This window comes from Pongo pygmaeus, chromosome 10 (genome assembly GCF_028885625.2).
Source record: "Pongo pygmaeus isolate AG05252 chromosome 10, NHGRI_mPonPyg2-v2.0_pri, whole genome shotgun sequence".
NCBI classification, from domain to species: domain Eukaryota; kingdom Metazoa; phylum Chordata; class Mammalia; order Primates; family Hominidae; genus Pongo; species Pongo pygmaeus.
This window is the reverse complement of record NC_072383.2, coordinates 89,257,199-89,401,377: the sequence shown is the minus strand read 5'-3', so window position 1 is coordinate 89,401,377 and position 144,179 is coordinate 89,257,199. Positions and strand designations below refer to the sequence as shown.

Here is a 144,179-nt window from a genome sequence, read left to right as displayed (position 1 = left end):
CCAATGTGCATTAAACTTCTGAATGACCTTATAACTTCAAATGTTAGTGTTCGATAAAGATATGCCAATATTTAAATCAAATAAGCTAATATTTATTGGACTCATAAACATCTTGAGCTTAATGCTGAGTATTGTTGCACAGGAGAAGAATAATGCATAGAAAAATAAAGGGTAAAACACAAAATATTTAATTAGTTGGTTTTAATACAAAATAGGGTACCAACTGGGTAAAATTATCCTTCTTATCTTTAAGTATTTTCAGCAAAGCAATTGGGGCATCACAATTTGAATGCCAAGTCATAGAAAAAGTATTACATTCAAAAAACAAAACACAAAACAGAACAAATGTTTCCTTCTTTTCTGTCTTTAAATCTAGAAAAGGTCTAACTTGGAAATCTAAGTTATAAATTAAATATTCAATAATTCTGAAGTTCTCAGTAAAATTAAAAGGAAATTATTTTTCCTCAACTAAATATTCTTCATGCATTCCTTACAATAAAAGACATGGTTGGACTGATTTACCTACTAATCATAAACACTTGTCTAAACACAGATTTTTCAGAAAGTTCATAAAAAGTTCACCCTACTTCCCAATCCTAGTCCACATGTTTGAAATGTTCCACAGCCCTTACCTTCAGTGGGAAACAGCAACAGAAGACTCCAACTGTCACTATCAACTTTCCCCAATTCTTAAAAATTTGCCACTTTCAATACAAATCTTTTAAAACAGCAGCAGTGCCACATCATCGTTTCATTTCTTAGGCATAATATTTACAAAATACTCATGTAGGGAACACATATTCCCTTCTACAAATGAGAAATAAAAAGTGATTCCCCGATAGACCACATGGTTTCAAGTCAACAAGCAGGCCAGAGGCCACTGCTGTATTAATATTCTCAAAGGTAACATTTGTGGTAAATTGTTTTTTGTATAAGTCATGATCTCTATTTCATTTCGTGAATACTTTCCCTAATTTTGCAATTTAAGAAATAGAAAATTTTGCAACTGAAGTCAGAAATGTCTATGTATATATACATTTGTGTTCATATTAATGTTCATATTTGAGAATATATAAACATATTTTGAGATTTTGGAACAAATTTTAATTCAAAACATTATAAACTTAAAACGAATAAAAGTGAAACATTGTATGTCTATGTAATTGTGTAGTGCTTAAAGCTCATCCAGTATTTCAGATTTTCTTTAGTTACTCTTTCCTTTAGAGTAAAATTTCATGAAAATTTTGTCCTCGCATGCTTTTTACACTTCTTCACTTCTCTTTACCCTTCCTTTAACCCCAGTAACTCTAATTTGGCTCCTAATCCTACCATATTACTGGAACTGTTTATCACCAGGGACATCCATGTTGCTAACTTCTATCTTTAACTTGAAGTGTGGCTGTTAATACTTTTTCCAATATCTATTCTCTCCTTCTGTACAAAGAGAATTGCAATTTTCTTTGGTGTGGCAATGTTCTATCCAATACCTGCCACCTGCTACATTTCCTGGTTTTCAATGCAGTAGTGATTCCTCGCATGATGTCCGCCCAGTGAGATGGAAATTGAAGACAACATTCAGAGTATGTTAAAATTTACAGATATAGGCACCATATCCATTGTTTTGTTGCTTCCATCTTTTTTCTGCTTATAAAATGAACAAAGTTAGAGATGGTGAAGCATTTTGTTACTACAGCTTCACATAAAAACCGTATTTTACATATAGTATATTAGAATCCTTAACTAATGCAACCTCTTTGCTTAATTCACAATGTCTTTTTTATGGAATCACGATCTTCCCTTTGTTTGTGACAGATTAATACATCTGTTTTCCTCATTCCTTTCTGTCCCTTATTGTTATTTGTCATACTTATTTTGCTTTGCTTTGTGTTGCTTTCACTTTGTCTTCATTTAGGTACTGATTTTATTTTACGTTTTCACTTTCCTTAGCTCTGCTCTTCTGTGGTCTTGCTGTTTTTTCTTTGATTGCTTATATTCTGCTTAGTTCTGTGACTTAGGTCAAATTAGTCTCAAATTACTTAAACTCTCTATGCCTCAGGTTTCTTATTTTTAATGTAGAAATAACAAAATTACCTACCTCATAGGGGTTTAGTGAGAATTAAACGAGATATGTGTCAATCAAAACATTAGAAATATTTTTGACACAAAATCAGCATTCAGTAAATGTCACTAATTATTACTCTATCAAGGTTGTTATTTTATCTATTTTTAAACATTTTCATAGAAGTATAACCATACATAGAAAATTATTTAGCTAAATGATGAAAGATGTGAACAAAATTTATTGACATAAATGTGCTTAAAAATCCTCATTTAGTTTTTGAACATCTATGGGAACTGTAATTTTTTTTTCCATTTCATCCTTCATATTGTGTCTCCTTTCTCACATATTTTTCTTGATCAAATTCATAAGAAATTTATCAATTTGATCAGTTTTTCAAACACCAAATTAAGTGTTCTTGATTTTTTTCTATTTTTGTTTTCTACTTTATTATTTAATTTTATATTCTCATTGTTTTCTTCCTTCTTTCGTTTGATGAACTTTTCTGCCTTGTATCTAAACACTTTACATAAATATTTACATCCTTGATATTTTATCTTTTCTTCAGGTTAAATATATGCACTTTAGGCTACTAATTTCTTCCTACTAATGACTAGCTACATTCCATGGGCTTTGATATATAGTATTTTGTTATAATTGAGTTCAAAATATTTTCATTTGAGCCATGAGTCATTTAGAAATGTATTTTCTAATTTCTCATTGCCTTAGTTATTGTTTTGTTGTTGATTTGTAGCTTACTTCATCTAGTCAGAGACTATATTTCACATGATTTTGGTGCTTTAAAATGTCTTCAGACATGCCTTATAGCTCAACAAATAATCAATTTTTGTAAATATGATGTATGAAACTAAAAATAATCTGTATTCTGCTATTTGGGGTGCAATGTGCTATGTTTGTTATGTTATTGTATTTGTAGTAGACTCCACAATTAGCCCCAATCCTCTTTCCCTCTGTTTGTCCTCATCTTTTTCATGGCCTCATCATGAAAAGAGTATATGTCTTTGTCAGGTGATTTTGGCCTTGGTCATATAATTTGCTTTGGTGAATTTCATGTGGGCAGAAGTAACAGTCTGCCAGTTTGGAGCTAGGCCTTAAGAAATCTCACAAATTTCCAATTGTTTTGTTGTACTTTTTCCATTTTCGTGAAATAAGCATACTCCATCTAACTTATCCGTCCAAGGTAGGGCAAAGCCATTACACCGAAAGCAACCTGAAGGAGTCCTAGGCAACCTCAGATCCACGACTATAAATAACTGATATTTTAAGCTATGAAATTTTCAGTGGGTTGTTATGTAACATTATTGTGATAATAGCTAGCTGTTACAATTTTGTTCTTCAAATTTTCTAAATCCTAATATTTATTTCTGTTTTCCAAATCAATTTAATTCACCAAAAATGCATTTGGACATTGAGTTTATCAATATTGTTTCAAAATGTTATCCTCCTATAGATTTCATGTTGGCCTGTGTTATGACATTTTATTTCAAAGGTTTCCAGGTATACTAGAAATGTGAAAGAATTTTACATTGAATATTCATATATTCACCACGATTTCAGAATTAACATTCTAACCTACTTGTTTTTATATTTATCATATGTAAATTCTTTTAGCCATCCATCAACCACTTCATTTTTTTGTCACTTCTCAAAATAAATCTCAGATATGGGTACACTGATATTATTATATCAGCGTATGTAATAACTATATATTGATATATGTTATATATTATAGTATTATCTATAGTTTAGGGTATTTTTTCCTTTTGTTATAAAGTCTGCATACAATGAAATATGTAAACCTTTAGTGTGCATTTGCTGAATTTTAACACACATATACATCTGTGTATCAAATTCTTACTAGGATATAGAATATTAACAACAGCCCAGAAATTTCCTTCATTGGCCTTCCCAGTCTCTTGCCCTCGATTTCCTACAAACACCCACTCTTCTAATTTTTTCTATTATAGATTTATTTGTGATATAGTCTGAAAGTATCCTCCAAAATTTGTATGCTAAAACTCAATTGTCAGTGTGACACAGGCTGAGCATCCTTAATGTGAAAACTTGAAATTTGAAATTCTCCAAAATCTGTAACTTTTTGAGTGCTGACACATTGCCACAAGTAAAAAATTTGATGCCTAACCTCAAGTGATAGATCACAGTCAACACTGTTTCATACACAAAATTATTAAAAGTGTTATATAAAATTACTGTCTTAGTCCATTTGCATTTCTATAAATGAATAGTTGAGACTGAATAATTTATGAAGAAAAAGGGTTTATTTGGCTCCCAGTTCTGCAGGTTGTACAAGAGGCATGACACCAGCATCTGTTTCTGGTGGAGGCCTCAGGACGCTTCCACTTACGACGGAAGGGAAAGGGAAGCAGGCATTGCATGGTGAGAGGAGGAAGACAGAGGAGAGGATGTACCAGGCTCTTTTTAACAGTCAGATCTGGCGGGAACTGCTAGAATGAGAATTCACTCACTACCATGAGGACAGCACCATGATGTTCATGAAGGATCAGCCCCCATGACCCAAACACCAGCCACCAGGCCCCATCTCCACAATGGGGATCACATTTCAACATGAGATTTGGAAGGGACAAATATCCAAACTATATCAATTGCCTTCAGTTTATATGTATAAGGTATATATGAAACATAAATTTTGTGTTTAGGTTCGGTACCATCCTCAATTATGTATATACAAATATTCTGAAATTGAAAAAAAATCCCAAATCCAAAACACTCCTGGTCCTAACAGTTTTTGCTAAGGGATACTCAAACTGTAATATTAAGAGGTGGGGCTTTAGGAAGTGATTAAATCATGAGAGTGGAGTCCTCATGGTTGAGATGAGACCCTTACAAAAGGGCTTGAGGGGATGAGTTCACCTCCTTCCATTTCTTCTGCCATGTTGAGAACACAGCAATTGTCTCCTCTAGAGGATGAAGCACCATCTTGGAAACAGAGACAAGGCCTTCACTACACACCTTAATCTTGGACTTTCAGCCTCCAGATCTATAAGAAATAAGTTTCTGTTGTTTATAAATTACCCAATCTCAAGTGTTTTCTATAGTAACTCAAACAGACTAAGACAATTTGCCTGTTCTAGAATTTGATATGAATATAATCATAGAATATATGTCCTTTGTATAAGTGACACGACTTAAATGTGTGTCCCCTCCAAATCTCATGTCAATATGTGACCTCCAATGTTGGAAGTGGGGCCCAGTGGGAGATGTTGGGTCATGGGGTTGTATCCCTCATAGAATGGCTTGGTGCCCTCCCTGCAGTAACAAGTGGTAATGAGTTCATGTGAGATGTAATTGTTTAAAAGAGTGTGACAACTCTCCCCTGTCTCTCTCTCTCTCGCTCCCTCTTTTGCCAGGTGACACACCATTTCCCCTTCTCTTTTGCCATGACTGAAATCTTCCTGAGGCCTCACCAGAAGCTAAGCAGTTGCTGGTGCCATGCTTGTACAGCCTGCAGAACCATGAGCCAAAGAAATCTCTTTTCTATGTAAACTACCTAGTCTTACGTATTTATTTAGAGCAACGTAAAACAGACTAATAAAAATAAGGCTTCTTTAAATCAGTATAATGCTTTTTTAAAAAATTCAACTTCAATGTGAGTTTGCCAATAGTGCATTCTTTTTTGTTATTATGTAGTATTTTCTCCTTTTTTGAAAAAATCTATGTTGATAACCTCTGCCTTTGCTTTTTATTTGTTTAGTCAATTCACATTTAAAGGAATTGATGTGCTTAATTTTAGGTCTATGACTTTTTTGATCTTCATGATCTGCTTGTATTCTGTTTTTGTTTTTTTGTTATCCTCTATTCCTTATTCATTTTTTTCTTTTTGATTATTTGAGTGTGTTTTAAAATTCTATTTTAATGTATCTATTTACTTTTTAGTCATCCAACCTTTTCTGTTGTATTATTAGGGGTTGCTCTAGGGATTAGAAAAGGCAGCCTGGAAGTTTTAGAGTTTATATTGTTGCCGGTTCCATTATGATAACTCAAGTGTGAATAACATATTTTTCTGCTAGCCTGATTATTAGAAGGAGGTTTTTCCAAAGGATGTACCAGTGTTATATTCCAGGCTGGCTGGAAATGTTTTTTATTCCCTAGGCTAGTGTTTGTGAAACATTTATTAGCTTTTACTTATCAAAAAATATTGAGGTTAACAAGGGGCAGGCAGCTTACAATGATGTGAGGAATCTCTCATTCCCTCTTGGACTAACCTGCCTGTGTGTTGTCTGTATGATTTCCCACTCACCATTCTGCATCTTTTCATTCTTAAAACTAAGCCAGCCCTGGAGAAGCATCCCTACTCCCATCAGTCCAGGCACCCTATCGCCAATTTTGCAAACAAGAAACTGTTGCTTTTGAATCTTAGGATTGTGCCACTTACTTAACAGTAAGAACAGTAAGCCATGCTTATGGCTTTTTAATTAAGTTCTGCAACCACAAGGATACTTTCTCTATACCCCATTGGTATGCACTATTTGGACAATCCTTTCTTTTCTTTAATATGTTAGAGTTCTTGCTAATACATCTTTGCTTTTGTTCACTTATTTTTATAGAAGAGACTTAATGTTTCTATTTTTTATCCCTCATGTTGCCTCTGAATGATTTTCAAGAAGGGAATATTGATTTTACCCAGCCACATTAAATACAAAAATTCACCCTCTCAGTAACTTACTTTTCTTTTAACCTGTTTTATTTTTTATAGACTATATCATTATTTAAAATATTCTTTTGCATGTGTTACCCCAACTTGAAAAGCAAACTCAATTAAAACAGGAATTTTGACTGCCTCAGTTATTCTGCAATCACGGTGCATAGGAAAACTAATAACATAATTGACATATTTATTGAGACAGTTAGAGTTCAGGAAATATCTGTTTAAAACCTAAATTTTCACTTTCATAAAACTAATGTGTTATTAAAAGTATGGTATACTCCCAATTTGTTGTATGAACTACAGATTTAGGTAGTTTGCATTTATAAGTTTAAAATTTATTTTTTAATGTCATACATACACTCACAACATCACCCATGATTTCACATAAATTGTTAGACAATATGAGGCTACATTTTTAAAGGAATCAAATTGCATTTGATTTTATAAAAGATTAAGTGATAGAATTGATTTATATGGCTATGATGAAAATCACTAAAGTGGTCTGGAAATAGCGAATTTTGGAAAATGTTGCATTGATTCATATATTTAAACAAGGCATTACTAAGCCACACTAGCCTGTAACTATAAAATGAGATTACCTTTCTTTATTATTCAGATTGCAACTACCGCAATCTCTTACCTTCCCAGACAGCCTTTTCCCATGGCTTGTCTCTCCAAATATTCTGTAACATCCCTATCCCTGCCACCGTTTACCTACTATCTTCAACCAAGAAAATGGGAACTCAGGCCCTCAGCAAGGCAGCCCCACACTGCTGACTTAAAAGAGGGTCTGCAGGAGGAAAAAGATAAGGATTCTATATCTTAGCTCGTTTTAATTGGATTTAGGTTCTTTCAAAAGGAGTGGCTGGTTTGAGAAAGGCAATGATTAGTTGGACTTCGAATACATTGTAATTTTACTTATATTCTGCAACGCTTTCAGGCACAGGTTGTCTTCTCATAAGGCTGCTCACAGACATCTCTGCTAAAGGCATGCATCTGAAGCTTCTCCCACACGTTCTTTCACATCTTCTTCCAGCCCTTCCACCCCCAAAGGGTAAATTATTCTTCTGAATGGTCACATTTTAGGATGATGGCTGAGATTACCCAAAAAGCTTACCAAAGATATCAGGAAGTATACAGGCTAATAATAATGCCGTATTTAGCTTCCTTCTTCTTGATATTCCTCGTATGTGGAACTCCGTGGGAAAATCTACCAGGAAGAGGAATAGTGGTCAAGGCAGAATGTCAGCATCTAGCTTGGTGTAATGGTTAATTTTATGTGTTAAATTAACTAGGTTATAAATGTCCAGTCGTTTGGGCAAACACTAGCCTCGATGTTGCTAAGGTATTTTGTAAATGTAATTAACATCTACAGTAGTTGACTTGACATAAGGGAGATTAGTCTCCATAATGTAGGTGAGGTTTATCCAATCAGTTGAAGGCCTTGAATGGGAAAACCGAGGTTTGGCAGAGAAGAAGGAACTCTGCCTTAACACTATAATATAGAAATTCTGCCTGAGCTTCCAGCATGACATCCTGCTCTACAAACTTCAGACTCAAAGCTACATCAACTCCTGCCTGTTTCCAGTTTATTGGCCTGCCCTAGAAATTTGGAACTTGCCAGCCCCCATAATTCTGTGAGCCAATTTCTTAAAATAATTCTCTATGGGATATATACATATATTCTGATGGTTCTGTTTCTTAGGAGAACCCTGACATAAGGGACATCGACACTTACCCTGAGTTATTTCACATACCTAGCTAACTCTTACAGGAGGATGTTGGTCACAAATCTGCTTAAAATAGACTTTGCTATAACAGAACCCACAAATACCTTCTTATGTTACATACTGACTCATGCTAGCCACTATAAACCACAGAAAATTCTTTATGCACACTTTACAGAAATCCTAGCCTCTGCTATGCCTTAAAGCACATGCCTTTAAGATTTCAGGCTACTTCAAGGATATCACCCTAGATTTCAAAGATTAAAAGGGAGACTTCAAAGGTCAAGGGAGTGGGTCCCTTGACCCACTCCCACTACCCCAAGCCTCTACACATATGCTCCCAAATTCTCCTTGATTAAGTTAGATTCAGTTACCTTCAATGAAACTTCATTTGAATTCCCCATGAGAGGTATTAAGTATTGTACATTTACTTTTGTCGATGAATTTTATATTCCATGCCATTCTAGAGATTCCAAGATTTGCAAGCTTCTATGAGCAACTTTTGTAGTGATTTATTAGGGTGTGAAAAAATTTATTTTTCCTCTTTCCTATTCAAGTCCTGAACTAATTACAGTTTAGAGCAAAATGAAGCATGCTCAGTTAATTTGAATTTTAGGTAAGAAATGTGTAATTTTTTTAGTATAAATACATTCCAAATATATCACAGAACATACTTGTAATAAAAATGGTCATTTATTAGAAATTCATATTTCACCGGGTATACTGTATTTTTATTTGCTAAGCCTGGTAATACTCAATAGTAACTGAGAAATACAATTACAGGGTAAATCAGACATGAGAGTAAAATATTATATTTGCTATTGACATAAGAATCAATAGCAGGGCACGGTGGCTCACACCTGTAATCCCAGCATTTTGGGAGGCTGACGTGGGTAGACTGATTGAGCCCAGAAGTTCAAGAAGAACCTGGGCAACATGGCAAAACCCTGTCTCTACTAAAAATACAAAAATTAGCTGGGCATGGTGGTTCAGGCTTGTTGTCCCAGCTACTTGGGAGGCTGAGGCTGGAGGATCAGCTGGGCCTGGGAAGTTGAGGCTGCAGTGAGCCATAATTGCACCACTGCACTCCAGCCTGGGTGGCAAAGTGAGGCCCTGTTTCCAATAATAATAATCATCATGAAAAATATTTATAAAATAATTAATACGTTCCAGAGATTTTTGACTTTAGTACTGATCTGAATACTATAATAAATTATAACTGAAAACTTTGAGAGCTTTGGATTTTCCAGTTAGCATAGTACAATAGATAATTTGCTCAGATCTAGAAAGGGCTGAAGGCGGATAACATTTTTTTTTAATTTAGGAACTAAAATCTCTGAAAAGTGGAAATTGTATAAAAAAGAACTTTTTACATTTTCATTGTAATTTTAGCACATATAGATAAACATTATTAATCTCTGGGCGTATTTCCCTCTATTCTTCTGTGTGTGTGTGTGTGTATGTGTGTGCGTGTGTGTGCGTGCATGCGTGTATGTATGTACATTTGGACCGAATTTGAGATATATATATACATATATAGAATGATGAATTGGTATTACATTCTCTCTTCTGCCTTCTTCCAACCTCTCCAGCTCTGCAGCTTTTATCTTTTCTTATTCGTTTTAGATTTCATAATACCAATCAATGACTTATATGTCAACATTCAATAAACACTTCTTAAAGGAATAAAGGAAAGGCCATTATAAAATGATGAATGGGAGAAAAGTTAGGAAAACTCAAAGTATTTCTCACTGAGTGGCTAGAATGGTACTTCATAAAAGCAAGCATTCAGTAAGTGGTACCAGAAGTGTTCACAAGAGGACAAGAGGTGTACCAAACAGTCACCAGTACCAAGTACTGTTTCTAGCCATAGAAGCTGTGGATGTTGGAGGAAACAGGTGATCTGGGTGGTCTTTACTTGGATCTGATGTACTTCTGCACTAATTCCACTCAAGGAAATTGAGTTGAAGCCAATCATTCTTCTTTCAACAAACATTGATGGGAGCCTTTCCTTGCTCCAGGGACAGAGATGGGAAAGTAAAACATGATTGTTGTCACCATAGAATTCCACTTTGGGGAAATTAAATTAGGCAATAAATACAAAATATTCAACAAGTGATATGGAAAATAAAGCAGGATACTATGGAGGGAAAAACAACAGGAAACATATTTGAGTGAGGAGCAGCTATGAAGGCCTCTCTGAGGCATAAATGATCAGTGGTGGTATTTTGCAAGGAGGAAAAGCACATAGAAAACAAAGGGAACAACATAGATAAGGAAACTATAGTGAGAAATAATTTGGCTTATTGGAGGAAGTGAAAGACTAGTGTCATTCAATACAGAAAGTGAGTCAAGTGACAGGGTAGCATGAGGTTGGAAAGGCAGGAGGCCATGTTGCAAAATATATTTTAGGCTACATAAATGATTCATTATTTAATTCTAAGCACAAGAAAGAGTTATTGCTTTGTCATAAATGACCAACAATATCAATAGAGAATTTTTAAAAAATAACAGCAGAATAAAATGATGCACTGTAGACAATTTAAAGAAGCTCAGACTAGACCTAATGCATTAAGTAAAAATAAAATTCTATAGTCTTTACTTGGAAAAATTCCCTGGTTGTCACAAACAAAACATCTAAATTTTCCTTTGTAAAAGAAAAGCATTTCTGATTTTTTTTGATGTGTTTATTTGGTATCTAAGTTACCTAAGCCATGACATAGTCACTTCTTCAAATATTTAGATAAGTATTAATAAACCCACTAAAATCCTACTTTTAATTCTTAGGTATATGTATTTATATTATCTAAGTATTCCTTTCATTAACAGCGATGACAATAATATTTTTAAAAAACTAAAGCTTGAGAGAGGAAAAACTTAGTAGCAGCTTGTAAAAACTGTACTGAATGCTATCTCAAGCTGCAAATGCCAGAGTAAAATTCACCGTTGAGGTGTAGAAAGAGTGAAAGCTGGATGATGTTTTGGAATCAGAATCAAGTTTAAAGCAAAAACCCTATTCACCTACACCAGCTGTGAAAACCAAGATGAAAAACACATCATTTTGTAAACAAGTACATGAATTAGCCTATTTAATTTAGAATGAGTGATTTAACTATGTTAGACAACACGAAGAAACTTCAGCCCAAGAAAGACTAGATACTAATCATAACAGAGCCAACAAATGTCAGAGTTGGGAAACTTGAGAGAAAAGTGTTAAGACTGCTGACATTTATATGCATGTGTAGACGTCAAAAGTTGGAAGCCAGAGAATATTCTATAGTAAGAAGACCATTAATGCACTGTGTGATACAGTTTCCTACTCTAGTAAAAGCCTCTTTTGATTTCAAATGTTTTCCTTAAAAAAAAAATTGCTAAAGGACACAAAATTTATTGAGTCTATGTAAAATGTACATAGTGTGTGGTTACCCTTGCAGACAAATGTGGCAACCCATCCATAACTAGATGTAGTAACAGTGGGACTGATAGTACACCTGAGAATAATCACTTCATGTTAAGCTGTGGTCTCTCTTTAATCCAGTATGATATTATTTTAGTCTATGTTTTCATTACATTATTTCACAAGGGCTTGTGCCCCAAGTACAGTGTCAGAGATATACCAGGTACTTAACAATTAAGGCAAATTACTGAGTAAATGAATATATTAATCTTTGTTGTTGATATTAAATACAAATAGTGAAGTGTTTCAGAACAGTTTTATATTTGTAGAAAAATAGAAATGGAAGTACAGAGATTCTCAAAATACCCTCCCCCTTCCTGCATAGACTTCCCTTATTGTTAGTATCTTGTGTTAGTCTGAGACATTGGTTACAACTAATGAACCAATATTAATACATTATTTTTAATGAAAGTCCATGGTTTATATTAAAGTTCACTACTTTTGCTGTACAGTTAAATGGGCTTTGGCAAATGCATGATGTCATCTGTCCACCACTGTAGTATCAAACACGACAGTTTCATGGCCCTAAAAAAGTACAGTGCTTCGCTATTCATCCCTACCCTGCCCTTCCCAACTACTGGCAACTGGTGATCTCTTTACTGCCTCTAGATTTTTGCCTTTTTCAGAATGTCATATGTTTGAAATCATACCACATGTTGGCTTTTCAGATTGGTTTCTTTCATTTAGCAATAGGCATTTGACTTGATAGCTCAGTTATCTTAAATTTCTGAAAAATACTCTATTGTATCAATATACTACTATGTGTTTATCCTTCATCCATTGAAGAATATCTTTATTGTTTCCAGTTTTGGACAATTATGAATAAAGCTGCTATAAACAAAGTATTCTTGATTTCTCTCCCCCATTCCTTATAGCATTGCCATTTATTTCATTTGTCTACATACAATAATCTCCCAATACATTGTGGCTATTACTACTTTGAAAAACTATTATTAGATGAATTAAGAATAAGAGAAATAAGACATTTTAATTTCTCTCAATTTATTCCTTCTCCTCTGCTCTTCCATTTTTTATGTGGATCCACATTTCTGACTTATATCATTCTCCTTCCCTCAAAAGAACTTTTAGGGTTTCTTGCAAGCAGACCTGCTGGTGACAAATTTCCTCCATTTATGTTTGACTGAATGAGTCTTTATTTCTCTTTCATTTTTGAAAGCTAATCTGAATGAATACATAATTCTAGAATTTGGGTTTCTTTTTTCAAAAACTCAATATTTCACTTTACTGTCTTCTCACTTGCATGGTTTCTGATGAGAAATTCAGTGCAATTCTTACATTTATTCCTCCAAAGATAAGGCCCCCACCCCCTGGCCTGGATTATTTCAGGCTTTTCCCTTTGTCTTTGGTTTCCTGAAGTTTGCATACAATATTCTTAGGTATAGGTTTTTGTTATTTATTCTACTTAGTGTTCTGGCTTTCCTGAATATGTAGTTTGGCGTCTGTTATTAATTTTGAAAAATACTGTGTTATTATTTCAAATATTTCTTCTCTTCCTTTCTATCTTTCTTATACTTCTGGTATTTCCACTATGCATATGTTACATCTTTTGTAATTGGCTTACACTTCTTAGATATTCTGTTCCTTTAAAAAAAGTTTTCTCTTTATATCTCACTTTTGGAAGTTTCCATTCACATATCATCAAGCTCACTGGTTCTTCCCTTGGCCATCTGTTTACTACAGAGCCCAACAAAAGCATTTTTTATTTATATTACAGTGTCTTTGATTTCTAGAATTTCCTATTGATTCTGTCTTAGAATTTCCATCTTTCTGCTTAAATTACTTATCTGTTTTTGCATTTTGTTTACATTTCATTAATTACTAGCAAATTAGTTGTAATTGTTTTAAATTCTCTATGTGATAATTCCAAAATTTGTGTCATACCTGAGTCATGTTCTGATGCTTGTTTCGTCTCTTCAAACTTTTTATCTTGCCCTTTAAAATACCATGTAATTTTTTTATTGAAAACTTGACATGATGTATTATGTAATAGGCACTAAAGTAAACAGGCATTTGGTGTAAAAGTTTTATGCTAATCTGGCAGGGCTGGGCTGTGTTGAATGTCTGCAGTAGCTACAGGTGCCACGACCTTCTGTTTCCAGTAATTTCCTTGTTGAACTTTTTCTTCCTCTTGTCTTTGGGTTTTTCTAAAAGCTCCTTATTAAACAGAGTCTGTGTCTTGAACCTCTCTCAGTTGTGAGCTATTGTTTTTATACAGAAGCCCTGTTGATATAGTGGTAAGGTGTTGGGAGGGTAACCATTCTATCATCTTATGATTAAATATATGATTTCAGTAGATTTGAGTTCCTGGGCTGTGACATTCAGAAGCAATCCTTAGCCCCCTTTTTTCTTTTCCTTATATGAGATAGGAAGTTTAGACGGGGCTAGAGTTGGCTGGTTGCCCCTAGTTCACACCAGATACGGCCCTGTTAGAGTAGGTTTCCTTGAAGGGCAGGCCTTTTTTATGCTTTCTTTGGTCATATTTCAAAATATTTGCTAAAATCAGTAGAAGAAAGGCAGGATCCATAAAATGCTAAAACAATAAAACTGACTAGAGAGAAAAATGATAGTTATGGGAAAAAAGCAAAATAATTTTTTACCATAATTATGTTGTGAATTTCAACACAATATAATTATTATCTCAGAAACAGATCACAATGAATTCAGCAGAAATAAAAATTCAAAGGTAAAGTAGAAGAGGTTGAAATTAAGCATAAGAAACTGCAAATTTTAAAAGAAAGATATTAAGCATAACAAACTGCAAATTCTCCAGAAAAGATTGGAAACATAAAGTCCCAGTCATCATTTGGTGATGTTACTAAGGTTCAAGGTCTACTAAACATCTTACTAGCCTCCAGAGAGAAACAGCAAGTGACCTAAACAGTGAAAAATAATTAGGCTGGCTTCAGACTTTTCCACTGTAACTGTGAGTGCCAGAAGAAAATGAAGCAATGTCTCAGTGTCCTAAGAAAAATGTTACCCAATAGTATTCCATTAAACAATTTGTCCTCAGAATAAAAATTTCACAGATATTTTTGAACATGCAAGGACTCAAAGAACATAGTACATATAAGACTTTTTGGAAAAAAATTGTCTGGAAATGAATATAGCTGAAAAGGAAAATTGTATCAAAATTGTGCATTTCAAAAATGAGGCAGAGACAAAAAATATATTATTAGTATTAAATAATCAATTTAAATAAACCATTGTTTTATTTATCTAAGGTCAAACATCAGTATGTGTGTATCAAAGGTAAAACATACTGTGTTGTATAGTTGGACAGAGAGAATAGCCTGGATTTTGTATTATAATTTTGTATTATAATTTCAGCTCTAAAACATTTTAGCTGTATCATCTTGGGCAGGTTAATAATAGAACTATTTCATAGGTTTCTGTGAAGATTAAATGTGCTATAATATATAAATAAAAGTGCAGGAGACATAACTCTTCAAAATATACTAGCTGAAGCAAGCAAACAGTGTGCTTTGAGATATAGGAAAATTTTAGTCAATCTCTGTAAAGTAAAAACATAACAAACATTGTAAAATAGAGTATAATGTAAATGTAAATAGGTGCATTTAATTTGGAAATATTTTAAAAATAATTTTACAGTTAATATTAATCTTTGAATGGATAATTTTCAAAATAAAATTTCTTGTAATGAAACATCCATATGATTCGTATCTATTCCTTCAATTACAGTATTTTTCTAATATGAAATATAAGTAGAATTAAATATTTTAAATCGGATATCTTATATTTTGTAATATTATTTACATGTAGCTATATATATCACCTCTATTTTATCTGTAGATATGCAGAGACAATAATACTTAAGGTGGTAAATAATACTTAAGGTGGATTATTTTTCCTTTTTCTCAAAATAATTATAGTTCTTGAATTTTTACTTTTACTTACAACTTTTAGGATTGAGAGGAGGTACATGTGCAAGTTTGTTACATGAGTAAGTTGCATATTGCTGGGGTTTAGTATACAAATTTCATCACCCACCTAATGAGCAGAGTACCCAATAGGTAGTTTTTCAATCCTCACCCCCTTCCCAAGCTCCACCCTCAAGTAGGCCCCAGTGTCTCTTATTTCCTTCTTTATGTTCATGTGTACTCATTGTTTAGCTCCCATTTATGAGTGATAACATGTGGTATTTGTTTTTCTATTCCTTCATTAATTCATTTAGGATAATGGCCTCTAGCACTAGCCACATTCCTGTAAAGGACATGATCTCATTCTTTTTTATGGCTGCATAGTATTCCATCATTTACATGTACCACATTTTCATTATCCATTATCTGGTCCACTGTTTATGGGCTTCTAGGTGGATTCCATGTTTTTGCTATTGTGAATATTGTTGCAATGAACATATGAGAGAATATCTTTTTGGTAGAACAATTTATATTTAATTTGTTGTATACCCAGTAATGGGATTGTTAGTCAGCTGATAGTCCTAAGTTCTTTGGGAGTTTCCAAACTGCTGTTCACAGAGGCTGAAATATTTAGATTCCCACCAGCATTGTATAAGCATTCTCTTTTCTCTATAACCTTGCTAACATCTGTTATTTTCTGACTTTAATAATACCCATTCTGACTGATATAAGATGGTATCTCATTGTGGTTTTAGTTGGAATTTCTCTAATGATTAGTGTCGTGGTGCATTTTATCATAAGCTTGTTGGTCATGTGTATGTCTTCTTTTCAGAAGTGTCTGTTCATGTGCTATGCCCATTTAATGGGGTTGTTTCTTTTTGCTGTTTAATTTGTTTAAATTCCTTATAGATTCCAGATTAGCTTTTTTGTCAGATGCATAGTTTCCAAATATTTTCTCCCATTCTGTAGGTTGTCTGTTTACTCTGTTGATAGTTTATTTTGCTGTGCAGAAGTTCTTCAATTTAATTAGGTCCTACTTGTCAATTTTGGTGTTGTTGCAATTGCTTTTGGAGTTTTCATCATGAAATGTTGGCCAGGGTCTGTGTCAAGAATGGTATTTCCTAGGTTTTCTTCTAGGGTTTTTTTTGTTTCAGGTTTTACATTTAAGTCTTTAATCCATCTTGAGTTGATTTTTATATATGATGAAAAAAGGGGTTCAGTTTCAATCTTCTGCATATGGTTAGCCAGTTATCTCAGCACTACTTATTAAATACGAAGTCCTTTCCTCATTACTTGTTTTTTCAGTTTTTTGAAGATCAGATGGTTGTAGGTGTGCACCTTTATTTCTCGGTTCTCTAACCTGTTCCATTGGTCTATGTGTCTGTTTTTGTACCAGTATCATGCTGTTTTGATTACTGTAGCCTTTTATTATAGTTTGAAGTTGGGTAGTGTGCTATTTCCAGCTTTGTTATTTTTGCTTAGAATTGCTTTAGGTATTCGGGCACTTTCTTCGTTCCATATGAATTTTAGAATAGTTTCTTCTAATTTTGTGAAAAAAATGTTGTTGGTAGTTTGTGGGAAAATAATTAAACATGTAAATTCCTCTAGGCAATATAGCCATTTAACAATATTGATTCTTCCTTTCCATGAGCATGGAATGTTTTTTCCATTTGTTTATGTTATCTCTGATTTCTTTCAGCAGCATTTTGTAATTCTCATAGTAGAGATATTCTACATTACACTTCAAACAATTAGAAAGAATTCAAATGATCAACCTAACATCATACCTAGAGGAACTAGAAAATCAAGAGAAAACCAACACCAAAGCTAGCAGGAAAAAAAAAGAGCTGAACTGAATGAAATGGAGATGTGAAAACCCATACAAAACATCAACAAAACTCAAAGCTGGATATTTGAAAGAATAAATATGATGGATAGACTGCTACCTAGACTAATAAAAAAGAGAGAAGATTCAAACAGCACAATCAGAAACGGCAAAGGGTACATTATCACTGACCACATAGAAACACAAAACAAACAAACAAAAACCACTCAGAGACGACTATAATCACCACTATGCACACAAACTAGAAAATTCAGAATAAATGGATAAATTCCTGGAAAAAAATAACTTCCAAGGATGGAACCAAGAAGAAATTAAAACTGCACAGACCAATAACAAATTCCTAAATTAAATCATTAATTAAAAAAAAAACAACAGAAAAAGTCCTGGACAAGATGGATTCACTGCCAAATTCCACAAGATTTATAAAGAAGAGCTGGTATCAATCCTACTGAAACTATTCCAAAAAATCCAGGAGGAGGAACTACTTCCTAACTCATTCTATGAGGCGAGCATCATTCTGACCAAAACCTGGCAGAGACACAACAACAACAAAAGAAAACTTCAGGCCAATATTGCTGACCAATATAGATGCAAAAATCCTCAGCAAACTACTAGCAAACCGAATGTAGCAGCACACCAAAAGTCCAATCCACCACAATCAAGAAGGCCTTATCCGTGGGATGCAAGGTTGGTTCAACATATGTAAATCAATAAATGTGTTTCATCACATAAAACTGAAAAACAAAAACCACATGATCATTCCAATAGATGCAGAAAAGGCTTTTAATAAAATTCAACATCCCTCCATGTTAATAACTCTTAACAAACCAGGCATTAAAGGAACATATCTCAAAGTAATAAGACCTAGCTATGAAAAAACCCACAGCCAACATCATACTGAGCAGGCAAAAGCTGGATTCATTCCCCTTAAGGACTGGAACAACACAAGGATGCCCACTTTCCCCACTCCATTCAACATAGTTCTGGAAGTCCTAGCCAGAGGAGACAAGAGAAAGAAATGTAAGAAAAGGCATCCAAATAGAAAGAGAGGACATTAAACTCTCTCTCTTTTCAGGTGATATGATTCTATACCTAGAAAACCACATAGTCTCTGCGCTCTGCCCAAAGGCTCCTAGATCTGATAAAAAATTTCAGCAAAGTTTCAGGATACAAAATCAATACATAAAAATTGGTAGCACTTCTATATACCAACAACATCCAAGCTGAGAGCTAAATCAAAAAATGCAATCCTATTCAAAATAGCCGCAAAGAGAATAACATATCTAGTTCTTATTCTTTTTATAATGATAAAAGACGTGATGCATACCAAAACAATAAGCTTTTTTTAAAAAATGTAATATAAAAAGGGCAAGTAAAAGAGAAGAATCTGAAGCCCAGATTATAATGATAAAATGAGTATTCGTAGTGGTTGACTGTAACTATTATTTTATTATTGATATAGCATGTGTATTGTGAAAAGTGATATGATAAATATAGTGTATCACATGCTATTCATGAAGCAGAGATTTAATAATATTACTACAACGTATTGTTTATCAATTGAACTATGAGTATCTTGCATCCAATTCATTTGGAACACAGATAAGACTGAGAAATGCAGCAAAAGAGGCTTCAGCTTAGCCAAAACAGGTGTCAGAAAGGCCATGTGCTAAGGTTCAAAGACTACTACTACTCATGATCCATTTGCTATTCTTTTACTAGTCCCTGCTGAGAACCACTCCACCCTTTTTTTAGTTCTCTGATAACTAAGGAATGAAAGCATTTGTCCTAAGGTCTAAGTCAGTTCATGTATTTAATTGACAAATACTTGCTGAATGCCTGCTATGTATTATAGGCTAGGAATACAGCAGTAGACAAAAATGATAAACCGTGTTTTCATGGAGATAACATTCTGGTGGAGGATATACATAAACTAATAATTTATGTAACCATGTCATATAGTTTTAAGTGTTATAATGAAGTCAGATCTATTTCAAATGAAGTGGTCAAGGAAGAAGCAACTGAAGTAACATTTGACATTTGAGTAGAGCTTTGAATGACATGAGGATTCAGTGAATTAGGACTCTTAATTCCCCCAAATCCCACCACCCCCCCCCCGCTTTTTTTGTGATGAGTATGTAGTTTGATCAGAATCGACTACACAAAGAAAATATTTTGGAGGGCTTTCTAGAATAAATAATTCCTCAATTCTGGATTTCAACCTGAAAAAAATTGTAAGATACATAGCAGCTGTAGCCATCTCCTCCATTTGGAAACCCATCTGAGAATGATGCTTACCAAAGGAAGCTTTCTTGAAAAAGAAACTTGTACTTTTCTGTTACTTAGGCAAATCAATTATCTTTTCCTAAGCTAGTTTGATTTTTGGTTTTCTTAACTTTTAGCCAGACAGAGTCTTAAGTGGTACAGAAACTCTTTCAGATTCTCACCAAAAGTCCATGCCATGTATCTTTGTAGGTGACATAAGAAAGTCTTAGCAGCAAATAAAAGTAAAACCTCACTTCCAGAGGCCCATGAATAGCAGCTTGAAAAGTGTCACTGAACAGCTTGGTAGTTTGGCTAAAAAGAACAGAAAAAAAGTAATTTAAAAAAACAGGAAAAGGAATTAATTTAGCATGTTGGTCAAGAACCTGTTATCATTATCATAAATACAAACAACCTCCTATATATTAGAATAGCTCAAGCAAATCATAATGGTTATTCATTGATTATTTATTAATTCATGATTTCATTAATTGATTAATTCATTCAAAAATACTGAGCATAAACTTTGAGCCAAGGACTATCTTAGGCACTGAGAATACAACTGTAAATCTGACCAGTAAAGTATATTTATTCACCTTGGACAGACGTATGTAAGAATAGAAAAACATAACAGAATATGGCAAGGGCTATGAAGAAACAAATGTGGAGGGTGTGGAGACTATAATGGGAAGGAAGAGGGTCTACCTTGATGTGGAGGGGGTCAGGGAAAGCCTCTTTTGAGGGGATATTTATGCAGAAGTTTAAAAAGTGAGGCAGCCATTCTAAAGTGTGGAAACAAATATTAAGTGCAGTATTTTGAGGATACACTGATTTGGCTTGATTCCAGAACAGAAAGGTCACCCATATGACTGAAGTAGAGTGACTGAGGAAGAGGTGCTTGACCTAAGCTTGGAAAAATAGGGAGGATCTAGCTGATGGGGAGCTTTGCAGGCCATGGCTTAAGAGTTTTGATTTCACTCAAAGAGAAATGTGAAGCTATTCAATGTTTGCAAAGAAAAAAAAATGTGGGCAAAGGATATGAACAGACACTTCTCAAAATAAGACATCTATGTGGCCAGTAAACCTGTGAAAAAACAGCTCATCATCACTGGTCATTAGAGAAATGCAAATCGAAACAACAATGTGATACCATCTCACGCCAGTTAGAATGGCGATGATTGAAAAGTCAGGAAACAACAGATGCTGGAGAGGATGTGAAGAAATAAGAATGCTTTTACACTGTTGGTGGGAGTATAAATTAGTTCAACCATTGTGGAAGACAGTGTGGCAATTCCTCAAGGATCTAGAACCAGAAATACCATTTGACCCAGCAATCCCATTACTGGGTATAAACCCAAAGAATCATAAATCATACTACTATAAAGACACATGCACATGTATGTTTATTGCAGCAGTGTTTACAATAACAAAGATTTGGAATCAACCCAAATGCCCATCAATGATAGACTGGATAAAGAATATGTAGCACATATATACTATAGAATACCATGCAGCCCTAAAAAATTTCATGTCATTTGTAGGGACATGGATGAAGCTGGAAACCATCATTCTCAGCAAACTAACATAGGAACAGAAGACCAAACACCACATGTTCTCACTCATAAGTGGGAATTGAACAACAAGAACACATGGACACAGGGAGAGGAACATCATACAATGGGGCCTGTCAGTGGGTGGCGGGCTCAGGGAGGGATAGCATTAGGAGAAATACCTAATGTAGATGACGGATTGATGGGTGCAGCAAACCACCATGGCACGTGAATACCTATGTAACAAACCTGCACATTCTGCACATGTATCCCAGAACTTTATAATGAAAAGAATCCAGCCATACAATTTAAAAATAAAGTAGATAAAACACACAGACAAAAAATGTGGAGTTTTATGTATTTTTTTCTTTATCTCTCTGGCTCATGTTTGATGAATGAATGATAGAAACAGAAAAAAACGGAAGCAGGAAGACTTGGTAATATGTTTTTCTGGTAGTACCAGAGAGAGATGATTGTGAAATGACATACATCTGTAGTAGAATTAATTCCTTTTGATAGATTGGATGGAGGGGAAACATTAGGAAATGGAAGAAATCAATAGCAATTTTATGGCTTTGGGCTGGAGCCAACTAGGGTAATGTGATACCACCTAATCACTGGGAAGAGGAGACGATCAAAGCTTAGAGTGGGTCGAAAAGCCATCATATCAGGTGTATTGTGATTTTCTAATTAGACATCCAAGTGAAGATGTCAAGTTCTAAGTAGTCAACAGCATATATGAATCTTTGGCTCAGAATAAAACATGGGGGCTGAGGATGTAAAGCTGGGCAATTTACACATGAAATGTTAGCTCAGTGTTGTGGTTAAGAACTTGGGCTTTGCTGCCAGACTGCTTCAGCTTTGATTTTGGCTCTGCTTATTTGTTGAAGTCACTTAACCTCCCTGGACCTTAGTTTCCTCTTCCACAGATGAGGATAATAAGCAATGTCAGGCTCATAGTATGTATTCAAAACTAGTTATTGTTAACATATTATTGTTTTTGTTGTAATTATAGCATGGAAGCAGATGAGGTCACCCACAGAGAAAGGATAACTAGAGAAAAGATGAATCATATGATTAAAACCTGGGGCACTCTAAAAGTTAGAGGCTGGGTCAAGAAAAAGAAGGCAAACAAAGAAACTGAGAAAGCATAGCTCATGTGGTCCGAGAAAAACCACATCAAGGCCAAGGTAGGCTGCTGGGACATTAATTAAGACAAAGCCAGAAAACTATTCATACAGAACCCAGACTGCAGTGAAATGATGAGTGAATGGGAACAGAGCAAGCAGAAACAGCCAATGCATACTGTTTATTTGGGAATTTATTTTTCTGAAAAAGGGCACGTAAAAATAGGACTGTAGCAGATGAAAATGTAGACTTCAAGGGCCATTATATTGTAAAAAAAAAAAAAAAAAAGCGTAATTGCAGAAACCAAATTTGAAGGATTTATAGACTGAATTAAATCTGCAGATACATTTTTGGATTCTATAGTAATTTTAAATCATTTGATTTTGAATTCCTTTACACTTAGCATGTTCTCTCTAATTTGCTGTTGTATCTACCACTTTCGATGGACTTTAATTCAGTTCATTTGGTTTATATAGAACACCTGCCTGACCCTGTGCTCAGAGAATGTGTGCATTTACATGGATTCGATCTAGTAGAAGCATGGGATACTTTACTTAGAAGGAGGAGACAACTGAATAAACACAACCCTTGAGAAGAGAAAAGGGAATAGGAGCCTAGGAATGGGAATGTATTTTTAACTTCTTGCACTGTTGTAACAGGGAAGTCAAAGAAGATACGCAGAAGTGCAGGTGAATTTGATAGTGGAAAGTTAACTATTTCTCTGATGACTTCTATATTTTCAGTGCAGAGAAATGGAATATAGGATCTTTGAAGACAGAAGCTATGTTATAAAACATTCATCTTAATGTTGGAAAGGGAATCAATGTCAGAAACACACTAGATCTGCCAGCCAAGGTTGAAGCTTATCTGAAAGAACTTGAAGTGAAACCAATTATCATTGTATGTGATCTTCACTAGTAATATACAGTTTCTCAGATGCAGAATGGGAGACACTTGGGAGTTGTGCTAAACCAAAGTTGAGGTTTTCCCTGGTGAGTATAATAGAAGGGAAAAGAGAAAGAGCAAAAGTGTTTGAAAGGGAGTAATTATGATAATGGCCCATGGAATCCAAGGGTAAGGAGAAAGTGAAGATAGAAATTTCAATGGATGGTACAAAAGTGATGAGGTCTATGGAATGAAAGTCTCATGAGGCAAAAAGACAAATGATAACAGTACCCTATTGGTAGGTTATATAATGCCTGATGATAACAAGCTGATGGGTTCAAGAATGATGCTGAGAGGCTGAGTAGGAAAGTGGTAACTTCTACACGTGAGAAGACAAAGCAACCGACAGGCCACCATGATAGATGGATCACACATGGAGGTTCATGTAATTGTGAACGATGATGGACATGTGTGGAGGGAATGAATGAACCAGTTGCAAAAGTCATCAACCATAAAAGAGCTGGACAAGGATGTCTAGCAGCTGATGACAGGGAGGATGTTGTGGGTAACTAAGCCACATGTTATGAGTTTCAGAATGAATAATGTTTTTGAAAAAGTAAAGAGATCATTTGGGAGAGAAAATGCAGAGCACAAAAAAACTCTCCATTCTTAAATTATGTGGGGGAGGAAGAACAGCCAACCAACCACCACTTTGAAAGGACTGCAGAGGAAAACCTTTGTCGGGAGACAGCCAGATTCTTTTAAGGTAATGGAAATAAAGGAAGATTTTCTGAAAGAAGCTGAGACAAAGATTGCAGAGAAGGCTTGAAAGATACTGGGAGGAGAAGATTGGATAAAATCAGCATGGTACATGTGGGTTTATGGTGATATGAAGGCCTGGGGCTTTGGATTTCTGCTGAGTAGGAGGCCTCTGAGACAACATGAGGCTTATCTTAATAGTTCTTTTTTGGAAGATAGGTAATGATTGCAGTGAATTTTTGTTGTTGTTGTTGTTTTTGTTTTCCCTTATAATCAGTGAGGTGGAATATCTACACCCTCCCATAGCTCTTAATAATGTCACCTTTTGAAGCCAGGGGCAAGGGCAGGCAACAGGGGGCTGTCCTCACAGTGTCTGCTCACCTTTGCTGTAGAACAGAGAGAAAGTAATCACTGGGAGAAAACTGTGTTTGGTTTAAAATTAATTCTGTTTAAGCAAGCAGAGTTGTGTTTAATTAATTGTGTAAAGAGCTGCAGTCAAAAGGTTTTTCAAAGTGTTTTGGGGCTTAAAGAGATAAAGCTGCAAAGCCTCTGTTTCTAGATAATGCCAGGAGTCATAATAACTGATCACCCAAGGGTTTCTAATAACCAAGCATGGGCACTATTAAGAAAATTATCATGAGACTAGAAGATATTCACCAAGGATAAGAAAGGCTGGAGCTGGTAACTTATCCTTCCTCATTGCTCAGTCTTGATTAGGTCCTCGTGTGATTGTAACCAATTTGAGGGCTCACACTTCAAAATAGATTTTGAAATATTGGAGAGGGTCCCAAAAAGATAAAGAGAAATGATTTAAGAAATCAATTGTTATAAGGAAATGTAAAAATCGTATTTATTTGGAGGAAGAAAAGGTTCAAGAATGATCATTTCTGCTTGCAATGCTATACAAAGACAAGTAGTTTGGCCTTTAAGTTGTCATGAAAATCGGACTTCAACTGCACAGTGCTCTGAAGCCTAAGGAAGGCACAATTTAAACACCAACAGTTCAACAAAGGATAGTGTTGAAACAATATTTCTGGAAATAGTCTTGTAAGTTTAACCAGAGCCCTCCAGAAAGCAAGAAGCTAGGTAGCTCTCACCTCTCTGTCACCTGACAAGGTGCACAGAATACTAGATCAAATATTGAGGGAAAAGGAAGAAAGTTAGGTATTTTCATAGATACTCAAAGAATCTGTTGTTTCTTCTAAAACATTCAGCAGAGCCTAAAGCTAGTGAGAGATAAATAGGCTTTGAATCAGAAATCTGTGGAACTGAGAGCTAACACTGCCTTTTTGTGTATACACATATCCCTCAGAGAGACTCAATCATGTCTAGGGACCTGACACAGGGAAAAGCCAATTTGATTTCCTCTTTCTTTGTGTCACACATGGTACTGTATCATTTAACATCTGAGTCTCTGAGTCTCAGTAGTCCCATCTGTGAATAGTGGTAAGCACTCTGCTTAAGACTGTGTTGAGGCGATTAACAATCACATATGAAATCACCTGACACCCCACGTGGACCTTGCTGCTAAAGAGGACAAGCCTAGAAACTTGGATTCAGGCATCTTTCCAGCACTGCTTCTAAAAGTGGCCTTTATATGGTGGGGTGAGACTTCACAGATGCCAGAAATAAGTCCCTGTCTCCAAGATAGCCTCTCTATTTTTTGAGAGGTTTTGGTAGACTTCATACATTACCCATTATCACTGTTTCTGCTCCAAATAAAATTGTTTTTGAGAAAAATAATGCATACTAAGAACAAATCATTTGGAAACAGGGTTGGATGATGGGGATGACAAATGAGAATGCCCTGAATAGATGGGCAAAGACATTTTGAGGGCAGGGAAGATGGGAGCAGAGGCAGGAAGGGGAGTGAGAGAATCCTAAAGACAAACCTTCTTCTCTCCCATCACTTGGCCCAGGAGTAATCCCGCTTTCAAAATTCAATACATCTATTCACTTGCAGACATGAAGGAAAAGATTCCTGAAGCATAAGTGAGAACCAAATTGCTAGATTTATCTAAAGCATACCAGAATATAAGATGCAACTTTCTTCTTTCTCTAGGACTTATACAATGTAAAATTGAGGTATGGAAATTTAAAGCATATTTTTTTCTCTTCATATTTGTATTAAAGTTCAATTTTACAAACCATGGAAGTTAACAAGAGCTTAAAATAAAGCTTCTATTCTAAGGAAAAAATGTGTAATTTGATGTATTCATCTATGATAGATAAAATAACTTTTTTTAAAAAGAGCCCCTTTTCTCCCCAAAACACGCAGATCATATTTATGCATTACTTCTGGAGGTAATTTTTTTAAAGTTATGCAAAAGGTTCATTTTTTCCTGCTTTGCTATCAAAGAATTCCATGCAATCAAAATACTTGGGATATCCTTTTTTACTTACCCAATATTAAACAGGTAAGGTTTCTGCAACATTTACCAAATTTCACTTAACATTAATGAAAAGTGAAGAAAGCAATTCAAGACTTCAAGTTTTGGGAAAATTATTTCTTATTAGAACTAAAATATCCATCTATAGTATCACTGTATACATGAACTTCATTTCTTAATTGGTGAATTTGCTATAGATGAGGTATGTTAAATCCAACTTTTTCCATCTAAAATTTTAAGGTGATACTTTGGCAATTATAACTCCATTAACATAATTTCAAGAACTTTATATACTATGTGATTTGGATCCTACTGCTTAGTTTGGGTGACTATAAAATAATTTGAGGTTTTTTAAAGACTGAGAAGTATTTCTCAATGTTAGGTTTTGCAAACAGAAAGTTGAGTGTTATAAATTCCACCTCCCACAGACCAGAATTCACATCCATTGGTCAGGGGCAAATACCACTAGCTCTGCATCCTCAGTCACTTTGTGCCATTTCATCAAGTCAGAGCCAAAGGTAAGTTTTTATACTTGCTTTCTTCTTGGGTCAGACTTTTTTCCCTACTATAACAACCTTTAAAAAATAATTTAACTTGCCTTAATATCATCTGGTGAATTTTGATTCAATGGATTTGGTTTATTTTTGTTATTGACTTTGTATTTATATTATTCTTGGAAAATCCAAAATTTTGAATTAGCTTAGGAATTAATAACATACAGCAAATAGTTAATCTCAGTAGTCATGACAGATACCAATAAAATTATAGTAGTTTCCAATATATGCCTTAAGTAAAGTTTCCTGACACAGACCACATTATTTGCCAGTATAGACAGGCACTATTGATTGATATTAATTGAAATTTTACGAAAAGGGAGGAAATAGTGAAATTTCATGAGATTAAAAGTATTGTAATGATTACATGACATTATGCATTTAAAATTTTTTTGAGCTATATATTGAAAGTTTTAAATACACAAATTTTAAAATATTAAGAAATGGTATAAAGTGAACACAAAATTAAAGTTTTAATTAAGAAACTACATTAAATGCTAATATAATTACTTGAAGAAAGGAATATAAATTTTTTAACTAAACATAGATAGATGCTGTTTATGTTTTTAAGATTCACACAGACTGCGTTATAGTTGATAGCTCTAGGAGTGATGCAAAATGCAAGTAAATTCTGAGATGTAGCTATATGTAATCAAATATAGTATGACGTGAGAAAAAAGGCCAGCAAGTGTATAATTTCTTTGAACAATGGAAGTTGCCAGAAACATATAAGGAAAATGTTTTTTTTAAGTTCATAGTGGCTTCTGTTAATGTTTCCAACTTGATTATGGGAGAATGGTTCCTGGAAGATTTGCAAACCCACTGCTTTATTAAGTAGGACTTTGTTGGTAATTGCCTAGAACAGTTCCAAATCTGCAGTCCTGCAAAGACTTCTGCAAAGGCAACTGAAATAGAGGCTTACTTTATCCTGTATGAATAAGAAATTTATTTGAAGAAAGCATAGGAAAGCTAAGAAGGAGCTCCTTGTACTGCTTCTTATTCTCAGAGGAATTTCATATCCTTCTGCCTAAACCTGCTTCATAAAGACTTTCTTTCAAGTAACTGAAGGTCATTTTGTCTGCCAGTGCATTCAAGTTTAAAAGTAATATTTATCATGAATTCTCTTTTATATGTATGCATAGGTACTAACACCACAGGTACTGTTCTTAAAGTAAACCCAAGAAGTGTGTCCAAAATGTAAAAGCTTCTAAAATTAGACATGCTTGATAAAGAATTTTACAATACTTTGCCTGCTCAATAAGGGATCACTAGGTAACATTTTGGTAAGGCTAACTTAAATGTTTCAAATTAAACATGAAGTTTTTTTCTAAACCAAAATGTATTCAAATGAGTACATACAGAACTAAAAATATAATTAAAATTATAGGATCTTGATTGAATCCTCAAAAAGCATAATGTTATAATGGAAAATAAGAATTGTGCTTATTAAGGAATTAAAAAGCAAAGATGGCTATAATCCCATAGGCATACAAGGAAATCTTACCAAATAGTGCCTTTTAAACATGTATTCCTGTTGGTTCTGAGTTCAAATCTTAGATAGCTATTAAGAATTAAATAAAATACTGAGGACTAAAGGAAATTTTTTTCTATTCTATTTCATTAGGAACATTTTGAAAAATATTGCATGAAATACTAATGTACATATTAAACAATGTATGTATTTATATATCCAGAGGCTACAAAGAAGTAACAGAAAAAACAAACAAAACTTTGTCACTTTGTTCTGAAGAAGGCCTTAGGCTTAAATGTACAAGAAACAGTTATGAGTCCTATTTTTTTTAATTATTTTTAAAACCCCAATGCCTAAGCCACACTGTGGATCACTGAAATTGGAATTATTTGTGGATATCCTAGTTGTATTACCAGTCAACTCTGTCTCAGTTTCTTCACCTATAAAATGGTATGACAGTTGCAGCCATCATCACCGTCATCATCATTATCCTCATCATCTTCAACTTCATATCCCAGAGTTGATGAAGGATCTTAATGTTTATTAGATGGTAAAATTATGAGATGATGAAAAAGCTTTTGTGAATAAGCTCTGTTTTTCTCTATAAAATAAAATAAAATTTTACTGTAATTAAAATATCCACTGTAAAATTAGAGACAGGTTTGTGAATTAATTTGAACATCTGGCAGCAATGGTCCTAGGAAATCAGATGATTTTGTGTGTTATGTTTATAAATTATCCATGGAAGGAAAGCTACCAGCTTGAGTTCTTTGATATTGACACTAATTTATCATTTCTATTTAGTGCAAACTATTCATAAGTTATCAATGAAATATTTATGCATTTTAATATTTTATAATTAGGAAAGCTTGAAAAATGAAGACATTAGCAGGACTTGTTCTGGGACTTGTCATCTTTGATGCTGCTGTGACTGCCCCAACTCTAGAGTCCATCAACTATGATTCAGAAACCTATGATGCCACCTTAGAAGACCTGGATAATTTGTACAACTATGAAAACATACCTGTTGATCAAGTTGAGGTAATCGATCCTCCTACTCTTGAAACTTTAAAAAGCATGGGACAAGGAATGACTGGGGTCTGTTCTCTTCAAATAGATGTTTGGGTTTTTTTATAAGTAGAAAGATTTTATGTTAATAATTTCATATTAACCTTTTCTCCAAAACATGTTCAATCTTTTGGAGGTTAATACCGGAACAGTCTTTTTTTTTTTTTGAGACAGGGTCTTGCTCCATCTCCCAGAGTGTAATGCATTGTCACAGTCTTGGCTCACTGCAACCTCCGCCTCCTGGGTTGAAGCAATTCTCCTGCCTCAGCCTCCCGAGTAGCTAGGACTACAGGCGCATAGCTAGGACACATGCAGCTAATTTTTGTATTTTTAGTAGAGATGGGGTTTCACCATGTTGGCCAGGATGGCCTTGATCTCTTGACCTCGTGATCCACCCCCCTCAGCCTCCCCAAGTGCTGGGATTACAGGTGTAAGCCACTGCACCTGGCTAGTCTTTTGTTTTTTTAAAGTTCATGTTATTTCCTTCAAATTTTATTGCCAAATTGAACATAAAAATGTATTTCTGTGAAGCTAGAACAGAGAAAATTAGAAAAAGTCAATCAGCAAGGTAAAGAGTTAAAATGGTATGCATGCAATGATGAGGAAAATTTGGGGTAAAGGAGAAAGATGTGAGATTGAAATAAACTAGAAGAAAATAATAATAGAGAGAAAGAACAATAGTTTGGAACTCCACTGTAGCTCAACAGTGAATGTGCTTCCCTAAATAACTGATTGTCTCTCCGGCAGTAATGTAGAAATTGGCAAGGTTGTAGCCCATTCCATAAATCTGATATGACGTGTTCCTAATTAAATACAAGTCTTTTAATATAACTAAAGGATACAGGCTAATTTTTATGAATCAGAAAGCAAACAGACCTTGAAATGCAGGAGTGTAACTAATGTGCAACACTGACAAAGACTAATTAACGATAAATAAACAAAAAGAGAAATTACATCACATTTAAAGGATCATAACATATTTTGGGCAATCTTTAAAGTGTAAATCTTCTTAGAATAACTACTTTTGATAACCAAGGATAGAAAATATTTAGATGAAATCGTATATTTAACTTCTATTGAACTTAGATATATTTTTACTAAGAAGATACTAAAATTTTTCAACATTGTTTATGTTGCCTTATGAATATAAGAGTCAGATTTTCACAATGTGATAAATTTTAAAAATCTACTCCCCTCTCTCCCTTCTCTCTCTTTCTCTTTCTTACTTTCACCCTCACCCTCTTTTGACCCTCATTTCATCTTTCCCTCCCATTTTTCCTCTCTTTAGTAAAGTTTAGGCTCAATAGCAGATAATTTTTCTTCTGCACATTTGATTGTGACTCTATTTTCTAAGTCTTTATTAATATTCACTGTTTGATTTATTTCACTGTATGGATTCTGTCTGTTAACAGGATTTTCTGTTGAGAATTTATGGTTGATAACAACAATCTTGCCCTATGTGACTTCTACATCTCCAATGTGATGCATCAATGTAGAATATAAGACGAAAGTTTTTCAGTGGTTAACTCATCTGCCTTGCTTCTTTTTTCATCTTGCATAAAACCACATTTAAAAAAAATTTAGTGCATTTCTGAATTTATCTATCAAATTAAACATTTTAGTTCAAACTTATTTGTCATTTCCCCCCAAACTCTTCCAGAGGATCAAAGAGATTTGATGATCACTATAACTGAATCTTCTATTTTGAGTAGGTTTTGGGAATAGTTTCAAGGGTGCTATTTATTCCTTTCACAAGACCAAATACACAATAGAAAAAAAAATGCTGTTTGGGATCATGGCTTCTCTAGGCAAAAATGAAAAAAATGACTGTATCTGCAGAGATCTTTTAACCCATTCCTTACCATCAGGATCATTTTCACTGCCCATAAAGCTGTAGGCATTCTCATGAGGTTCGGACATTTTTCATGACATCAAGAAATTTAAGCTAACAAACATATCTACATAAACGTTATTTAACATACAATATTATCTTAGTATCTGTGTTTTCTGGAACAACAACTTCCTGTGAAATGCCAAATATAATGTGAAATGCCAAATATAAAGCATTGCGTCTTTACATACTTCAGCCTTTACCACATACAAACAATTCTAATTTTACACAGAGTCCTTTCTGAGAAATTTTACTTCAAACCAAACTTAGAATCCTCAGTGACTGAGGGATCCAGAGAGCCACTAACAATCCCCTGTGGTTGACTGAAATATATTAGTTATCCCTTACTTAACATTCCTTGGTGATGAACTCATCATCAGAAAAACCAGTTGGTAGGTAGACGGTATAGATATAGATATAAATAGGCATATACATATGCTACAATAACTCTAATGCACTTAAAATAAAACCTGTAGTTTTTAAAAATATTTATAGGGTAGATCTAGTAACAAGAAGTCAACCAACTCACTCATCCATTACCTAAGAAAAAAAAGAAATACAAAAACAAAAATATATGATAAAGTAAATAAGATGACATGAGGAACAAAATTTAGAAGAACTTTAGCTCAGACATTAACAAATTAAAATGAATTGCTTTGCAAACAAGCAAAAAAAACAGTGCACAATTTCTTATGGGGTGATGTGAAGTAAAGGTGATAGATCCAGTCATGTGAATAGATTAATTAGAGTTACTCATGACATGAATTTCTTCATGCAGTCCTGGAAGTCCAGATTTCAGTGACTCGTGGTAAGCATATTTATCTCATTTTCATATATTAAGGTGAGTTGTTTCAAATGTTCTTGATTTCATATGAAACATTCTGACTAAATACTACTAACATAACCAATATAGGATACAGTTAAAGAAAAAAATCCATGGTAAGTAAAGCACATGGAAAATGGTAGGATGAGATTCTTCATATTTTTTTTTGATCTCCAATGGCAAGGGTATGTGTTTCTGCCTGTTTCAGCCTAGAATTTACCTCATCTGTAGAACAGAAAACCTTTATTCTAAAATTATAAATTTATAGGATAACTGAACAATGCCTTTAACATATATGCCAGTTTCTTATAAGTTGTAAGACTTGGCATTTTGGACTAGTGTAATAGACCCTTGGTTTAGGCTTTGGCAGATTAATTCTTAAGGCCTTTGATGTATGTTGTAGGCAGAATTCTAAGATGTTCCCTAAAAGGCCCATTCCTAGTATACCCATGCCCTCTATAATCCTTAATATCATGGGTATTTGCGGATATCACTTCTATAATTGGGCTATGCTATATGGCACAGTTGAATTTAAGAAAGGGAGACTATGTAAAAGGGCCTGACCTAAACTCATGAGCTCTTTAAGTCAGCATCTTGATGTCAGAGTCAAAATTTGAAGCATGACAGAGATTCAAAGCAAAGTGAACTGTCTGCTGATGACTTAAAAGATAGAAGGACCAATTTGGTAAGGAATGTAGAAGGCCTGTAAATGGTGAGAGAAACTGATGGCCATAAGCATATGTGGTCCTCAGGCCTATAGACACAGGAACTCTGAGCTCTGCATGAGACCACAGCCCTGGTCATCACCTTGACTCTGACCTTGTGAGACTCTTGGAAGAGAAGCCAGTCAGATCAGGCCTGAACTTCTGACCTACAGAAACTGTGGGCTAAAAAAATGGGTATAGGTTTACTAAGTTGATGGCAATTCGTTATGCAGCAATGAAAAAATTAAAACAAGATAGAACTTAAAAGTTTTTTATCTGAAAATCAAATTTGAATTATTCCACTGTAAGTGTTGCATTTGTGAGTCTAGGGATTAGGTGGTCAATAAGTCAAACCATCCCCAAAACCCAGGGGAAGAATCTCAATTTGAACTTTGTTGATTTCCACTGATGGTGGTAGATTTATTGCCTCCTGAGTTGTTGAGAAAGGGTCATTAAATTATTTCTGTTTGAAAATTATATTCAGTAATATAATTTCAAATTGATGATTTGTGTGATTTCTCATGATCTAGAATATCTATGATCCATTGTTTTCTATATTAGAAGCAAGTTTTAGACCCAACAATGCCATCAGAGTGCTATATATTACCCAGTAAGTACATTTATTGGTGTGACATAAAATGGTTGCAGCTTTTACTGCACTTTCATTTTACTCTAGTGCTGTGAATAGGAATTGGTTGTAGGCTATATGATCAAAATGTAGACTTTTTGCTTTCTGATAAACTACAGCTAACCTTAAGTGAGCATTTATTATGTGCTAGGTACTGTTCTAGTCATATTACATATATTACCTCATTTATTTCTCACAACAAAATTATAAATTGCTATTGTTATTCCTATTGAATAGATGAGGATTTTCGGACAAAGAGCAGCTAGGTAAGTAACTTGACTAAGATTAAACAGTTAGTAATTATATATCATAATAGTGATGCTGTCTTCTCATATCACAATATAATTTCCAAAAGGGTAATAAAAGACTATTATTCTGCCCCCATTTTCTGTCAAGCTCTAAATTGTTCTTTTAACTTGATATTTGTTTTAGTTGAACTGAATGCCAAGTACTCTACGACTCCTAAAAGGAAAAGAAAAGCCTTTTTCTATGGGTAGATAATGTGAACTAGAGGTAACATTTATAGATAACCAACTCTGTTATCTAATTATTGTAAGAAAGAATGGCATAAGACAACTTCTAATTGTAAATATGCATTCTTCAATATATATCTAAGTTCTGGACTATAATTTTATATTTACCACATATTTACTAGTCTAGGAAAACATTTTTCCATTTGCCTTAAAGGGTTCATGAGAAAACTGCATTGTTCAAAAGTTGATATTCTTTGAGTGGTTTAAATTGAGATAGTCTTTTTGATGAAGGTGGCTATTTGATGTCTCCATTTTCATGTTATAGTTTTAAGTTATTTATATTTCATTTTGCTTAGGTTGGAGGGGACTTCAACTTGTTTTTTAAGAACAACATTAGCCCTACCTATGAGTAATGCATTTTTCCAGCAAAGTGCTTGGTAGCAATATTAAGAAGTATAGAGGCTCTATGGAAGGATGTCAACATCCATTCATCCAGTAAAATTTTCTTGGCTTCATCTAGATTAATAAACTCCTCCTCACCTCTACTACATTAATTAACGTAGCCTTACATAATTACTTTTACTTTTCTTGTACTACCCCTGTGTATTCAATAAACACCAAGAAATGTTATACTACAAAGTGCTATAGAGCTGTTAATTGTATTTGCTGTACGATGACATGGAGGGCATTTACAATGACACTAAGCAATGGTCTTTGTGGGGATGTGTAAGAAAAATTTCTCTCATGTCTCAGTGTCAGAATGGGTTACAACTTCTAAAAACAGTTGCTTATTTTCTGGGTTCTATATTGGTAACTGAGTGTGCTTGTCATTATGGCTTGCCTGCTCAGCAACCTGGAGCCCAATTTTTGTCTCAGTCTTCCCTGGTTTCGTATAACCTTGCCTACCTTTATTTTCTTGTCACCTCAACTACGTACATAGATTTTTAAAAAGTATTACCATATGTTGTTTTAAAACTGTCCGTATCCTTTCTGGAATGATATGGTATATGCATTCATCAGTAAATAACAGTAGCAATGAATAAAGGAATATCAGTAAAAACTGGTCATAGAAAATTTCTTGCATGAGAGATGCTTTCCTTGATATTACCCTCCAATGATCTTAAAATTGAGGCAAATTCTCTTCCATGGACAGATAAAGTGGCTAGATTGTTTTAAAATCATCCTTGTAAAGAAAAGCGCCATAAAATACAGCAGTTACAGATGATGATTTTTTAAAATTCTAGAAGATTTTTGAAAGGAATGAAAATTATATTTAGCAAAGTTGTAGGAATGGTAGAGAACTCAATAAAGGCAGTTGTATCAATTAAATTTTGAGGAATGGTTTCTTTTTATTTGTCTTTATTATAATATGGTGCAATGCAAACTAACCAAGCCTCAGCACCAAGCAATATACTCCTATAATAAACCTGTGCATGTATCCCCTGAACTTAAGATAAAAATAAAATTTAAAAAAAAAAATAGATAATAACTTTAGAATATATGTTGATGCTCTGTAACACCAGAAATTGCTTAAAGAGAATCAAGCTAATTCCGGACAACTTCCAGAAATCAAAGTACATTTTAGATAATGATATATTAAAAGTATCTTAACATTAGTTTTTCTAAATATAATAAATCGGTATAGGACTGCATTGATGTTAAAAGGTAATTAGTCTAGGAAATTGTCTCTGTATTTTGTGAACACAAAGTACTTATATTAGTAATATTTATACTATTCTGGTGGCAAAATATATGCAATACTTATCTTTATATTTAAAAATATATCCTACTTTGACCAATTTATACAGTATATTTTAAAGTTTCTTACATATGGTTTGCATACTCAACACTTTATGATGGAAGAAGAAACTTTAACACAATCAGCCTGAATTAAATATCTTTTTCCAGAGTATGTGAAAAATAAAAGCTAATCTCTCTCTTTACTAAGGATGATCTACAGGAAGGGAGGAAAGAATTTTGCTGATGAGATTTTAATATGGTTGTCTCATTGACTTTCCATAAGATTCTTTTAAAAACAGTGTTAAACTAATTCTCATCCTAAGCTATAGTATTTAAGAACCTTAAAAATTTAAGCAACAAAAAATATACAATCATGTAGGTTCATTGGGAAAACAAATACTGATAATCTTTGCCAGTGACTTCTTTATATTTGTATTATATGTTATTTATGAGACCACAAACATAAGATAACTCAAATAACTAACCCTGGAAATAAGGTAATATTGTAACCATCTGATAAGGGTAACTGCAGAACAGAATTTTGCCCAGAGTTTTCATCTAGTAAGTTTCTGAATAAAATTTAATCCAGTCTTTTAATGCTAAAGGAGAGAGACTTTGGCCCTAAAAGCCCCCATTCTTTTTCTGCTTCTTCTGTTTAATCTTTACTTCTTTGAGCTGTGTCCAATATTGAGGCTTCTTTTCTCTAAAATGAAGTGATTTGATTATTAAGAATCAGAAAAACAACAATTTCCAAATGAATACAATTAACACAATATTCAGGCATCTCTGTTAGCCGTCAAAGTGTTTAAAAAGGCAAGAGGTAATATGATCCTTCTGAACTGAAAGCTGCTTTGTCGGGAATATGAGGATTGAGCAAGCTTTGCCAAATACATTTCTTCCTCAACTATTTTCAAGATAAAATAGAAAGTAAGATACAGCTTCATTGCCAAGTATTCATGGTTACGGTCTTTTATTATCTAATTAATGTAGATCACGGAAACAAATGTGAGCACCTGGCTCATGTTTAAAGCAGAATTTCACTGTGCTTAACATATCTATATGTCAGTATGTTAAACCCATAAAAATACATCTTTAGTAACTCAGGCCAAACAGTACAGAGCCTTTTAACGCCTTTAGAAGTCAAATGTTGCCGTAGTGGTAATACAGAGGAGTAGCTTCAAGATTAATTTATTCATCCGTGTAGAACAAATTGAGAGACAGATAAATTCAAAATTACATTTTGTTTAATGAAAACCTTAATTCTGTGCTTGAGTAAAAGTCCAAATATTCTGGATTTCAAACGCGTTTTTTTTTTTAAACAAAACAAGGAAGACCAGTAATTTAAATATTATCAGCTGAATATTATCTGCTCTAGGTCTGGGCTTTCTCATTAGGAATTGACTGGTGCAATGGGTATCCTAAATTAAGTGAATAAATAGGTACAGATATTTCCTTTCCAATTTGGCTCTGCTTGAGCACATAACCATTAACACACACACTAAAGAATAATGGGAGAAACCATTGGCTTTGGGTGTTGCTCATTTCTACACCCATTTCCTCCTCATTGGGAGACAGTCTTGTCATAATGCTGAATAACGCAGGGCCTAAAGTCAGACTTCTAGATGTAAGTGCCAGGTCTGTCCAACAAACTGTATAACCTTGGGCAAGTCATACAACCTCTCTGGGCCTCAGTTTTCTATTTAGAAGATACCTTTTGAGGATTAAGTAAGATAAACATGTTAGCTGTTTAATATAGAGCCTGGTACATAGCAAATGTTTAATAAATGCAAGTAACTTTACCATTGAATCACTCACTCAGTTAAAAACCACTGAAGCTTATGTGCTGATGATCACAGATGCCTTAAAGGAAGGGATGGGATTTGGGCTATGATGAAGGCTAACCCCATTGTGCTTGGGTTCACATGAGATCTACTTACCAATCTTTTGCTGAGAGCCAAGAATTTGGGAAGGCAAATTAGACCAAATCTCTTCCTATGCCTTGGCATTCTCAGTCTAGTAGTCTTATAAGTATTTTCAGCACAATAGAGGAAGTTTAAAAAGACACATATAAGATATATGTATACAAGATCTGTAGCTATCTATTGGAATGTAAGTTTCTATGAGTTCACTCACAAAATGCATATGCTGAGAAATGATGTTCTTGAATCTGTCATTAGTTTTAAACCTGGCAGCCAATCTGAGATATAAAGTATTTACTCATTTATCCATCACCTTTTCTTAACAGTATTTAAGGTTACTTACATGAATAAATGCTATAATGTGCACACAAATTTACATAAAAAAGATGAAAATATAAATCTTAGTACAATAATTTTATCTCAAAATATATATAATAAACATATTATATATATTATTTTCTATTATATTATCTGCTATATCATATCTTATATATATTACTGATCATGTGTTATGAGGTGACAAATACAAACTAAGAAAGGGAGACAAAGAAAAAATAACAGTTGGGAACATAATACAAAGCCAGGAGTCAGATAGATACATCAAAATTGAAACCATTTTGTATTATAACTCATAGAGATGCATAAAAATAGTAAAGTTTTTCTGGGCAGTAATGCTAAGTTTTAGGAGACCCCTATACTTGCTCCCACTATGTCCTATCTAAATTCAGGATCAGGTGAGAAGGAGAAATGGGATTCACACAGAAAGAGAGCTCAAATTGTTCTATTTTGTGTTGATAAAGGCGAGGTGTACCCCCTAAATTTAATGCATGACTTCAGTGTGAAGCAAGTAAGAGCTTCCTAATACAAAACTCCAGAAATAAACTATGCCATCAGTCACAGGCAATTATGGCCAGCCACAAGCATCAGGACAAAGTCTACCCCCGTAAATCTTTATTCATGCAGGGGCAAAGTGAAATGTACGCAATTGATAGTCAATTCTCCCCAAAAGGGAAGGGGAACCACCTGGGGCCAGTTCCTTCTCTCAATGATCAATTAGCTTAGGAGTGAGAAAAGGGATCAACAGAGGCTCTAAGAAGAGATTTGATTGTTCCAGAAGAAAGTCATAAGATGGAAACCAACTTGGTTTAGCCTCATCCAGATGTTGGTCAGTTTATGTCCCTTGACTCCGGTCTGTAACCTGTGTACTCAAACACAATTTGGAGAAATGCCCCACCAAGAGTTAAATTATGATGCCACATTTGACTAATATTAGAGCTGTTCTTCTCTAAGTGTGGTCCCTGAACTGGCAGCATCAGCATCACCTGGGAGCTAGTCACGAATGCAAATACTCAGATCCCACTCCAGACCTAGGGAATCAGAAACTCTATGGAAGGAGCTCAGTGAATAAGCCAGATCATTCTGATGAGCCTATGATTTAAGAAGAATTGAACTAGGAAAATTCTCCCTAATATAATGTTCCTTCTCTCAGAGTAACATTTGAGATCTTTCTGTTTTCTGGCACAGTTTGTAAATATGCAATGGTGGCAGAATCAGTCATCCAGTCTTACCTGAAGTTTCTCTTTCTTTCTGAATACTTGAAGGCTTTGAATTCCCCTTTTTGTGCTAAGACCTGTCTTTCTGGCACTTGATGCTGCATTGCATATGTGTTCTATCATATGACAGACTCTCTAGTGAGCATCTATTTTCAGCCAGAGGGTTCTGAAGCCTGGATGTTATATGCTCAGTGGCTTCTCCCTTTCCTCCTGCTATGGATTTCAACAAGTCTACCTCTCAGAGAGTTTTCTCCATTCCCCATGCTTTTGTCACCTGAAGTAGGAATTTCTAATCCCCTGCCTGTGCAGTTCTTAACAAGCTGTGAGGCCTGTCAGGAACCAGGCCACACAGCAGGAGGTGAGCGGCAGGCCAGCCAGCATTACTGCCTGAGCTCCACCTCCTGTCAGATCAGCAGCAGCATTAGATTCTCATAGGAATGCAAACTCTATTGTGAACCGCGCATTCAGGGGGTCTGAGTTGCCTGCTTCTTATGAGAATCTAATGCCTGATGATCTGAGGCAGAACAGTTTCATCCTGAAACCATCCCCAGTGGATAAACTGTCTTCCACAAAACCAGTTCCTGGTGCCAGAAAGGTTGGGGGATACTGATCTGAAGAATCAACCTCAGCATATTTTCGAACTGAAGTTGCTGTTGGTATTTTTGAAGTCTGTGCCCCCAGGAGCCTAGTAAAAAACTTACCACATTTTCCTCAAGACTTTGTTGAATAGTTCAGTGTTCCAGACTTAATTAGTGTTTCTGTCTCCTACATCCTAGTCTGCATCATAAATCACTTCTCTGGTGAAGTGATTCTCAACCTTGGTCACGTATTTGTATCAGCTCTAGAGCTTTTTAAAATCCCAGTACCTAAGCCATACCCTGGACTACTGAAATTGGAATGATTTGTGGATGAGACCCAGGTTTGGTGTTTGACTTTCTTCATCTATACTTTCAGTGTCACATGTGGTTGTTTTAAAAAAAATTAATATGCTTCTAAATTTTATCTCTTTACTTCTCTAGTACTGTGTCCTCTAGAAAAAGAACTTTCTTTTTAAGTTATTTTTTATGTTCTTTCTGTTCCACACCTTCATTTTCAGGCATAGTTCTCTACATTTCATAAATCAGTAACTTATGAATCTGCTAAAAGTAACACTGTCCAAAACATTTTGGAAATCTTCACACTTCTGAGTTGGATATTTTTAATTGGATATGTTGTCCCATCGGACTAATTTCTAAGCCAGAATAGGGACTTCACTTGTTATTGTCCTGCCTAGCCCTCCATTAATATGCCTAATTTTCATTGGATCTTTCCTAATTCCACATTTCTCATTCTCACTCCTAGGGCAAATTCTAGTAAACCCTGTCTTGAGTTTTCCAGGGACAGAGAAACTTACCCTTTGTTGGTTAACGTGTACACATATAGGCATGAATATCTCCTTGCTAATATTCAATGTGGGCTTTAAAGAGTTAAATAGCATGTATGCAAATATATATTATATGCTCCATTCCTTGACACGTTTGAGAAGAACAAAGAAATATATCTAAAAACTATTGAGACTGGATAAAATCTTTTTTTCAGTGTGTTCTCTCTAGAGTTATAATATCAAAACTCTGATTAAAGTCATAAAATTGAAAGCAATTAAATCTAGGCCATTTAAGATAAAATAGTTTATTCTATGATAACTACACTGAATCTGTAATGTATAAAAGGATAGAATGGACATTGAAGAGGATTAGTAAATTTTGGAAGTAGAGAGAAAAAAAGAAGATCCCAGAGGCTAATGTTGTCAAGTCCAATAAATCACTATTCAGCAGTCGTCTTTTGGCAGAGTGTTTTTTTATCATGCTAATGACTGCAAATCTTATGAAAGTTAACATATTTAAAGAGTTCGATCCCTTGGAAAAGAGTCCTTCTTTTGCCTTATGCTATTATGGAGCTGATTTATCCTTTGTACTTGTTCTATGGTCATCGACAATCTTTTGACTATAATTAGCTTCCCAAGTGGGACTACCTACAGAGAATGTGGTGGCACTAAGAGGATGAAGGTTAACCTTTAGGTTTAATGTGGTCTTTGAACTTGTTTAAGATAATTTTGCCCCAAGAGATGAAGTCAGATTTCTAAGTTAGTAAAATTTGCAAGAATTTGCCAGTGATACTGGACAGTAATAAAAAATTAACAGGTAATGATTATCCTTTTCAAAGGCAATTGGCAGTTAGCTGGTCCTCTCTGGGATATCCTCTGTAAACACACATTTTTTTCTTATCAAAATGTGTATAGTTACCCTGTGATAACATATGCATCATCATTATCATTGTCATTATGTATAAATGGTAGTTTTATCCAAAAAAGTTCTACAAATTAAAGGGCATGGATTTATGCCTCAATAAAGGCTGTGTTAGAAGAAACAATTTGCTTTGTGTTACACTGAGAAAGATTGAAACTGAATAAAAAATACTAAATTACTCCATCAGAAATAAAGAGCTAGAGTTTTGAAGGTTCCAAATATCTTAGTTTTCAGTCCAACTTCTTTGTTTTCAATTACTGTGACTGACTCGCTCCCCTCCTCCCATCCTCATGAGATTACTGATTTCAGCCCACATTAAATTGCCTAAATTGTCTTTCTGGCATCCTTACATGGGGAACAAGGGCAATAAGGGGGAAGGGAATATGAACTGACTTTGCTATTAGATAATGTGTCTAAAGCATTTGCCAAAGTTCCCTACCAATATTGTTTGGAGACATTTAATTACAACTAGATGACACATTTTAAGAAATTTATTAAGTTTCTGGAGCCTAAGGAGATGATGGTGAATGGAGTCTTGAATAAACTGGGATAAAGCTGAAGTAGAAACTCTTTCTGGTGACTGAAAATGGAATATTGTCATTTTCTGACAATAAGGAAGGAAGTAAGAAGAGAAATATGTGATCAAAGAAAAAATACTAAAGTCCCCAAAGAGACAAAGACTAGAGGGTATGATTAAATGAAACTTTAAAATCAGCTCTTGTTTCTTTGGCATGGAATTTTTCACTTAAACATTGCATTGTATATGAATAAGCATTATCTTTTAGAGTTATGAATCTATGACAAATAACTATACATTGGGATAGATTAAAAAAATAAAGCATGTACATATTCTAAGCTTGATATCCTAGCAAGTCAATACAAAATATGATTTTATGATATTTGGTGTAATCAAAAGGCCATTAACTATTTTGATATTTGACTTGCAAACATTCATTCATTACATAACTTTATTAATTTTGACTTCAGTTAGTAAAAATGGAGATTTAACAATAAATAAATGGAAATAATGGTGAATTTACACAAATTTGGTGACATTATATTTCAGTAAGTACTACAACAAATAAGGTCTAAGAACAGTTGTTTATAAAAAAGAAATCAGAGGATAAAGCGACAAAAATACGCTTTTATTTTTTCTAATGTCAATGATATGTACTAGATAAATCAACCTAAAATTAATCATCCCTTAAAATTGACAAGTATGAAAACTTTTATTTACCACTGATATAGGAGGTTTGCAAACTACAATCAGTGTTGATTATAATTTTTCTTACTTTTATGAGAAATAAGTATTGTGTCAGAATGAAACTTTAACCTATATCTACATGATGGGTGAGACAATTCCATGCATTCACCTGTTTCATTTTCCTTCTGGGCATTTAGCTAAAACACATTGTTTACTTTTTCTAAGTTGGCTCATGTGGCTAGTTCTCTTCCCTTAATCTGTCAATGGACAGACAGTACCAGTGGACCTTGAAGTCTCAAGCTGAAAACGGTGAAGTCCTAGCAAGAAAGAAACTTGGATCTCTGAGTAACTACGTAGAGGAAAGACATAAACTTGTTTACCTGCATTAGATAGTCATGTCAGCAAGATAGAATCTCTTATTGTGTTAAACCACTGGGATTTTGGACTTGTTTGTTACAGCTACTAATGTGACTTGCCATAATATAGACGTTTTCAACTTTTGCTTTAATATCCATTTCCCAGTTTTATAAAGTGAGCAATTTTTAACATTTTTGTAGATGATTTAAACAGAAATATACTTGGCTGAGTACGGAATTCATGCTAGTTATTTTCATAATTGGAGAATATTTCATCTAGCCCATGATGAGATCCAATGAAACCTTTCATCTCCATGTCAGATATAATCTCTTTACTGGACTGAATTGTTCATTTTCCTCCTTCAAACAGTGCTGAGCATAATGACAAGCCATTATAACGAACACTGATTGTAGTTTGCAAACCTCCTATATCAGTGGTAAGTAAAAGTTTTCATACTTGTCAATTTTAAGGGATGACTAATTTTGACTTAAAACCCCAATTTAGTCAGGGAAGGATAATTTTTTATTAATCTTTCCTTTGCCTGTATGTGCAAATGGGAAATAAGGATAGTCCAGGAAATCCCTGAAGAAAGAGAAAGTAAAAACATGTATACACTGAGATCCTTATTGATTCATTGATATTTATGAGGATACCATTGTTCCTACTATAACAGGAAAAACAAGGCATATTTTAGTGTAGATACACCTAAGGCCAGAGATAGTCATATTAAGGTCCCCATGCCAAGCAATTGAAGTTACTTTCACATTAGCTATGGCTCAGACATCTCCATGTCTGCCTATGGACCTTCATTGTATGTGCTAACATATTATGAAAGGAAACTAAATAAGATGTGCTTCAACTTCTTTAGATGAAACTAGCTTTGAATCTATTGCTGAGCCAAGAATTTTAGCTAGATATGCTCTATATTTGAGGGAAAGATGGAAAAATTATACACCTAGTGGAAGAACCACTCCATTGCCCAACTCTGAGAAGCACTATCTATGTGGTATTCTATGTGAATGGTGCTTCCTAGATGTGTACAATGTGATAGCCTTACCTGAGTACATATTAACTCTAAGTGATCAGTCAACCAGTCTTTACACCTAGGTTTCTCTTTTCTTTCTCTATAGCCTCTTTATCTCAGTCACATTCCTTACTTTCACTTGTTCTCATCATAGAAACCCAGTTTTTCTAGGCTATCTCCTTAGCTTACTTTATTTTCTTTAGCTATATCATCTTCACTAATCAGCTAGAGTCAAGAATAAAGAAGCTGCTCCTAATGGCTTCAGAAGAATCATTTCCTCTCATTGGGCATTTTAAATATCACTTTTCTATGATGAGAACAAGTGAAAGTAACTTCAATTGCTTGGCATGGGGACCTTAATATGACTATCTCTGGCCTTAGGTGTATCTACACTAAAATATGCCTTGTCTTTCCTGTTATAATAGGAACAATGGTATCCTCATAAATATCAATGAATCAATAAGGATCTCAGTGTATACATGTTTTTACTTTCTCTTTCTTCAGGGATTTCCTGGACTATCCTTATTTCCCATTTGCACATACAGGCAAAGGAAAGATTAATAAAAAATTATCCTTCCCTGACTAAATTGGGGTTTTAAGTCAAAATTGTAAGGAGTATGACTGAGATAAAGAGGCTATAGAGAAAGAAAAGAGAAACCTAGGTGTAAAGACTGGTTGACTGATCACTTAGAGTTAATATGTACTCAGGTAAGGCTATTACATTGTACACATCTAGGAAGCACCATTCACATGGAATACCACATAGATAGTGCTTCTCAGAGTTGGGCAATGGAGTGGTTCTACCACTAGGTGTGTAATTTTTCCATCTTTCCCTCAAATATAGAGCATATCTAGCTAAAATTCTTGGCTCAGCAATAGATTCAAAGCTAGTTTCATCTAAAGAAGTTGAAGCACATCTTATTTCGTTTCCTTTCATAATATGTTAGCATATACAATGAAGATCCATAGGCAGACATGGAGATGTCTGAGCCATAGCTAATGTATTTTCATACCTGCTTTCCCTATGAGATAAATAAGAAAGACACATGAAATGTGGTTTAACAATCAAAGACAGGTTTATTTTAGAGAAAAAAAACCTGAGAGGGGCTTCTGGCCAATTTTGGTCAGGAGTATTCTCCCTTACAGACTAAGAGTATATATTTGTTTTAGGGTGACAGGGCCCATCACAAGCTTGGAATGTTTCTGTGTGGGGGAAATTTTATGGTGTGGTTGGAATGTCTCTGGGTGGAGGGGAAGTTATCTCAGGGCTAGCATGTCTGTGGTCAGGGAGGGGTTTGGAATGTTTCTGGTCAGAGATGTTATTTGTGGTTTATGGTTATGCTGACCTTAGCCATTAGGTTGATGCCCTTTGAATTTAGGCATTTTTGATCAAGGTAAATTTTAAAATGACAGTGCTTGTCCAAGATGGTGATACTCCTGCTCTGTCCCTCTCATGCAACTTTAACTATGTTATAATATTTTCTTACTCTTATACACAAAACAATCATTTAATGTATCAAAAATTGCCATGATTTACCCATACTGATTCAACTGTATTTTTCAGGAGGCCTAATAATTGCTAGGCACACTGGAGTAGCAGCTGGGAGTATAATGGGGAAAAAAAAGAAATATGTAGTATTTATCCTCATGGGGAGAGAGAGATTAATCAAATACTCACAGATACAATATAAAAATCTGTATCAGTTAGCTTTTGCTGTGTAACAAGCAGTCCCAAATTTTGGTTACTTAAAACAACCATTTATTCAGCTCACAGTTCTGTAGTTCAAATATGTGGGTTCCGATGTGCTGCTGGTTTGCACTGGGTTGACTCAGGTATATGCTAGGTTGGTACAGTGCTGGCTGGGCTAGCTTGGCCTCAGCTGAAGTGGCTTTCCTCTCCCCTCCACCATGAGCTTTCTCATCTTCCAACAGGCTGGCCCTAGCTTGTTTACATGGTTATTAAATAGGGTTCATAGAGGACAAATGAAAGTTTGCAATGTTTCTGGACAACTATCCTGCTTCCTACCATTCTGCTTCCTCTGGTATTTGAGAGCACACAGTATAGGGGTTGGGTACAATTGGATATAGAGGAATTACTGTCTCATTGATGAGTCTAAGATTTTGCACTAGTCTCCACTGACCATTTGGTTTTTGTACTCCTAGAATTGGGGTGTTGCAGGGACTGCTGCATTTTCTTACTAAGGCTTGAGCTTTTAAATGTCTAACAGTATCCTATAATCCTTTATGAACTTCAGGCCTCAAGGGATATTGCCTTTGATAAGAAGAGTGGTGGGGTCTTTTAGCCTGTTTTGGACTGGGCAGGCATTTTTTGCCCTTCCGAATTGTCCTTCCAATACCCAGACTTCAGGGTTGATTCCTTCCTCAAGCAGGGGACAACAAATGGGTGACTTGTTCCCCATATTCATATAGATAATAGCTCCAGCTTTGGCTAATATGTCCCTCCCTAATAAGGTTGTGGGACTTTCAGGCATAACAAGAAAGGCAAGTGAAAAGAGCAAAGTCTCCCAATTACAAATGAGGAGGTGGGAGAAATACCTGATTACAGGCTGTCCCAGGATTCCTCAGATGGTAACAGACCTTGAGGACAGCTGTCTGGGACAGGAGATTAACACTGAGAAAGCCACACCAGTGTCCAGGAGGAAGTCAATTTCCTGGCCTTCAATGGTTAAACTTACCCAGGGCTCAGTGAGGGTGATGACATGAGCTGGTCCCAGACACCCTCAGTCCTGTTGTTGGATCATCTAGTTGGGGACTTCTGGCCCAGAGAACGTTTGTCCTCTACGGCAGTGCACCTTCCAGTGATTACTTTGGCATAATGGACATGGGCAAGGGGGCAGCTTGTTTCTCGTTGGACAATCTTTTATAAAGTGTCCTTGCAAATCACACAGATAACAAGCCCTATTGGGTGATTGGCCTGCTCCATTTTCTACCCTCTGAACCGTCAAGGTTTGTTTGTCTGAGAGCTATGACTAAGGCTGTGGCTTTTCTCTGATATCACTTTTCCTTTTCAGCCTGTTCCTCTTGGTCCCTATTATAGAACACCAAGGTTTCCAGGTTTAATAATGCCTCCAGATTTTGTTCAGGGCCCAGGGCTCACTTTTGGAGCTTTCTCCTGATATCTGTGGCTGATTGGGTAATAAACTTATCTTTCAGGATCAATTGACCCTTGAGGGAGTTGGATGACAGGGGAGCATATTTTCTTAAGGCCTCCCATAGTCACTTGAGGAAGGCAGAAGGATTTTCTTCCTTTCCGTAAGTTAGGGTGGACATCGTTGAATAATTTGTGGGCTTTTTCCTAATTCTCCTTAGTCCTGCTGGAACACAGGTCAGCAGATGTTTACGACTCCAGTCCCCATGATCTGGGCCAAGGTCCCAGTGGAGATCCATAATGGGGATGGCTTGCTGACCAGTAAGGAATTTGTCCCTTTCCAGGTATCTCCAAACTCTCAGGCTGCAGCTAAAGCCACATTCTTTTCATTAAAGGCCAGGGTTTGATCTAACAATAGCATGACTTCTCTCCAAGTGAGGTTGAAGGTTTGCCCTAGACCCTGTAGGACATCTATATACCTACAGGATCATCTGAACACTTCCCCAGGTCTACTCTGATCTGCTTTAAATCAGAGAGTGAGAGAGGGACATGTACCTGGGTTGGGCCAAATTCCCCTCCCCCTACAGCTTGACGGGGACATAACTGATAGCCTGGGGGTTTTTGTGGTCCCTTGGAGATTTCTTTGCTTGTTTCCTTCTGGGTGGGGGAGATTAGAGGAGGCTTATTAATATGAAGGGGAGCTGTAGGAAGGTTAGGATATGGAGGTAAGCTGAGAGGTCCTCCTGTGAGATGTAAATTTCAAGCTTTGCATAGTTGTGGATTCTCCTTCAATGAAAGAAAGCTTGAACATAAGGTATTTCACTCCATTTGCCTCCCCTCTTACAGAAAAGATCAAGCTGCAGGATAGTATTATAATTTATACTTCCCTCAGGTGGCCATTTTTCCCCATCAGAGAGAGAATATTGGGGCTAGGCCACAGTGCAGAAAAAAAATGAGCTGCATCTTTTTCAGAGTTTGTGGGTCAAATTGGTCTCAATGGCTTAGGATGCATTTTAAGGGTGAGCCTGTTGATGCCTGAGTGTTTCCCATTTGAAAGAAAAAACCGCCTGTGGTTTTGGTTTGTTTGTTCCCCCCACCGCCAACCCAAGAACCCGCAATGGTCCCTGGACCCTGCTGATCGGAATAGTTGCACTCACCAATGCAGCAGCAGAAACACCAGTTTTCCTCTTAGACCACAAAGAGGACCAAGGAAGGTCAGATTTAGTGGTCCTTACCAATGCATTCTCAAAAACCTGTTAGAGTCCTAAGCATTTTCCTGTTAGTATTGGGACCTTACCCCTGTCCTTTAAAGATATTATGCCCCAAAAATGAAGTGGAGGGCCATACCCTGAGGGAGAGATGGGATCTCCAGGGTTGGAAGAGTGATGCCTTTTGTCTTCACTTCTCATCATACGAATAGGAAGGATATCATTTCTGAGGCTCCCCATATCCTAGCTTTAGGAATAGCTTTTGTTAGGCCTGCTTGTCTGAGGAGGGATCCTAAAATTCCAGATAGTAACCCCCTCAATGGGGCTTTGGGCAAAAATTATGTTTTTCTGATTGGTGAGCCTGGGTGCCTAAAGAAAGGAACAGAGTCCTGAAATTTATACTAGAAATCATTCTTATAGGAAAAAATAGAAAAGCACCAGAGACGGAGTGGTTTTTAGAAGCAGGACTAGCCTCAGAGAAGAGATGGGGGAGGAAGTTTGTCTGACAGGTGTTAGTACCCAGGAGTCAAAGGTCAGGATAGACAGGATAGATGGGCGAGTCTCACTTGGACGATGTGACTTTGAGAGTTCCTCTCATGGCTGCAGGGTCAACCAACTTTTTGTTGGGACCCCAGAGCTGAATGGCTTTCCTCTCTGTCGACCCTCAGCTCAGCCCAGAAGTATAAGAAAAGTGGAAGCTGGTTTCAAGCAAACCAACACTCCCAACTCCGAAGAGTCAGGGGTTGTTAAAGAGCTCTTTCCCAGAAAGCCTGACACCCATGTCTTTAGTCTGGCAGCCGCACTAGTTGCTTTTAACTGGCCAACAGGTGCCCAGTGTTTAGCCTCCGAATTCTAAGGAAAAATAGGACAGAATAGCAAGCTAAAGGGGTCCAATGGTACTCACTGCTTGGTGATATTAGAACTGTTAGTAGTTAGAACTGTAGATAACTTATCTCATGGTAGCCTTTGCTTAGGGAGTACATTTTGTGTCCATGAAACAGTATCTCTATTCTGGAGATGACAAATGCATACCTCACATTGACTACGTGGCTACTAAAAGATAAAATGTAAGTGTTGGTGAGTTTATGGAGAAAAGGGAACCCTTGCATACTGTTGTTGGAAATGTAAATCAGAACAATCACTATGAAAAACAGTGTGAAGATTCCTTAAAAAATTACAAATAGAACTACCATAAGATCCAGCAAGCCCACTACTGGGTATATATTCAAAAGAAATGTATCAGTATGTTAAAGATATATCTGTACTCCCATGTTTATTGCAGCACTATTCACAAAGGCCAAGACAAGGAATCAACCTAGGTGTCCATCAATGGATGGATGGATAAATACAATGTGGTATATACACACAATGGAATACTATTCAGACACACAAAAAAATGAACTCCTGTCATTTGAGATAGCACGGATGAACTTGGAGAGTATTATGTTAGGTGAAATCAGCCAGGCATAGAAAGATAAATACCATATGAGCTCAGTGTATGTGGAATCTAAAATAGTCAACTGCATAGGACAGAGTGGAATGGTGGTTACCGGAGGCTTAGGTAGTTAGGCAGAAGAGGGAAATGGGGAAATGTTGGTCGAAAGATACATAATTACAGTTAAAGGGGAGAGAAAAGAAAAGTCCAGAAAGGCAAATACAGAAACAGATTAGGCAAAAGTACAACCACAAAAAGTTGGTAAGTGATTGCCTGGGGCCAGGAGATTGGAGGGGGGAAGGAGAGAGGATGAGAAGAGAGAAGTTGGAAATGGCTGTTAATGGTTGTAGAGTTTTTTTCTTGGGTGATGAAAATGCTATAAAATTGGGTGATAGTTGCATAACTGTCAACATACTAAAAAACATTGGACTGTATACTTTAAAAGGATGAACTGTGTAATATATGAATTATATCTCCATAAAGCTGTTTTTAAAAGAGTCCATTCTTACTACATCTACACTAGAGGACATCCTAACTTTATATAAGTAGTCTATTGCTGTATTCCAGCTAAGAGAGGATAGTAATTTAGATAATGGTGATGATGGCAGATAGGGAGCAAAAGTAATGATATTGATAGATGTTTAGAAAACAATATTGACAAATAAAATGAAGACTTGATCACAACTTAAGCATAATGTTTGACATAGACATTTTAGATAATTATAAAGACTGGCAAACCTTCCATCATTTACAAATTCACACATTAACCTGGTGATCATTTTATTCATTCACAAAGGTAGGAATCAAATCTGGTTTATTTGAATTTCTTAACAGCATTTTTTTCCATAACATATATATTACATTATCATTGATTTCCTTATTAGAAACTTAGCTGTAGATTAACTAAAATTCAAATATTAAAAAAAGAGTTTTATTAATTCAAACACAATGTTGAATGGCAGAAAATGGTTTATGATCCTCATAAACAGGTATAATTAACACGTTCAACAAGAAATCTGTACTAAAAGGACTCAGTGGATAATGAAGCAATCAGGAAGATGTGTGATTGCTGTTTCTGAACACACCAGTTTTTCATATTTTTACTCTGAAATTAAGACAAAAAAGTAGGCTTAGTGGCAGCAATATAATTATACAGATCATTTAAATGCACTTTTTGCTAAGGGGCAAATGAATTTCATCAAAATTATTGTTAACCAAATCTTATTGTCACTTAAAATGGTTCTGAGTGTTTTTATAGAGATAATCTTCTGTGGACAACAATGGCGATTATTAGAAAATAAAAGTTTTAAAACTTTTGTCATATTTTTAATAATAACACAAATATTGCTAGTAAAAGTCCCAGTTCAATCTGATACAATAAATGTAATTGGATGATTTTCTACGGAGAGTCTTTATTTCTCCAGGGAGCAGAAACTTAGTCTGAGACACTTCGGGGTCACTTCAACCGCTTTTACCCTGAGATTGGGTTGAGGTGATATGTTGCTTACGTGGAGTCCGGGCTGTGCAGGGTGCAGAGACTGGGACAGGCCTAAGTACTTCTTCTCTTGGTAGCTATCTCTTCATACTGACATCTGCTGATATCTCACTCAGCCTAGGCCACTGTGAGCTATCCATTTGTCATCTCTGGAATAGATATACTGTTTCATGGACACAGAATGTACTCCCTAAGCAAAGGCTACCATGATATAAGTTATCTACAGTTCTAAGACCAGGTACACAAGAGAATAAAAATAGATAACTTACTGCAAACCAGTCAACTCAAAAATGTACTCTGCTGGTACTATGTTAAGAAGACACACAAGTGCAGTGACTTTGACTGAAATCAAAGTCATACGTAGTAATGACCATTTGTATTATATTTTTAAACTTTAGGGAAATAAAATGAACAGATTTAAAAGTTAATTCAGGAAGAAGCAAGTCAGAGTAAAACAAGCAGCCAAATAAAAAATAATAGAGGATAAAGCTGAAAGAATTTATGAATATTTGTAGAAGAGGCTCAATTATGTTTACATTCAAGTGTTACCAATTGTAGCTTGAGAAAAAGGACAGGGATTTTTTTTCTGGTCATTTGTGTTTACGTTCAAATTTTCTGCAACATAAGCATACAAGTCTGCCACACGGAAGGCCAGGTGGTCTTGTTTCCCTGGACTATTTTTTTTGTGTGTGTGCATTGCCTCATAACTTCATATCACAGTATGAAGATTGTTGAAGAGGGCGAAAAGATGCCTAAATCACTACTATTTAATAGTGAAAATAAATGTGTCTACAAAACAGAAGTCTCTCCAGGCATAGTATTTTGAGGTTCTTCAATTTTGCTGATGTGAAAAGGCATTCCTTTTTCTTGGTTTTCAAAGTTGTATTGCATTTATGTTTTATTTGCAAGGAAGCATGAACAAAACAATTTTTGATAAACACGAAAAGCTGTTTTGCCTCATTATATTGGATGACAAGTGAGATCTTACAGCTTCACATCAAATCAGTGGAAAAACAATTATCTGTAAAAAGTATGTGCAAACATTTTTCTGACAAAGCTAAGATTCAAGGCAACGTGTCTGGAATTTGTTTCTCCCTTTAGGCTGCCTCCATTCCATGAAACATCTGTCTCAATTTCCGCTCTTCCTGGAGCCTCCTTTTGGTCTCTCTACAAATCCATTCCTTCTGAATCGGCCTCATTCTGACCTACAGATGGAAACCGTATGTCTTTCTGTTTAAGAAAATGTGCCCAAACTTCTCAACTGGAGCTTTCTGGTCAAGCTTTATTGTATCTTCATGTATTGCTCCTAAAGTATCAAAGACAGTATAATCTGTTTTTGTTTTGATTTCATGCTTTAAATAATTTAAAGTAAGTATTAGCACATTCACTGATTTGTCTCAGAAAATCTCTAAACATAGAGCTGTGAATTAGATATATTTTGGACAAGTAAAGTTAGAAAAAATTATACTTCAATAAGTACTTGCTGATTGCCTATTATGCTTACAGCCTAGAGGTACACAGATAAAAGACATGACATACTTTACCATCCAGCAGGCTTGGATATGCAGAAAACAAATGGAACCAATGTAATACAGCACAGAAAAGGCTGAAATAGGGAGACTCTATGGAAGCACAGAAGGATGCACAATTCAGAAATATAAACTGATAAAAGAAAGTTTAGTGTTCCTTAAAAAGAATAATTTTCATTTGTGATTTGCAATGCTTTTAAATCTATTATAAGTGATATTAAATCATAAGTGTATCCCTAAAATTTTTTGGTTATTCAAACACCTAGAAAATATCTGGTCTGAAAATATACCTGTGTTATAGATGAAAGGAATAGTTTGCACATCATTTGGTATTAAGTAATCCAGAAATAATTTATGTGTTTCTTTACTTTCTTAATGAAAGCAAACAAAGAAGGGTGGAAAAAAGCAAAAGGCCATATTGGTGTGGTTAAGGGAAAATCTGGGATTTCTGGGGATACCACAAGGACACTGGGCCACAAAAAGTGGGTCCTGGGTGTCGCCATCCCAATTGCCTGGAGCAAATTTTCAGCCCAAGCTTACAAGACCGTCAGAGAAGTAGACATTTACTAAGTACCACAAAGAAATAGACATTCAGACAAGGGGAGAAATCTGAAAGAGAAGATTTCTCCTAAATCCAAACAGTATTCTTAAAAGCAATGACTCTATTACTTAAAATGTACAAGTTATATAAGAGCAAAGCAGTTGTAATCTAAAATACAATATCTAAAAAATAACCTTTGAATAATTTTGTAATTTTATAGCTGCCTCCTAGTGTCAAAGTTCTCAAAGAAGTCCATTTTAACATACCTAGATATCGTTACAATATTTGTTATTTTAATAATATTGAAAATACATGAGAAATGGCATATCACAGTCAAATCACAGTTTTTATGTCACTATATATTTTATTTTAGTATAAAGGATACTTTTCAGTAAAATGCCGTTAGAGACAGTATAAGTCATTGGTAAGGAACAGAATATTTGAACCTAGGAAATCAAGGATTGAAAGGACAAGATAATACGTATCAATTTCTGCTCAGTTATTACCTTCAAGGGTAGTAGAATGAGAGCTGGATGGTGAAGAGGAGTTTTGAATTTTACTCTGTACACTTCTGAATTAATGTGAAGCTTTCACAATATTGATGCATTCTTATAATGCTACTCATTATTATAAAACAATAAACAAGCTTTTTTTAAACCTATGAAATGAACAAACATATATGATGTTAAAGAACAAGATGACCAAAAAAAAAAAAAAAAAAGGCATTGGAAACAACTTCTAAGATTTGAGAAACAAAACTAATTAAAAACAACAACAGTTACTAGAACCATGTGTGTTCCTCCAAGCAAGCAGGATGGTCAAACTATCGAACTTTAGAACATGAGTGTCCTCTTGTGGCAAATATGGGTACATTTTAAATTTGTGTCACTGCCACACAGTGACTGAGAAGTTTGCCTGAAGAAATTCTTTTTTTTTTTTTTTTTCAGATTGAAATAGCCACAGTGATGCCTTCAGGGAACAGAGAGCTCCTCACTCCACCCCCACAGCCTGAGGAGGCCCAGGAAGAGGAAGAGGAGGAGGAATCTACTCCCAGGCTGATTGATGGCTCTTCTCCCCAGGAGCCTGAATTCACAGGGGTTCTGGGGCCACACACAAATGAAGGTCAGGTACCTCAAAGCAGAATTACAGTTGAGTCCACCTTGTCATCCTCAAAACTGCAAAGCTTCAACTCTGCAGGGAAACCACATGACATGACCCAAGAAAAAGGTTTTGGAATAGGCTAGGTTTGAAGTATATTTATACCTAGATTTTATATTCAAATATAAAGCAGTTGTAATAATTTAGCTTTGGTCTCATAAAAATGATCAAATAACCAAAGATTTGGGATGAAAATATTGTGCATCATTACTCAAAACCTGGTGGTGGAATGTATTTGTAGAACAGAGAGTAATCGATGAGCAGGATAAAATCTTTGCCTCTGAGATTAGGCCACAGCAGTTCAAGGGGATAAGAGATGATGAGGACGAAGATGATGGTAATAGTAATAATATTTTGCACTAATTGAGCATATACTATCTGTGGCCCATATGCTCAGCACTTCACATTATCTCATTGGATTATTAAAACCTCCCTGTGAGAGTGTTAATATTACTCTTCTCATTATCATGGAGAAAACTATAATTCAAAGGGGACAGTAACTTGCCAGACATCACAAAGCTGTTACATAGCGGGTCTGAAGCCAGCCTGTTCAGATTCTTGGCTGTTTATTTATTTAAAAACAGGCTTCTTCTCACTCAATCCTAAGAAGCAACAGAGAGAGGAAAATATTGCACAACATCAGACACCATGTTGCATGGCCTGCAGATGAAACCAGAGCCTTTTAGTTAATGAGAAGGAATTCTTGGTGCTGCATGTGATTCTATAATATGTCTATATTTCTTGTTCAAGTGTGTCACTGTCAATCTTGGGGGTACTCAAGAGGACTCACACTGGAATACTTTTATACACACAGATAATGTCATAGTTAGGGAGTATAGAAAAAAATAAGGAGAGTTCCCACTGCAAAGATTGAGTGAATATAGAGTGTCTCTGTATTCCAAGTTCTGTAGACACAAAACTTAGTTTCAAATAACTACTGTTCTCATGAATATTTCTGCCTAGCACAGGAAGATAGACATAGAAACAAATTTAGAGGCAATACTGTATGTATTAATCCATTTTCACACTGCTGATAAAGACATACCCAAGACTGGGTAATGTATAGAGAAAAAAGAGGTTTAATGGATTCACAGTTCCACATGGCTGGGGAGGCCTCAAAATCATGGTGAAAGGCAAAAGACGTAACTTACATGGCAGCAAGAAAGAAAGAAAGAGAGCCAAGTGAAAGGGGAAACGCCTTATAAAACCATCAGATCTCATGAGACTTATTCACTACCATGAGAACAGTATGAGGGAAGCTGCCCCCATGATTCAATTATCTCCCACCAGGTCTCTCCCACAACATGTGGGAATTATGGGTGCTACAATTCAAGATGAGATTTGGGTGGGGACACAGCCAAACCATATCACTGTATTACAGGTCTTATGAGAAAAGTCTGTCCAGAACACACTGGGAGACAAAAAGAGAGGGAGCAATATTGCCTAAGGCACAACTAAGAGCAAAGTACAGGAATCAAAATGGAGAGTTTCTTGGAGAGACAGAGGAACCAAAACATATATATTCAAATCCCAGCACTGTGACTTGTGGGGTTTTTATAGTCTTGAGCAAGGCATTCAATATTACTGTGCCTTAGTTTTCTCATCTAAAAAAATGGGATAATAAATAATAGAACTTACCTTATAGAGGTGTTGTCAGGATTAAATGAATACATGTAGTTACTGGCCCATAGTAAACATAGTAAGTGTTAGTTACGAAAATTCTGTTGATAAAGGAGTTCATGCATTTTTTTCTCTCTTAAAATTTTTAGTGTACAATACAGTATTGTTAACTATGAATAGTATGATATAGCAGACCTCTAGAACTTATTCATCCTGTATAACTGAAATTTTTATACCCCTTGAACAACTCCCCATTTCCTGAGGCTCTGATAACCACCATTTTACTCTTTGCCTCTTTGAGTTTTTAACTGTTCTTCAATAAGTAGTATGAAAAGTTGCCCTTTCATCCCATGCGTTCTATATGCCAGACACTTGAATTGTTTTATCTACATTAACTTTTTGAAGAGTCAAAACACTATGTACTAGGCACTGATTACCCATTTTTAAAAATAAGAAAACTCAAACTCCGACATACTATAAAATGTGTCCAGTATCACAGAGGTGATATGTGGAATGCAACATAGACCAATAAATCCTGTCAGTGTCATTAATGAATATATTATATTCTTTTTGTGTAGTTAAATTTCTGTGTAGTAGAACATTCTACAAGTAGAAAAAGGAAGAGACACAATGAGAAGGAAATGTAAATATCCAGCATAAAGCACCCAAAATAGGAAAATTAAATATCCCTAGAACATTACTTATGTTTAAATGATTTCAGATCCTTCAAAAGTTGACCTGTACTTTGGATCTCTCAGCTTAGCCAGAAAGAACAGAAAAGCAGAATGCCCAATCTTTTCAAAAGCTTGGGTCAAGTAATGCTTCACTAATGTCAATTTAGAAACATAACAAAAACTAAGACTTTTAAAGAAAATTTTTGTTTCTAAAGTACTCTGAGGATAAAAAAGTTAAAAACTCAAACTCACATTTCAATTTCCAAAGAAGAGGCACACATTCATCAAAATTAGTTTAGAAAGATTTAGAATATTAAAAATAAAAATACCATATTTTTACTACTAAAACAAATTTCTAAAAATAACATTCTAAAACCGTATAATATAGCCTTGAGTTAGGTGTAGAAAAACTTAGAATTAAACTATAACTACTGGGAATATATGTAAATTACCCTAAGCAATCATTGCTTAATTATCAAGGTGATAAATATATAGAAGAATCAAATGCCTTAACTCTTAAAATTTTTATGAGTAGAAAATATTAATTTATAATGATTGGAGAAATTAGCACATATTAAATATTTTACAGCTCCCGCTTAAACATTTTTTCCTGGCTTTCCATTCTTAAAATGGAAATGACTTTTGTATTTAATGATAGTAATAAGACCTTAATGGGTACATTATTAGTTCTTGATTACAAACCACAAACAGACCTTTCAACTAGGTTGATCAAATATCCTGGTTTGTCTGGGTGTGATGAGTTCCCAAAACAAGTGTCTTTCAATGTTATAAACAGGAAAGTCTCAGGTAAACTAAGACGAATTGATCACTGAGAAATTTCAGGACATTTTCTCCACCACTTTTCTCTTCTAGTTTATGTCATAGATTTCACTTTCTCCATTCATTTCACAGCTTACAACCTCTATTTACCTCATCCCTAGACCCCTCAAGCCTGTCAGATAACTTAACTTCCTACTTCACAAAGAAAATGCAATTTCTCAGTCAGCAGCAACTTGGTCTTCCTGTTTCCAGACAAATAATCTACCTACATCTATATCAGTGTGTTCTTCTGTCTCCCTCTCCTTCTAGCACAACAAAGACACTCTGTCCTTCCACACGTGGGATGAAAATCCTTCCATGTTCTTTGAGTTCTATTTCCTACTGTCCTCTCATGATCCTTTTTATATTCAACTTCACCTCCTCTGGATCTTTTTCTCCAAATTCCTTCCACATTAATCACTCCCTTCATCAAACAAACCCCAAGCATATTTTATTATAGATATCACTATGTCCCATCCCTTGCTCTTCACAAACCTCTCAGCATTTTCGACATTTGTGGCAACTTTTCCCTTACTTCCAACTTCTCCCTTAATGGACTGTAATCTGGCTTTCAGCTCCCTCACTTTGCAAATCTCGTAAATGCTCTGATAACCACTGCAATAACTAATCCAAGAACATTTTTCAGTCCTTAACTTACCTGACATCTCAGGAGGCTTAGGTTGTTATTTCCTTTCCCTTAAAACTCTCTCCCCACATGGCCTCCATGACATTGCCCTATCCTGATTCTCCTCCTTTCCTCTAGTCATTAATTCTCCATCTCCTTTAGAAGTGTACTGTCTTCTCCATGATCACTAAACAGCAAATGAAGAAGGGGTGGAGAGGTAGGGGGGTGTGTGTGTGTGTGCGTGTGTGTGTGTGTGTAAGACAGAAAAGAAAAATCAGTATGTCAAGATAAAACCCAGCCTCAGAAACATTTTTGGCTCCATTGCCTCCTCTATCACCATTACCCTAACCAAGTTACCATCTTTTGTCTACAGTATGATTCACTTCCACTTTTTCCAGTTGCCCTGCTTCTGTTTTCCATTACACCTTCCAGCTGACTTAACTCTTACCATGCAAACTGCATCGTATGATACCTCTGCCCATCCTTATGGGAAGAAATAAAAGCTGTAGCACAGCCTACAAGGCCCCTGCATGTTATATCCCATACATTCCAATGCTCTCTGAGTTTTAACCATATGGACTATCTTTCAGTCCCTCCAAAGTGAAGGCACATGCAGCTTCCTCTGCCTGGCATACTATTCCCTTCTTACCTGCATAGTCAATTATTCCTCTTCTGCTGATCTCAGCTCAGCTTTCACTTCAGAGGTGCCTTCCATGACTTCCAGACTAGGTCAAATCCCCTTATGTTATTGTTCAGATGACACTTCATGACATTTATCACATTCACAATTTTATTTGTGTGATTAACATTCATTTCACATAGCAGATCATAAAACACAACTGTGTTCTTTGTGCTCACCACTGTTTCACCAGCTAGCATGGTGCCATTTACATAGAAAGGATTCAATAATATGTTTTGAGCAACTGAATATTAATAATTATTATCTTTTATTTTTCTTGAAGCAAGTGTTGTTTTAGTGAAATGTTTCATTATTAAACCAAAGACTTAATGAAAATATTATATGTGATATTTTAACTTTATGAAAAGCACAATAATAATGTTTAAATTTTGAATATAGAATTTCTAATAAATAGAAAAGTACTAATTTTAAATTATTTTTAAAATGTTACATTGAATATACTAATTGTTGAGACAATTTTAATTGGTATGTTTGACTTGAATATTCTATTTACAGAAAGCATTATGAGAAAATACAAAATCTACTTTGTTAGTGGCAGACTCTAATCTTGTTTATCAAACATTCCACATTATTTCTTAGAAATTGATTTGGTACTTACAAATAATTTTATTTTCCTTTATCTTTTAGACTTTCCAACCTGTCTTCTGTGTACTTGTATAAGTATCACCGTGTACTGTGATGACCACGAACTTGATGCTATTCCTCCGCTGCCCAAGAACACCGCTTATTTCTATGCCCGCTTTAACAGAATTAAAAAGATCAACAAAAATGACTTTGCAAGCCTAAGTATGGATGACAGTATTAACGGCCTTCACCGCTTTACAGACTTCCCTAAAATTTTTACATTGTTAAATGTTAGCACTGAGAATGAAACTTGAACGCCAAAGCCTGGTTCATAAATCAATAGTTTTTTGTTATTTAAAAATTTGAGAGTTTGCTTTAATAATTGTAAGAAAAACAACAAATAAGCAATAGTCATTTCAAAACCACATAGGTGATGTTTTCAAATGAGCAATTTAAATATGTATGATAAATAATTATATTTTACATGCTGGAATGTTTTATCATATTATGACATTATGAGTAAAATATTATGGTCATATTTATGAGGAGTTGGCTTTTTAAAAATAAACTTTCACCAAAGCATAGTTGCTTTATGATGGATGAATGCAAGCCTAAATTCTGACTTTATAGTTGTTGCCAACTTAGAAGAATTTTGGTATGTGTCTTCATAAAGTGTTTTAATCATTTGAAGACTTCTTTCTAATGCCTGTATCTTTGACTATTAGAAAACACAACACTCTTTATTTATCATTGAGGGAAACATTTTAAATGACAAAATCCAGACAAACTTTATGAAGATTATGGAGAGAAGACCAGTTATTTTAAATGTGGTGTACCAATTTCTTTGCTAAAGTTATACTCCTAACTACATAAATATGAATAGTATTTGTAGGAAATAATTTTTTATAAAAAGAAAGATAATCATCTCATTAACTGTGCATTGCTAAATTTATATTTGCAAAATAAAGGAAAATTACATTTATATTTTTATGTGAGCAAAACAAGAATATTTAATTACTTCCTTTATTTTTTTCTTCTAGGTGATTTAAAAAGGATTGATCTGACATCAAATTTAATATCTGAGATTGATGAAGATGCATTCCGAAAACTGCCTCAACTTCGAGAGCTTGTCCTGCGTGACAACAAAATAAGGCAGCTCCCAGAATTGCCAACCACTTTGACATTTATTGATATTAGTAACAATAGACTTGGAAGGAAAGGGATAAAGCAAGAAGCATTTAAAGTAAGTTTTAAGTTTGATATGAAGACTTTTATCTTCCAATTTTATTTGCTGTCATTGACTACCTTTTTTATTCGTGTAGGGAAAATAAATTTATTTATTTATTTATTTATTTATTGAGATAGGGTCTCACTCTGTCACCCAGGCTTGAGTGCAGTGGTGCGATCATGGCCCACTGCAGCTTCGACCTCCCTGGGCTCAGATGATCATCCTGCTTCAGCCTCCCAAGTAGCTGGGACTACAAGACGCGTGTCACCATGCCTGGCTAAATTTTGTATATTTTTGTAGAGACATGGTTTCGCCATATTTCCCAGGCTGGTCTCGAACTCCTGGGCTCCAGTGATCCTTCCGCTTCGGTCTCCCAAAGTACTGGGATTATAGGTATGAGCCACTATGCTCAACTTCTATAAGGGGAATTAATTTAGTGAGACTTTTAACTTTCAAAATAAACTTCCCAACTGCATCTATCATGCTTTTGAGAAACACCATATTCTGGTACATTGTGAGGGTGATCAAGTACCAAAAACAGAAAGCAGGCTAGAATAAGAAGTTGGTGGCTACCTGAAGCACCATCTACAGGAGCACCTGGAAGTGGTGCAAGCCAGAGAATCTGTATTGATCAGACCCTACACTCAGAAAGATTATCTGGCTAAAAGCATAGCTACTTGGCAGGGAATGGGCAGTGTCTTGAAGACAGAAGGCTACTAAATGACCTTATAAAGAGGATGGATTCAGTTAACCCTAGAGATTTTGTTTTCTATGTGAAGCAAGCAGGTTTGGGGCTAGAGGACTTGCTTTGAAAAACAGCATAGGGTCTGAGAACAGTAACCAACTGGCTTTCTTGCCTCCTCTTATGGCATTCAAGCAGCCCCTCTCAGTGTACACTGAACATGTAATTTTAAAATACTCTTTAGAGAGACACCACAATATTCTCAGGGATGGCACAGGGGATAGTGTGGCCTCATTACCACTGGGTGGTGGCGAATGCCCTGTCTCTCTGCTAGGCCTACAGTGATACCATCAATAGTAGCTACGGGAGTTAGGGCATCTCACTAGAGCCAGGCAAGGGTCATAGTCTAGTCTGCCCACTCTGCCTCTGTTGGCACAGGTGGCGATGAGTCACAGTTTATTCTAGGGTGTTTGGCTAGAGTAGAACAGCTATTGTCTAAATGTTTTCTGTCTTGCTAGGCTGCCCTTTTCTGGTAGTTGGGCTACCAGGCCATTGCTGGGGAGGAACTCTTTGTTTCTATGCCTATAAAATAAAGGAAATGCTTGCTATGCCTCATCAAAATCCTCAAAATCCCACTGCAGAATGCCTTTCATAGGAAGCAGCAGCCTTGCTTAAATTGAGAAAGTCAGACTGAACAAAACATGGTTCTTCCTAGAGACTGAGAAACACATTGTATTTTCATGAAGAAATATTTGCTTGTAGCCAATTTTTCCAAAACTCATCTGAATTGTCTAGTAACTCAGAAAACTAAGCTGCCTCAACTTTACAAAACAAGACCTGAACTGGAACATGCTATTTTACAAATATCCGCATGTAGAGGGAATGGGAAATACAACTGTGGCACCACTAGTTTTTATTGAGTTCCCACATTTGGAATGTTTACAGGACATGTATGATCTCCATCATCTGTACCTCACTGATAACAACTTGGACCACATCCCTCTGCCACTCCCAGAAAATCTACGAGCCCTTCACCTCCAGGTAGGAGTCTACCAGTAAGCTGTGCCCAAGAGCTTCAGAGAAAGCAAAGCCAAAAAGGACATCAGGACACAAGAATTTGTCTGTAATGGCATGTTGACACACTTTGATAACTTTTCTTCTTTTTCTCTTTTCTCATTTATTCTCTCTCTTTATCTGAGTACAAAGCTGTCTTTATACATTCATAGCTCTATCTATTCTAATTGAATTCCGATAACTTTACTCTTTTTCTTATTTTCCAAGGCAAAATGCATCCTTTTGGTACACAAATCTTCTTAGGAAAAAAAACATTGAAAGTTTCACCTGTTGAAGAAAATGAAAAGATTAGAAGTGGAAAAGAAAAGGGAGAAATAAAAATCTAACTTGACGTTTAGGTGTCAGGGGGAAAAAAAACATCAATTTCAGCCTGTGATTTTAGGTTTTATGTATTGAATTAAATTCAGTCCTAAGGCATTCCTATGTGCTGAGAGATGGCAAGCTCCATCTCTCAGGATAAACAAACTGCAGGTTTTTTGTTTTTTTTTTTAAACACCATATTTGAAAGTTTTGGTTATTTTAAATCCCATTAAGGTACATGTTATCTTTGAAGTATTCAGTTTGATTAGTTTAATGAATGAATAATATTATATTTTCACCTATGTGATTAAAAAATTGTTCAATCATAATGAATATTTTTGGTTGTTAAATATAAATTATTTCTTATTTCAGTTGTAAATTTTAGTTTGTAGCTATAATCAACATTCTCTAATAAATTGATCTGTTCTATGGAATAAATATATAGAGAAAATACCCATTTCATGCTCAAAGAAACAAGGAAACAAAGAAACAACGTTATAGTTTAACATTATCTTTGATGGCAGAAAATGTACAAAAAGTGATTTTGCTATTTAAGAGCTGGACATGAATTCCTGTGTTTCCCCTTGTGGATTTTGTGAATATTTACCTTTGTGCTTTTTCTTTTTTTCCGATTAATATAAATATTTTCATATTTTTGGTGCCTACATATATATAAATATATATCTCTATACATATATGTATATACACACACTATATATATGTATATGTATATATGTCTATGTCTTGGATATCTGTCTCTTTTGTGGGTTTGTCTGATTTGTTTACTTGCCTATTGTATATGTATTTTCTAGCCATTTGGTTTGATTTCTGGATGGCTCTCTCTTTTTTTCTGGGGGTGAATTTCTATGCATATAAAGATGTCTTTCCTTGTTTATGACTGAAGGGAAGATTTCCAAGGGAGTACTTAGAAATTTTGGAATGTGTTTTCCAATTATGAATTAAATTTTATTACTATTATCTGGGATGATATTGATCCTACCAATAAAACAAGTATTTGATGTTATATTTAAACATAATTTGTTTGTATATATAATATGAGGGAATTTTTTAAAGTAACAGCTTTTACATTCCCATTCTAAGCTTTGAAAGTCAGTAAGTGCAACTTAAAAATTTTTCCCCATCACTGTCACTTCACAATATCCAATATATATGTCTATTTTTAGCTTACATTGTCTTCAATTTCTATATTTTTAATACATAAATAAATCCCCTTTTTTATTCATTTGAAAAATGTTTGCCAACATATAGTATAGCAGTTAAAACTGAAGGCTCTGGCAAAAGCATATACCTTGGGCTGAAATTCTAGACCCAAAACTATCTGAAACTCCCTGCATTTCTGATTTCTTGTGTGGATTAAAAGGTGATCTTCTATACAGGATGGCTGGGAGGATGAATGAAACAATGTTTATAAAATATTTAATATAGCTACTGATATATGATACTTAAATGTAAGTCACAATTATTAACAACACATATCTATCACATATCAAAGGGAATAGCAGAGTTAATAGGCACAAAATATGTATTATTCCTCATTGACACTTTATAATGATAAGAGGGTTGATACATCAGGGTCAATACATACATGATTATAAACATATACGCATCTAACAACAGAGGCCCAAAATACATGAGGCAAAAACTATCAGAAATGAAAGGAAAAATGGGCAGTTCAATAGTAATGAAGTATTCCATCCTCTTATTTTTATTTTTTAATTTTAATTTCTTTTTTTTTTTTTTTTTTTTTTTTTTACAGAAAGGGTCTTGCTCTGTCACCCAGGCTAGAATGCAGTAGTATGATCATAGCTTACCACAGCCTCAAACACCTGGGCTCAAGCAATTTTCCTACCCTAGTGTCCCAAGTAGCTAGAACTTTAGGTGTGAACCATCATGTCTGGCTACTTTTTAAATTTTTTATACAGACCAGGTCTCACCATGTTGCCCAGGCTGGTCTTGAACTCCTGGCCTCAAGTGATCCTCCTGAATCGGCCTCCCAAAGTGCTGGGATTACTGGCATGAGCCACCGCACCTGGCCCCGCTTCAATAATGGATAGAACAACTATCTATAAGATGACTAAGTAAATAGAAAACTTGGACAACACTGAAAACCAGTTTGGCATAACAGTCATCGACAGAACATTCCACCCAACAATTTCAAAATACACATTTTTCTCAAGTGCACAAGGAACATTTCCCAGGTAGACCACATACTAGGCCACAAAACAAGTATTAGTAAATTGAAAATAATTAATATTATACAAAGTATGTTTTCTGATTCCAATGAAATTGCATTAGAAATCAACAAAAAATAAAATTTAAGAAATTCACAAATATGTGGATATGAAACAAAATTTTTCTTAATCACTAATGGGCCAAAATAGAAATATCAAGAAAGTTAAAAAAAATCAGAAATAAATAAAAACAAAAATAAAACATATTGAAATGTATGGGATGGAGCTAAAGCAGCACTTAAAGGGAAATTTTCAGCTGTAAATACGTATATTAAAAAAGAAGATCTCAAATCTATAACCTAGCCTTCTACCTTAAGATAACAGAAAAAGTAGAGGAAACTAACCCAAAGCAAGCAGGATAGAAATAATAAAAATTAAAGCAGAATAAGTAAAATATATAATAGAAAAATAATAGAGAAACAAAACTAACATTTGGTTCTTTAAAAGATCAACAAATTGACATATTTTTAGCTGAAGTGACCTAGGAAAAAAGTCACAAATTACTAAAATGAGGAATAAGAAAGGGGACATTATTACCAACCTTACAGGAATAAGAAGGATCATAAGGATTACTATAACAACTGTAAACCAACAAATTAGATTAAACGAACAAATTTCTAGAAAAATGCAAGTTATTGAAATTGACTAAAGAATGGATAATCTGAATAGAGCTCTAATAAGCAAATATATTAACTTAGCAAGTTAATATCTTCCAAAAAAGACAACCCACTCCCACATGGATTTACTGGTTAACTTTATCAAACATTTAAAGAAGTTCATAACAATCTTTCACAAACTATTTCAAATAACAACAAAAAAAGAGAACATTTTCTTCCTAACCCATTCTGTGAAGCCAATATTACCCAATAATAATACTTGACAAATATATCACCAGAAAATGAAACTACAGGCCAATATCCTTTATAAATATTGATGCAAATTGCCTCAACAAAATACAACAAACTGAATTCACCAACATATAAAAAGATTACACATCACGACCAAATGGGATTGCAGAAATTCAACAATAGTTTAACATTTAAAAATCAACCAATGTAATATATTAATAGAATAAAGGGTTTAAAACCATATGATTATTTCAATAGATGTCAAAAAAGCATTTGACAAAATCCAACAACATTTTATTATAATATTACTAAAAAAATAAAACTAGGAATAGAAGGAACTTCTTCAATCCAATAAAGAACATCTATAAATAACTCAGGCTAACATCATCTTCATGGAGAAAGACTGAATGCTTTCTTCCTAAGAACAGAAACAAGACTAAAATTGTTTGTTTCACCACTTCTATTCAGTATTGAGCCTGGCAGTTATAGCTAGGACTATTAGGAAAAATAAATACATAAAATATAGTAAATAAATGGTTTCCAAATTGGAAATAAGGTCATTTTTCTATTTTCAGATGGCATAATCTTGCATATAAAAAATCTTAAGGAATCCACTAAAAACTAGTTGAACTAATAAATGAGTTCAGCAATGTGGCAGGTTACAAAATCAATATACAAATATCAATTGTATGCAGGATATCTATACACTAGCAATGAACAACCTGAAAAAAAATTAAGAAAACAATCCTGTTTATAATGGTCACAAAATTTTAAAGGTACCTAAAATAAATTTAACAAAGGCAGTACAAGCTCTGTATACTTAAAACTACAACACATTGTTGAAATTAAGATCTAAATAAAGAAAACATAATTCCATATTCATGAATCAGAAGACTTATGACTAAGGTGGATATGGTCCCCAAATTAATCTATAGATCTTAGGTATAGAAAATCCTAAGGAATCCACTAAAGTATTTGAACTAATAAATAAGTTTAGCAATGTTATAGGTTATAAAATCAATATAAACTATCAATTATGTTTCAATACACTAACAATGAACAAAAACACAGTGAGATACTAACTCATACTCACTTATTTGGCTAAAATAAAAGAGACAATTAGAAGTGTTGGTTAAGATGCAGACAAAATTGTAACCCTCATACATTGTTGGTAGAAGCGTAAAATGGTGCACCTACTTTGGAAAACAGTCTGACAGTTCCTCAAAATAAAACATGAAGTTACTAGATGACTCAGCAATTCAATGTCTAAGTATATACCCAAAAGAACTGAAAGCATATGTACGTACAAAACTTTTACACAAATGTTAACAGAAGCATATTCATAAGAGGCATAATTTGGATTTGGAAATAATTCAAATTTCCATTAATTGATGAATAAACAAAAATGTGGTATATCAATACAATGAAATACTATTGGACAACAAAAAAGAATGAAGTACCAATACATTCTACAACATGTATGAACTTTGAAAACACAATACTAAGCGAAAGAACTCAGTACTAAAAAATATATATATAATTCTACTTATGTGAAGTGTCCAGATAGGAAAATCTATAGAAAAAGAAAATAGATTAGCAGTTGCTGGGGTGGGAGGAGGGGAATGTGTGGTTTTCTTTTGGGGGTGTTGAAAATGCTTTAAAATTAGACAGATGGTTGCAAAGCTCTGTTAATATAAAACACTGAACTGTACCATTTAAGTGGGTGAATTTTATGGTATGTGAGATACAGTAAATAAACCTAGGTTTAAAAATCCAGTCCTGGGCCCTGCTTACCTTCCAGATATTTGCTCCCTCCTTCCTTCCCCTCACTTCAGCCACATTGACTTGAATGTTGAATGTTGAGGGAGGAGCATTCCAGGCTGATTCCTCAGGACTCTAAACCTGATGTTCTCTGTGCCTAGAATGTTCTTCCCTTGGTTTTTTTCATGCCTTTTTCTTCTTGTCAATCCATTCTCAGTTCAATTGTTACCTCTAAAGATAACTTTTCATAGTCATCCTATTTTATTCACAATACTCATCATTTTTGGAAATAACTTGCTTTTCTTTCAGTAGTTTTCTCACCTCAAATTGTATTTCTCTTACTGAAGTATAAGCTCCTTAAAGACAGGAGCATGTCTATTTCCTAATTTATCCCCATTGCTTAGAAAGTGCTTGGCATATACATTAAGTAATTTTGATTGAGGAAAATCACAAAAGAATAAAAACAAGGGTGAAGCACAGTGGACTGCGCTATCAATCAATACTAAGAATGTGTTATATCTTGTCATAATTTATTTTCATCTTTTTTAGAATAACAACATTCTGGAGATGCACGAAGATACGTTCTGCAATGTTAAAAATTTGACTTATATTCGTAAGGCACTAGAGGACATTCGATTGGATGGAAACCCTATTAATCTCAGCAAAACTCCTCAAGCATACATGTGTCTACCTCGTCTGCCTGTTGGGAGCCTTGTCTAATTTCAGATAATGATTAGCATTATGATGGCTACTATAAATAAACCATTCTTACTGCTCTCCTCCAAAACAAAACTCAGCATGATACTTTGAGATTGTGTTCTGAGAGATGATATGACTACATAAAATACAATTAAAAATGTTATAATAGAATGAAAATGTAGTAATTTAACACCAGATAAGTTAGGAATAAACCTATAACATTTACAAAAAGAGCAAAACTAAGTGATAGAAAATATTTCACACATGTTCTTATAGATCACGTATCACTTGTAAGTCTTAGGAGTTCATATCCTATATCATTTCAAATTAAGTGCATAATAAAGTAAAATTTTGAAATGAACACTTTAGGTATTTTTGCCAAGATTTAGATGTTTTTAATTAAACTTTTCTCTTCCTTTTTTTTTTTTTTTTTTACTAAAGCATGTTTATTCCCCTAATCCATTAAAGAGCATGAAAAAAAGAATAAATGTATTTGAAAATAATAATGGCCTTGTGAAATAGTCACTATAATCACACCATGCAAATAATCATATCCAACAATAATACACATAACCTCCAGTTTTTGAATGATAACTTTTTATTATCTGAAAGAGCTGACAACTCATTTTTGATCTTTGATAAACTGATTAGTTATGTAGTGTATTTCTGTGTGCCTGTAAGAAAAATAAAATATAGAAAATGGAAAATATAGAAGATGATATGATAATCATATTAGGGAAGAAGTAATACTTTCTAAGGAGAGTTCATCTTTCTAAAATGCATAATCATAATACAGGCACATACATGGTTCAAAACTGAAAGACAATAAAAGAGTATCCAATGAAAGGTAAGTTTCCTTCCAGCTGCAACACCTCCAGGTCTACTCCTCAGAAATAATGTTTTCTTGCATAATTTTATAAAGATTTCCACAAGAAACAAAAACTTGCATATAAGTAACTTTTTCTTTTTTACACAAATACATATGTGCACATGCTACATGCGCATTTCACCAGAATGTGTGTATTTATACATAAAATATGCATTTTTAAGTACAGAAGATAAACACTATTCTGAACTTTGCCTGTTTAATTTAAAATTATTGCTGGATGATCATTCCATATCAGCATATATAGGTATACTGATTCTGAAAACCACATATCAGTCCATGACATGGATGTACACTTTTTTCATTTACACCAAACTGCAAATACCCTTGCTTGAACATGAATAAGTTTATATACATGTGAGAGTACATGTATTGATAAAATCATGCAAGTAGAATTCTGGGTCAAAGATTATTATTTTGAATTTTAATAAACATTACTAAATTGCCCTTCAAAGACAGTGTAACCACTTACACTTTCACCAACAGTGTGGGAAAGTACATAATTCTCTAGAACTTCACTAAGATGGTTTAGTATCAAATCTTTTCATCACTTCATAGTCTATTTCTGAATTAATATACTAAAAAATGAGACAATTAATTGTTTTGTAGTGTATTAACAGAGCTTTGCAACCATCTGTCTAATTTTAATCCAGGTAACCTCCATATGATCTTAAAAAAGGCCAACTGGTTTGGTGCTTTAATCTGCTTTTTTTTTTTTTTTTGAGACGGACTCTCGCACTGTGGCCAGGCTGGAGTGCAGTGGCGTGATTTCGGCTCACTGCAACTTCTGCCTCCCAGGTTCAGGCGATTCTCCTGCCTCCGCCTCTCAAGTAGCTGGGACTACAAGTGCGTGCCACCACACCCAGCTATTTTTTTGTATTTTTAGTAGAGACGGGGTTTCACTATGTTAGCCAGGATGGTCTCAATCTCCTGAAGTTGTGATCTGCACGCCTTGGCCTCCCAAAATGTTGGGATTAAAGGCATGAGCCACTGCGCCCTGACGTGTAATTGTTTTTTAAAAGTACCTAGAAGAATGTTTGAATAACCAGAAGGCAGGAATCTCAGAGACCTATCTTTAAAATTCTACCTAACACAATCTCCAAATCCTAGTAGTATAAGCAAGTGGTGATTCACCATAGATAATGACCTTCTTTCTCTACTCTTAAATCCTCCTAGAAACACATAAAAAATAGTGATGATAGTAGTGGAATAATAAGGAAACAGTAACATTTAATGAAAGCCTTTTATTATTGTTTCTCTGGGATGGAATAGTTATCCTTTGATGATGTCTCTATGTGGACAAAGAAATATACAATGTCACTGACTTTTCAACTTCTGCTGTGCCAATGAGGTAGACAAGTGGATGATTTGGTTTTGATTCTCTTGTTATAGTTTAAGAAAAAGAATTGCAATGATTCTTTGAAAAATTAAGTTATTTTAAACATGTAGACATATTTTTAGCCAAAACTATCTTCTAATGTTACTTCTGCTTGCCTTTGTGGGAAATATAAATGAAAGTAATAAGGGTGAAAGAAAAATAATTTGCTATATCTTATTGTGTATGCATTTTAATGAAGTTAAATGATTAACACTGTCAGCGGACAAACTTGTAGCTCCCAGAGTGTCCATACAACCACAGGACAACTTTGCACAACTCTTATTAAAATAGAAATAAGAGCTACACAACATCACTGCTATAAAATAGAAGCCATATAATAGTATACTTTAGAGGATAATGTCAGAAAATCATTTTTAGGCCTGGCGTTTAACTTTGAAGCATATTAAATGTTGTTTTAAAGTTAATTCATGTATACACACATTTTTATAATAGCAACCAACTATTGGATACAAACTATGTGCCAGGCATCTACTAAGGTGTTCAGCATGTATTAATTAACAATATCCTGGGAGCTGGAGATAATCACTATTCCAAGCCACAAATCAGAGAAGAGAGCTTAAATAACTTGGCCTGGATCCACAGCCGACTCCTAAATCCTGTGCTGTTTGACTCCATTGTTGCACCTAAAGTACCACAGATATGCCTTTTTCCAGTTTTATAAAATAAAGAAAATGGTGTACAGGCTGGACAAAGATGCAAAGATCAGCACCGGCTTTTTGTATGCAACAGTGACTTCCCACTGGTCTAGTGCCTTATTTCAAGCACCATGGAGGGACCATTTCCCGAGGTCAGAGTAGTCCTCCAGATACCTGGCCTCTGGAAAATCGGCAAAAAGACGGACTGAGATACTTAGTGCCATCAGGGTAAGAAGAGACTCCCGGCAGACAGTACTGACTTATTCATTAGGTACAGTCGGCACAGTGCCCACAGCTTGCAAGAGTCTTCGGAACATATGAAAATATTTAGTTTCTTTTAAAATAAAGAGAATGTGGTAATAATAATATATGTGCAATAATCAGTCAAACCTGGATTATATTCTTTTCTGTAGCAACAAGCCATAAAATAGAGTTTAATTAATTTTTTACAAAGAAAGGGGTCCATGGAAATCTTAATGAGGTCCTGCCTGCAAGAACATTATTGATGATAACAGATTTCCCCCACAAATGGCATAGAATAACTTTCTGTCCTCACAGCCTACTCAGCATACAATTATTACAGAATCTGGGGGAAGAAGAGACTTTAGCAAGAAATAAAATGAAATAAATAAAATACTGGGATAAAAAGGGCAATATTTTACAAATGTTATGGTGCTAACCGACATTCTCACAGGCATTATGACTGCCTGTCATAATTGCAGATGCAGTTTGACATGAACCCTAGAAGGACGAAGTGTTTACTATAACTCTTAAATTGTGATGATAATATTTTAGTGATCCTGCTAAATGTATCATATTTAAGTGGCCATTTCAAATACCTCATATTCTTATTTGAAAACTCTAAATTTAAAACTGACTTCTGATTAAAACTCAACGTATATTTTTAAGCATCAAATTTTTTTTTTACCTATTCAGTTGTTATATATGTTTATTTTTCTCAAATATTACAGGTTCTTTGCCAAGAAAAAAATGAATACTGCATCCTACTGCCACAGAATACATTATACTTTAAAACTACTTATAAGCAAACATGACCAGGCTAACAATTCCTATCTAAGTATTTCTGAGTGTCCAGGTTTTTCAGATGTGATAACTACAATATGTTGTGTTAATCCTCTGCAAATCTTGAATTGTTATAGGATCAATAATAATTTCAAGACGTGGTAGCAAATAATATCTACACATAGTACTATGATTTGTAAAACTGGCATTTCTTATTTCTCTGAATCTATAGAAACATTGTCTTTGTCATCACAAAGTTAACTCCCTCTTCAAAATTTGCTTAAAATGACTCGAGGATTCATAAATGGAAAAAAAAACACAATGGTGTTCCCTGATGCACAACACACCTCAAAAATCTGCAAACTAACCCCAAAACTTCCCAAATTATTAAGAGAAAGCAATATGCCCTTTGAATCTCTTTATTTCAGCTTTGAAAAGCTAGAAAGGCTTAATACTTTGTACTTAGCCTTTGTGACCACAAGATGGCGTTGGCCCTTTGGTTTTAAAATCCTACTGCGTGGATGTCTGCAGTAGGAAAAGGCAAGCCTGACAGAACATGTATTTTTAAGCATCAAATTGCTTTTTTTACTATTCAATTGCTATATATGTTTATTTTTCTTTAAATATTACCAGTTATTTGCCAAGAAAAAAATGAACACTGCATCCTACTGCCCCAGAATACATTATACTTTAAAACTACTTATAGGCAAGCATGCATTTTATTTATTTTTGTATCACATAGCACTGTATTAGTGACATAGATGGATCTAAAAAATATTTGTTGAATTTAATTTATCTGACTGGATCGGGCATATCCAACATCTCTCTGAAGAATTTTATTTACAAGTTTAATTGGCAGAGGTTTGCTTTTTCAAAGCCAATTGAAAAATGCTAAAGTATAATAAAAACACCCAATTCTACGCACAAGAATAAGGTAATTAATACTGCAACCTGGAATTGTTTAAAAATGGAATTCATGATAAAACACAAAAATGAGTTGTTTACTTCTCAGTTTGTTTTGTATAAGAACCGTTGCTGACTGTATTTTGAATGAGCTACTACTGCCATCAAGTGTTAGAATTCTTCTTTTCAAGTCACAAAAATGCACAAAAACCAACACCAAAATTGCAATATGTTTTCAACTTAAAAACATAATGCTCTGCACAACATAAAACATAGTAGAGCCTACGCCATCATACGGCACTTATTACAATTTCAAAAAGGCCAACAGTGTCATTAAAATCTTCCAAATAAAGTAGCAACAAGTGAGTATGAACAACATATTTGACTCAATTTACTTTATATATGTGAGAAACAGATGGTAAGATTGTCTGCCTCCTGGTCTCCTGGTGTTCACACCTTTGTGTAATACCCACTCCCCCAACCCCTCCACACGGCGTGTCCACAGGGACCTGGGCCTTGCTTCTAACCCACAGACTATGGCAAAGATGATGGAAAGCCCCAGATTATGTTAAGGCAAGAATGTCAAGGCCAGGATTATCATAAACAGCCACACACTTTCACACACACACACACACGTGTATATGTCTGTATTTACATCTGTAACTTTCCATCTTGCTAGGAGGAACTATGGAGATTCTCTTTGCCAGTTTGATGATGTGAGCAGCCCCGTTGAGGAAGCCCACAGTTCTTGCTGTGGGCAGTGTCTAAGAACTGTCCTTAGCCCCTAGGACTAGTGGGTGGCCTCAAGTCCTAAAGCTGGCCTCCAGCCAACAGAGAGCTAAAAGGCAGGGCCATCAGTCTTACAGCCATGGGGAATAAATTCTGCCAATGCCATAAATGATCTTAGGAGTGAATTTTTCTGAATTGAGCACATCAATGAGAACTCAAACCATTCAAAATCTTAATTACAGCCTGTAGCAGTCTGTTCTCACGCTGCTAATAAAGACATACCCAAAACTGCACAATTTATAAAGAAAAAGAGGTTTAATGGACTCACAGTTCTACTTGGCTGGGGAGGCCTCACACTCATGGCAGAAGGTAAAGGAGGAGCAAAATCACGTCTTACATGGCGGCAGGCAAGAGAGAATGTGAAGCAAGCGAAAGGTGTTTCCCCTTAGAAAACCATCAGATCTCGTCAGACTTATTCACTACCATGAGAACAGTATGGGGAAACCACCCCCATGATTCAATTATCTCCCACCGGCTCCTTCCCACAACATGCGGGAATTATGGGAACTACAATTCAAGACGAGATTTGGGTAGGGACACAGCCAAACCACATCACAGACTATTGAACCCGTGGACAGAGGGCCCACTAAGATATTCCTGGACCCCTGATTCCTGAAAACCTTGAGATAATAAATGTATATTGTTTTAAGTAACCAAGGTTGTGATCATTTGTTATGCAGCAACAGAAAGCTAATACAATATTCAACAACAGGATGAATGTGTTATATTTCAATATTGAATCAGAATATTTCATTTCATGGTATTGAAAGAATATGGGTCAATTAAAAATGTGTCCTTACATTGGTCAACAGATACAAAGTTACAGGTAGGGAGAAGGAGTAAGTTTTGGTGTTCTAATGCACATCAAGGTGACTACAATGAACACTAATGTATTGTGTATTTCAAAATAGCTATAAGAGAGGATTTTAAATTCTCACCACAATTAAACGACAAATACTTGAAGTAATACACTAATTAGCCTAATTTGATCATTCCATATAGTATATATGTATGGAAATATCACATGGTGCCATATATATATACAATCGTCACTAAAAAAAGAACTATAAAAGTGTCTTTAAAAATTAATTGGATGTCTGACTTTTTGTTTAACATGCTTTAGTGGTAAATTTTCTTGGATGATTTACCAGTACATTCAAAACTTGTATTGTAATTCCAATCTCTGTAAAATTAAAATCATAATCAAAATAATAAATTGCTGCTTCTCTTAAGAAAGTCCGGGCAAGCCAATAACGTGTCAAAGTTGTTTAGTAGGGAGAATAAATATTCTCACCATGCAAAAAGTATATAATGCCAAGATTAACTGTATAAAGGTCACATCGACTGATCAAAAAATGATGTCCTTAATTACCTGTAAAATGAGTTAACCATCTCTTTTAAAACAAAAAGAAACTGATTGGAATTTCAATACAGCAACATGGTCCATCTGTAGTGCTCTCAATTAAAACCCATTTTTGCATAACACACATGTCCTTAGAAAAAATAAATCTGGGCTCTCACCATTCCATTTTGAGTAAGCAGAGCAGGGTCAGAATAACTGCCAAAGGTGAGTCCATATCTAGAAAGGGATACTGCAGGCTAAACATGTCAGCATTCTGTACTTTGAGTCAAGCAGGCATGTCCTCAGCAAACCACAGAGCAAATGAAATTAAATGAAGCCTGTGGATTCTACAGGTCTCAGGGCAAATGTTGGAGTCCTGATCCAAGACCCCCTATAATGTTCTCAATTTTCAGCCAGGAATGCATAAATGACCTTTGCCAGCTTCAGGGCTTTCACACATTTTGCTTTTCTGGCATTTTATGGAGCCTTATATAGACTGAAGTTCCCAGCAGGCAGTTTTCCATTTTGTGCAATTCCACTCAGCCCAGAAAAGTAATAAAGGGATATACACTGAGATGGTTTTCTCTAGGACCAAGTATGGTAGCACTTTCCTTGACGTTTTACAAAGGACAAGAAAAGGACACAAGCCAGGGTGGGGATGCCTAATTTTGCATCAAGCACAAGTGCCTTTACATGTACTATATCACCTCTTTTAGAAGTCATGAAGTATTTAAATATAAGGATGATAGTTAACAGTTACTGAGTACTTACAGGGTACCTGCACTAAGTACTTTAAGGAATTACAGTAAGTCCTCACTTAGCATCACAGGTTCTTGGAAACTGCTATTTTTAAATGAGAAGACATATAATGAAATGTGGTTTTGTTATTGTTGTTTTGCCTCAGCAACGTTATAAGGAAATGACATTGAGCAAAACATTAATATTAGAGGACCTGCTATATGCATTTAATTCTTTACATAACTGTATGGAAAAGGTAGTATAATCATGGTATGGGTAAGGAAACTGAGGCTTACACAGATTAATAATTGGTGAGTTGAAGTTGAATCCCATTTATTTAAATTAAAACCCATATGCTTAACCACAATGCTTTAAAGGCTTCCCGTGTATAGGCTGTATGGTCAGTGAAGGGACAAAAGGAAAAACAATCAGAATATTCCTCTTTCCAAGGACAAACCTGTGGTACTCATCCTGGTAATAATAATATTTGTTTAATCGAGGTACACATGTATGGTATATTACCAATAGCAAAGTACCTTCCCAAATGTATGTCATTTAGTTATCACAGGGGTCCTACTGGGGGTTTGGTACAACACATAGCAATGTCATTAAGAATGTAACTTTTGGGTCAAACAAGTTTAGGCTTAAATCGTAGCCGGGAAATTTATTAGCCCCACAACCATGCGGAAATTAACCTCTCAGTTCCCTCATCTGTGACAGGTGATAGGATACGCCTACCTCTCAGGGTAGATGACAGGATTAGTTGTCAGTGAGCACATGCAATAATAAATGTTTGTGGTCTTGTTTTATGTATTATGAATCCCAATTCTCAGGAGTAAGAAGAGTTGGCACCGGCCAGAAGGTAAGAGGTTGGGCCAAGTTTTCCTTCTCCAGTAATTTTCCATTATCCCTTAGGCCCTCCAAAGGTGTAGAACGTGGGGTTTTCAAAACTCAAGTTCTCCCGCCCCCACCGGGTTCAGATGAAGGCCCATCTTCTAAACCCCCGCCTCAAGGTGATACAAAGCTTTCGGATAAACTGCCTCCAGACTTGCTTGAATTGAGCAGCAGAAACCCAGCCTGGGTTCACCTCCCCCAAACGCTGCGTCACAAGCCCCCTGCGAACGTTCACCTGGAGCCTGGTTCCAGACAGAACCCGGCCTTGCACACAGGGAGGACGATTTCGACCCCAATTGGCTGTTGCCCTGGGTGACCAAGAACGCGGTGGGCACGCGGGAGACCACAGCCAGTATTTAAAGGCTGCCGCTGCCTCGCCACCACAGTCCTGCCAGGACGGCGACAGTGAAGCACCTGGGTTGAGAGGGAGCAGCAGGTAACTGCGCAACTCCTGCCTCCCCCGGCCCCAGCCCGTGCCTCAGCAGAGCCGGGTGTGGGGGGGGGACCCGGGAGTGGGTCTCACTGCGTGTCGCCTGCCAACACCTTCCTCCCCCACCATCCTTACCCAGCCCCAGTCCCACCCAGCACACCTGGGCGAGACAACCCAGGTGCGAAGGACAAGCGATTACTACCGAAGAGTGTGCAAACCAGGAAGAGAGCAGCCTCCTGGAGAGGAAAACGTGATCCCAGGGTTAGACTTGTGGCGCTGCGTGGAGAGACAGGTTGACGAGACGAGGCTCTTCTGACCGTCCTATCTGGCAAAACTTGACGACAGCTTCAGGTCGCTACCATCTGGACCTCTCGGAGCTCCCTGAACCATGACTCAGACCCTCGACACAAGGGAAGACCCTCTGAACCTGGGCGGCGGCGGCGGCGGCGGCGGCTGTGGCTGGGCACACTCGGCCTCCTTGAGCTCCTGGTCGTCCTGCCATCGAAGGCGCCCGGGTGCTCCAGTGTACAATGGGCCACACCGATATAGCCCCAAGACCGAGCATGGGCCCCCAAGGAAGCAGCCGAAGCAAAAGCACGGCCCGGGCTTTTGGTTCCAACCACCCGTGTGCTCTAACTGGGGGTGCTGGGGAGGGCCCTGGCGCCCACCCCCTCCAGGATTCTGGAAGTTCCCCTGCCCGGTGCAAGTGTTTCGGGTGTATGGCCTGCACCCTCTCTGCTTTTGCTGCTGCTCCTGCTGGAGCGGGTCCTGGAACCCTGGCTGGGTGAGGCCCCCAGGCAGGAAGAAGCGCTGGGGCCGCAGAGGCCGCGGCCTGCGCCACCACCCTCGCCGCTCCTCCCCGCGGAGCCCGCCAGCGGATGTGAGCACGCTGCCGCGGCCGGTCAAACTGTATGAGTGGAGAGAGCCTGGCATGCGAGCGCCGCCCAATACCACCCAATTCATCATGAACCAGATCTACGAGGACATGCGGCAGCAGGAGAAGGTGGAGCGTCAGCAGGAGGCGCTGCGGGCGCAGAAGGCCACCGTGAGCGGCGAGGCCTCCCCAGCCAGATCCTCCGGAAACGACGCGCCCCCTGGCGACAGCGAGGAAACCTGGGGACTGCAGGAAACTCTGTATGGCTTTGTGCAGAATCCCTCTCTAGCATTCAGTCCCAACCCAGAGGAAAACCAGTCTCTTGCCCGGCTGCTGGTGGAGGAAGAGGAGGAGAAGAAAAATGATGAGGAGGAGTATGACCAGGAGGTGTGTGATGCAAAGGAGGCGAGCGAGGAGGAAGAAGAGGTTGAAGATGAGGAAGAAGAGGTCGAAGATGAGGAGGAAGAAGAGGTCGAAGAGGCTGAATATGTGGAGGAGGGGGAGGAGGAGGAAGAGGATGAGCTGGAAGAGGAAGAGGAGGTCCTGGAGGAGAACAAGCAGAGACGGGAAGAATTTCACTTGCCTCTGGAAATGCCTTTATCAATCTTCGTAGAGGCTGAAGAAAAGAAAGAGAACTTTATAAGCTGCACTTTTTTAAACCCAGAGCATATAATTCCCAAAGTGCCACAGGAATCCCTGTTCATGGCACAGGACTTTAACTGTTAGACATCAGAAAAGGGATGGAGAAAAGGGATGGAACTGATTTGAGGCTAAACTGGATTAGCAGTTTATTAAGAACTGATTAAAAAGTGAGTTCCATTAATAAACAAATCTATGTAAACACCTTCTTTGGCCATTATAAAATGTTTAAAATTTGATGCGTATGTGTATGACTATGGATGGGTGGTGGGGGAGCTTTCAAATATAATTTTACTGGAACTGATTAAAGGCCAAGTATTTTATAACTACCATTTGAATATTTTCATTTGGTGTTTTCCCCTCTAGAAAACAGAGTTGCTGTTGTTTTTTTAAATCTGGCAATGCTGAAAAAGCGTTTGTTTTTGAAACAAATTTATACAAGTTGGCCACTTAATGAGCTTGGAATCAAGAGATAGTTTGTTACATGCGTAAGAAGCACATTCTAACGCTACTAAATGTTCACCAGTGCTCTTAACATAACTGAAGCCATTTTTAATCCCTGTATTTTTTCAACAATATTTTTCCTTATAGATTTTTCCACCATCAGAGTTCATTTTTGAGGGTTGTATTTTGTTAACCCCATTTGCAGTCTCTTGTGGCATCGCTTATTGATATTCCTTGTTCCACAGTGCTATGGATCTTCCTCAGAAGAACATGAAGTTGCTTCTGTGGAACTGGTTATCTGCCATGGCCTCAACAATCCATAATCCAGTCATGGAGAGGATTCCCCATGGTCAGAAGTCAACTTGCACATCTAGTTAAAGTCCAAGGTAACTGCAAACAATGGAACATAGCTTAGGTTTTGAAGCCTCCTTATTGGATATAGTCTTTATCCTAAGTTCTGAGGAGCCATAAAAATAGTTTTCCAGAATGGATTTTTTTTAGATAAAAAGATTATCTACATTTTGGGGGTGGAATATCTTATTTTGTTTTTGAATTTGTCTTTGTTTTAAAGAAGAGTAAAACAAAGATGTGTAAGTGTGAGTCTGTGAGCTAGTTTCTGATGTCTAAACAGCAATTACCTATGGAGAATACATCATTCAAAATAATGGCTTTTGTTCAAACATTTTTAGGAAGTAATAATACATTTCTCCCTGGACAGTTGATAAAAGTTCCATCCATAGCATATTTCCAGAATATCCCTAGATGATGAATTTAAACCTGCCTTCTCAGAAATTACATCTTTTGACTTTGAACCACAAGTTAGCATTTATTTGTTGAAGAGAAGAATATGTGGTGATGTCTTACCTGAATGTTGATTGTTACTAATATATTACAGTTTTCAAGGTGATAAGCTTAAGCTATTAAATAATAAAAAGTATTAAATCAAAGTAACTTGCCTCTCATTTCTCATTATTGAAATATCACAAATCCATGCAGCAATGCTTCAGTGGCCAAAAGGATGAATAGAAGAAAGGGGGAAAAACTTAGGAATTTTAAAATTACACCAAGCATTCCAAATTGCAGTGGTGAATAACCAAAACTCTAAGAAATCATTACTTTCTACAAGATGAAATTTCTGAATGACCTATAAAATTAAAAGTAGCCATCCCTATGTGTTTTACTGTTCTAATATATGTAAGTAGAGGGAAATCAAGAATCCAGCTCCTGAAGCTAGGTAATAAATCCATGCAAGTCATAGCCCATAAATACTTTACTCATGACACTCAATCAAAAGGTCAAAGTTAAGTATGTTCTCTCCTGGAGAAGCCTTTTTTCATTTACGATTGAATTTATTCACAATCCCATCTGGACATTTCTCTATTTCTTCCTGCAAAATATTTTAAATTTAAGAATTCCCCACATATTAATTGCCTCCAAATGCAAAGGTGTTATTCACTAGTTATTTTAAGGGATGTAAACATGTGCAATGCCTCAGGAGTCTACATTCTTGTTCATGAACCATTATTCAGCAAATATTGAACTACTGGGAGCCAAGCACTGTGAACAGTGATAAGAATACAATGGTGAATAAGCAAAACCCCATTCTGACATTGTTATTGTTTAGTAGAAAAGTCGGACATTAAAGGAGTTAGATGGATTGCTCATTGCAAGTGGTCTGAAGGAAATGTACCACTATAAAAACATAGATCACTAGAGAACCCAGGAGTAAGGCTGAGGATGTTTATTGTGGGCAGAGGGACCCCTAAGTCTAAAGGCCAAGAGCTGAGAGGAGCTTGATGCCTTTGAGGAACTGAGGATAGAAAGACCAGCATGTCTGGAAGCAATGGCCAAGGACAAGTGAGAGAAGTATGCAGAATCCATATTATCTATTCTATTGACTTTTATGCCATCCATATCTTCTGGAATAGACACCAGCAAAAATTAGTGAGAGGAGAAAACTATTAGTCATTGATGATTCTCTACCTGACCTTTTTTTTTTTTTTTAACTAGCCAGATATTGTGATGCTTGCTTTACTAATCCTGACGGCTAATATGAAATAATTAACCCACATCAGGGGTCGAAGGGATTGGTCATCCCGGGACACCCACCATTCTAACTACCCACTATCATGTAATGAGGGGTCTTAGGGTTTCCTGCTCAGCATGATTGGAGCACCGTAGTTCTCAACTCCCATGGAGAGCCTCTTGCACAGTTTTTAGTTTTAGAGGTATGTGTACACTTGAAGAGAAAATACAATTTTCCAAAATAAATTCATTATTATTAAAATCATTTCAAACTTTATTGGGTGAACACAGTGAGGATGAGGTGCCAGTTAGGCATTTCTTTCAAGAATGGAGCTATTTTTCCAGTTGTCAGAAAAACAACATTATAAATCATAAAACATGATTATAGGGCTTGGACTTGATAAGCATCGTTGCTGTCTATTCTGAGGTTTTTTTCTCACGTAGAGATTCTGGCATTTTCATCCTCTAGAGACTGACAGCATTTCTTGATTTGTCTTCATTACTTTGTCTCCACAGTAACTTAGAGGAATTTTATTTTCCATGAAAATATTAGCCCTCTAAAGATGGCAAATACACTTGACATCTAGAGATCAACTCTGAACTCTGAGTATGATTTTATAAAATTTTAGAACATCCGTATATGAGGAAGACAGTATTTGTAACATACTTAGTTCCATTAAGATAAATGTAGAGGTGAAATGACCAATCTCCTCCAGCTAACACAAACCTACAGATCTGGGAAATAAATGCTACATCTCCCATAGGTGACCTTGGGTTAAGGGAGTAGATAACACTAAAAAGAGTCCTTAAATTATAGTTTTTTTAGCAGCATAATAAAATGATACATGCAGCCATGTTTTGTATTCAATAAGGTTTATGTTAATGTAAGACAACTGAAAATTAATGTTGTCAGATCACCTTGGCTTTGATTATCTATATATTAAAATCAAAATCAGAATGTGGCTATTTTAGCTGTTTCAGTAGCTAAGTAGCATTTTTCTTTATTTAGTTTTAGTTAATTAGTGGAATACAGTTCAATGTCAAGGTCGGCTAATGGAAGAGAAGAAAAGATTTGGATGTGGAGTGGGAAGGCCTGGATGTGTGTTGTTCTGCTGCCTAAGTGACATGTGGTGGTGGCCACTTGCCTTGGGTTTCTGTTTCCTCAGTGTTAGTGATTATACTTTATCACTTAGGTATATTGTGAAGACAAAATACTCAATATTTAAGAAGAATTGTATTATAACTGCAAAACACTGTTGACCATTATATGTTAAACTACATTTTATATAGTTATCTCACATAATTTCTGAACATTAGTTCAGTCTAAATTTATTAGCAAGGCCCAGAAAATCTCATAGCAATTCTATTGGGCTGACATATCAGATATTTCAGTTGTTATTAATACCACCGAACTAAATATGAACAAGCTTGTCCTTGAAATGTAGTTTTGGCTTCTGGTAAAACAGTGTGTAAATGGACACTTCACATGGTCTACTGCCATGATATTTAAAGTGTGGTCTATGAACCAGCAGCACTGACACCCAGGTGTTAGATCCATTGCAGAAGCCTCATGGGAATTTAATGATTAAGACTATGGTTTATGCATTCAAAACTATCATTTATTACTTGTGTGACCCCTCAGGGTTGTTACTGAAATTTTGACATCTCGTTTTCCTCATCTATAGTACCTACCTCATGGATGAAATGAGATTGTAAAGACTAAGTGAGATAATAGTTGCCAAGCACTCCGAACAGTGGCATTCAATACTTCCTAGTTATAATAAGCATTTAGTAAATACACAAATGAGGTCACAGACATATTATGTGGTGTCTAAAAGTTACTTGTTAGTGATGCGAGCAACTGTAAGTGTAAAATCTCCCAAAATAACAAAATGATTCATTAACTCTGCCCTATTTCCCCTAGTGTAACTCTAATCAGATACATTACCTTTGAGCTGCAGATACCATTATGCAGACTGTATGAGAACCAGTTAAATCGCTAGAGTTAAACTCTTTCCCAAGATAATATTCTCTGTCCTTTATCTGCCCTCTGCCCCTGCCCTTGCCCCAGGTCAATGATGTTTCCTTTTACGGTTGACATTAATGCTCTAATTGTTGGTGCTAAGAATTACCCATCCTTTTCCATAGAAGCAATGGATAGTTGAATGCATATTTTCAAAATCAATGCAACTGTAATACTTGAAAAAAAAATTTGTTTGTAGTGGGTTAATAGTTTATATAAGTGATGTGATGACAATCTAACACAGGAATATTTTATGTGTATGTATATCAATATACATATTTGGTGGGAACAAATGCCTGAGTGGGATAAATTGTTATAAATGTTGCTTTGTTGCTTCTTATCTATAATTAAAATAAAATCAAAATTTTACTTTAGTAAAATATTCGTAAGAATTTATAGGTAACTTTATAGGTGTATAAGATAACTGGATATCATTCCTAATATTACCATTTTATTGAAGGTTCTGTTTTATGCTACACTTAAAGTTAAGCTCATTGTAGATTAAGATACAGATACAGATATATGAAAATGCCAAACAATATTTAATGCCTGTTGTAAGTCACTTATGTAGAACAGTTAAACTGTCAAAACATAGTAGTTAGATTTCAAAACACATTTGAGTACATGCAAGGTGGTTAACATACATTATCACATTTAAACATATAACTATCCTATGAACTAATGCTTTATGTCCCTTTTTATAGATAAAATACCTGAAAATCAAAGGAAATTGTTTCAGGACCCAAGTCCTCAATTTTGTTAAAAGCTGTAGGTACACTGTGTTACTTGAACATACTGTTGTTTTATTTCAAACAACCTATCTAGAAACAAAATTTCCTTTAATAAATTTGACCTCAGTCCAAGGAGGGTAGGCACCTAGAGAGGAGATACTTAAATCCCTGTTTCAATTATAATTCTTATGCTAGTACACACAATTGTCAAGAGTGTGATATGCAAGGTGTAATTCACCCTTGCCAGGCCACTGGGCTGGAATCAGTCATCCTAGAGTATAAGTGCTTTTTGTGGTCAGGAGGAATTAGAAGAGAGTTATTTGGAGGATCAAGACACTGAAGAATATACTGCTTGAAAGGTGCTTGTATTGGTTCGAGCCCAGAGAGCGGAACCAACAAACAATGCAAGGCGGTGTGGAGCAGCATGCTGTTTTAATGAACGCCTGGGTGCAGGCGGGCTGAGGCCTAAGATGGCGTCAGCCCCAAGTGAGGACAGGACAGGGGTTTTATAGTCCTCCGTAAACAGGAAGTGTCCCAGTCTGACGTGACTGCTACGTAATACCCGGATGGCCTCTTTCTCTGTCTTCAGGGGTACATGTCTTCCGGCCAGTGTAGGTGTCTTCTGGCCAGGGTAGGTGTCTTCTGGGCAGCTCTCGTCCCGCTTTTGCTATCTTGCTGATGCACGCTGCTGGCGCAAGTGGTCTTGCGTCTTGGGACTGGGCCTCAGAAGGGAGGAGTTATTCATTCCCTTAAGCTTTCAGGCCCCGTGAAAATCGTTTACTGCTCTACCTATATATTGCTGCATGGTAATATGATCTAGTAGTTCTACTACAAGGGGCAGGGTGGGAGGCAGGGAGGGAGTGTTTGAGACAAATGTATAAATATATTCCTGGAACAAAATACATTTAAATACTTCTCTGGCATTGCCTCAAATCAAGTATACTTTCATTTCAAGATAAATCCAGTCAAGATGGATATAACAAGTGCAGAATTTAACTTTTAGATGTCAACCATTTTAGAAATCCGCTTACATATAAATACTTGTATAAATAGAGGCACATAGCAGAGTTTCTCTAACAGAAAAATCCTATATTCAGACGGATTCCCAAGGGGAGTGACTGACAATTGTCCTCCTTGATTAATGGGCAGCTATAGGATACTACATAATAGAGCTAAAATGTTCTCTGTAGCTATGAACACTAGGTCCTAATGCCCTACAACTTTGAGCCCCTAGTCACTTTTGACAACTTGCTAGGGTCATTTCTCCACTGCAGATGCTATAGTACCCTAGTGGGTCTACCTTAGTATAACAAAATTATTTCCAACATGTAGACCATGTATGTATTTCTAACTCATTTCCAACTACTAAAGTATCTATAATTATCTCAATTATTGTAAAATTTAACATACAAACCATGGCTTTAAATAAAAAGCTTGTAGACTTTGTATGTAGAAAGGTCATCAGCTCAAATCTTGTATTCCTCCTTTCTTTTTATACAGAAAATATATTAATGTTTTCTATATGAAGATCACATGCAGAACTGTTTTTTACAATTTAAAATACATGGTCCTATTTCCCGCAATAAGAAGTTCTAGTTTTAATTAAAAAAATAAAAAAATTGTCCTGCCCAGTGCAATAGCTCATGCCTGTAATCCCAGCACTTTGGGATTGTATGAGCCCAGGAGTTCGAGACCAGCAGGGGCAACATGGAGAAACTCCATCTCTATCAAAAAGTATATTCTTCAGTGTATTCTTCAGTGTCTTGATCCTCCAAATAACTCTCTTCTAATTCCTCCTGTTTGTTATCTGAGGCATGGTGGCCCATGGCTGTGGTCTCAGCTACTCAGAAGGCTGAGGTGGAAGGATGGCTTGAGCCCAGGAGATGGTGGAGGTTGCAGTGAGCAGAGGTGCCACTGCACTCCAGCCTGGGTGACAGAGCAAGACGCTTACCTTGAAACAAAAAAAAAAGGAAGACTTTTGCTTTTGACCACCAATTCCACCAAATGGTCCTAGTTTTGCACTATGGGGAAATAAACAGAGGTATTATATTTCAAACACAAAAAGGACTTGACTGTATTTGGACTATCTTTTGGAGAAGCTCCCCTACTTATTTACACCATTGTTCATGTTACATAGGTTTTGACTTACCTTCTTTCTAGGCTGCTTGCTTCATTCTAAATCTTTTTCTTTTTCTTTTTTGGATGTTGCTTTTAGAATGGTTATTCTCAAGTTAAGACACTAATCACATACTATCCATGCACTCTTCTCATGAGCTGGACACTATATTTCTATTCAGCTATTAAGCTTGTGCTGCCTAAATTCAATACTGTGATTTCAATAAATAAATGCAATGCAATATTTAGTGAAGCACAGACAGTACCAAGAGTTGTCATAAAATTTTAATGATTATTGTATGTTGTCCTACTTTTTGATTTCTTTCAAATTCTATTGGTGATATTTTATAATCCCAGGAAGGCTATTTTGAGTAAACTTTTAACACCTAAGATTAGAAATCCACATTTCTCTTTAAAAATTTAGACTTGACATTAACTGGCATTTTTAGCTGTTATTTAAGCTATTAATATGGGCATCTTCTGATGGTTTCAGAGGGCATTTGAAATTTTTATAATGATTGATAGTTCTGTTTTCATGCATTATTTGTGTATCCTCTCCTATGAATATATTTAGATTTCTAGCATGTCACTTTTAGTCCTAGTAATTTAAGACTCTTAACTGGTGTTAATTTACCATTTATCACAAAAATTTCTATTAGACTACACATTTCATATGACATTTATCATTAAATAGTACCACCAAAAGCAGAATTTTAATCCTGCCATATATAATTACAGTTCTTATTGTTTATTAATTTTTATTGATTGCAGAATTTCCTTGAACTGGGAGATTATAATATAGGATGGCAAGCTGAGGTCAAGACTAAATGGCTCTATATGTTCCCCTGGCAACCCCTGGTGGATTTTTCCAAAATCAATGTTCGTCTTTTTTTAAAAAAGAATAATGAGTATTTAATGCTTTCCCTTAGTCTTAAAAAAATTTTGTGAATTCTACATTATTTCCTGAACAAATATTTAAATACAAAACAAATTTAATAAAATAGCTTACTTTTCTCTCCTTGACTGTCTATATTGCCTTCTTATGTAGAACTTATGCTCTCCAACTATTAATATATAGGTGCCACCTAGTGGCAAAGGCAAAACATTTAAATGTAAGCTAATGATAGATGAGCTGTTGTTGTGCTATATTCACAGATGCATTTTTTAGAACACATAATGCATTAATACAAATGCAAAAAGAGTACTGTAATGGTATTGTGACAAAGCACCGTATTAGGATAGATATTTAAAATATTTTTTTGAATATGCTGCTATATGGCTTGGTGTTTAAAAGTTAGTATCTTTTTGACCTACAAGACTAAGCCATAAATATAAACTACCAAAGTGTGTGAAGGAAAGGGGGAAAACATTGGCCCACAAGAGTCCTTGTATGTCTGTGGATTATTATTTTGATAAAGTTATAATAATTTTATTCCATGAATCATATTTTATCTAAAGGTGTTTCTACAATACTTCCGTCTATTCGAATTCCTTTTGACAGTAACACCACTAATTAACATTCACAATCTGCGCTGACAGTGTATTTGTTTTCCTTTAAATACTGACAATAAACAAGACAATTATCAAATTTGAAATTGCTAAACTAAATAATGCTTAACACTTTAATCTCGAGAAATAAAAATGAGAGTATGTATCCATTGGCCTGGTAGTGAAAGCAGAACTTGTGATAGTCAATCACCTCCTGGGACTCAAACATGGTGTAATCTGTTAATGATCATGGCCACTAATTAGAGTACATCTTGTTAGGGAAAGAAACAAACTTGCTTGTTTGTTGGTCTGGCACCCAAAAGATAATTAATATTTTTATTGCTGCCTGATTCCCAGCTCTTTCCAGCTGCTATCTAGGTCTAGTGGGAGCACAAATCAATGCTACGAGTGGGCTCTGCCTTAGCCTGAGAGACAGTTTCTGCATTTACAGCTGCCTTAGTGATGCATTCATCAGTTCCTCCACAGTGCTTCTAGAAAGAGGTGCTCTGTACTTCTTGCTTTGTACTTCCTTAACACTTCACTTTATTGATACTTCCATTATCCTTTCTAAATTATCGTTAATTACCTGTGGTTCTCTTCTGTCTAGAAAAGGCTATAGGGCAAGGAATGGATCATCTTTCTACTTCCAGTGCACAATCTTGCACATAAGAAGCCCTTAATAAGTAATTTCAATATTTAAAAAAAGAATAAAAATAAATCTGTGAAATGATCTATGATTCTTAGGTAGTTCCAACAGAGAAGCATAATGATTTATCCATGTGTGTACTAAAACTTACTTCATTAGGAAAGCAGAAGAAGGAGTAAGTAGAGACTCAACCACATCTCTTGTACTCTAAACTGTGTGGTATAGTAGCCCTGTCCTCATGCATAGATTTGCACAGGAACTGAATACAAAATTTTTTAATGTAACAAGAAGCTCTTGGTTCCAACTTGCTGGGCCACAGAATCACCATGAGTATAAACCATCTTAAAAATGCTCATGGCAATGTTCCTGTTTCTAAAAGGCACATGAAAATACATTTTTAGATTATTATAATTTTACAATTTAGAGTACCTGGTGAAGCTTAACGTAGCCAACACTTATTTTATTCTGTTTCACTTTGCTGAGTGCTTACCTTGTGTAGGACCTGTGCTAAGAACATATGCTTAGTTTAACAGTGAGAAAGCCAATGCTAAGAGCTCTTGACCAAGTTACCCAGGATCCCACAGCTAATAGGTGACAGAGGTTGGAAACCACATAGTCTGTTTCCTTATATCATTAAGTCCACTCTGAAATGGAGGGGAGTGTGATGAAATCTTAGATTCAGTTCATATTATTCAAGGACATAACTTTGAGTCAATAGCTAAAGCCAAACTTTTGCAGTCATACTGCATATTGTAATGCTGTCCCGGAAAAAGTGCTGAGTCTCAGTAATTGATGTCCAAAAGTTCTGTGATAAATTATTTATGTGATGAGACGTTTTAAAGAGAGTAAAGAAGCAGAGTGCAAAACTGTGCTAGAATATTCACATCATTAAAATAGTTCCCTGGCCCCTTTTACCTTTCTTCTAAGGTGAAAGTATAAAGTTCACTCTGATTGCAGAATTCTTAATTCTCTAAATTAGAAATCAGCCTTTACTAATGGAAGTAGGTAGAAATGGAAAACTGCTAGCTACTGGCAGGAGAAGAGCCCAAGAGCTGCTACATGGCAGTCACAATTAGGAAAAAAATAAAATACAGTATAAAAGCAAAGTAATAGCAGTATCTGGAGGTCAGTTGAAAGAAAATGGATATAATGAAGAATGAAAGTTAAAGGTTGAAAACATTTGCCATGAAAGTATCAAATTTCAGGGCAGGCAAAAATCTAAATAGACAATATGGATTAGATTTAGGAAGAAATAAGAACTTGTCTAAGAACATTATTATAGGTAAGGTATTATAACTCCTATTTCACTAAAAGTCCCATCAGATTCAGCCAGAATTAAAGGAAAAGACAGAGTTTAAATGTTGGTATACCTTAAAACATATTCACCTTGCAAACTGAAGATAATTAGTGCTTCTTGCATTTAGCATAGCTAAGGAATGTTACAGGTGGACTTCCAAATAATTTAAATGATTTTAATAAGCAGGGATAAAATATCAAGTTTACTTATCCAGGTATATAAATTCATCTTAGTTCATCAAAGAATCTTTTCTATTCCATGATCAAATATACTACTGATTTCTAAAATGTTATGTCTATATATAGAGAGATATGCACACAATATGTATATATATTGTGTATATATATACACAAAATAAATAATTACATACATATAATTTCGTATGACAAAACAGTTTCCTTTGGTGTACCACTAGCTCTTGATTATCTATAAAGATGATTATGGCAGGGATAATCTCAAAAGGGATAGAATAATTCATATTTACCTTTACCTTACAAAGATTAACTATGCCTTCTACAGTAGACTCATTTTTTTGTGAGAGGGTTATAGATTCCATAAACATATACTTAAAGCAGGGGACAGGCCTAATTTGAGGGGCTATTTATTCATTCATTCACCCATTGTGTCTCATGTTCCTTCTAAATGCCAGGCATTCTTCTAAACGCTATTGATACATCTAGGAGTTATATTCAAATTGTTTAACCACTGGTTCTATGGACACCAAGTAATAAGAACAGACACTGCTCAAATAGCACCTCAGGAATAATTGTATATAAAAATACTCACTGTTACCAAGAGGTTTTCCACTTAATGGGGAAGACTGAGTTAACAGGCAGTCGCTAGACAGTTTGACAACTGTTCTAATAATTGTAAACACAGCATACATAAAACTTTTTCAAATAATCCCTTAAGTTTTTTCCCTATTAGACTCTTGCCTACTTTATAATCTTGATGCATTAAAATTTATGATCCAAAAGTATCTAATTAACCAAAAATTATCTTCAGAGCATGTGATTTAATTTAAAATTATATTTTGACTTTTTAGAAAGTTGATTTTGAAATTAGTAGCTTGTTTTTATAAAACAAAACATAAATTTTTCATGGCTGCTACAGCATCCATTTCAACTTAAAGATATGTTGCATTCTTTCAAGTTCCCATATCTGCAACATGGCATGTAAAGATTATAACATGGATCATATTTTATGTTAAATGTGCTTTCAGAAAATGCAGTGATTCTCTAAGACATTTATCAAAAACATCAGAAATTCAAGTACAGAAAAATAACCCATTTTTACTTGAATGAACCAACTAAATTATTTCCCACTTTACTTGCTCTCATTTGGAGATCTAGTTATAAATTCTCAGAAACAAATAAATGAGTTTAAGGAGAAACATCTTTGTTAATTTCTGAGGCTTAATTGAGATAGAAATTCTTTTACATGTAAGAATCTTAACAATTGTACTAATTAAAACTATTATTTTTAATTGTAAATAGTGCCAAAAATATAAGTTTTATACTCATAATCAAATGGATATCTATTTTGTAAAAAATTCTATATTCTAAAATCTCTCTGGATATGGAGAAAGTCATTAAAATCAAGCCCTAATGAATAAACAAAAGCTACATGCAGTTCTGTGTTAGAAATAACAATAAAATTGTGCACAAGCACACTTTCCAGGTCTACAAGGTAGTCTATTTTTCCTAGGAGGCCCACCACATTTGCTGAAATATGACACAGTTTTGCATATTTTTTTTCCTTAAATACATATGCCATTAGATATTACGCAGCATATGTGGTGCATTGCAGATGTTGCATTAACTCGTTAATTTCCCCTAGGTGGCGATATTTTCAAAGAAGCTGTACAAGCACTTCCATGTAAGAAAATTGAGTTAATATAAATGTATATATACCCCACTCTAGCTATTAATAATACTACCTTCATCTACACAGAAGGAAAAATACAATTTTTTGGTGGGGACACAATATAAATTTAAAGACTCTTCTCAAAAACCTTACAAAACTGGATATATAGATATTATCTACTTTAAGAACTTAAATATCTGTTGGTGAAAAGATATTTCAAAAACATTAGTTCTGGGATATTGGTTAATTATGGGTGTAGCATGATAAATCATACTCAAATTTTAGTTTCTGGACTCATTGCTTACAGCTTTTTTCCCTAAAACCCCAACATTGCTGTTTAATGAAATAACAATGGGTTTCATCCATCTCTTTCGAGTTATAATTGTTGTTGCTGTTTTTCATGCTGTTCATAGCTGCTCTTTTGTGACAGCTCCTTTAGGTGGGATATCCCACTGGTGAATGAAACAGGTGACTAAGGCAAGGTTAAGCCCGCTTACATCTTAGCCCGTTCCGTAATATATTGAAAGATAGGAGGAGACATTAAAATAGAAAAACAGACTACTTAGATGTAGATAAATGATATGGAGCAGGAAATATTCTAAAATTCAGAAGAAAAAGACCTTTCTTCCTATTCAGAGAGTCTCCTTACTTCTATATTTATATAGAACATATAAACGTTCTGAGGCACTCACCCATACACACTTGACATTTGTATATATAAACTTAGCCTTCCTCCGCTTTGGAACATCACCTCTTGCTTTTGCTTTGTTATTTTAAATTTTCCCTTGCTCCACCCTAAGGCTTTAACTATCAAGAGATGTGAGGCTGGAAGTGATGAAGCATGACTGCAGCTTCTGCAGCTTCCTTCTCCTAAATGCAGCCACAGAGCAATCAAAGCATCCCATAAGCCTTCAAAAAGAAAAAAAAAAAAAACACCAGGGGTATAGAATTAAAATAATGATATTTGCTATTTGCAAAGAAACTTTATATTAATTATGTACTTTGACATTTGCAACAGCCCTGAGCAGTCAAAAAGCAGGAATCATCATCATCCCCATTTTACAGATAAACCTGAGAAGAATTAAGGTCTTTCATTAGAGGTAAAAATTTGGCCACTGGAAACCCAAGACTCAAAGAATTTTCTGATTCCTTTGTAAGTTCACTAATGTTTTGGCTGTAACCAGCTCTTCATCATGAGACTCATACTATGTCTCCACTGCCTTCCCTTGGCTTCGTCCTGCTCACAAATAACATGAGTTTACTCCTGTATTCACTATGAGGAGTGGTTTCAAATTTGAAGTGAAGTGTCTAAATAGCCCCTGGGAAAGGATTTATTGAAGCAACTTATAAGAACCTCTCAACTCTATGTTTGGTACCCTGAGCAGGGGCCATGGGCAATAAAATTAAGCAACGGAGTTCAGTGTACTTACTAAAATTTTGGCCAGAGTTCCATTTGGATCTTTGACAGACTAACTTCCTGTATCTTGCAAACTTACCCTTGGCCACTTTTCAAAATGTTAAGTTCATCAGCTCCATTATCTCAATGTATGAATCCATCCTCCCATAAAGTCTTGTTGATGTTCCTTTTTCCCAACTCTTCACCATTGCCTGCCTTCTCTACTCTTGCCACTGTGACCTTTGGAAACCTCCAATCAGAACCAGCTGCAAAATTTGTGGAGCCCAGCGCAAAATGTCAGTGCAAGCCTCTTTGTACAAAAAGTAGGCAAAAAAAAAAAAAAAAAAAAAAAAAAAAATCACTTTCCTCCTGTGATTTATCTCTAAACCAGTTATGTGGCATTTTTGTTCTTTTGTTTTGTTATTTAATCTCATGCTCTTTGGGGCATGGAAATACATGCGAGGCAAGTGCAAACCCTCACAGGTACCTGGGTCCTGCCCACAACTCAAGCTGTGGGGCTCATACACCTGATCTCGTACCTTCTCAGACCCATGCTTAGGCCCCCACTATGGGTAGCAGTGGTCACTGGGCAGGTGAAGGGGAGCAGATAGCTGTGATTCTGTCCTGAGAAGGTGAGGAGGCGGGAAAGCAGTGGAAAGGCAGTACCACAGGTGAGCCAAGATTCCAAGCTCTGGCACATCTACTAATATTCCATCAGATTCCATTTACAGAACACAAATTCCAAGATAATCTTGTTAAGAATTTCAAGATATGTCCACAGAACATTAAGCCCCAAGAGCAGGGTCGCTTTTTTAGAGTGAGGCTCTATTTAAGGGCACTGAGAGCAGTCAGGAAATTGTGCCTGCCCCCTCCACAATAAATGGCTTTCCCCACGTTCTCAACCTTTTTACAGATCAGATCTCTGTCTTACTGAAATCTGGTGCTCCTCAGAGGTATTTGATTCCTTGGAATCTGCCTGAGCATGCATTGCTTATTCTCTCATGCTCATGGAAATTGGAGGAAAGAGAAGCAGGAAGAATTTTCAACTTCACAATGCTGACTCACTTATAAAGCATTACTCTTTCGACCTAATGTCAACGAGGTGCATATTCTGACTGTGGCTCCACTACACTCTACGACTTTTCATCAGTCAGCCTCCTGTATTCTATTCCCCCTTTCACTGATTATTTCTTTGCCTCTAGAGTACAATCTTCTTCTCACCCTCAAACCTTGCCATCCTCCAGCTATGTTGAAAATCCATGCAACAATCTCTGTCACAGGCCTTTGACCTCAGCCCCATTGCTCTTCAACTCCACTTTAATAACTTAATTTTGAGGTTATATCTTGCACCTTGACATAGCCAAGAGGCACTAGAACTAGGAAATCTTACATTTTAACCTCCTGTTCTTTGACAATTTTCCCCTGTTGTGTTCTCTAACCCTTTACTCTCATAAAGACTGACACAACTTTTTAGGGGAGAGAAAAAGATTATTTGAATGCAATAGAGATAGGATTTTATTTTCTCTCAAGGATTTTAAATCATCACATATCAAATGCCCAATGTCATATGTTTTGTATCTTTGTATGTTCATGTATGTTCATGTATGTTTGATAGTATTATCACATTTCCAACAATTTTATATGCATACTACTGACACACACACACGCACACACACTTTGATTCTGGAAATTTAAGGTGAAGGAGCACAGGCTTTCTTTCCACTCTCCATCCTGCTAACTCTCCAGATAAGTTCATTACAAATTTTCTTTGAAATTGTTAAGAGTCTCAGACCCTCCAGAACTCATTTTTATTTCACTCTGCCAAATTTTTCTGGCTTCACTGTAATCAGTAATGTGTACATTTCACAATCTTACTCGAATTGCTTTCTTAAAAATATATTATCTCTTGTCTTTCAAAATATCGTATCTCTTCTCTTTCCATTGAACTGGCCCAGGAAACCATAAACTCAAAGTCAATAATAATGACAAAAAATAGTACCAGACATTGCATGTTTCATATGTTTTATCTTGGTTTTATCTGATTTAATCTTCACAGTGATCTTATGAGGTGAATACAGTTATCCCCAATTTACATATAATGTAATTGTGCATTAACAAATTTCAATGACTCGTTTGTGTTATTTTTGAAGTTAGGATTTGTGACTCTCAAACTTTAGTATGTGAAAATACCATCTAAGAAATTAAAAGTGATCTAGAAGTGATCATGGCAGACTGGAGGAAGGACTAGATTATAGCTCAGGACAGAGCAGCTTGTGGAAACTCACTTTATGAATTTTAGCTCCAGATCAACTGCGAGAACAAACCAGCAATCCCGAGAGGACCCACAGACCCTCTGAATGAAGCAGACTTCTCCTGCAGGACCTGTGAAACACCCCAAATATTGTGAGGGCCCCAACTGCAGAACTGAGAAAGGGAGACCCTTCTCTCCCAAACACACACCCCCACTGGAGAAGCTGAAGGTCAATTTGCAGGACAAGTTTCTGACTTTACCTGCAGCTGAGTCATTTTAGAGAGCTGAGTGAAATACAGGGGTAGAGGAAGCAGCAGAAAGGCTCTGGGAGCTTGCTGCATCCCCTAGCAGGCCATTCCTGCCTGGCACCACAGGGATCCATAGGGAGGGTGACCAGAGGAGCAGGGGGTAAAACTCCACAGAGAGAAAGAATTCTCTAGCTGAAATTTGTAACAATTTGAATAGGGTGAGAAGCCTCCTGGCCAGAACTTGGGGGAGGGCACATATCTGGTGTGCAGACTCCACAGGCATGGGAAGAACCAAGCTCTTTTCTTTCACAGCTGGGAGGCAGGTAGCCTCAGGCAAGTTTTCAAGCCCAACTTGCTCTCTGCCTGGAAACAGACTTGGGGCCACTGTGTGGGGGCACAGTGGGAGTGAGACAGGCCCTTTGGTTTGTGTGGGAGCTGGGTAAGGCCTGCAACTGCTGGCTTTTCCCCACTTCCCTGAAAACCTGCATGACTCAGCAGAGGCTGCCATAATCCTTCTAGGTACACAACTTCAGTGACCTGGGAATCTCACCCCCTTCCCCAACAGCAGCTGCAGCAAGACCCGCCCAAGGAGAGTCTGAGCTCAGACACACCTAGCCCTGCCCCCACCTGATGGGCCTTCCCTATTCACCTTGGTAGCAGAAGAAAAAGAGCATATAATCTCAGGAGTTATAGGGCCCCACCCACTGCTGGTACCTCTCCACACTACTACAGCTGATGCTTTCTGGAAAGCGCCACCCCCTGGCAGGAGGCCAACCAACACAAAAAAAGAGAATTCAACCACCAAAGCTAAGAACACTCAGAGTTCATTGCACCCCACCACCACCTCCACTGGAGCAGGCACTGGTATCCACAGCTGAGAGACCCATAGATGGTTCACATCACAGGACTCTGTGCAGACAGCCCCCAGTACCAGCCCAGAGCCAGGACTCTCTGGGTGGCTAGACCCAGAAAAGACACAACAATCACTGTAGTTTTGCTCACAGGAGGCCACATCCACAGGATAAAGGGGAGAGTACTACATCAAGGGAACACCCCATGGGACAAAAGAATCTGAACAACAGCCTTCAGCCCTAGACCTTCCCTCCAACAGAGCCTACCCAAATGAAAAGGAACCAGAAAACCAAGCCTGGTAATATGACAAAACAAAGCTTCTTACCACCCCCCAAAAATCACACTAGTTCACCAGCAATGGATCCAACCAAGAAGAAATCCCTGATTTACCTGAAAAAGAATTCGGGAGGTTAGTTATTAAGCTCATCAGGGAGGAATGAGAGAAAGATAAAGCCCAACACAAGGAAATAAAAAAAAAAAAAATGATACCAGAAGTGAAGGGAGAGATATTCAAGGAAATATATAGCTTAAAGAAAAAACAGTTAAAAATACAGGAAACTTTGGACACACTCTTAGAAATGTGAAATGATCTGGAAAGTCTCAGCAATAGAATTAAACAAGTAGAAGAAAGAAATTCAGAGCTCAAAGACAAAGTATTCAAATCAACCCAATCCAACAAAGACAAAGAAAAAATAATGAGAAAATATGAACAAAGTCTCCAATAAGTCTCAGATTATGTTAAACAACCAAACTTAAGAATAATCAGTGTTCCTGAGGAAGAAGATAATTCTAAAAGCTTGGGAAACATATTCAGGGGAATAATCGAGGAAAACTTCCATGACCTTGCTAGAGGCCTAGACATCCAAATACAAGGAGCACAAAGAAGACCCGAAAAATTCATTGCAGAAAGATCTTTGCCTAGGCACATTGTCATCAGATTATCCAAAGTTGAAATGAAGGAAAGAATCTTAAGAGCTGTCGGACGGAAGCATCAGGTAACCTATAAAGAAAAACCTATTAGATTAACAGCAGATTTCTTTTTTTTTTTTATTTTTATTTTTATTTTTATTTTTATTTTTATTTTTTTTTCCTTTTTTTTTCTTTTATTATTATTATTATTATTATTATTATTATACTTTAGGTTTTATGGTACATGTGCGCAATGTGCAGGTAAGTTACATATGTATACATGTGCCATGCTGGTGCGCTGCACCCACCAACTCGTCATCTAGCATTAGGTATATCTCCCAATGCTATCCCTCCCCCCTCCCCCCACCCCACAACAGTCCCCAGAGTAACAGCAGATTTCTTAGGAGAAACTCTACAAGCTAGAAGAGATTTGGGGCCCTATCTTCAGCCTCCAAACAATTAGCCAAGAATTTTGTATCCTGCAAAACTAAGCATCATACAAGAAAGAAACATGCAGTTGCTTTCAGACAAACAAATGCTGAGAGAATTCACCATTACCAAGCCACCACTATGAGAACTGCCAAAAGGAGCTCTAAATCTTGAAACAAATCCTGGAAACACATCAAAACAGAATCTCTTTAAAGCATAAATCACACAGGACATATAAAACAAAAATAAATATTAAAAAGCAAAAACATAAAACAAAAATCTCAAAGTACACAGGCAACAAAAAGCACAATGAATGCAATGGTACCTCGTATTTCAATACTAATATTGAATGTAAATTATCTAAATGCTTCAGTTAAAAGATACAGAACTGCAGAATGGATAAGAACTCACCCACCAACTATCTGTTGCCTTCAGGAGACTCACCTAACACATAAGGACTCACATAAAGTAAAGGGGAGGAAAAAGGCATTTCATGCAAATGGGTGCCAAAAGTTAGCAGGGGTAGCTATTCTTATATCAGACAAAACAAATTTTAAAGCAACAGCAATGAAAAGAGACAGAGGGGCATTATATAATGGTAAAAGCCTTTGTCCAATAGAAAAATATCACAGTCCTAAACATATGCACACCTAACACTGGAGTTCCCAAATTTATAAAACAATTACTAGTAAAGCTAAGATATGAGATAGGCAGCAACACAATAATAGTGGGGGACTTCAGTACTCCAATGACAACACTAGACAGGTCATCAAGACAGAAAGTCAACAAAGAAACAATGGATTTAAACTATACCTTAGAACAAATGGACTTAACAGATATATACAGAACATTTCATCCAACAACTGCAGAGTACACATTCTGTTCGACAGCACATGGAACTTTCTCCAAGATAGAAAATATGATAGGCCATAAAATGAGCCTCAATAAATTTAAGAAAATCAAAATTATATCAAGCACTCTCTCAGACCACAGTGGAATAAAGCTGGAAATCAACTCAAAAAGGAACCTTTGGAAACATGCAAATACATGGAAATTAAATAACTTGTTCCCAAATGAGCATTAGGTCAAAAACGAAATCAAGATAACAATTAAAAAATACTTCAAAATGAATGAAAGTAATGACACAACCTATCAAAACCTCTGGGATACAGCAAAGGCAGTACTAAGAGGAAAGTTTCATAGCCCTAAGTGCCTACATCAAAAAGACTTAAAGGGCATAAACTGACATTCTAAGGTCACACCTCAAGGAATTAGAGAAACAAGAACAAACCAATCTCAAACCCAGCAGAAGAAAGGAAATTACCAAGATCATAGCAGAACTCAATGAAATTGAAACAGCAACAGCAATGAAAATACAAAAAGATAAATGAAAATATAAATAAAATTGATAGACCATTGTAAGATTAACTGAGAAAAGAGAAGAGAAAATCCAAATAACCTCACTAAGAAACAAAACAGGAGATATTGCAACTGACACCACTGAAATATAAAAGATCACTCAATGTTATACTATAAACACCTTTATGCACATAAACTAGAAAATCTAGAAGGGATGAATAGATTCCTGGAAAAATATAACCCTCCTAGCTTAAATCAGAAAGAATTAGATACCCTCAACAGGTCAATAGTAAGCAGCGAGATTGAAATGGTAATTTTTAAAATTACCAACAAAATAAAGTCCAGGACCAGATGGATTCACAACAGAATTCTAGCAGACATTCAAAGAATTTGTACCAATCCTTTTGACGGTATTCCACAGATAGAGAAAGAAGGAACCTGCCTTAATTCATTGTATGAAGCCAGCATCACCCTAATACTAAAACCAGGAAAGGATATAACCAAAAAATAAAACTACAGACCGATATCCTTGATAAACATTGATGCTAAAATCCTTAACAAAATACTAGCTAACCAAATCCAACAATATGTCAAAAATATAATCCACCATAATCAAATGGGTTTCATACCAGGGATGCAGGGATGGTTTAACATATGCAAGTCAATAAATGTGATATACCACATAAAGAGAATTAAAAACAAAAATCACATAATCATCTCAATAGATGCAGAAAAAGCATTCTAAAAGCACAGCATCCCTTTATGATTAAAACTTTTAGCAAAATCGACAAACAAGGGATATACCTTAATATAATAAAAACCATCTATGACAAACCCACAGTCAACATAATACTGAATGGGGAAAACTTGAAAGCATTCCCTCTGATAACTGGAACAAGACAAGGGTGCCCACTCTCACTGCTCCTCTTCAACATACTACTGGAAGTCCTAGCCAGAGCAATCAGACAAGAGAAAGAAATAAAGGGCATCCAAATCAGCAACGAGGAAGTCAAACTATCACTGTTTGCTGATGATATGATCATTTACCTTGAAAACCCTAAGGACCCCTCCAGAAAGCTCCTAGAACTGAAAAAAGAATTCAGCAAAGTTTCCGGATACAAGATTAATGTACACAAACCAGTAGCTCTTCTATACACCAACAGTGACCAAAAAGAGAATCAAATCAAGAACTCAACCCCTTTTACAATAGCTGCAGAAAAAATAAAATATTTAGGAATATGACTAATGAAGGAGTTGAAAGACCTCTACAAGGAAAACTACAAAACACTGCTGAAAGAAATCACAGACAACACAAACAAATGTAAACACATCCCATGTTCATAGACGGATAGAATCAATACTGTGAAAATGACCATACTGCCAAAAGCAATCTACAAATTCAATGCAATCCCCATCAAAATATCACCATTATTCTTCATAGAACTAGAAAAAAAAATTCTAAAATTCATATGGAACCAAAAAAGAGCCTATATAGCCAAAGTAAGAGTAAGAAAGCAGAACAAATCTGGAGTCATCATACTACTTGATTGCAAAATATACTGTAAGGCCATAGTAATCAAATCAGCATGGTACTGGTATAAAAATAGGCATATAGACCAATGGAACGGAATAGAGAACCTAGAAATAAACCCACATACTTACAGCCAACTGATCTTTGACAAAGCAAACAAAAACATAGAGTGGGGAAAGGACACCCTTTTCAGAAAATGGTGCTGGGATAGTAGGCTAGCCATATGTAAGAGAATTAAACTGGATCCTCATCTCTCACCTTATACAAAAATCAACTCAAGATGGATTAAGGTGTTACACCTAAGACCTGAAACTATAAAAATTCTGAAAGATAACATTGGGAAAAACCTATTAGACATTGACTTAGGCAAGGAATTCATGACCAAGAACCCAAAAGCAAATGCAATAAAAACAAAGATAAATAGCTGGGACCTAATTAAACTAAAGAGCTTTTGCATGGCAAAATGAACAGTCAGCAGAGCAAACAGACAACCCACAGAGTGGGAGAAAATCTCCACAATCTATACATCTGACAAAGGACTAATGTCCAGAATCTACAGTGAACTCAAACAAATCAGTAAGAAAAAAACAAACAATCCCATCAAAAAGTGGTCTAAACATGTGAACAGACAATTCTTAAAAGAAGATATACAAATGGCAAACATATGAAAAAATGCTCAACATCACTAATGATCAGGGAAATTCAAATCAAAATCATAATGAGATACCACCTTACCCCTGCAAGAATGGCCATAATAAAAAAATCAAAAAATAGTAGATGTTGGCATGGATGCGGTGAACAGGGAACACTTCTACACTGCTGATGGGAACGTAAACCAGTACAGCCACTGTGTAAAACAGTGGAGATTCCTTAAAGAACTAAAAGTAGAACTACCATTTGATCCAGCAATCCAACTACTGCGTATCTACCCCGAGGAAAATAAGTCATTATTCAAAAAGAATACTTGGACATGCACGTTTATAGGGGCACAATTCAGGGATAAGACACTACAAATGTGGTTCATTGTATACTGCTCCAGTAATGAATGCACCAAAATCTCACAAATAACCATTAAATAACTTACTCATGTAACTAAATACCACCTGTACCCCAATAAATTATGGAAAAATAATAAATATATTATATTATAAAAAGAAAATACCATCTAAAATCTTTTTTTTTTTTTAATACTTAAGTTCTGGGATACATGTGCAGAACATGCAGGTTTGTTACATAGGTATACAAGTGTCTAGGTGGTTTGCTGCACCCATCAACCCATCATCTACATTAGGTATTTCTCCTAATGCTATCCCTCCCCTAGCCCCATACCCCCCAACAGGCCCCAATGTGTGATGTTCCCCTCCCTGGGTCCATGCATTCTAATTGTTCAACTCCTATTTATGAGTGAGAACATGTGATGTTTGGTTTTCTGTTCCTGTGTTAGTTTACTGAGAATGATGGTTTACAGATTCATCCATGTCCCTGCAAAGGACAGGAATTCATCCTTTTTTATGGCTGCATAGTATTCCGTGGTGTATATGGCCACATTTTCTTTATCCAGTCTATCATTTATGGGCATTTCAGTTGGTTCCAAGTCTTTTCTATTGTGAATGGTGCTGCAATAAACATATGTGTGCATGTGTCTTTATAGTAGAATGATTTATAATCCTTTGGATATATACCCAGTAGTTGAATTGCTGGGTCAAATGGTATTTCTGGTTCTAGATCCTTGAGGAATCACCACACTGTCTTCCACAATGGTTGAACTAATTTATACTCCCACCAACAGTGTAAAAGTTTTCTATTTCTCCACATCCTCTACAGCATCTGTTGTTTCCTGACTTTTTAATGATCGCCATTCTAACTGGCGTGAGATGGAATCTCATTGTGGTTTTGATTTGCATTTCTCTAATGACCAGTGATAATGTGCCTTTTTTCATGCTTGTTGGCTGCATAAATGTCTTCTTTTGAGAAGTGTCTATTCATATCCTGTTGTGGGAAGTCAGGGAACCCAAACGGAGGGACCAGCTGGAGCTGCAGCAGAGGAACATAAATTGTGAAGATTTCATATTAATATGGACATTTACCAGCCCCCAAATAATACTTTTCTAATTACTTATGCCTGACTTTACTTTAATCTCTTAATCCTGTTATCTCCATAAACTGAGGATGTACGTCACCTCAGGACCACTGTGATAATTGTGTTAATTGTACAAGGGGATTGTAAAATATGTGTGTTTGAACAATATGAAATCAGTGCACCTTGGAAAAGAACAGAATAACAGCGATTTTTATGGAACAAGGGAAGACAGCCGTAACATCTGTTTGCCTGCGGGGTTGGGCAAAAAGAGCCATATTTTTCTTCTTGCAGAGAGCTTATAAATGGATGTGCAAGTAGGAAAGATATCACTAAATTCTTTTCCTAGCAAGGAATATTAAGATTAATACCCTGGGAAAGAAATGCATTCCTAAGGGGAGGTCTATAAACGGCCACTCTGGGAATGTATGTCTTATGCAGTTGAGATAAGGACTGAGATACGCCCTGGTCTCCTGCAGAACCCTCAGGCTTACTAGGGTGGGGAAAAACTCCGCCCTGGTAAATTTGTGGTCAAGACTTGTTCTCTGCTCTCGAACTCTGTTTTCTGTTGTCTAAGATGTTTATCAAGACAAATTGTGCACCGCTGAACATAGACCCTTATCAGTGGTTCTGCTTTTGCCCTTTGTCCTGTTCCCTCAGAAGCATGTGATCTTTGTTAGACCCTTATTAGTGGTTCTGCTTTTTGCTCTTTGAAGCATGTGATCTTTGTACCTACTCTCTGTTCTTACACCCCCTCCCCTTTTGAAACCCTTAATAAAAACTTGCTGGTCTGAGACTCAGGTGGGCATCACAGTCCTATCGATATGTGATGTCACCCCTGGCTGCCCAGCTGTAAAATTCCTCTCTTTGTACTATCTCTCTTTATTTCTCAGCTAGCCAACACTTATGGAAAATAGAAAGAACCTACATTGAAATATTGGGGGCAGGTTCCTCCAATAATATCCTTCACCCACTTTTTGATGGGGTCATTTGTTTTTTCTTGTAAATTTGTTTAAGTTCCTTGTAGATTCTGGATATCCACTCTGATGATAGTTTGTTTTGTGGTGCACAAGCTCTTTAGTTTAATTAGATCCCATTTGTCAATTTTGGCTTTCGTTGCCATTGCTTTTGTTGTTTTAGTCATGAAGCATTTCCCTATGCCCATGTCCTGAATGGTATTATTGCCTAGGTTTTCTTCTAGGGCTTTTATGGTTTTAGATCTTATGTTTAAATCTTTAATCCATCTTGAGTTAATTTTTGTATAAGGTGTAAGGAAGGGGTCCAGTTTCAGTTTTCTGCATATTGCTACCCATTTTTCCCAGCACCATTTATTAAATAGGGAATCCTTTCTCCATTGCTTGTTTTTGTCAGCTTTGTCAAAGATCAGATGGTTGTAAATGTGTGGTGTTAATTCAATATCCCTTCATGTGATAAAAACTCTCAATAAACTAGGTATTGATGGAATGTATCTCAAAACAATAAGAGCTATTTATGACAAACTCACAGCCAATATGAAGGGCAAAAGCTGGAAGCATTCTGTTTGAAGGCCTTTTATGCATCTATTGAGATAATCATGTGTTTTTTGTGATTGGTTCTCTTTATGTGATGGATTATGTTTATTGACTTGCATATGTTGAACGAGCCTTGCATCCCAGGGATGAAGCCTCTGTTCTGCTCCATTGGTCTATATATCTATTTTGGTACCAGTACCATGTCGTTTTTGTTACTGTAGCCTTGAAGTATAGCTTGAAATCAGGTAGTGTGATGCCTCCAGCTTTGTTCTTTTTGCTTAGGATTGTCTTGGCTATGCATGTGATTTTTTTGGTACCATATGAAATTTAAAGTAGTTTTTTCTAATTCTGTGAAGAAAGTCAATGGTAGCTTGATGGGGGTAGCACTGAATCTATAAATTACTTAAGGCAGTATGCCCATTTTCATGATATTGATTCTTCCTATCCATGAGCATGGAATGTTTGTCCATTTGTGTGTGCCCTCTCTTATTTCCTTGAGGAGTGGTATGCAGTTCTCCTTGAAAAGGTCCTACACTTCCCTTGTAAGTTGTATTCCTAGGTATTTTATTCTCTTTGCAACAATTGTGAATGAGAGTTCACTCAGGATTTGGCTCTTTGTTTGTCTGTTATTGGTGTATAGGAATGATTGTGATTTTTGCACATCGATTTTGTATGCTGAGACTTTGCTGAAGTTGCTTATCAGCTTAAGGAGATTTTGGGCTGAGACGACGGGGTTTTCTAATTATACAATCATGTCATCTGCAAACAGAAACAATTTGACTTTCTCTCTTCCTATTTGAATACCCTTTATTTCTGGCTTGATTGCCCTGGCCAGAACTTCCAATACTATGTTGAATAGGAGTGATGAGAAAGGGCATCCTTGTCTTGTGACAATTTTCAAACAGAATGCTTCCAGCTTTTGCCCATACAGAATGATATTGGCTGTGAGTCTGTCATAAATAACTCTTAATGTTTTGAGATACGTTCCATCAATACCTAGTTTATTGAGAGTTTTTAGCATGAAGGGATGTTGGAAGGCCTTTTATGCATCTATTGAGATAATCATGTGGTTTTTGTGATTGGTTCTGTTTATGTGATGGATTACGTTTATTGATTTGCATATGCTGAACCAGCCTTCCATCCCAGGGATGAAGCCAACTTGGCTGTGTGGATAAGCTTTTTGATGTGCTGCTAGATTCAGTTTGCCAGTATTTTATTGAGGATTTTTGCATCGATGTTCATTAGGGATATTGGCCTGAAATTTTTGTTTTTGTTCTTGTGTGTCTGCCAGGTTTTGGTATCAGGATGATGCTGGCCTCATAAAATGAGTTAGGGAGGATTCCCTCTTTTTCTGTTGTTTGGAATAGTTACGGAAGGAATGTTATTAGCTTCTCCTTGTAATTCTGGTAGAATTGGACCATGAATCTGTCTGGTCCTGGGCCTGTTTTTGGTTGGGAGGCTACTAATTACTGCCTCAATTTCAGAACTTATTATTGGTTTATTCAGGGATTCAACTTCTTCCTGCTTTAGTCTTGGGAGGGTGTATCTGTCCAGGAATTTGTCCATTTCTTCTAGATTTTCTAGTTTATTTGCATAGAAGTATTTATAGTATTCTCTGATGGTAGTTTGTATTTCTGTGGAATCAGTGGTTATATGCCCTTTATCATTTTTTATTGTATCTATTTGATTCTTCCCTCTTCTTTATTAGTCTGGCTAGCAGTCTATTTTGTTAATCTTTTCAGAAAAATAGCTCCTGGGTTCACTGATTTTTTGAAGGCCTTTTTCATGTGTCTATCTCCTTCACTTCCGCTCTAATCTTAGTTATTTTTTGTGTTCTGCTAGCTTTTGAATTTGTTTGCACTTCCTTCCCTAGTTATTTAAATTTTGATGTTAGGGTGTCGAGTTTGGAGCTTTTCTACTTTCTCCTGTGGGCATTTAGTGCTATAAATTTTCCTCTAAACACTGTTTTATCTGTGTCCCAGATATTCTGGTACATTGTGTCTTTATTCTCATTGGTTTCAAAGAACTTATTCATTTCTGCCTTAATTTCATTATTTACCCAGTAGTCATTCTGGAGCAGGTTGTTCAGTTTCCATGTAGTTGTGCACCTTTGAGTGAGTTCTTAATCCCGAGTTCTAATTTGATTGCACTGTGGTCTGAGAGACTGTTATGACTTCTGTTCTCTTTCATTTGCTGAGGAGTGTTTTACTTCCAATTATGTCGTCAATTTTAGAATAAGTGTGATGTGGTGCTGAGAAAAATGTATATTCTGTTGATTTGGGTTGGAGAGTTCTGTAGACCAACACCATCTAAAATCTTAAGTAAGATTTCTAGGTCCCACCCTAGAGATTCTGATTTTGGAGGGGTGGGTGTGGTGTAAGAATTTGTATGTTTAATAAACCTCCAGATGATTCTGATAGTGAGGCTCACTTGGGCCTTTCATAACTCTCCTTTTATTAGGTCTTTATTTGGACTTGCCCAGCAGAAGAAAGACTATCAAGAGGGAGTAGACAGCTTGGGGAGCCCTTGTTCTTTCTTTTTGGCCCTGGCTCATTAATTTTGCCCTTTGTGAGCAAATTAAGATTAGAATTATTTGTGCCCAAAACTAAGTTGACTTTGAAAACTAAGTCATACAATGAATAACAGAAAATATTAGCTCTCATGATCAATCAGTTATGTGAAAAATTGTTTTACTTAAGTTATTGACTCAACTTGAAAGCACAGCATTAGTTATTAGCAAGTCTAATAATACTGTTACTTTTTTTTTTTTTTTAATGATTTTTCTGGTAGCACTCCTCTCATGGGGGCAACAGCTGTGGGGGTTCTGTCCCTTGCAGACCCTTGACCCAGGGACCGATGAATCAAGTACACAGACACACAGATATTCGGCTTTACCAGTCTAACTGAGTGTGTCCGAGCCACTTACAGACTCCAGCAGAGTCCTGTAAACAGTTACGACTCAGCCTTCATCGGTGAGACTTGCATTTATTTAGTAAAAATTAAAAGGTCATGAGTAAACACCACTAGAGGGTAAAGATTAAAGGCCAGGTCCTGAGGCCTAAAGCAAACACCTTTTGAGGGTAATAAACTTCTGCTGACCCCCCAGTAGGAGGCAGTTAAGCATCTGTGGTAGGAAGGTTAGTCTTAGGCCTATATAAAAGTGCTACCACAGTTGGTGCCCGGTGTGAGGAGTGCTACCACAGATTTTGACCATTGTGGCCTTCAATAAAATTTTTTTTGGTGAGCAATATTACCAACAGAATGCTGCAATACTTCTAGTTCTAACCAGGAGCAATTATAACACACAGAGATATGCACTGGTACTCTGCATAATTATTCACATAGTGAATAAAAGTTAGATGAAGAAGATTATAAATCTTGTTATAATAAAATCTTATATAAGAATCTTTTTAAAAAACATTATTTTAAATGTGTCAATAGCTGAAACAACTGAGATTTTGTTTTTAATAACCTGTGATATTTCTAGTTCATTAATAATATATGCATTGTAGACAGTATTGCCTTTGAAAGTCTTAGATACTACGTGCCTTGTAGAGACTTTCACACTTCCATAATTCCTATACATACATTTTAACTTGATTTAATGGCATTCATATTATTCAAAAGTCCCCAGTGTATCTGAAAAACCTCTGAAATGTTATATTCCATTTTTCTCCCCCTTATGTCAGTGGTTGCTTTATTAGATGTAGACAGCTGGGATAGCATATGTTTCTTTAAAAGAAACCTTTAAAATTTAAAATTTGGAGAGCACTCTTTTAAAATCCACCAGGGTGAGTTTAATTTCTTCTGAGATATCTGAAAAGATTCAAACATCAACATGTGAGAAATCTCACTCTACACTCGAATGTACACTGCATGGGGAGTTAAGTCCAGAGATGTTTTCATTAACTTTAGATGCAATTTTATATAAATCATTTAAATTAATGGTATTGATTGCCTTATTTATAAATCAAGGTTGATTTGGTATTTTAGAGTATTGCACCTAAGAATATTTTATTTTTAAGGTATTATTGAGGTATTCTGGTACCTTAGAGTATTTTTTTAAGACCGCATGTAGTGATAAAAGAAAAAGCACAGTGAAAAATATAGGAGCCACAAGATAGGAGAGAAAGTCATGTTTATTGGACATCTGCTGTATTTCAGGCACAATGCCAAGCACAGCACATATATTTTCCATTTAAGCCTCACAATCTGCTCTGTAGAATGGACATATTATCCCTATTTTAAGGAAAAGATTTTAAGGCTCTAAGAAATTAACTAATTTGCTTAAGGCTAAACAGCAAATTGTGGAGCTGTGATTAGCAAATTCTGCTGATTCCATCTTCTAAATGTGTCCAGAATCTAACTACTTCTCACCATCTTCACGATTACCACTTTGGCATAAGCTACCACCAATTCTTGCCTGAACTATTGCAGTAGTTCAACTCATACTTTATTTTTGCCATCTCCCTGGAGTCTATTCTTAACACATAAGAGGGAGCCCTCTAAAATTTGTCAGATCATTCACACCCCTCCTCAAAACTCTCAAAGGACTTCCTCCATTCAGAATAAATAGCTAAGTCCTTAATGTGTCATCGAGTCTCTGCATTATTTAGGCTTCTGTCTCTTATTATTTCTTTGACTTTTATCTCTTATAATTCTGTTATTTACAGGCTGTTATCCACACTGGCCAGCTGACCTCCTTGCAGTGCTTCAACCATTCTAGGCATGCTCCCTCTTGGAGTGTGTGCATGGAGCTATTCTCCCCACCAGCGATGATCTTCCCCCATATGTACTCGTGTATCTCCTCCTCATCTCTTTCAAATCTGCTCAAATGTCACCTTCTCAATGAAGCTTTACTTAAATATTATCACACTCAGCCCTCTCCTTTTAAACTACCTCTTCTCATCTTTTTCTCCTTACAACATTTCACCATCTGCCATAGGAAAAATACAAAACAACACACTGATTAATTGATAGTTTATCTCATTCCCCACTGGTAAATAAGCATCATGAGGGTAGGTACTCTACTGTTTTGGTGCATTGTGGTATCCACTTGGGAGTGGGCCCACAGTTGAATCTCTTCCCTGTAAATGCCCTTGGCCAAATAGGATATACCTCAGCAAGGTAAGTGCTTCGCCTGGGAGAAGCCACCATTCCATGACTGGTAGATGAGAGTATGAAGGCCAAGACTCCTTGCCACATTTAAGGACAATGTTCAAGGTGCATGGAGCTCAAGCTCATGAGCTCAGCTCAAAGGTAGAGGTCTTTTTTGCAACTGTGCTATGATTCAGCTCTCCCTCTGCCAACATCTGCTTCTTTCACTTCCCTCCAAATGTTGTTCCTGAGAGAATTCCTCAATAAACTTCCTGCAGGCAAACCATCTCAGATTTTGTTTCCTGGGGAACCCAGTCTATACCCTTGTACCTGTAAAAAGCATGATGTGCAGTTGATGCTTCAATAAATACTTTTTGAATAAATGGGTGAATAGAGAATAAAATAGAATAGAAAAGAATGGACTAGAATAGAAAATGTTAAGAATTTGTGTTCTGGAGTCAAAAAAATCTATATTGTAATCTTCACTCTTTCTCTTAATTCCTGTGACTTAGACTAATTTACTTAAAATTATCCATGGAAGAGATTACAATAGTACCTTTCTCAGATTATTTTAGGATTAAAGGAGATGAAGCATATAAAGCCAGAATCATAGGGCCTGGAAATTATGTTCTTAATAGACACTATAAAAATAATTATTTTTTCTATTTATACAGGAGATATAGTCTACTCTCCCAATCAAGATTTCTTTCTTTCTTGTTTCTTTCTTTCTTTAACATACAGGTTAAATTGATTAAATAAAACTATAGTAGCAGATTTTTAGGTATACCAATCAACATTATCATTCTGAGAGAGTGGTTAAAAGGGCAACTAGCCCAGCTCTCTGTTTCTAGGCTAAACTTACACCATTCAAAGCAGTTTATCATCTAAATGATTCTAATTGATATGGATGCAGAAATATTTCATGATTCCCACTGAAGTTTTTGTTCCAGTGTTTAATTACTTGGTACCATTAGGAGATTCTCCTTCAAATAACTTTTAATCTATTTCTTGAATTTTAATATATTTCATACAGTTTTGGCCACTATGCTAATGTAGGACTACTGATCTTTGTCCTTTGAGCCTCAATTTAAATACTTTAATTAATCAAAAAGTTTCTTATTGAGCTTTGTGCCAAGTATTGGGCTGGGCTTGATGACAAGTTTTAATTCATGATCCTTCTTGCTGTACTCTGCCCTGCTTGGAGTCCTGGAGTCCCTTTCATCTTTTCTAATAGTCTTATTCTCATTTTTGTTGATCTTCTTTGAATGTGCTCCAATTTCTCTACAACTTTCATAAATACTTTAGGAAAGGCTTGATTATTGCCAAATATGGAAGAAAGATTACTACTCACTCATGATAAGCTAGTCATACTGCTATTAATATATTCCAGCATAATGTTTCCTTTATAAATAATTGCTTTATGCAGCTGACTCATCTGATTTGTATTATATGATGAGTGTAAGTCATTTTTTTCTTCTGTACTTGAGCACATAAAATCTTTCCTTTCTTAAATCAATCAAATTCGTACTTTGTTCCTCACTGTAATCTTTAATTTAAATTTATTTAATTCAGTCCTAGGTTTTTTTAAAACATATTTAAGTTGAATTATCATCCTTTTTTAAATTAGCAGTTTTTTTCCAATGCCTTTTCTCATTCAGCTCAGTTCAAGTCAATATTTGTCACCTATTATCAGCCAGGCATTGTGCTAGATATTAAGGCTACAAAATGGTAAATACAGGCCTTATTAAGAAGTTCTCAATATAGAGGTGACAGAAAAATCTGTTAAATTCCAAGTGCGAAAATAGAGGAATGCAAAAATTCAGAGTACCCTTGGTCAGCTTGCAAGTAGGCTTCCTGGAGGAGATTATGCTGAATTGAGCTTTAAAGATTGCATGAAAATTAAGTAATGAAAGAAAATAGGACTGCAGCATTCCAGGCAGAGGGAGCCATGCAATCAAAAATGTAGAGGCTTGTAAGAACAAATGTATCTGGAAACTGTAAACAGCTTCTTACCACTAGTGTAAAATGCAAGCTGAAAATGGTGAAAAAGTTAAAAACATTATTTCAACCTCACTGAAGAACTAATATTAGGTTGGTGCGAAAGTAATTGCAATTTTGCCATTCAAAGTAATGGCAGGGCTGGGCACGGTGGCTCACCTCTGTAATCCCAGCACTTTGGGAGGTGGAGGCAGGTGGATTACTTGAGGTCAGGAGTTCAATACCAGCTTGGTCAACATGCAAAAAACCCGTTTCTACTAAAAAAAGATACAAAAATTAGTTGGGAGTGGTGGCACATGACTGTAGTCCCAGCTACCGGGATGCTGAGGCACGAGAATTGCTTGAACCTGGGAGGCAAGGTTGCAGTGAACGGAGATCATGCCACTGCACCCCAGCCTGGGTGATAGAGTGAGACTGTGTCTCTAAATAAATACATACAAGCAAAGGAGAGACGCCTCAGAGGATATGCATAAAAACAAAACAAAAGAAAACAAAAACCAGTACTAGCAAAGACTACAATTACTTTTGTACCAACCTAGTAACATGTAATCTTTGGTGTCTCATGGTTGAATTGTCTTTAGTATAGTCAATCCTCGTTATCATATATTCCGTATTTGTAAGTTCACCTACATACTAAAATTTATTTGTAATTCCCCAATCAATACTGCCAGCACTTCTGTGGGAATTAGTGTATATGGCGCATAGTGGTGAAAAATCTGATTTCCCTACTTGCACGTTCCCACTGGACATTAGACAAGGCAATGCTACATCTTCTTATTCCAGCTCTCAGACTGTAAACAAGTATCATTTTCAAGGCCTTTTTTGTGCCATACATTTTGCATTTTTATACTTTTTTTGGTTATTTATTTATGTATTTATTTATTTGCTCAAAATGGCCCCAAAGTATAGTGTGGAAGTGCTGTTTAGCATTTGTAAGCACAAGAAGGTAGCAATGTGCTTTATGGAGAAAATGTGTATGTTAGACAAGCTTCCTTTGGGCCTGAGTTAAAACAGTGTTGGGTGTGACTTTAATTTTAATAAATCAACAATATACATTAAATTTAGTTGCCTTTGAACAGAAACGTATGTAAAACAAAGTTATGTATTGATCGGTTGCCAAAAATATTGTGACCAGAGTTTGCAGAAATCTAATTTTGTATTTCCCCTAGGAGCAATAGTTCAGCATTTGCTAATTCAGTGTTTTCAGCAATGTGATAGAATATAACTACCATGAATAAGGAGAATCAGCTGCATATTGTGCAATATACCAGCTGGTAACAACAACAACAACAACAACAACAAAACAACAAGTAAAAAGGCTAAACTAACAAGAACTGAGCTGCATCTCCAAACAAAAGCATTGCAGTGCCTAAACTTCTAAATTCCATCAATATGAGGGGTACCTGAAGATATTTCATGATTTAAATGCATTGCCAATATTGCCAAACCATACTTAACTTTGACCATCACAATCAATGAAGTTCTGGAGTGCAGGTTATTATTTGCATTGAATCTCTGCTGACTACATACAACTCTACTAAAATAGGAATGTCTTGCATTCGTATTAATTCAATGAATTTTTATTCATGATGAACATAATGGTGGTGATGCTGACAATGAAAGACAAAAAGGTGCATGAGCGAGTGTTGCATGTTCAACCAAAATAGAGCAAATGCAGCTAGGCTGGGAAAACATGTGCTTTGAGGGCATGTCCAGTAAAATTAAGTAAATATAAATATGATGTTTATTGAACTGCTTCTGCATGCATGTCTCTGTGCTAGTATTAATTATGGACAACAATCTCTTCCCACAAAGAGTTTACAATGTAGTGAATTTTTTATGTTAAGACAATTACTTATCAAGATGTAAATTAAAGTAGAAAACTTAAAGAGAATGAATTAAAGTACCATGAACTTTTAATGGTGACTGAAACCTTATTTGGTAGTGGGAAGAAGAATATCGCAAAAAAATCTTCATATGGAGATGATATTCCACCATACTTTAGAAAGAGCATATCCAAAGTCAGGAAAACCCAAGGCATTAAATTCAGTGAAGAAACCCAGTTTGGCTTTATTATAAACTTTTTAAAGGCAAGAAGCAGGAATTGTGACTAGAAAAGCAGGTTGCACTTTTAAATGCAATTGGAGGTTCTTGAGCAGGGGACTAATTATGAGGAGAACTTTACTTTAGGAAGTTTCATCTTATTAGGTAGTGTGCAGGAGGAAGCATATCGAACAGGTAAATGGTTCTGGATGTAGTTCCTAGGAGAGATTTTGTGGCCTATATAATGGTGGTGGATTTAAAAATGAAAAAGAGGACAGGTGTGAAGCCTTGCAGAGGTTGCATACACAGCCAGCTAGACCTTCCAGTCTGAGTTACTAGAAGAATGGATGCACCATTCATGGTCATAGGAACTTCAGAAGCAACTGACTGAGTTTCATGTTATACAAATTAAGTTTCAAGGGCCAAGAGACATTAAAGTGAAAACATTTAAATGGACAGTTGGTAAATATGTATCATGAGAGTGGTTGGAATGGGATTATTTTGAAGACATCTTCTTAAAAATAATACTAAATCCTAAAAAATGAAAGCAGTTGAACTGTATGTTATATATGCAGATATACATATATAAAATAGATAGTTTATACATGTTAGTGTATATGTTCAAGTGTGCTCTTTCATTGGATTCTCAGTGCGATACTCTGGATCAGGAGTCACAGAATTTAAAAGAAGACAAGAACTATTTTACTTAGAAGTTGGAAAAGAAAGAATAATAATGAAGTATGTACTCTCTCCCTCTAAAAAATATGAATGTGAAGGATGAAAATGGGCCAGGAGGGTGGTGGAAATGGCAATTAAATTCGAAAGAATATTTTCCTGACTTTTGCCTAAATTCAGGTGTCTATTAATTTTTACCTGGATTGATAGTATGGGATTCTAACTGGCTTTCCTGTTTTCCAGCTCACTGATGCTCCATTCAGAGGCCAGTCTGCTCTTTTATAACTTTAGATATAACCTTTTTCCCTTCTGTTTAAACACGTCTGTTGGTCCATCCTTTCTTATAAAAATATTTAAAGTCTCATCTAATTTCATTCTCACCAACTTGGACTCCAAACTCACTTCAGAGCACTTGGCATTTCCCAGGCTTACCAAAGTATGTTCAGACCTGTGGAAATTTTCCGCTGTCTGTCCAAGAGCCTACCTCCTACCAAACACTGCTAACAAAATCTTACTGAAATCTACAACTTCCAGATCAAATGCTACTCCCTGAGACCCTTTGCTCATCTCCATCCTCTAAGTAGATGTTCAGTTCTGTGTTGCCCAAGTAGGCAGCCCAGGAAGATGTTGGATTAATAATATAGTTGAATATTGGTGTTCATGGGAGCCTATCAAGTCTGATTCTTTTGAGGGTATTGCCTAACATGAATGAGATAACTGTTTCCATTTGTTTGTTTTTAGCAAAAGTATTAGTGTTAGAATAGGCAGATAGATATACGTGGGCAGGAGAGGAAGCTCTGAGAAAAGAAGTTCTGGGAAGCCTCACTCACGCCCAAGGACCACCCAAAATCTGCATGTTAATAGTATCTCTAATGATGAAGTGGGCGGGCAATTAGTCAAGTGTAAGCAAGGAAAGGAGAAAATACCTATGCAAAAAGGAACGCCTCTTAAGATGCCCAGTAACGGCTCACTCTGCAGTCAAACCGTCAAACTGTAGCTAGCTATATACTGATATGGAGGAGAAAGGGCAAAGGAGAATTTCCTAAGAAACGCACATGTGCAACAAGTATAGATTTAACAGCTATATAACCTTCCTTGGGTAGCGGTAATTAGCAAGGCAACCATTACCTAAAATTTGTAGTCAACACAAGCTGAAGCATGCTCATTAATCAACAGTAACGGAGAGTCCCACAAACCTGGGATGGGAACTATATGGAGAAAGGCAGAAATGGAAAAAACTAGACCAAAGAAGTCCAGACAGAGGTAGGAACTTAAAAAAAGAATCTGACATCATAAAAACCCCAGTGCAGAACTCTCTGGAGGGTGTCTGGCTCACTCTCTTTCAGCAGCCAGCTGTGCCTCATCCTTCAAAGTGTACTGTATCTTTAAATACACTCTGCTCTCTATTTTCCTTCAATAAATTCTCTTTTATGGCTAAATTGTCTCTTGGCCAAATTCTTTCTCCCAAGAAAGACAAAGGACCCAGTATTTCTGCACTTTCCGGTAACATTAGGATATTAGAAATTTGAAGTCGTGTCTATGTTAATACCATCAGAGTAGATTTTATTGAAAATTGCTCGGATATATATGAAACCTATCAAAATGCAACCACTATTTTTGCATTCTGCACAACATAAACCTGTTCAGACATGAAGAAAATCAGGAAGAATGTTAGCATCAGCTCAAATTTCCTGCAAACAAAAGTCTGCTTTAATCTCAATATATTATGGAAAAGATTGTAAAATATGGTCCTTTAATTAGATCCTCTTTGTTGCTTACTCACAGTCAGATTACAAATACAGTCCATAAGGTTATTTCTTAATTGAAGCAACTGTATCAACATTATGTTTTAGAATAATAGTAGTGTTGTTTGAGTCTTTTGTGACAAGGCTTAATATACAATTTCAGTTTCATTGATTGAACTTTTTATTATTACTCAATAGGTATGAACCCTGAGCAAGTTGGTTAACTGCCTACCAATTGAATTATCTAAATTGATGAAAAGAATTCTATATTAATGAAAACACAATACATGCCACAGAAATTGTTAGAGTTACCAGCTGTTCAATTGCATTTAATTTTTGTCCTTTTAAAATATTTATGTGAGATCCAGCATATACTATCTCAATCAGAGTAAAAATGACTTTCCAGGCTCTCCTACAAAGCAATAATTTTATGATGTAGACAGATTCTAATGCAAACATGTATAAAAATAGTTAAACTACTGAAGACAATTTGTATGTTGCACTTTCTAGGAACTTTTCCAAGATAGGCAAGAACAAAAGATGAAGTAGATTGTTGTTGTTGTTGTTGTTGTTACAGAACTGGGCAAAATTAAATAGATTTGATGATTTGGGCAAATATACTTTCCAGAAACAATTAATTAAAACATTGGTGAACACTGAAGAAATTTTTATAAGCACAAGTTCTGCATTAGAAAAAGTTCACAACTTCAGACATTAATAGAATCTACTCTATCTTTTGTTCTTCCAATATTCAAACACCCCCGCCCCTTGGCTCTGTATAAAAGCATTTCCAGTAAGCCCCAAAATAACTATTGCTTTTGTCTCACATTGTGTATCCACCTCAATTCTTTTGTCATTTCTATTATGAAAATAAGCAACCCCAATTATAACTTTGCTACTTAAATAACATCTGCATTGATTCACCTCACCTTATTTCTACTGTCTCTGTTCCATTGCACGTTGAAAAAAAAAACCTCTCAAACCTATTCTCAACTTTCTCTCCAATTCCTATTACTGTTTTTCAGGACATTAGAAATGCCACATATAGATATATGTTTATCTATATATGATAAAGCCTATGTTTTCTTTTGGATCATTCTTTTAGAACCACTATTGGCACTACCTCCTCACGTGTTTCTCCTCAGCCTGTTCATTGCATCAGTTTTACATATTCTAGCCTCCAATTTTGATAAGCCTGCTTAACCCTCACAGGACTTCGTTCTCATGGCACATGATGCTAGAAGTAGCCAGTCGAGGTGTTGTGTTTTCTCTGAGATCTCCAGCTCAGCATCTTGTCTGTTCAACCACAGATTACTTTCAATTTAATACTCCCATTCAGCTGTTTTATAATTAAATAAGAAAAAATATACAATGAAAACATACTGAATCATAGATAGCAGTTAGAGATCTCTGCAGCAGTAACCCCTTAACTTTTCTACCTTTTGGCTCAGTTACTTCAGGACTTGCACAGTCAATATCCTTACTTTCCTGAACCTTTCTAAGCCATCTATTTCAATTTCAAACCAGAATTCCTTCCTTCTAACCACTGCCTCAGCTCTCCTAACAAGCTATCTTAGTTAGGGTAGCTGTAACAAATCATCATAGACTTGGTGGCTTAAACAACAAACATTTATTACTTAGTTCTGGAGGCCAGGAGGTCGAAGAGCAAGGTGCCAAAAGATTCTCTGTCTACTGAGGTTCCTCTTTCTGGTTTGGAGATAGCTGTCTTCTTGCTTTATTTTCACATGAAAGAGAACCAAGAAAGAAAGCAAATTATGTCCTGTCTCTTCTTTTAAGGGCACTTATTGCATCATGAAGTTTCCTCTCCCATAAGCAAATTACGTCTCAACAATCCCACCACTTAATATCATGCCATTTGGAGCTAGGGTATGATATGGTTAGGCTTTGTGTCCCCCACCAAAATCTCATCTTGAATTGTAATCCCCACAGTTCCCACATGTCAAAGGAGAGAGCAGCTGGAGGTAATTGAATCATGGGGACAGTTTCCCCCATGCTGTTATCATGATAGCAAGTGAGTTCTCATGAAATTTGATAGTTTTATAAGCTCTTCCCCATTTCGCTCAGCACTTCTCCTTCCTGCCACCTTGTAAAGAAGATGCCTTGCTTCTGCTTTACCTTCTGCCATGATTGTAAGTTTCCTGAGGCCTCCCGAGCCATGCTGAACTGTGAGTCAAGTAAATCTCTTTCCTTTAGAAATTACCCAGTCTCAGGAAGTTCTTAATAGCAGTATGAAAGTGAACTAATACAGTAAATTGGTACCACATAGAGTGGAGTGCTGCTATAAAGATACCCAAAAATGCAGAAGCAACTTTGGAACTGGGTAACAGGCAGAGGTGGAACAGTTTGGAGGGCTCAGAAGAAGACAGGAAAATGTGGGAAAGTTCAGAACTTCCTAGAGACTTGTTGAATGGGTTTGACTATAATGCTGGCAGTAATATGGACAATGAAGTCCAGGCTGAGATGGTCTCAGATGGAGATGAGGAACTCATCGAGAACTGGAATAAAAGTGACTCTTGCTATGCTTTAGCAAAGAGACTGGTGGCATTTTGCTCCTGACTTAGAAATCTGCAGAACTTTGAACTTGAGAGAAATGATGTAGGGTATCTGGCAGAATAAATTTCTAAGCAACAAAGCATTCAAGAGGTGACTTGCGTGCTCTTAAAAGCATTCAGTTTTATGCATTCACAAAGAGATGGTTTGGGATTGAAACAGGTTTAAAAATGAAGCTGAGCATAAAAGTTTGGAAAATTTGCAGGCTGACAATGTGATAGAAAAACAAAATCCATTTTCTGAGGAGAAATTCAAGCCAGCTGCAGAAGTTTGCATAAATAACAAGCAGCCAAATGCTAATCACCAAGACAATGGGGAAAATGTCTTCAGGGCATGTCAGATGTATTCATGGCAGCCTCTCCCATCACAGGCCCAGAGGCCTAGAGGAAAAAATGGTTTCATGGACCTGGCCCAGGGCTTTGTTGCTTTATGTGGTCTCAGGATTTGGTGCTGTGTGTCCCAGCTGCTCCAACTCTGGTCCTGAGGGGCCAAGGTACAGCAAAAGATGTTGCTTCAGAGGGTGCAATCCCCAAGCCTTGGTGGCCTCCATGTGGTGTTGGGACTCTGGTACCCAGAAGTCAAGAATTGAAGTTTGGGAATCTCCTCCTAGATTTCAGAGGATGTGTGGAAACACCTTGATGTCAAGCAGAAGTTTGCTGCAGGGGTGGAGTCCTCATGGACGACTTCTGCTAGGGCAGTGTGGAAGGGAAATGTGCAATTGGAGTGGAGCCTCCACACAGAGTCCACACTGGAACACTGACTAGTGGAGCTGTGAGAAAAAGGCCACCATTCTCCAGACCTCTGAATGGTAGATTTAGTGACAGCTTGCACCATGCACCTGGAAAAGCTGCAGAAACTCAATGCCAGCCCATGGAAAGAAGCCAGGAGGGGGGCTGTACACTTCAAAGTCACAGCAGCAGAGCTGCCCAAGACCATGGGAACCCATCTCTAGCATCAGCATGTCCTGGATGTGAGGCATGGAATCAAGGAGATCATTTTGGAACTTTAAAATTTTGGACTTGCATGGAGCCTGCAATCCCTTTGTTTTGTCCAATTTATCCCATTTGGAACAGGTGTATTTGCCCATTGCCTAAACCCCCATTGTATCTAGGAAGTAACTAACTTGCTTTTGATTTTATGAGCTCATAGACAGAAGAAGCTTGCCTGTTTTTCAGATGAAACTATGGATTTAGACTTTTGGGTTAATGCTGGAATGAATTAATACTTTGAGGAACTGCTGGAAAAGCATGATTAGTTTTGAAATGTGAAAGGGACATGAGATTTAGGAAGAGCCAGGGGTAGAATGATATGGTTAAGTTTTGTGTCCCAACCTAAATCTCATCTTGAATTGTAACCCCCATAATCTCCACATGTCAAGCGAGAGACCAGTTGGAGGTAAATGAATCATGGGGGCTGTTTACCCCATGATGTTTTCATAATTGTGAGTGAGTTATTATGAGATCTGATGGTTTTGTAATGGGCTCTCCCCCCTTCACTCAGCACTTCTCCTTCCTGCCACCTTGTGAAGAAATTGCCTTGCTTCCCCTTCACCTTCCCTCATGATCACAAGTTTCCTGAGGCCTGTCAAGCCATGCTGACCTGTGAATCAATTACCTCTTTCCTTTATAAATTACCGAGTCTCAGGCAGTTCTTTATAGCAGTATAATACATGGCTTCAACATATAAATTTTGGAGAGACCCAAACATACAGTCCACAATACAAGCCCACACACTAATCCTTAGAGAAAATAAAACATAATGAAGATCTAAACAATCAGGTATTTGTGGCCTCTATTTTCAACTGGTCATTGCCACTGCCTGGTTCTCTTTTATTCATGTCTTCTTCATTCCCCAGTGAATTTTCCATACATTCCATTCCATGTCTTCGAAAGCACTATTGGAAGTTCTCATTTTCTTGACTCCTTGGATCTTTATAGTTGACATTTAGATCTGTTTTATAGAGATGGGATTATTTGGTACATGCAGTCCAACACTGAGACTTTTGATGGTACTTTGTAAAATAAAGGAGAGTGGGACTAGAATGCATGTCTCACTACAAGATTCTAACTGGTGATCATAGAGTGGGAAACAAGGATCATGACTCCAGTGCAGTTCACAAAGGCCTTGAGAGCTTTCAGCTCAGGCTCCAAGACAGTAAAAGTATTCTAGGCCATCAGTTCAGTGAAATGGGTTTGGAGGGTAAAATAGATCCACCTTCAGGGACTTGATGAGAATCTCAAAAGCCATAGCATGGGGACTTGACAACATGGGATGGGGACCAAGGAAATGAAGTTTCATTACTGATATCCAGAGAAAGTGACTGCATTGTTAAGCACAGACTGAACAAAATATAAGGCTTAGAAGCAAGAATAGTCTTGATGCCAAATAAAGTTTTTTGGGAACACAATCTTGGAGCTAAACCAGTCCAGGAGGTAGGGGGCGAATTAGATCCACTATAAGAATAGAAATAATCCTGTGATGGGAGCTAGTAGGAGAGATGATAAGAGTGGAGCAATAAAGAGCATGAAGCCAAACGGCATCTGGGCATGGATTCTTTTATCCTCTTTTCCGCATGTCTTCACACCAACATATATTTGTATCTTCTTCAAAATTTTCTTCAGATTCTCAAGAGAAATATTCTCTAGAGATAACATTTTAATGTTATCTTTTATATACAAGCACAAACTTTGATCTTCAAGAGTCCATGGAGGTTTTTTAAAAATATTTTTATTTCCTCTGCTTAAGAGCTGTGTCTTACACTGGCACAAACTCATTATGATCTCAGTTATCCACATATGGTATTTTAAGTGTCAGATTCCAAAGAAGAAGACCACCACAATTTTACGGAACATGCCATCATAAAATCGTCATTGTTAGTGACTTAGGATGAGTGAGGATGGTCTCAATTTAGATTCATTAATATCTTTTATCCTGAGAACTGCTGCGATTTTATATAATTTTCCTGTTTTGTTTGATTTTCAATATTGCACACCATTCACTTGGATTAGAGTTTCAAAACCACTTAGGAAATTAAGAGGCTTTTTGGAAAATAATTAATAGTAAAATAAGATCAAAATTATAGGGTGATATTTCATCTCTAGCAACTGAGGCTTAACATTTAGTACATAAGTAACCTTCATTTGTATAACCCACAATATTCTATTGAGAAAAATATAGATAGCCATTCCACCCAGATTGTGAACCAAACAAAGCTCTTTAAACTTTTTAAAAAAATTATCTACATTTTAGGGGTACACATGCAGCTTTGTTACATGGATATACTGAATAGTGGTGAAGTCTGAGCTTTTAGTGTATCAGCCACTCAGATAATGTATATTGTATCCATTAAGAAGTTTCTCATCATCCACTCCCCTCTCACTCCCACAATCTTCCAAGTCTCCAATGTCTATTATTCCACACTCTGTCTGGTGTACACATTATTTAGATCCCAGTCATAGGTGAAACATGCAGTCTTTATCTGTTTCTGAGTTGTTCAACTTAGATAATGGCCTCCGGTTCCATCCATGTTGCTCAAAAGACATGATTTCATTCTTTCTTGTGGCTGAGTAGTATTCTATTGTGTACATAGGCCACATTTTCTTTATCTAATCCATCAATGGACACTTAGATTTGTTGATTACATATCTTTGCTATTGTGAATAGTGCCACAATAAATGATAAACATACACACATCTTTTTCATATGCTGACTTGTTTTTTTCCTTTGGAAGATGTTGAGTAGTGAGATTGCTGGATCCAATGATAGTTCTATTTTTAGTTCTTTGTGAAATCTCCATACTGTTTTCCATGGAGGCTGTAGTAATTACATTCTCACAAACAGTAAGTAAATTTTCTTTTTCTCTGCATCCTCGCCAGTATATGTTTTTTTTTTTTTCATTTTGACTGTTGTAATGTGATATCTCCTTATGGTTTTAATTTGCATTTATCTGATGATTAATAATGTTGAGAATTTTTTTGTGTATGCTTGTTGGACCTTTGTATGTTTTCTTTTAAATGTCTGCTCATGTTCTTTGTGTGCTTTTTAACGGAGTTCTTTTTTGTTGTCTTTGGGTAGATTTCCTTATAAATTACGGATATTCGTGTTCTGTTGAATGCATAGTTGGCAAATATTTTCTCCCTTTCTGAAGGTTGTTTGTTCCCTCTGTTATTTTGTTTGCTGTGCAGAAGCTTTTTAGTTAAATAAGTCCCTTTTGTCTATTTGTTGCTTGTGTTTTTGAGGTCTTAGTCGTGAATTATTTGCCTAGACCAATGTGCAGAAGAGTTTCTCATAGAAACTAGAGTTTCTTCTGGTACTTATACAGGTTTTAGTCTTACATTTAAGTTTTTAATCCATCTTGAGTTAATTTTTGTATATGGTGTGTGAAAGAAAGGCCCAGTTTTATTCCTCTGCATATGTCAATCCAATTTTCCCAGGACCATTTATTGAATAGGGTGTCCATTCTTCATTGCATGTTTTTGTCAACTCTGTCAAAGATCAGTGGGTAACACATATGTGGTTTTATTTCTGGGTTCTCTATTCTGTTTCACTGATCTATGTGTCTATTTTTATATCAGTACTGTGTTGTTTTGATTACTAGAACTTTGTGGCATAATTTGAATTCAGATAATGTGATGTCTCCAGCTTTGTTCTTTTTGCTAAGAATTGCTTTGGCTATTTGGGCTCTTTTTTGGTTCCATGTTAATTTAAAAATAACTTTTTCTAGTTCTGTAGTAAATAAAATTGGTATTTTGATAACTATTGTATTGAATTTATAGACTGCTTTGGGCAGTATGGTCATCCTAAATATATATAAAACATATATATATGTTATTTTTTCTTCTTTTTAATTTTTTTTGTGATGGAGTCTCTGTTACCCAGGCTGGAGTGCAGCAGCACGATCTTGGCTCACTGCAACCTCCACTTCCTGGATTCAAGCAATTCTCCTGCCTCAGCCTCCCAAATAGCTGGGATTACAGGTGTATGTGCCACCATGCCTGGTTAGTTTTTGTACTTTTAGTAGAGATGGGGTTTCATCATGTTGGCTAGGCTGGTCAGGAACCCCTGACCTCAAGTGATCTGCCTGCCTCAGCCTCCCAAAGTGATAGGATTACAGGCATGAGCCATTGTGCCCGGCCATCTTACTGACATGAATTCTTCTAATTCATCAGCATAGGATACTTCTTCAAGTGTTTATGTCATCCACAATTATTTCATTAGTGTTTAGTAGTTTTCCTTGTAGAGCTCTTTCCCATTATTGCTTAGATATATCCCTAGGTATTTTTTTTCATAGCTGTTGTAAATGGGATTGCCTTCTTGATTCAGTTCTCAGCTTAATCATTATTGGTGCATAGGAACACCAATATATTGATTTTTATACAATAATTTTGTATCTTTAAACTTTAATTTATTAATTTATCAAATCTAAGAGTGTTTTGGTGGAGTCTTTAGGGTTTCTTAGATATAAGATCATATAATCTTTTCTTCTTTTCTTTTTTTTTTTTTTAAGGCGGAGTCTCGCTCTGTCGCCCAGGCTAGAGTGCAGTGGTGCGATCTCAGCTCACTGCAAGCTCCGCCTCTCGGGTTCACGCCATTCTCCTGCCTCAGCCTCCCTAGTAGCTGGGACTACAGGCACCCGCCACCACGCCCGGCTAATTTTTTGTATTTTTAGTAGAGACGGGGTTTCACCGTGTTAGCCAGGATGATCTCGATCTCCTGACCTCGTGATCCGCCCGCCTCGGCCTCCCAGAGTGTCGGGATTACAGGCGTGAGCCACCACGCCCGGCCAAGATCATATAATCAACAAAAAGAGATAATTGGACTTCCTGTTTTCCAATTTGTATGTCTTTAATTTTTTTTCTTGGTTGATTGCTGTGGCTAGGACTTCCAGTATTATGTTGAATAGGAATGGTGAATGTAGGTATCCTTGTCTTATCCTAGTTCATAGAGGAAATGGTTTCAACCTTTACCTGTTCAGGATTTGGCTGTAGCACAAAAATCCTCAACAAAATACTAGCAAACCAAATCCAACAACACATCAGAAAGATGATACTTCATGAGCAAGGGAGATTTATCCTAGGCATGCAAGAATGGTTCAACATATTCACATCAATAAACGTGATTCATCACATACACAGAATGAAGAACAAAAGGCAATGATCATCTCAAATGATGCAAGAAAAGCATTTGATAAAAATCCAGCATCTCTTTATGATAAAAAACCCTTAACTAAGTGGGCATAAAAGGAAAATACCTCAATATAATAAAGGCAATATACAACAAACCCACAGGCAACATCTTTACACTCTCTTCTAGAACCTTGGTCTCACAGTGATCTTTAGAGCAGTCTCAAATGGGTTTCTGTTCTTCTGCCTTCAATTGCCTCTTTCTCTGTCATTCTATAAAATTAAATGATTTTTTTTTTTACTTGACTGTTTCCCTTTTTACTCTCTTTGAGTTTCCCTAGTAGTTTTTAAGTCAAGTACCTGCCATCATCAGAATGACCTTGAAGAAGGCATAATGACATTTGTTCCTCCTTTTTTAATATAGAAAAGTTATGCTAACAATCTCTAAGTTCTACCTTATAACACATTTCTATAATTCCAAAATAAAACTTTTTACAGAGTTATAATTGTAGATAATTTTCAGAACTGAAAATTACATAAGAGATAATAGCTTGGTTAAACTCCATTTTGCAAAGAATAAATTAATTATTGTTTAAATAATTAATGTTTAAATATTATGATTTGCTTCAATAATGTAGTTTTTTCTCAGTTATTTATAATTTTCCAAACCCTAACATTAATATATAATAGGTATATTACTAAATAGGGATCATTACCTGATACTGTCAAGAAAATTAAGTATAGTTGTGTAAGTATATATAGTGTAATACCATTCTATCAATATTTTTTTGTTCAATATACCTGACATTTAATACACTGTTAATTGTTATATTGAAGTTTAAGCTGAGAAATATGGATGCATATTGTGGATATTATGGTAGCAGGTATAAACTATTTTAACTTATTTGTCACTTTACTAGGTAGAACAGGGGACCAAAAAATGTCATAAAAATACCCAACATGTATATAGCACTTACTGTGTGTCAGACACTGTCCTAATCACTTAATATAAATCAATGTATTTGATCTTCACGACAACCCTATGAGACATCTATATTAGAAATGAATAACTTGAGGCTCACAGAGGTTAAGTAAATTGCCCAAGGTTTGCAGAAAATTTGGAATTTGAATCTGAGCAGTGCGGCCCATGTTTTAGCTTTTAACATTGCTTTCTTTCACCTTTCATCAGAAGCTTCAACCTCTACCCATCTCACAGGTTGGCATATCCCTTCTTCATTTGATTCACACACTATCTCTCTCCTCACTTCAACAAGATAACCACCAGCATTCCCACAGAAAGACAGACTTTCCTCTCACCTCCCAGTGAAGAGGTTCAGGAGAGAATATAGTCAGTACAGCTTGGTTACTGTGGTCAAGGAAAAAGTGATATTGTGATTGGCTGGGTTTCAGTCATGTGGCAACTCTTTAGCCATGATTGATCCCACTAAAACTATTTTATGATAAATATTAGGATATTGACAAATTTTAAATATAGCAATCTTTGAAGTATAGTCTGGATTGGGCTAAATGAGAATTGAGGCCTTTGAGAAACAAACTAAGCCCAGGTCACTAGGCTTTTTATTTTTTTTTTCTTGAGAAATGTAATTCAAACCCAAAATTTGAGAACTAAAGGAAAACTTAGCCAGGCCTCTTAGGTTCTCAGTTAACTGAGCTGACACAAACTCTTTAGGTCTGGTTCCAGAAGTTCTTATGGTCTCCAATCTTTCAAATCTCAAGGAAAAATCTTAGTAGGATGTTTATGCCCTTAAAGGTATTGAAGGGGAGAGAGATGGGAAAGAAAGATTATTAGTAGGCCTTATGAAGTATTTTCACCTTTTGGTGTTTTGAAAAAAAAATCCTGTAAAGAGTTACATTTTTTTCTCTAAAACAAATGTTTCTTTAGATGAGAATTGATAAAAAAGACAGGACCACAAAACAATTTGGCTTTATACATATTATTGATATACTGTACAGTTTACTAAATTATATTTGCTCAGAAATCATATGGCTATTAAATGAGATAAAGTATGTAAAGAATCGAGAACACAAAGAATCAATATATGTCCTTTTCCTTTTCTATAAGATTAGAGATGGCTATAAACCCCATCTCTACTAAAAATACAAAATTTAGCTGGGCGTTGTGGCAGGCGCCTATAATCCCAACTACTCAGGAGGCTGAGGCAGGAGAATCACTTGAACCCAGGGGGTGGAGATTTCAGTGAGCCAAGATTGGGCCACTTCACTCCAGCCCGGGCGAAAAAGAAAAACTCCATCTCAAAAAAAAAAAAAAAAATTTTTTTTAAAGTATCAACATCAGCATTTATTTTCTATTGATTTTCCAACTTGATATATATGAACACCACTTCCTCATTCTCATAAGTTTAAAAAAACAGTGCGTCCAACATGGTGTATGGTGTATAAGGCAATGGTTAGCAAAATGTATTTTCCCAAATCAGCATCATCAGCATTACCTGTGAATTTGGAAATGCAAATTCTGGATCTCAAACTCAGACTCACTGAATCAGAAACATGAGAGGCGGGGTCCAGCCATCTGTGTTTTAACAAGCCCTCCTCATGATGCTGATGCACACTGACATTAAAAACCACTGGCATAAGGACTTTCTCACTATCTTTTGTAGGACCTCCTAACATGGCCTAGGAAATAAAGGATTGCATGTTTTACTAATTAGTTTCTAGACAGAAATTTATGGGAGTTATTTAACATAATCAATCCCATATGATTATCTTCCTGAACATAGAATGTATCCCCAAGTCTTCAACAAAGAGATGGAAAAGTATTTCATGACTTAGCTATTTTGTCTTTTCCAATGACATTCCAATTTGACATCAGTGATATTTCCCCCATGTTTTGTTCATAGTATAAGGTGTTCATCCCTTTGGGGAATACTATGGTCTGCTCCAGTGGCTTGTCTGTAAATTCATTGAGATTCTTTTTACAGTTTGATTTCTCACTGGGTAAAGCTCCCACAGTCCCTCCTCGTACTACTCATATGAAATATGAACACCAAAATATTGAAACATACTATTAAGAGTCATTTTTGTTGAATCCTCAGGGAAACTCTTAGGAATGCTCTATGAAGATACTACTTATCACTTTTCTCTGACAATATATTTCCAGCATGTTATTCATAAATGTTTGATTAACTCCCAGGCTAGAAATCTCCTAGTAGATGATATAATGTGGTCTGTCATGTGTTTGCACCAACCAGCCGGATCATCACCCATAATAATATGCTTACACTCTTCCATTGAGACAATTTATTCTGCTTAGAATCAATATATCACAAAGCCCCATGGTAGGCAGATAGGCTTTATTGATTTAGGTGGGTTAGCTTGTTTATAACAGTTGAAGTGATGCCTCACCATGCATTTACTCTGGTAAGCTGTTCAACATTCTATACATTTCTGGTGTAAATGACAGGCATAAGCCTAAAATTTGCATTGGGTTCCTGTAGATCTACCTACATCCAGCTGTCTGGGCTGTGTGTTAGTCTGTTTTCACACTGTTAATAAAGACATACCTGGGACTGGGTAATTTATACAGGGAAGAGGTTTAATTGACTCACAGTTCCACATGGCTGGGGAGGTCTCACAATCATGGTGGAAGGTGAATGAGGAGCAAAGTCATGTCTTACATGGTGGCAGGCAAGACAACTTGTGCAGGGGAACTCCCATTTATAAAACCATCAGCTCTCACGAGATTTATTCACTACCAAAAGAAAAGTATGGAGAATCCTCCCCCATGATTCAATTATCTCCACTTTGCCCCACCCTTGACACACGGAGTTTATTCCAATTCAAGGTGAGATTTGGGTGGGGACACAACAAAACCGTATCAGGCTACAAATAATACTTAGTTGAGTTACTCCAAGAAAAATGTTTGTTGTTAAGTCTAAGTATCCGTTTTCAATTGTCTTAGGTAAGATGTCTTAGTACTTTTATTTCATCCCTTAAATACTGGTATGAAGTTCCTTTTAACCATCTACTTAAGGTCTAGAGGTCCCTGTTGATCTTATAGCTCATGAAGCCAGCTTTTGAGAAGCATTTAATTATGTTCCAGGTATTGGTAGACCTGAGGCAATACTGCAGGGAAGTATCCCAAGGGAAAATCAAAGGTGGCATGGATTTGACATTATATCTGACTCATACCTGAATGCAGGTGGTTTGAAGTCTGAAAATACTGAAAATGAGTGACTGCTGAGTTTGACATCCCTATTCACGTGATGATAAGGCAATCCTCTAATGAGAACTTTTGCTCCCACACAGCTCCTGGGCATCCAGATAACTCTTCATTGCCTGATACCTTCTGTACTTCATCTTCACTCGAGTTTGTTCTCTAAGCTTGTGGCTCCTGCCTGGCGTGTGGGCTTTTCTCCTTGTTCTTCCTTTCTTCCCAGAGTGTTGTGGATTTTGTATACACATTGCCTTTTTATGCTTCCATACGAAAGCCCTCTTCTTTCTTTTTTCTCACGTGGTTCTTTGTGAGCAATAAAATGGATCCCGTTTATTCAAACTTCAACCCCAATTATTAGCAGCAAAACGGCTGCATCTTCCACTCCCACTAGAGGGCAGTGAGACCTGAATCTTCCTAAAGAAAATTGCTTGGTATCCATGTGGATAGCCATGGGACGCTGAGGCCGCTTTAATCACAGGCTTATTCTAGAAAGGGTTTCAGAAAAGGTGTGGAGGATGGTAGGGAGTAGGGAGCAGATGCAGTATAAACCTTCCTCAATTTGGAGAAATAATTTATTTGTAAGATATAGTCAATGGATTTTTCTACCTGCAATGTCCAGTGTATGAATAAATAAAGGTATGGATGGCCTGAGTGTGTGTGCGTATATATATATATATATTTATATTATATATATTGTATATATAATATAAATACATATTCTATATATATAGATTACATATATAATAGACTATAGTATAGATAGTATATATGTATCTATCTATCTATCTATCTATCTATCTATATACTATCAAAGGGTTCTGAGAACATTATATAAAACTTTGGCCAGTGTGCTACAAATTATGGGCTGAAACACCATCTCTGACCACACTCACTTCTAAAAGTAAGTGAGTCTGTGACAGCCCTGGCTGCCTAAACTGTAATTATGTAACAAATGGTTCCTTCACTATGGGCTGACCAGGCAACAGTGACCTCTGTGAACTGACTTGAAAAGATGACTCAGGACTGTCAGATTCTTGCTTCTATGAGATTACATTTGGAATAAGAAAAATATTAAATGTCTTCTACTTAACATTGGGAGTTTAAAGTGAAAAGATTTGACTTAGAGAAAAGGCCTAAAGAAGCCATAGAAAAACTGAAGTTATGACAGAGCAGAAAATAATGAGAAAGCTGATGTGCAGAGAAAAGCAGGCACAACCTGAGGGAGGAGAGAACAAGTGATCCCCATGATGAGCTATTTATAGTTTTTCACTTAAAATACGTACAGATCTTTATGTAGCAGCATATGCATTCTCAATCAATTTTGATTTTTAAAAACCCCCAAGTTTTAAAAAATATATTTTAAAGAACTATTTAATCCTTCTTGGAACATTCTCTACAAGTTTTCTCTTTCTTCTTTTTCCTTACAGTGTTTGGAGATTTATCAATGTTCTTATTCTGCCAAATGCTTTTCCTCAATAATTAGAATTGACGTATTTTGAAGACGCCTTTCTTGTATTGCTGGTGATGGCACCACCCTCCCAACACTCTTCTGATGGCCTTTGTCAAATGACCTCTCTGCAGAAGTTAGAATGACTTCTTTACACCACAGAAATAAGAGGATTAGATTGGCCTATCCTAAGAGGATCTCTTGAACTGGTTATTCCCTAGCTGGGAGTTTCTGAGTTCTCTGCTCCTGGTTCCTACAATGGTCTTCTCTTTAAGGCTGGTTTGCTCTGAGGAGTCCATCAGCAATCTAATGCTTGCTTCGCAGGTCTTTCATTAGCTTGCCAAGAACTGTAGACATTTTACTTCACTTCTTTCCACAGGAAGAGTAATTAGCCACTGGTTCCTGCAGGCTCAAGATTAACACCACATCCCTGCATCCTTAACTTTGAATTCATTAGCTAAACCTAGGATTTTTGTTATTATTACTATTAATATTTCAATAGTTTTTGGGGGACAGGTGGTGTTTGGTTACATGGATACATTGTTCAGGTGTGATTTCAGAGATTTTGGTGCATCCATTAACTGAGCAGTGTACACTGCACCCAGTATGTCATCCTTTATCCCTCACTGTCTTCCCACCTTTCCCCCCAAGTCCCCAGAGTACATTATATCATTCTTATGCCTTTGCATCCTTATAGCTTAGCTCCCACTTATAAGTGAGAACATACGATGTTTAGTTTTCCATTCCTAATTTACTTCACTTAGAATAATGGTGTCCAACTCCAATCAGGTTGCTGCAAATGCCATTATTTCATTCCATTTTATGGCTGAGTAGTATTCCATGGTGTTTGTGTTTGTATGTGTGTGTATATATATATATATATATATATATATATATATAGTGTGTGTGTGTATGTATATAGTGTGTATATATATATACACACACACAAATACACACACACACACACACCGCATTTTCTTTATCTGCTTGTTGGTTAATGGGCATTTAGGCTAGTTCCATATTTTTGTAATTGCAAATTGTTCTGCTAAAAACATGCATGTGCAAATGTCTTTTTCATAGAATGACTTCTTTTCCTCTGGGTAGATACCCAGTAGTGGGATTGCTAGATCAAATCGTAGATCTACTTTTAGTTCTTTAAGGAACCACCATACTGTTTATGCTAATTTACATTCCCACCAGCAGTATAAAAGTGTTCCCTTTTCACTGCATCCGTGCCAACATCTCTTATTTTTATTTTTTATTTTTTATTTATGGCCATTCTTGCAGGAGTAGGGTGTAAACCCAGGATTAATAATCTCTAAGGCATTCTCTTTACTTTTCACTTGTGTATTTCAAAACACTTTGTGGTCCACTACAGAGAAATTACAGACAGAGGGTACCCAGACATCGGTCATGAGTCCTCCATATCCTTTGTCCTAGAGGTCAAGTGCATAAAGTTCAGTTCTTCATTCACATAGAAGCCTTATACTAAAATACTATTGCGGTTCACCATTTAATTTTATGCTTATTGACCCATGTTACATTATGTTTGCTTTGTAGAGTTCTTTTCACTGAGCACTAGGATATAGCCACATTTTATGTATTTGGCTTCTTTTATTTCTTCCAGCTTCATAATGTAGCATCGGTGGTATGAGATGTAGAATAACTAACTGCTAGAGTGTGCCATAGTAAAATGTATCATGTATCAAGATAAAGAAGAGCTCACATGATAAGTAAAATCTCAAGTCAGAGATGAATTAAAAGGAGACCAGTAATTTGAAATAAATTAAATTTAGAGAAGCAAATATCTCTGGGCCATCTACAAATCTTCACTATATTAGGCTGGTGCAAACGTAATTGCAGTTTTTGCCATTACTTTTAATGTGTGTTTTCTTTATTCATCACTATGACTTGGCAAAATGATATATGTCTTCCTCCCAAAGGGCCCAACATTTCTTATTTATCTTTGTATCTCCAGTTGAGTACCTTGCACATTATTCTGAACACTGTGACTTACTGAAGGACTTGTTCTGATGAAAGAGAAAAAGACAGTGTTCAGCTGTCAGCACTTTCAGGAATGGACTTAGCTGTAGAAAGCCACCTTGGCCAAGATCATGTCCCTTTCATAGGTTCCTCATCCAGTGAATAGTCAATAAAAGGGTATAAATCCCTAATCATTTTGCTTCAACTTGAGGGAACTCTAAGGGCGGGCTTAGCTTTAGAGCTTCCTGTGGTATTATCTGAAGCTGTCACTGGGTGTGCAATGCTTTTTAATTTTCCCCATGACTAATCTTTTTCCTTACTCTTTCTTGTACAGGTGTTGATAACAAAACACTGCCTACTGATCTGCATGAGACACTCCATCTCAGAATCTACTTCCTGAAGAATTCAACAAGTAACAACTGGTACTAGGAACAATCCAAAGAAGCAGGAGATTCATAGGGATTTGGAAAATATGCTTATTCACCATCCAGCTAGCAATAGGATCGTAATATTTAATTTGATGGGTACAGATAGACTCTGGTACAAAATGGTAGTCTAGTTGTTAAAATTTCCACTAGTGTGTATTGGAATGGTGCATAGTAGTGGAAAAGAATGCACTGGCTGGTGCGTTATGTCAATGGTTTGATAAAATTGAAAAAAACAGTTAATTATAAGGTCAATGGAATTGAGTGGTTCTTGCTAAGCTAAATTGACACTTCAGAAAATAACAAGTGGAAAACAATTATTCACCAACTGAAAGCTAATATGAATATCAGACGGCATCTTTGGTAGCATATAGGGAAGTTCTCATCTCCTGTAGAAGGAGGACAAGCAATACTGAGGACCAGAAACTGAGGATTAGAGACTTAATCTTTAGAATAACTGATCTAGAGAAAAGTTTAAACGACCTAACAGAAAAGGCCTGCTATAAAGGTCAGGGCCCTTGCTGGGGAGGAATGATGCCATAACGGATGCTCTAACATATGGCATAGAGACACTTGGGTTGACACTCTGCCTGAATTTGAATCCATAGTTTCCCCTAAAGTATCTGAGCCTCAAGAAATGGTTACCTCTCCTTATCAAAGTCTAGGCCTCTCCCTTCCCCTGGAGGCAATACAGATCCTCTTCCGCAGAAGACATTTGCACTGTCCCCCCAACCAACCACCATATGGCTCCACATCCTTTCTTAGCTGCCAAGTCTATTGTTAGTGTTAAGTCACAGAATAACCAAGCAAGGACCTATTGGGGCTGATAAGGCATAAAAAAGGCTATATTCTAAAGAAGGTTAAGGACCTATCAAGAGCCACAGAGTATATGTGGGACTAGATTTTCCAGGTGTTTAATCAAAGGGGTTGGAACATAGTTTGATAAGAGAGAGTTTGTGATTTGGGAATATTTGCCCAAGATACAGGATTTACTACTTTGGAGAGAACCCCAGGAGATGGTACAAACTCATTAATAGAATGGCTCCTAGACAAAAAAATGATGGAGTACATTAAGTGAAGCTGAATGCTAGAATTGCTACAGCAGGTGATAGGAGATGGAATTAAAATGCTTGAGGAAGTGGGCATGCAAGAATATATATATATATATATATATACACACACACACACACACACATATATATATATACATACATATATATACATGTATATACATACATATATATATATATACACACATACATATATATATATATACTATATCCAGCTAAAAGACTCTCCAGATGATTATGAGTGGTCAGGGGACTTAAAATTTAAGATGATCATAAGGAATCCTCTGAGGAACAAGGCACCAGCATTTCTCAGAAGTTCAGTGACAATTCTCTAAGATCAGGTGTGACAGTGGCCTACAGCAATTGCCCACTTTCTGTACCTGAGCCAGATTTCAAACCAAACCTTATTGTCTGAAGAAGAGGTAGGATTGCCAAGAGGAAAGATCTTGCACTGCTTTGACAAATAAACACGGTAGTAATTTCTCCAACTATTTCCAAAGGTAACTATAATCATTTACTCAGATAAATGTGCACTGCGAAAAATGCAATATTAATGCTATCAAAGAACTATTAAACATACCAGTCATGGCCCTACTGTTTGAGTATGGACATACAGGGTCAGCCAAGTACTAAATGGAGTTCTGGCCAATAAACATATCCAGTGGGTTCATTGAGTCCAAGTGTATGAATGGTGGTTATTTAGCAACTCTCCCAATGTATAATTGATATAGATATATTTGGTAATTGGGATAACCTTCATTTACAAGTTCCTATAATTGGAATAAGAGCTATCATAACGGGGAAGGCCAAGTAGAAGCCTCTAAAATTTTCTCCCTCCAAAATAGCAAATAAAATATTACTATGTCTCCAGGCAGATGGTGGAAATAAATACTAGTCTTAAAAATTTAAAAGATGCAAAGTTGGTTGTCAGTCATATCTCCATTTAATTTATCAAACATAACTAATAGTAGTCCCATTTGCATATAGTACTGTGCTTAAAGTATCTTTGTTAGAGCACATTAGAAGAATGTTAGGTACATCCTATGAGACTATTGATTTAGTGAATACATTCATTTCTGATTCTATAAATAAAGAAGTAAAAGTTGACATTTGCATGAAACAGAGAATAAGGCACATTTAGAGTCCTGCCCCAGGGCTACGTTAACTCCCTATTGTCTGTCATAATATGATAAGAAGGGAACTTGACATATGGTTATCCTGAAAATCAAACTTATTTTATTGATGACAGACATCATGTTAATTAGACCTATGGAGCAAAAAGTGACTAGTTCATTAGGAGCCTTGATAAGACAAACCCATTCCAGAGAAGGGAAGATAAAATGTATGAAAATTCAGAGGTCTGCCGAATAAGTCAAATTTTTAAGGAGTACAGTGGTTTGAAGCATTTCACAAAGAAGAAAGCACAATGTCTGGTAGGCCACCAGTTTTGAATTGACACACGACCCTGACCCAGCAGAGTATTTATAGTATTATACATGGGAAAAAATACTCAGTAGAGTTTATGGCAATTCCTAACAACAAAATCACAAGACAGACCTTTAGGATTCTGGGGTAAGGTGATGCCTTCTATAGTGGACAATTAAATACTATTTGAAAATCAATTCCTGAAGTGCTACTGAGCCCTAGTAAAGTTGGAAAATATTACCATAGGTTAACAAATGATTATGAGCTGCATTTTGTCAGACCTACCAGGTCATAAGATTTAGTAGACCCAGAAATAGTCCATACATTGGAAGAATGGAAGTGACACACCCACATTAAAGTATAAGTAAGAAAAGATTATGAGCAAACTGCATGAGCAGGTAGCCCAGACTACCATTTTATTCACTACTGTTGAAATAATGAACTTCCCCAGGTGACCCATATGGCCTTATGAGGGATCTTTTATTATCAGATGAAGGTGAAAGAAAAATATCCAGCTTGGATTATGGATTGATAGTCCAAGTATGTGTTTACAAGTTAAAAATGTTTGGCACTCAGGGGTGGCTTTGATAGAAAAAAACATGAGAAAAACATTCCAATTGGCAAAATTTTGAATGGTGCACCTGGCCCTCTACTTCGTGTGGAAAGAGAACCAACTGAGGTTATAGTCACACCCATGAGCAATGGTGAATGGCTCAGCTGGCTGGACATAACTGAAAGATGAAAGACTACGATATTAGAAACAAGTGGACCAAGATTAAAGGTGAGTGGATAAATATATGATAGTGAACAAAAAGTTTAAAAGTCTTTCAAGTCTTTCTATTACATGCTGATGCCTTCCAAAGAGTGTAAGAGAAGTATCTTCCATTGGAATGGCACAATAAAAAAAGTAGATAAAATAGCCTAACCAGCTGATGCTATTCAGATTTGGTCATTAAGCAGCCCAGTTTTGACACCATCCATCCCCCACTTCTGGCTGTAGTGTTAGTGATGGAAGCTATGTCTGGGCCCAGTAGCGTGGGCTTCCATTCACTGATTCCAATCTAGCAAATGCTGCCACCAAATGCCAACCTGCCAGCAACACAGACTAATGCTAAATCTCTGAGGTAAAACCATCTCTCAGGGAGACCAACTAGCCACATGGTGGCAAATTGATAACATTTTGCTCCTTTACTCTGAAAGACCCAGCAATTTATTCTAACAGAAATAGGCACTAATTTGGGATACGGATTTTCCTTTCTCACCTGCAGAGCTTCAGTTTAAGGCTCATAGAGTGTTTGATGCACAAGCACAAGTTCCCACATATCATTTTATGAGATCAGGGCAGTGCATTTTATATCAAAGAAGAAGAAGGAGTAGGCTTATTACTATGAGAACTACTATAGTCGTATCACATATCAAACCACCCAGATGCTGCAGCCTGATAGAACACTGGAAATTCCTATTAAAGGGACAGCTGAAGGTCCAGCTATCATAGGTATACATTCCACGGGATGCCCTAATCATCATCCTGAACCTTAAACATTGTTTCAGTGCCTCTTCGACACACCAACCCACGATACGAATACTAGCTACTCAACCAATGTTTGTTGAAATGCACATAGCTAAAGTTCTCTCATAATCTGATACTAATACACTCTGTAGCAAACGTTATGCCTGACTTCCCAGTATGCATCCCTCCCATACCAATGATCCAGTTAGACCATCAGAGTTAGTCCACTCTGTATCCCTCCCATATCAATGATTCGTTTAGACCATCAGAGTTAGTCCACTCCCTTGGCTGGAGTCAGTCCTTTCACTACTCTCACAATGTATTCCCAGCCACAACAACTTCCTGTGAAGCAGTTCACTGTGCACTGGCATCAATCCTGGGGGCTAAGGGGGAAAGGGATTAAAAACACCTAATCCAGTACACGTTGAGTTGTACCAATTTCTATCACTTGCATGAGTCTGATGAGACAGAACACTCATATACAGCAAGTTAAGTGAAACAAGTTTATTAATTACAAAAAAACCCAGCAAGTTATATTAGAAGCTGGTTCCCCAAAGTTCAGGAAAGTTGCATAGAAAAGATGGAATCTCATCTGCATGGGTTCCACTTGCACTGCAGCTAAGAGACTTGGGAAAACATCCTGCTCTTGGTTTTATACCCTGGAGCAGCATGATACATTATAATAAAGGATTTCAGGGACCGGAACAGAGCCTAGGCTATTCTGCTAGTTCCCCCTTACCTCAGGACATTGCATTCCCAGAACATTCTACAGATTTTCTTGACAACTACCAGGGAGAAAGGGATGAGAACTATATTGGTCCAAGGCCACCTAGAGATCTGTCCTGGACTTCTGACCTCCATCAGTATCATCTTACTTCAATCACACTATTCTTTTACCTGTGCTTCTACTGTAGCCTCTTATCTTTGCTTCTGCACTTTCCTCCTACAGTCTATTCTTTGCAGGTAGAATAAATTTTTTTTTCAAAAATGTAAATCAGATCATGCCTATCTACTCTGCAATGCCCTCCTATCTCCTTTAGAATAAAATAAAGCGTCCTTACCAAGACCTGTAAGACCCTTCACTATCCCTTCTTCCTGACTTTCTGACCTCAGCTCCTTACATACTCTATTTTCTCATTATTTTTTAGCCACTTGGCTTTCCACAATGTTTCTGGGACATACCAAACTCATTCCTGCCCTAAGGCTTTGGACTTGTCATTCTCCTTGTATAAAAACAGCTTTCCTCAAATATTCACATGGCTCCCTCTCTCATTTCACTAAGGTCTTTACTTAAAAGTCCCTCTTTCAAAGAGTCCTTCTCTGACCACTGTATCTATCCACCCAACTTAAAATCCCTTCCTGGTGTTATATTTATTCTTTTTTATCTTGTACTCTACTTTGATTTTGTTCATAGAACTTGTCATAATATGACATTATACATTTTTATTCATTTATGTATTTTCAATTTATCCAGTTGGAGTATAAGCTGCATGACTGCAGGGGTTTTATTTAGTTTAATGCTGTAGTATTAAAAGTGCCCAGAGCTATGCTTTCACATTGTATGGGCTCACTCATTGTTTGTTAAATGAATAGGCCACTCAGGAATCATGGTACAGCTCTGGTCTATGACATGTGGGAGGAAGTGTTTTAAGATTTTTCTGAACAAGCTTCACCATACCTAAGGTAGACCCACGGGAAGAAACAAGAATCCCTCTTTTTCCTCTAGATGCAGTTATGTTAAAATTATGAGACCTAGGATTTCAGCAGTCATGATTGAACCAGGCCTAGGAGGAAACCTATGCAAAGACCAAAGATAGTGGAGAGGTGGAAAGAGCTTGGATCCTTGATTATATCACTGAGCTGCTGACTCATCTCTACTCATCCCTACTGTGGGTATATAAGTGTAACACAGAGTAAATATCTAATTGCTTAGGTCAGTGTTCTTTGGGATATCATTTCATTTATGGTTTCATTCCTCACAGCCAAAAGTAGTCTGATGGATGCATGAACCTTTTCTAGCCCTTCCTACTGCACAATTCCATCTCACTCTTTAATCACATTAAAACTCCAAATGTCCACCCAACTGTCCATCTGTGCTTTTGTTCAGGTATTCTCTCAACCTCTTGCTTCTACACATGTAACATTCTATTCAGTCCTAATATTCCTTTTATGTGGCCCAACTCCAAAGTCCTCTGTGGCATGCCTTCCCGGCACATTGCTGCTGCATTACAATCAACCTTTCTGCTGCAGTCCTACACCTCATTGCTTATTTTCCTCCTGGTTCCTATTAACTCAGGCTTCACAATACAGTGATTTTCTCCCATTCCCACCTTTATTCATTCATTTATGCTTCATTCAACAATATTTATTATTTATTGCCAGGCTTTGTCCATGTGTTAGTAAACAAAACATATCAAAGTCTCTGTCCTATATTCAAATGTGTGTTTGCATATATACATATATAGAGACACACACATTTGAGAGAGATATATACTATACAAATATATAATATATTGCGATATGTTTTATATATTGAGATATACATATAATATATAGATATATAATATAGATATATTATAAAATTAAACTTTTTTGTTTTTTTCACTAATTCATAGAATATGTCATTGAATTACTGTAACTGGTAAGCTTATCAAGAAGATAAAACATGTTTTAAAGTTGTATGACATTATTTTTGAAAGAAGTTGCATGTATGAGGAAAATTTATCATAATGTTATTTTAAATTTTTATTTACATAAAGTCAAGCTTATATGTGCTACTTGATCCAGAGACAGGAGTAATGGATACAAGTCCATATTAAAGTTACTCGGCACAAACTAGTTGTATCATCAGATATATTATGCTAGCTTGAAGTTGTTGCAAACTAGCTTATTGCAATGAGATATAAATTCTGTAGCTGGTTGTTATTAACTTTTTAGCAAAACTCCCCAAACTGAACATAGATGATTGACAGATGCATCTTGATACAGATAGAAATATAAGTGATCTACATAGATATACACACATATGTATTTGTGCATTATATCAAGATTTATTGAGTACTTAGACTATAAGTAGGTGCTGCTCCAAGTAAAAGGGGTACAGTGGTAAACAAAACAAAGTCCATTCCTTCATAAAGCTTTTACTCTATTCAGGATGAAAGAAAATAAATATATAAACAAGTAGTTTAGGAGATTAATGAATTGGTAGGGATTCTATTTTAGTTAATGTGGTCAGGGAATTAGTATAAGAAGGTGATATTTGAACTTGGGTCTATTCATTGAAAATAATTCAGTGACACGAATATCTTAGAGTGGTTTCAAAAAATACAGAATTCTTATGGTTTTAGGTCTAACATTTAAGTCTTTAATCCATCTTGAATTGATTTTTGTATAAGGTGTAAGGAAGGGATCCAGTTTCAGCTTTCTACATATGGCTAGCCAGTTTTCCCAGCACCATTTATTAAATAGGGAATCCTTTCCCCATTTCTTGTTTTTGTCAGGTTTGTCAAAGATCAGATACTTGTAGATATGTGGCATTATTTCTGACGGCTCTGTTCTGTTCCATTGATCTATATCTCTGTTTTGGTACCAGTACCATGCTGTTTTGGTTACTGTAGCCTTGTAGTATAGTTTGAAGTCAGGTAGTGTGATGCCTCCAGTTTTGTTCTTTTGGCTTAGGATTGACTTGGTGATGCGGGCTCTTTTTTGGTTCCATATGAACTTTAAAGTAGTTTTTTCCAATTCTGTGAAGAAAGTCATTGGTAGCTTGATGGGGATGGCATTGAATCTGTAAATTACCTTGGGAAGGATGGCCATTTTCATGATATTGATTCTTCCTACCCATGAGCATGGAATGTTCTTCCATTTGTTTGTATCCTCTTTTATTTCCTTGAGCAGTGGTTTGTAGTTCTCCTTGAAGAGGTCTTTCACATCCCTTGTAAGTTGGATCCCTAGGTATTTTATTCTCTTTGAAGCAATTGTGAATGGGAGTTCACTCATGATTTGGCTCTCTGTTTGTCTGTTATTGATGTATAAGAATGCTTGTGATTTTTGTACATTGATTTTGTATCCTGAGACTTTGCTGAAGTTGCTTATCAGCTTAAGGAGATTTTGGGCTGAGACAATGGGGTTTTCTAGATATACAATCATGTCATCTGCAAACAGGGACAATTTGATTTCCTCTTTTCCTAATTGAATACCCTTGATTTCCTTCTCCTGCCTAATTGCCCTGGCCAGAACTTCCAACACTATGTTGAATAGAAGTGGTGAGAGAGGGCATCCCTGTCTTGTGCAAGTTTTCAAAGGGAATGCTTCCAGTTTTTGCCCATTCAGTATGATATTGGCTGTGGGTTTGTCATAAATAGCTCTTATTATTTTGAGATACGTCCCATCAATTCCTAATTTATTGAGAGTTTTTAGCATGAAGGGTTGTTGAATTTTGTCAAAGGCCTTTTCTGCATCTATTGAGATAATCATGTGGTTTTTGTCTTTGGTTCTGTTTATATGCTGGATTACATTTATTGATTTGCGTATATTGAACCAGTCTTGCATCCCAGGGATGAAGCCCACTTGATCATGGTGGATAAGCTTTTTGATGTGCTGCTGGATTCTGTTTGCCAGTATTTTATTGAGGATTTTTGCATCAATGTTCATCAAGGATATTGGTCTAAAATTCTCTTTTTTTGTTGTGTCTCTGCCAGGCTTTGGTATCAGGATGATGCTGGCCTCATAAAATGAGTTAGGGAGGATTCCCTCTTTTTCTATTGATTGGAATAGTTTCAGAAGGAATGGTACCAGCTCCTCCTTGTACCTCTGGTAGAATTTGGCTGTGAATCCATCTGGACCTGGACTTTTTTTGGTTGATAAGCTATTGATTATTGCCACAATTTCAGCTCCTGTTATTGGTCTATTCAGAGATTCAACTTCTTCCTGGTTTAGTCTTGGGAGGGTGTATGTGTTGAGGAATTTATCCATTTCTTCTAGATTTTCTAGTTTATTTGCATAGAGGTGTTTGTAATATTCTCTGATGGTAGTTTGTATTTCTGTGGGATCGGTGGTGATATCCCCTTTATCATTTTTTATTGCATCTATTTGATTCTTCTCTCTTTTTTTCTTTATTAATCTTGCTAGCGGTCTATCAATTTTGTTGATCCTTTCAAAAAACCAGCTCCTGGATTCATTAATTTTTTGAAGGGTTTTTTGTGTCTCTATTTCCTTCAGTTCTGCTCTGATTTTAGTTATTTCTTGCCTTCTGCTAGCTTTTGAATGTGTTTGCTCTTGCTTTTCTAGTTCTTTTAATTGTGATGTTAGGGTGTCAGTTTTGGATCTTTCCTGCTTTCTCTTGTGGGCATTTAGTGCTATAAATTTCCCTCTACACACTGCTTTGAATGTGTCCCAGAGATTCTGGTATGTTGTGTCTTTGTTCTCGTTGGTTTCAGAGAACATCTTTATTTCTGCCTTCGTTTCGTTATGTACCCAGTAGTCATTCAGGAGCAGGTTGTTCAGTTTCCATGTAGTTGAGTGGTTTTGAGTGAGTTTCTTAATCCTGAGTTCTAGTTTGATTGCACTGTGGTCTGAGAGACAGTTTGTTATAATTTCTGATCTTTTACATTTGCTGAGGAGAGCTTTACTTCCAAGTATGTGGCCAATTTTGGAATAGGTGTGGTGTGGTGCTGAAAACAATGTATATTCTGTTGATTTGGGGTGGAGAGTTCTGTAGATGTCTATTAGGTCCGCTTGGTGCAGAGCTGAGTTCAATTCCTGGGTATCCTTGTTAACTTTCTGTCTCGTTGATCTGAGAAGAATCAAATAGACACAATAAAAAATGATAAAGGGGATATCACCACCAATCCCACAGAAATACAAACTACCATCAGAGAATACTGCAAACACCTCTATGCAAATAAACCAGAAAATCTAGAAGAAATGGATAAATTCCTCGACACATACACCCTCCCAAGACTAAACCAGGAAGAAGTTGAATCTCTGAATAGACCAATAACAGGCTCTAAAATTGTGGCAATAATCAATAGCTTACCAACCAAAAAGAGTCCAGGACCAGATGGATTCACAGCCAAATTCTACCAGAGGTACAAGGAGGAACTGGTACCATTCCTTCTGAAACTATTCCAATCAATAGAAAAAGAGGGAATCCTCCCTAACTCATTTTATGAGGCCAGCATCATCCTGATACCAAAGCCGGGCAGAGACACAACCAAAAAAGAGAATTTTAGACCAATATCCTTGATGAACATTGATGCAAAAATCCTCAGTAAAATACTGGCAAACAGAATCCAGCAGCACATCAAAAAGCTTATCCACCATGATCAAGTGGGCTTCATCCCTGGGATGCAAGGCTTGTTCAATATACACAAATCAATAAATGTAATCCAGCATATAAACAGAACCAAAGACAAAAACCACATGATTATCTCAATAGATGCAGAAAAGGCCTTTGACAAAATTCAACAACCTTCATGCTAAAAACTCTCAAGAAATTAGGTATTGATGGGACATATCTCAAAATAATAAGAGCTATCTATGACAAACCCACAGCCAATATCATACTGAATGGGCAAAAACTGGAAGCATTCCCTTTGAAAACTGCCACAAGACAGGGATGCCCTCTCTCACCACTCCTATTCAACATAGTGTTGGAAGTTCTGGCCAGGGCAATTAGGCAGGAGAAGGAAATAAATGGCATTCAATTAGGAAAAGAGGAAGTCAAATTGTCCCTGTTTGCAGATGACATGATTGTATATCTAGAAAACCCCATTGTCTCAGCCCAAAATCTCCTTAAGCTGATAAGCAACTTCAGCAAAGTCTCAGGATACAAAATCAATGTACAAAAATCACAAGCATTCTTATACACCAATAACAGACAAACAGAGAGCCAAATCATAAGTGAACTCCCATTCACAGTCACTTCAAAGAGAATAAAATACCTAGGATTCCAACTTACAAGGGACATGAAGGACCTCTTCAAGGAGAACAACAAACCACTGCTCAATGAAATAAAAGAGGATACAAACAAATGGAAGAACATTCCATGCTCACGGGTAGGAAGAATCAATATCGTGAAAATGGCCATACTGCCCAAGGTAATTGATAGATTCAATGCCACCCCCATCAAGCTACCAATGGCTTTCTTCACAGAGTTGGAAAAAACTACTTTAAAGTTCATATGGAACCAAAAAAGAGTCCACATCGCCAAGTCAATCCTAAGCCAAAAGAACAAAGCTGGAGGCATCACGCTACCTGACTTCAAACTATACTACAAGGCTACAGTAACCAAAACAGCATGGTACTGGTACCAAAACAGAGATACAGATCAATGAAACAGAACAGAGCCCTCAGAAGTAATGACGCATATGTGCAACTATCTGATCTTTGACAAACCTGAGAAAAACAAGCAATGGGGAAAGGATTCCCTATTTAA

At 36.2% G+C, this 144,179-nt stretch overlaps 2 protein-coding genes across 8 annotated transcripts; both read left to right on the top strand.

Moving 5' to 3' along the window:
• Positions 1-24,146: 24,146 nt before the first annotated feature.
• On the top strand, positions 24,147-69,191 carry EPYC (epiphycan). Of its 4 annotated transcripts, XM_054443516.2 has the most exons (8): positions 24,257-24,287; positions 27,099-27,188; positions 29,559-29,736; positions 54,629-54,803; positions 59,905-60,063; positions 60,882-61,084; positions 62,697-62,792; positions 68,536-69,191. In XM_054443516.2, exons 3-8 carry the CDS (start codon positions 29,572-29,574, stop codon positions 68,704-68,706), a joined length of 969 nt encoding a protein of 322 aa, XP_054299491.1. In that variant the 5' UTR covers positions 24,257-24,287; positions 27,099-27,188; positions 29,559-29,571; the 3' UTR covers positions 68,707-69,191. The 4 variants fall into 4 exon arrangements, with proteins under 4 accessions (XP_063502631.1, XP_054299491.1, XP_063502632.1 ...); XM_063646561.1 differs by lacking the exon at positions 27,099-27,188 and having other exon boundaries at positions 24,147-24,287; XM_063646562.1 differs by lacking the exons at positions 24,257-24,287; positions 27,099-27,188 and adding an exon at positions 24,367-24,388.
• Positions 69,192-77,640: 8,449 nt separating this feature from the next.
• Positions 77,641-132,983, top strand: CCER1 (coiled-coil glutamate rich protein 1). Of its 4 annotated transcripts, XR_008492880.1 has the most exons (4): positions 77,641-79,407; positions 79,927-80,067; positions 114,224-114,311; positions 132,646-132,983. XR_008492880.1 is itself a non-coding variant. In XM_054443515.2 (2 exons), the coding sequence occupies exon 2, from the start codon at positions 78,113-78,115 to the stop codon at positions 79,322-79,324; it is 1,212 nt and encodes a 403-aa protein (XP_054299490.1). In that variant the 5' UTR covers positions 77,679-77,730; positions 77,864-78,112; the 3' UTR covers positions 79,325-79,474. The 4 variants fall into 4 exon arrangements, 1 of the variants encoding a protein (XP_054299490.1); XR_008492879.1 differs by lacking the exon at positions 114,224-114,311; XR_008492882.1 differs by lacking the exons at positions 114,224-114,311; positions 132,646-132,983 and having other exon boundaries at positions 77,679-77,730; positions 77,864-79,407; positions 79,927-80,624.
• Positions 132,984-144,179: the final 11,196 nt, after the last annotated feature.

Excerpts from the sequence above, each read along its gene's own strand:
- CCER1 (XM_054443515.2), top strand. The coding sequence starts at position 78,113 with ATGACTCAGACCCTCGACACAAGGGAAGACCCTCTGAACCTGGGCGGC.
- EPYC (XM_063646561.1), top strand. The coding sequence starts at position 29,572 with ATGAAGACATTAGCAGGACTTGTTCTGGGACTTGTCATCTTTGATGCT. Across the intron at positions 60,064-60,881 it reads AAATGACTTTGCAAGCCTAA|GTGATTTAAAAAGGATTGAT; the intron begins GTATGGATGACA and ends TTTTTCTTCTAG. Across the intron at positions 61,085-62,696 it reads TAAAGCAAGAAGCATTTAAA|GACATGTATGATCTCCATCA; the intron begins GTAAGTTTTAAG and ends GAATGTTTACAG.